The 110,115-nt window shown below is 39.3% G+C and overlaps 4 protein-coding genes across 6 annotated transcripts; 2 read left to right on the forward strand and 2 right to left on the reverse strand.

Annotated features, from left to right (window-relative positions):
• Nucleotides 1-679: 679 nt before the first annotated feature.
• Nucleotides 680-44,597, forward strand: mtnr1ba (melatonin receptor type 1Ba). Its single transcript, XM_041806950.1, has 4 exons — nt 680-854; nt 36,073-36,101; nt 42,066-42,233; nt 43,487-44,597. Exons 1-4 carry the CDS (start codon nt 680-682, stop codon nt 44,234-44,236), a joined length of 1,122 nt encoding a protein of 373 aa, XP_041662884.1. The 3' UTR covers nt 44,237-44,597.
• A 10,084-nt stretch (nt 44,598-54,681) lies between these two features.
• Nucleotides 54,682-83,751, reverse strand: LOC121518816 (vascular endothelial zinc finger 1-like). Of its 3 annotated transcripts, XM_041801456.1 has the most exons (7): nt 83,619-83,751; nt 66,674-67,419; nt 64,572-64,641; nt 63,407-63,575; nt 61,724-61,765; nt 60,678-60,743; nt 54,682-60,503 (listed from the first exon to the last, which is right to left on the reverse strand). In XM_041801456.1, exons 1-7 carry the CDS (start codon nt 83,649-83,651, stop codon nt 60,136-60,138), a joined length of 1,494 nt encoding a protein of 497 aa, XP_041657390.1. In that variant the 5' UTR covers nt 83,652-83,751; the 3' UTR covers nt 54,682-60,135. The 3 variants fall into 3 exon arrangements, with proteins under 3 accessions (XP_041657390.1, XP_041657398.1, XP_041657405.1); XM_041801464.1 differs by lacking the exon at nt 60,678-60,743; XM_041801471.1 differs by lacking the exons at nt 60,678-60,743; nt 61,724-61,765.
• A 5,642-nt stretch (nt 83,752-89,393) lies between these two features.
• LOC121525248 (gap junction gamma-1 protein) lies at nt 89,394-90,509 on the forward strand. Its single transcript, XM_041811133.1, has one exon. It carries the CDS (start codon nt 89,400-89,402, stop codon nt 90,507-90,509), a length of 1,110 nt encoding a protein of 369 aa, XP_041667067.1. The 5' UTR covers nt 89,394-89,399.
• A 4,716-nt stretch (nt 90,510-95,225) lies between these two features.
• On the reverse strand, nt 95,226-103,783 carry mrps23 (mitochondrial ribosomal protein S23). Its single transcript, XM_041800268.1, has 5 exons — nt 103,598-103,783; nt 100,363-100,542; nt 97,258-97,332; nt 96,165-96,288; nt 95,226-95,670 (listed from the first exon to the last, which is right to left on the reverse strand). Exons 1-5 carry the CDS (start codon nt 103,639-103,641, stop codon nt 95,551-95,553), a joined length of 543 nt encoding a protein of 180 aa, XP_041656202.1. The 5' UTR covers nt 103,642-103,783; the 3' UTR covers nt 95,226-95,550.
• Nucleotides 103,784-110,115: the final 6,332 nt, after the last annotated feature.

Genomic DNA, 110,115 nt, shown 5'->3' on the forward strand with positions numbered 1-110,115 from the left:
TTAGACATGGCCAGGTGGGTTTAGATGGTATTTTGTGGCTTGTTTTTGTCCTACATTAAAATTTGTTTGATGATTTGAAACTTTTAAGTGTGGGAAAAAATGCACAAAAGAAAGAAATCGAAAAGTGGGCAAATACTTTCTCATAGCGCTCACACTACACTTAAGGAATTCAAAACTCTTTGGGCATTAAATTTATACTAACCTTAGATTTGACATATATGAATATTGTAACAAAATCTTTTTTCAGTAAAATAAGAATAAACACAGACCTGAAACATCCCTATTCACTTCCATAAGCCTAAACTCTCAGCTCTTTGAATAAATCCATGTAGAGCAGAGAGCCATCAGGATGCAGTGGAGGCTCTCTGAGTTTCCTCCAGGAGGGGGGAGGAGGATGTGTGTGTGTGTATGTGTGAGGCAGAGCAAGGAGTGATGAGGAGCAGGAGGTGTGGAGAAGCAGAGCAGGAGGAGGATTAGAAGGAGGCGGTGGTGGAGCGGGAGTTGGTCCAACTTACGGCTCCTGACGGTCTATGGGCCGCCCCGGACACACTGACGGGGCAGAGTCAGCCCGCGGACCAGAGACCGAATCACTGAGAGATCCGGCCGTCAGGGAGACGCAGCATGCGGGGCAGCCCTCACACACACCGCGGGGTGTGAGGAGGGGACACGAGAGGGGGGGATGGAGCCGCCGGAGGAGGACGCTCTGCTGCCGGAGCCCAGCCCCGGAGCAGCGCGCCCTGCCTGGGCAGTGACGGCGCTGGCCTCGGTGCTCATCTTCACCACGGTGGTGGACGTGCTGGGAAACCTGCTGGTCATCGTGTCCGTGCTCAAGAACAAGAAACTACGGAACGCAGGTAGGACGCTGCGCGCGCGAGCGATCTGTTATTGATCGATCACACGAGGAGGTGTGTCTGTGTGGATAATAAACAGGCTCACGTGCTGTCTGATACAAATATGAATGTGTGCACGTGAACGAGCGCTGGCTGAGTGAATGAATGAACCTGCACGAGCATGAAACTGTTCATAAACAACTGTTCATTCATTTATTCTCTGATTTATGAATCAATGTTGGACTGTCTCATTCATCACTGTCTAGATCTATCTATCTATCTATCTATCTATCCATTTAACTATCTATCTATTTATCTTGAACATCTGAGCTGTGACTTTTACCCTGAGACAACAGTGAAACCAGAGGTTTAATTCAGTCCTTAGAATGTGTCATCTGTGTTTTATATAGCGCTAACAGCTGGAATATACTGTTTTCATGGCATGAATAATGATTTTTAGTGATCTGTGTCTTCTGATTGGACATGATTGCCTGTATCACTGTAAAATGCACCTCATATGAATGAAGAGTTTTTCTTGATTCAGTGAAGAGAGACGTCATGTTTGATTTAGGAGCTTACTGCGTTTATCCTTTCTGTCTGACTTTTCTCACAGACAGAGCTGATAGAGCTTAAAATCAGGGAAGTGGTATGAATGCCAAACTTCATTCTCAAGCTGCAACATAAATTGTCTGACCATATTATCCAGTAAAGCACAACAACTGTATGTGTATGTGTTTGTTTCGGTGTGTGGCTGCTTGATTAAAAAAATCTACCAACCAAGCCCTCTTGTCATTCTGTTAAATGGGCATCTTGAGTTCAACTGGCAGTAAAATGCGTTGGTATATGATATTATTTAAGTTAATTATGTTCAAGCAATATGGAATTTCATAATGTTAGAGAAAAGAGCAACATTTTTATTTGTCTGGCTCATAAAAAAAAAGGTTAATTTGAGTTATTTCACTGTAGTTTTTTTCCAGCCATGTCCTGCGACACTGCAGTTATCAATTATCAATCAATCAATAAATCAGTCTTTGTTTGTATAGCACCGAAGTATTTCATGACACTTTCCAAAGAGTGCAGGTCTAGACTGTACTCGTTGATCAATAAAGACCCAACACTAATCACCATGAGCTCAGCTCAGCAGTATTTAGCATTCTTACACTGGCAACAAAAACCTTCCCTTTAACATAAAGAAACCTTGACCAGAACCAGAGTCAGCCATGCTGGAGTTGGAAAGGGGTATGGGGTAAGGGATGGGTAACAATTAGAAAGAAAGAAGAGGGGGATGCACAAAGAGGGACAAGAGAAACAACAGAACAACAAACAAAGATGCCAAAGATCCAGATGTATCTACGAGGCAAAGGGGGGCAGGGAGCTCCAGGAAGACAGAGTCACAGGACTGGAACATAAAGACTCCCAGCACATGGCATGCAGTGATATGATGAACACATACAGAGAGAGACAGAGAGGGGGAGAGAGAGAAATTCTCATCAGTAGCTGTAACTAGTGATGCACCTTTGTGAACCAGCAGATTTAAAGAGCCAGTGCTTTAATGTGAATGATGGCATCCAGGTCCTGTTTCAGATCTTTTTTGTAATTGTATTCACAGAATTAAGTTGATCTTTTCTCCTTACCCTGCTACCACAGACACATCACACACTTAGGACTTATGCTTCAATAAAAACATTAATGCTTTACACCAGAGTTGTCAACTGACCCCCACAGTGTTTAGGGCAATGTTAAACATAAGGAGATTTTTTTTTTACCAATTAAAAGAATGCACACAATTGGGGCTAAAAAAGCAACTCTTTTTCCTGAGATGAGCCAAATGATCTGAAACACTCGCAATAAAAGCATGGGAATTCCTATCACTAGCTGCAGCTAAGTTGCTACTGCAGAAAACCCCTCATTTTTCTGATATGGCTTTTTCATAATAAATGACTTTCACTGGCACAGATTGGGTACTTTTGAAGAATTTGTTGGAAATTAAACCACTGAGTTAACTAAGCTTTAGCAGAGCTGCATGTAGCTGGAAATTTTTAAAATCCTGCTACTATAAGTCTTATTCACAGCTCACAATTTGACCATGAGTCACAGCCATAGCACACATCTTTTAACCGACATAAACTCAAGAAAGACATCTGCCCTAAACACATCTTTGATGGATGTTTTTGTTTTCTATATTGGGCTTGAATACATTTGGAAATATTCTTGCCAGTTTGCACTATGCATTCCCTGTGGTTGGCTCTACTTTAAAGTATGTTAGCTTGTGTTGGTAACGACAGTGTTTGTCCATGTCATATGTTTGAATGAATATAAAACGTTTGTATGATGATAATAATTCACTTTTGTGTAACGTTGGCTCACTAGGTTGTGTTTTGCTACCTGGGATCATAACTTCACTCTCGTCTCATTTTTTTTTTTTTTTTTTTACTTTTCGAGAAATCACATCAGAATCTCACACAACAGGGGGTGCTGTGCTACTGCCATGGAGCTATCATGTCTGCCAGCACCATTTTAAAGCACAAAATTAGAAATTTCAGGTAATTTATCAGGTGATGATGTCTCATAATAGAACAATTCTCCACTAAGATTATCAGCTAACTTCTTTTTTAAAATCACTTTGTATGTAGACATGGTGTGTCTGATGTTAACATAAGCTGACATTTATAAGCTTTTAAGGTGCTCTGCTTGTTTTTATGGAAGTATTCCTTAAAGGTTCACCACTCCTGAGGATTTTTACAGGAGCTTAATTGCCCTTAAATGTCTTCTCCTCTATAAAAGTAAGAAAAGGCTGGTGATTCAAAACCATACAGACTCTGAATTGGACATAAACACAGGTTATTTGTGCTCTAATAAAAGGATAACAAATCAATGAAGAGAATAATTCCAGTGATGCTCTTTTATTGGCCTTCCCACAGCTCAACTATATAAATCAGTGACCAGGGCATCACCAGGGTTATCAAGTGGATGCAAGGTCTGTCACTCATAGTTTTGTCCTGCAACACCAACTTCATCATTCTTCTTTCACATAGCCACCTATTTTGTTAACACTCATGACTTTTGCCTGTTCGGAGCCCTCTCTTCTCCCACTAGTCACCAACACTGATGTGACACAACAGGCCAAACATGCCTGACTTTCTTTCTTAGGTTATGAGGTGTCCCGGGTGTGGCCTTTTTCAGTATGACTACACAGGATAAAACAATTAATCTTCTGGGTTAACAGGCCCCAAAACTCTCCAGGTGCTGGATCAAGCCATAATCGTGCTCTTAACATCTGACCTTGGCATAAGTCACTGTGACTACAGTTTGTTAACTGTACAGTAAGGAATAAAATAACCTAAGACAGTTAGTTTTATGTGGACCGATGAGGTTAAGACTGGTGTGATCCTCCTGCTGACTCTTCATCCTCACACACCCTGTCTGATGGTGCCTCCATATTGCTGTTTGAAAGCAGTATGCATAGCTCTCTGTTATGCCTTGAGTGCAGTGTGTAATACACTTACGCCAAATGGCTGGGCAAAGTCATTCCTCCCCTGATCCTCCATCAGTGGTAGTATAACAGAGGAGTTATGGGAGGAAGAGGCTGGCGATGTGAAATGTTTGAGCTTGTGAGGCAGAACGCCAGTCTGTGTGTTTACGCCTGAGTGTGAGATTGTGTGAAGTGGGGCTGAAGGATACTGGAGAAGGGTGAAAAAATGCAGGATGTTATTCCAAACAAGTGCAGTGGGTTTTATCATAGGCAATTAAGATTTGAATCTTACAACCATGATTTCATCAAGATGGCTCTAATTCTAACCTGACATGCCAGATAGACAGTGTCAAACCTCCAGGACAGAGCGTTTGGGAATGGCAGGACTTTTCCAAAAATTTCAAAAGCGTTGTCTGTCACATTCATTATGGGTCAATCAGAGTGACAAGACAAAACGAGGTAGTAGATGTGCACAGCTCCAGTATTGTGAACTCGGCAGGCAGAAGCTGCCATAGTTTGTGAACAGCGGTGCTAGTTGGTGGATCAAACTCATGCTGAGGCCGGTCAACTTTTGCCAGGGTTTTTGAATTTGCCGTTGTGTTGTGACCTAATGTAGAGCATTTTGACAATCTGTTTTGAATATGCATTATTTTGAGACATTCTGGCCAGCTTAGAAATTTTTCCCTGTCTGGATAAACAATTAAGTTTGTAACTTTGCAAGCTGTATCTGCCTGATGACTACATGGAATGTGGCCAATCCATCTGCTTTGCAAGGTTAATTTAATTCTTGAGTCTTAGACTTTAAATTTTTTAATAAATAAAAGCATTGCAAAGAAGCCTACTAATTTTCAGTGTCATGATTGTGTTGGGATGTGTAATAAGTAAAATCAAACTAAAGAGACTGTTTTAGCGATAGCTATAAGCTTTTCAAAACATTTTTTGTGAGTCTAAAGGAAATCAAGCTTTTTATCCCAATTAGATTAAGATAGATAACAGAGAGATAGCTTAAATTTCATCTGGTTGAATCAATATCTTGACAGGGCATGTAAAATGCAGAAATGCTGAGCCAGAAGGAATTGCTGGTAAAATAGTTCACATATGTACTACAATAAATTAGGGCTTTTGTAATGTGTGTGTTTTTTTTTTTTTTTTTTTACAAAACTTACTATTTTATCAGAGAGCTGCACCAATACGTCTGATGTGCTGACGTACTCTGCCATTACACACCCGCAGACGTCTTGATCGCGCTAAAGTTAATTTTTTCTTTTCTTTTTTTTTACTATTTCTAGTTCTCATCACTACTGTTTCATAGCTGTTGTGCATTTACGTGTACATATACTTAACAACAAACACCCTCGTGGTTTTGCCGCTTTTCTCTTAGCCTCCCCATCCTCTTCTACCACAACTTAGCCTAGCTTAGCCTCGGCTTCTGTGTCTTCCTCAGACTGCTCGCTGTGTCAGATATTCCAATTCTCTCCATCCTTCTTCACTGATAATGCTACGTGTCTATAATGCAATTTATTTGGAGCTCTGGAGGACAGGGTTATGTTTTTGGAAACGCTGCTCCACACCACTGAATCCAAACATTTACTCTGTCTCTTTCTCTGTTCTTGTGAGCCAGCCCCCTGTAACCAAGACCAGCCGACCCAGCTTACAAACACATGAGACGTCTCCTACATTTAAGCAACACCCCATTAACCACAATATAATTTACACAAACTTATACCCAGAAGTGACGCAACTGACCACATGATGACTAGGGATGGGGATGGGGTCAACACCCGGGTCCATAACGTCCATGTATTTCTAAAAACCCGGAAAACCAATAACATTTTGGCTTATCGATACTGCAATCAAGTCTCAGAGGCTCCATGCTGTAACGTCATTTTAAGATATACCTGGTCTAAAAACATACGCCAGTTCTTGCAAGGAGGGAAAATAAACTACAAGCACATGAGTATTGTGCATCACATTAAACCAGAATGTACCGTCGACTGTTGGCTTCAGGAAGAAAGACTCCGCCTGCGCTGGGAGTAATAGGCAGTCATAACAATCTCTTCAACGGCTCCAAGACAGTTTTCTTCTTCATGTGCTCAGATAAATGCTAAACAGTGCTCCCAAACTGTGCAACAAGTCCTGTTTATTAAAAATTTTAATCCAGTGTAGAAATCTGAGCTGGAATTGACAGAATTGAAGTTAATTAGTGAAATTTATGAGCTGAAAGATGGAAACTATGGTGGGTTCAGGTAACCTCAGTAAATTAGACAACTGTCTGCTAAATGTTACGATATGTTCAAATGTCCCACAAAAATAGGATTTTTTGATGTTCCACAGAGCTGTAGCCCTCAAATTCCACAATCTCTTGTCTGAAGCAATCGCCTTCTTTCTAGTCAGTCTTTGCAGTTCCACAGCTTCCAAAGCAAAAAACAAAAAAACAAAAAACAAAACAAAACAAAAAAAAAACCCAAATCATGGAATGATATTTGATTGAAAAGTAAGTCATCTTCATAAAGGTAAAGCAGTCTTCCATACCATTGCTGCTTAAACTCATAGCTCTCTTCGAACTAGTGATCTCTCATCTCCACTCAGTCACAGCAAAACTGCTTGCATCCTAAATGCTGTGCAGGTGTAGTATGTGGATTTTGCAGGTCAGGCAATGTGAATTTGCACACTGCAACACCAACATTTTGCCGTGATGGATGCAAAGATGTACCAGCTGACAATCTTTGATACAGGGCTGTTGCAGAGCTGCAATACTGTATATATGTGGCGTCTGTGTGACTGTTCTCAGATCAGATTCAGACCCTCTCTGTGACCTAGTTTTGCTGTTCTCCTGTGGCTTTGTGTGTGTGTGTTAGCATATAAAACTTGCTTTGGCAGGACTGTAGGGGTATTTCTAATCTGGCCTGTCTCTAAAACCACTGAGATGAGACTTAATGTATGTGTTGTCAGTCCATAAAGAACAATCCATGCATCATGCAGCCCTCTGCAGCTGAATAACAACACACATACCTACACACACACTGCACCACAAAGAGCAAACAGAGGAAATGAAGGTCATGTTCTCAGAGTGATTATTTAAACATGTACAGTAATCAGGAAGTCAGGACCTGAGCTCGGTGTATGAATGAATAATGGTGAACTGAAGGCTTGCACTGATGGAGGCTGGTCTAACTCTTCCTCGTGTGTTAACCTTGTGCACAGTGAGGACTGTAACTCTGACTGATGGAGGTTAGACCCTCATCTAACCACACATGACCACACTGTGTCTGTAATCATTATAGATAAATATTCAGATGAGAGTTTAACACTCGGGAACGTCTGTTACTTCTCACATTCGGTGTCAGCTCTCCAGCTTTACATAAAATCTGTAAATAATAAAGATGTGCCCCCTGTGGTGCAGGTGGTTTACCACAGAGAGAGAGAATGATGGGGGTGTCATTGATATGCAGGTAGAGCTCCAAACAGTCTCAGAGATCCCTTACCTAATGAAACCAAGCCAATTATAGATAGAGAGAGGGAGAGGGGGGACTCCTGAGGCATCATGGGTGAGAATGCTTTAATACAATGGAGAAAGAGAGGCTGTTTCTCACATGTACTCCTGAAAACTTCAGCAAATTTCATGCAGACTGCACCTAAAGTCTCCCTGAGTTTGTTGTTCACACTCAGTGGGGAACTTTACCAGTCCTAAAGAGGCTAAAAAGGTGGTGGACAAAGAAACAGAGTCAGCTTTAAGATTAGGTTGCTTGCCTTCATATCAATACTTAAAGCTGCAGATGGTAACTTTTTGGCAAATATCCAAGGGGAGAGATTTTGACACATCAACACAGCCACCCCCAACTTGATTCTCTCTCAGTTCTCAGTTCACTCCCCACAGAGAAGTAGTCAGCCACGCATCTAAAATGAAACTTTTCAGCTCCCAAAGCATCCTCCGACTGTGATATGCTGCACCAATGTTTACTCTTATTTAATTTCCTGCTCAGTCCTCTTCTCTCCAAGCGTTTGCAGTGTGTTAGTCATGTTGTTACTGGTATGCTGATAGCTGTTTTGACAAAAGAAAAAAACTTGAACCTTTTCTCTATTCCTTTAGTAACCACTGTAAGCCATTTTCAGCCATTTTAAAAGCTGTTTACTTCTCAGCGCGTTCACACAGCGAGAGCTTCTCCTCAATGATTTAGGGCGAGGGAGTAAGCCCTGCCCCTCAACCAGTCAGGATAGAGAAATAAGAGGTGAATCTGATTGGTCGGTGATACCTGGAGAGGTGGAAAATTTTTGACTGCTGATTACAGAGGCATATCGAAACACAGAAATCTGGCAATAGTGTCATTTTACTCTTCTCATTAAGAGCTCCCTATGGGTATACCAACATTTGATCTAAATAAAACAGAAAAAAATAGCATTTCTTAACAAAAAGTTACCAACTGCACCTTTAATATTCGTGGCATCAAATAAAAATTTGGAGAGGGCACTCATGTGAACAGAAAAGTAATGTTCAGTACAGAAATTAACAGCTTTAACACAAGCTGGGTTCAAGTGCTGCAGCGACTCATATTACAATGGTTCAAACAACTATGTAAAGTTGTGTATAAAACTGATGATTTCCTTTTTCTAAGCCCATGATGATTCAAAGAAGCTGTGGTGATAAACGAGGTCAGAGCAGCAGCCGTACACTCGCTGGTACCACTGCTAAAAGTTGAATCAATGACAAACATGGTAACACCAACAAATCCTTTACGATAACAGTACATAGTTTTGGGTTTCCCAGAGTGCTTTTATCGCAAAGGTTTTTTAGTAGCAGCTTTACACATCTCAGTAAACTTATATGTCTCTTGATTAAAAGAAAAATAAGATGATCATTACAGCAAGGATGGAAAGTAACTACATTCCCGAAAATGACTGTAATTCAGCAGTTTTTTTGGGTACCTGTACATTTAGAAATCAGTACTTTCACTTCTACTTAAGTTTTAACCAGAGTAACTGTGCTTTTATTTGAGAACAATACTCATGAAATCTTGTATTTAAAAAACTGGAGTGTTAATATCTCGAGGTTAAACTTTCAGAGTTAATTTTAACTCCATTCTGAGAGACATGGTCTTCAGCGTTAGAGTTAATTTGCTAGCGTTGATTCACCAGTGTCTGTTAAACTCTGTAGAGTTAATTGATCCAAACTGCGATTTAAAATCTGCAAGATGTTTGGATGAAGTAACCCATCATGCTCTTGGGTAGAATGTTTAGATGTGTTTCAATGTGTTTAGTTGTGTTTGGATGTTGCCTGTTGTACAGTTTTCCAAAATGGAGATCTCTTGCTTATGTTTTTGCTGGATTGATGTTTTTTAATGTGAGACTAACGTGCACCATGTGTGAAGTTATCCACCCAGTTAGTGTTCCTGCCCGTGACTTTAGGTGCTTCTTAAGTACAAGGAATGATGGAAATCAGCGTTTCATTCTTCATCATGGTCTTCCTATGAGGTTGATTCTCTGATTTGTTCTTGCTAGAGGAGGCCCACCTTGCCCTGATTTTCTAGAGTTACTGCAGCTCTGTCATATTGTAAAGTTATAAACACTTTAAAAATTTTAAACTATATGTATATATTTATATCGATATGTAGTGTGAGTAAATATAGACACTGTTAAAGTGTTAAAGTTAAAGTGTGTATTGAACTTTATTATAAAGGTGTGACTTTATCCGAACAAACTGGTTTGAGATCTATTCTCTTGTTCTTGCCTATAAAGAAATACCATATTTTACAGCAATTTAGACGTAGGAAAAGAAAAAAATACTGCCAGAGCATCCACAGTTCTCCCCGCCCTCCTTTAAGTTCTTTACTTATGTTTGACTGAAGATCTTTTACAGATGATTTTAAACCATTCGGCTGTTTCAACAAATAACAGAAACTTTCATGTGTGGATACAAAGCTGCATATTTCACCTTGACTCTTTGCTGCCAGCTTTCCAGTAAATTCCGGGGTAAACCAGGGGTTGCTGATGTGTGAACACAGAGAGAAATATTCAGGAAAATTCACCATGAGTGAGAGGGAGGGGTGGAGGTTTTCATGCCAGGGGAGAGGCATGATCTTCATGCATGAAAAAAAAAGCTGCTTCATTAAGTTTTCTGCTTACTAGTATGTTCTGTAGCACTTTATACTGTGCATATATGGCTGCAATTACACACATGGCTGATACTGTGGGGAAAACTGTCATGATAATGTCAGACCAAGTATCTTCGTCCATCATGTTGGATTCTCACAGCATCTCAAACTTCACGCTTCTAGTGCATTTGTGATCCAGGAAGATTTTAGGGCCAGGCATTGCGAAATTTAGACGTTTTCAGGTGTTTTCTGTATGTGAAAATGGCCTCTCTCCCTCTCATTTCTTTTCTTTTCTCCTTACAGATTTTAAAGAGTTAAACTAAGAAAATAATAAATACTGAAATGTCAAAATCAAACCTTCACCTTACTGCATCCTTCAGAAACACATAGCTGTGGTTCACCATCAGTAAGATAAAGTGAAGTTTCAGGATAGTCTTTTATCTTATTTGAACTGCTATCGTTTCACTTTTTTGAAAAAATATTTAGCTTTTCAATGTTTTAGGTGTTATTTTATCAGGTTATTGCAGACACAGAGGTGAAATATGACAACAGAGAAAGCACAGTGTTTCCCCCTGTCTGCAGTCTGATCACACTTTGTGGTTTTGTCGTTTGCAGCTCTGGGTTATGAATTATGAATCGAATGTGCTGACAGTCTGTCTGTGTCCTCATCTGCTCCTCTGTCTACTACATCTGTGCAGATGTTTTTACATCCATTCAAGACTGACTCAGGGTCACTCACCTAATCAGCTCCTGCTTAAAACACAGATATGTAAAGAGGCCACACCCGCAGGCTGAGACACACAAACGAAGATCATTTTTAAATGAAAACAATTCACACAAATGTAGTTGTTTATACTAGGGGCCTGAATCTCTCCTTAGCAAGATGGTTTGATTTGAATCTTGATTTTCAGGTTACAGTCCTATTCACTGACAACTCATAAAAATACAGAATGATTTGGTCTGAAAATTGATTATAACCTAACATGCCAGATTCCTTAACTTTGCATATTAACTGTCTGTGAAGGGCAGGACTGCTCAAAAAAATTTTGGAAGGTGATTGGACGAACATTCAGTCTGTGATATTCATTACGGGCCAATCAGAGTATCAAGAAAAAAATGAGGTAGTGGGCATATACAGCTTTGGTAGTAACCTGAGCTCAACAGTAACTGTCACTGTCATGATTGGTTGAGCTTGTTGGTGGATAAAACTTATTCCAAGGAAAGATTTAAGTGTGGGTCTTTGCTCTTGTTTTAATATAGAAATGTGGTACAGCTCTGATTGAACTGCCACTACAGCTACATTAGAGCTAATTGCTACACTGGCAGCAGCCATTGTACAGTACAACTAAACCCTGCCTGTAGCTTCAATGCATGTTATTTTAATGATCATCAGTATTAAAAGTGCCCAAACTTTAAAAACAAACAAACCAAAAACAATGTTTCGTTTTTTGATCAACAAAGAGAACCTTCTAAATTGCACAAATATGTTTGCAATGTTTGCACAAGTGGGTGGAGCTAAAGTGAAGCAACAACTTGCTTAGGTGATAAAAAAAAGCAATAAACTACCCGATATAAAACTCCCTTTTTTGTTGCAGTGTTATCAAACAGGTGTCAGCGTTGTTTGACTTTTACCTGATTCAAATCAAAGTTTAAAGTCTCGTGTCTTGGTGGCTCTAACACACACACAAACATGTGTTGAGATGTTGAGAACGTAGTGACAGAGTTTTTGTCTATTAGTACATGAAAGGCTATGTCTGCATATATAACTGATAAATGTGCAGCGTGTGTCTCTCTCACTCTGCTACTCTCAGATCAGTGATTCCTCTGCAGGTCACTCTGACGCTCTCAAACCTGCTGCTCAGGGAGCGTTCAGTCTCCCCTCCGACAGATTATATAACCTTAATCTTTCTCTGCATCGCCCTGAGCACGAGAGGGAGGAGAGGAAGAGGGGGGGGGGAGTCAGTATTCAGAGTTTCCCCACGTGTGAGAGAGGGAGAGATGAGCCTCAGATGACCCATGAATCTATCTGCTCACCCTCTCCTGTGTGCTCTAACCTCCTCCTCCTCCCTTATGATCACCCTTTGTCTCCTCTCTGCAGGTGTTTCATCTTTTTCATTTCTCTTGTCTTGTTTTATTCCTCTGCACCTCAGTGACCCTCTCATCTCTTCTTATCCACTCTTTAATGGCCACATGGTCATCTAGTCACATCATGAAGTTGTTTTATCAGACGTAAATGCTTATTAGGATTCAAAAGACTGTTAATCAGTAGAAAGTAACAAAATAAGTAAAAAAAAATACAGTAAAAATGTAGCATAAAACAAGTAAAAAAAATTTACAGGAGTTCTAAAATCATCACACTGATAACAAACAGACAATTCAACCATCTGCTCCTCCTCATCCTCCAAGTTATCCCACCTTTTAAATATAATCACCATGACAACCAGACAAGGGTATCACACCTGCACTAGGAGCTAGGTGTGACATTTAAGGTGTTGTCTCTGCCAGTGTTGTATTAGTTATTATCGTTCTAGTGAATAAGGCTGAAAGACCTCTAAAAGAAACACATCATGCCGTGGTCTAAAGAAATTCAAGAACTGGTTACAAACAAAGTCGTTGACATTGATCAGTCCTGAAAGGGTTCGAAGGCTTTTGGACAGCAAACCACAAATGAAGAAAACTTCTCATCCAGGAGGTCACACAAGAAAGCCAGAAAAACATGTAAAGACCTGCAGGCCTCACTTGACTTAATTAAGGTCATGATTCAACAATAAGAAAGAGACTGGACTAAAATGGCATCTATGGGAGAGTGCCAAGCCCAAACCACTCCTGATCAAAGGGAACAGAAAGGCTTGTCTCACATTTACCAAGAAACATCCTGATGATTTATAAAAGAGCATCATACCATCAGTCAAACATGGTGGTGGCAGTGTGATTGTCTGGGGCTGCTTTGCTGCTTCAGGACCTGGAACACTTGCCATAATTGATGGAACCATGAATCCTGTTTTCTACCAGAAAATCAGGAAGGAGAAAATCTGGCCATCAGTTTGTGACCTCAAGTTCAAGAGCACTGGGGTTATGCAACAGGACAATGACCCAAAACATAGCAACAAGTCCACCTCTGGATGGCTAAAGAAAGAGAGGAGGTTTTAGAGTGCCCTAGTCAAAGTCTGGACTTAAGTCCTTCAAACCTGTTCATGCTCCAAAACCCTCCAATTCTGCAAAGAGGAGTGGGACAACATTCCTCCACAGCCTAAAAGTATACTACTTTTCTTCTTAAAAAGTCGTAGTACTTAAAAAGTCATAGTACTTAATAAAATTCACTTGAGTGACTTGATTATCTGCTGCTAAATTAAACCTGCAGTAGATCTAATCAGGAGCTTGAAACTCTCCTCCCTCTTTAATCTGACAGTTATTAACGAGTTTCTGTTCTGCTTGGGACCAAAATATTACTCAGCATTTTTCAACAGCCTTCATCATTTATCCCGTCTCCTGTAATGGGTGTTTAAAGACTTATTTGTCTACCACCATGCTGTGGTACACCCTATTGATGTCGTTTTTATGCCCAGATAGATACATGATTAGCAAGCAAGAAAGTCCCTATTAGCCGGTGCAGGACAGTAGCTGTCTGGGGCCCCTGAGGAACTGGGGTCACTGCGTGATGGTCTGAAGGACCTTTGGCACAGTCCACTATCCACCATAACTGTACATGTGTAACCCTCACCTCTCTACAGCTCCACCCTCTTCCTCGAATATAGACACTTACATCTTCAACATGCTGAAGTCCACATGACAGAGCTATGATTGAAAAAGGTTGTTTACACAGTGATGTAATGGTGGCTCAGTCCATTATTTATACAGTCTGAGTCTCACTGTGAGACTCTTTGCTCATTCCCCCACTCAGTCTGCTGCTCTCAGAGTGAGCTCCATTAGAGGAGTGTGTGTGTGTGTGTTCAGAGTGGTTGTGTTCAGACTGTGTGCTCTGAAGGTAAATATGATCAGTGTGTCTGACTCCTGATGGATCTTCGTCTAAAGAATGGACCTAGCGACAGAGCATTATAAGAGCTGATACACACACAGATAGAGCACAAAGCGGACCTGCAGCTGAGCTCTGACTCTTCATCCTCACCACAGCTGACAGCTCACACCTGAACCTGCTGCTTCAGACTCCAGGTGTCATGATGCAGCTAACACGGTGTGTGAGTCATCACTCCTCTGAGAACATAGCCTGCCCTAAATATTGGACCTGCACACATTATCATTGAGCTGTATGCTCACCTTCATGCATCTGCTATTTCCAGTTGGAAAAAGTTATAGCTCAGTAAGAAGAAAGATGGTCATAGCAGATATGTGTGATTCTTAACTCTGCTTATGAATAAACAAGGACTTGCATAAGCAAAGTCAATTTTTCTTAAAACTATGCAGGGGTGTGGACTTGAGTCTCATGAATTTGACCAAGTCTGCCCACAGAATTGGCTGGGCCCCTGAAAAAACAGTGAACGGCACCTCTCCAGTGGTGATTTATTGATATCAATCCATGTTTTGGATTAGTAGCATTGGTGCTGGTGTCCTGGATAACAGTTACTTCATTTTGGAGCTGAAAAGTGTTTCAAGCTCTTATTGGGTTTCAGGACAGGCTGTGTGTTTCTTCCTGTTTTTAAGCCATTTTTGCCCAGTGTAAACAGCTTTTCACCATTTTCCTGCCCATTTTTTCCCACTTTTAACCCATTTTGGCAATTTTTAAACTTTTTTTCCACAATTTAAAGTGCTTCCGCTCCTTCTAATTTCTTGTTTGACACCCTGATGTTTGTCTAGATCAGGGCTTAAGAGAAATCTGACATTACTTTCCAAATGGTTCAGTCAATGTTCCCATCCACATTGATAAAATTAACACCAAGAAAAGTAATTCTGTTCTCAGAAAAATGTTTACATTTTGAAAAAGGCTATATTTTACAACAGCATAAATAAATATATTTTTCTTTTATAAAAGTAGATATTATTTGCTCTGATGACTCAGTTCATTCAAAATGTAAAGCTGCTCAAAGAATGGTGAGTCCTGGCTAATGTTTTTTTGTGAGATAATGCTTTAGATCAGACATCAAATTAAGAAACCTTACATTTACTGGTTAAATTGGTGAGGCTGGAAATTACACCGCTAAACTTAAGTTAGCAAAAGATGACCAAGATGAGGGCAACATTAAGGGAAACATTAAAAACATTCCTCTATTGTAAAAAGGGTAAACAACTTGTTTAGCCAAGTTATTTGGACCTTACTCAGGACTTTAGGCCAAAGACTTGAGACGTCATTGCATCGTAATAAGACACCTACGAGACATGTGGTCTTACAGAGTCAGCATCACTGGGAGATACAGACCATATGACTGCAACTTGACTCACTTTGTGGCTTATTTTGAGTTATTTTGGTCAGATATGCTCTCTGACAGTCTGTCATTGTATAAATGATTGTTATATTGATTAGATGTCATATTTACACCAGTGCTCATGTGCTAGCACAAGCAATTGTACCATATCAAAGTTAACTCTTCGTCTGTGCCAGGGCTAGAGAAGTGTACAGTGCCTGAGCATTCATACTGGTCAAACAACTGGGACTCGAATGTGCTTGGCATGGGCACGGCAAGGATTGACTAGTGTGGGTGGGCCCTTAAACTTCATGTCAGATTTATAGATTCACACACAGCTTAAACTAAAACAGGAAAACTTTCAGATGTCAAGTTTTTAGGCAGAGAGACATTTCTCTAGTCAACCAAAGCGACTAAAAGAATGGTTACAATTAAGCTGAACAACCTCTGTCCAAAGAGGATGTTGCAGGATGCATAATGTTGTTTTCGTCCTCTGTAGCATGCAAGAGTTTTGTATTGTGCCAAAAATCTTGGCTTATTTAAACACCTGTCTGGATTGAAGTCAGGCTGAGTTTTAAAAACTCACCTGAGCATTAAGACAAGGATTTATGACTTGAAAATTCCAGAGTCTGTTCGTCGTATTTAAATGGAGTGATGTTTAGGAGCTAGCTCAGGCAGAAAACTCTGACTGCACTAATTCATACTTGACTTGAGACATTTTCACAATCTCCTGTCACACGTATCCTCCCGGTTAGATGGTCTATTTAAGCTGTAAGATTTATGGTTTCTCCCTGTGCTCTGTCATTGCTTTGCTGTCCCGTTACACTTCAACTTTCAATCTCCCCTTACTGCCTCGGCATCATCACTCCTTGATTTCTGTGTAATAATAAATCTGCAAGGAGGGTTGAGGTTTCTGTGATGTTTCTGTGTCGTGACCAAGCGTCATATACAGGCTTCCTTCACTTTTGCTACCTTCTTCTGGTTATTTTTCTCCGAAGTTTTGTGGTTTGTCCATCCTATGCATCATTATTAAAGGCTGATGTCAGTGATTTATGATCTGGGTTTTATTTTCCAAACAGTCCTCATTTAAGAATCCTTGTGCCTGGATCCTCTGCAGCTCATCCTCTCTCCAGTTTAAATGAGGCGTGTAGCGCCTCAGATAAAAATAGAGCAGGGGAATATTTTTAGCAGAGCAGAGCTAAAAGCGGCCGAGGGGCTCAAAGACTTTAACTGGAGTTCCCTTAATCAGCTGTTACGTCACAGCTCAGTGCAGCTGTTACCTGAAAAAACTGGACTTTAATGAGACCGTTATGTAACATGCTGTGTATAATTCATGAAAATGTTTCACATGGGTCTCAATGAAGACACACAAACAGCTGTGCTCTGTTTACTGTCTGCTGAGACTGTTCATCATATTTAAAGCTTTATCACTTTTTGATTCATACTTCTGTCAGACAGCACTATGAGGTTATTTCAATCAGGAGAGACTTAGTATGAATTTAACAGTGATTTATATTACAAAACTGGAAATGTTTGAAAATGTGAAATGTATACAGTGAGTACACTCCATGAACTTGAAAGGAGTAGTGAGGCAGACAGCAGGATAGAATACCCCCCTATGGGGTATCAGTACTGGTGCTGGTGTTTGCAGGTGCTGAATAAGATGAGGAGTGAACTTCTGAGGAGCTAGGCCCAGACACTGATGTGATGACTAGGAGGTGGCAATGAAGGGATGCAGTGTGGCAAGAGGAAGGTGGGTCTGAAAATCAATTAGATGTAATGGAGGTGGCTGGGGTGGAGGAGGGTTGCAGCGGTTGCGCTGAAACAACTGACAGACTTCTGAGGAAAGAACACATTTTAAAAAAATGAAAGCATTTATTCTGTAGCTTTCCTCTACTTCCTGACCCCCAATGGATTATCAGAATCATGTGGTCACAAACAACCTATTGAAGAAACTTCCCGTAGCAATTTGGCATAGAGTACTTTAAGGAGCTAGGTCAGGGACTTTGTCATGTTGAGTCCAGTGAGAGGAACACCATCTTATTTGTCCACTGAAAGGTAAACCACAGAGGGCCTTTTGTCTGTTTTTGCCAACTTGTAGGGAATCCTAGAGGGAACTTTACCTTGTTTTGCCCCCTGGAAGACCATCCCAAGGGGCGCTCTATAACTTAAGCCCACTGGTAGGGCATCCTGGATGGGAGTTCATCATGTTTTGTCTACTAAGAAGTCCTCCCAGAGGGCTGTTTATCTGGTGTTGTCCACCGGAAGGCACTATACCACATTACTAGTGATAAAATGGTTATCCAATGGTGAAACCATGGAGTAATTAAACAGTTTATTTTATTTTGTATGTTTACTTAAAATTACAAGTTATTCCTCTAGCTGATGGTGATATCTAAAAGGCAGACAACAAAGTGACTTCTGTGATACCTGTCGACTTCCAGTTGAAGTCCAGCGCAGACACTGTGGGGCATGAACTAGTCCAGTTTGTGTTAGGTTAAACCTTACACACTTCAATATTTTAGTGTGATTTGGAGAAATTAGTCAGTACAATTTAACTCAGGCAGGGTGTTAACATACAGTGCTTAACAATTTTATTAGACCACCACCCAGAGTAAGGTTTATGCCACAGCTGCCCTGAATTAACAGCATTGGTAATTACCAAAATCATTTTTTATGTTTCTGCAATGGGTAATTCACCAATATGTAGAAGCTCTTTAACCCAAATGATATTTTTAATGCTAAAATATAATTATTATTGTTATCCATGAATTTTCAAATTTACTGATTTACAAAAAAAACTGAAAAAAAGTAAAGCACATTATTATTTCTTGATTAATATGTCAAATTATAGTTATTTACTTGCATTCCTGAACAGAAAAATGAGTTTCAGTGGTTGAATGTTATGCTTGATTAATTTCTGACTTCTCAGAGAAGCAGAGTGAGCCGGCTCAAATTTGGGTATAAAAAGGTGACTTCAGTTTGAAATCCCTCATTCCTCTTCAAAATGGTAAAATGTGGAGAGCTCACTGAAAATGAAAGAGTCCGCATTAAAGCACTTCATGATGCTGGATGGTCTCTGAGACAAATATGACAGGTGGTGTAATAAATTTGATAAGCACTGTACATTTAAAGGTCCAGTTTTAGTTGGCCTAACAATAAATTATCTTTTTCTAACTGCATGTAAATGTACTGAGTGTCAGCTTACTAGTCTGTCCGTCTGTGATGGGACCTCTCCAAGCTCAGGTTGACATTAGGAACAAATGAGGCCTCTGAGGACACAGGCAGCAGCTCTGTGCTTAGACCTAAATGCTAACATGTTTTAATGTCAGTAAGTGTCTTCAGGGTTTACCTGCGGTCAGGTGTTAAGGTGTTGATGGCTGACTCTGTGTGACACTCAGACTGCCGTTTGATGTTGTGACAGCCCACAGTCTCACAGTGACACTCCCCAGGCTCTCTAAAGGTGTGTCAGCTGTCTGTTCACATCTTCATTCTGATTTGATCCTCACCATGGAGTCTGAGTCTCCCTGAGACCTCCTGCTGTCTCTCTGACCCTGCTCACACCTGCTGGTTTCACTGACCTGAGCATGCCCACGTCAGAGCGTTCATGCTCTGCATTAACAGACAGTCTGCTGAGATGTCATTGTCAGGGACCAAGCAGTAAGGCATGAGACACAGAAGTACTTTTAAAGAAAATGTGGGCTTTTATTTTACCCAAACATAGGAAAACCAAATTTACAAACCAACTCATAATAACAAGGCATATGAAAGAGGTCAACTTAATATAACTTGAAGTAAACAGAACAAAATTAAGGTGTGAACTGAAATAAACAAACCTAACACAATGAGACAAAGGGAGTGAATTTATAGGTTTGGCCAAACCAAATGAAACACAAGAGGGGTAGACAGAATGGATGCTAAACTAAACTGAATACAAAGCAAAACTAACTAAACCCAAATCCCCCCATGACATCATGGCTCTTGGTCTGTTCTAATGAGGTGGCTTCAGAATGAAAGACCTCTCTGCCCTTGGCCACACCTTTTGTCTGAACCAGGAAGTTCCCTCTTCCACCATCCATGTAACTCAAAAGAAAGAAACAAGGATTAGAACAAAAGAAACGTGTAATCTTACATCGCCCAAACTGTGTGCACTAAGTTCGAACAACCTAAGATTAAATACATACATAAACTAATACCAGATCAAACTAGAAAAGCACTCAGAGAGCGCAGACCTCTGCCATTAGCCCTATCTCCCAATAGTGAAGAATCCTTTAATAAATTCCTGAAGCTGTGCACATGTGCCCCCCCCCCCCCACCCACCGACCCACACACACACACACACACACACACCCAGGACTCGCTGTTTCAGCGAGAGAAGCAGTCTGCAGTGAGGTTGTCTTTCCCTGGGATGTGCCGAATGTTGAACCGGGAGGTTCAGAGCCAGATACCAGCATGTTATTGGCCCATTTGTGTCTTTCATCCTCTCCATCCATTGAAGGGCCTTGTGGTCCATCTCGAGGGTGAACTCTCTTCCCAGAAGGTAGTACCGGAAGGAATCCAGGGCCCACTAGACAGCCAGTGCCTCTTTTTCCACTGTAGAATACCGAACCTCTCTGGGGAACAGTTTCCGGCTGATATAGGCGACAGGATGCTGGTCTCCTTGGGGCTCCTGGAGTAACACAGCTCTCAAACATTGGTCAGAAGCATCAGTTTGTTGAATAAAATGTTCATCAAAGTTTGGACTGTATAGACGATGTTGCTTACTTAATGACTATTGTATGTCACTGAAAGCTGAATCTAGGGGGCCAGCCCAGGGAACAGAGTGCCCCAAAGGGAGTATAGTGTCTCTAGCCGCTTGGGGAACCACTAGCGGCAATGCCAACCCCTGTTGGTGGTAAAGTATGCCTTGTTGCAGGATATACTCATTGCCCTTTGAGTCCAGCTCAGCTCCAGGCTCCTTCTCCTTGACCTTCTGGAAAAGAGACACTAAAGATGGATCAATTCTTGCATTTCTGTAATATCTACAGGCAATTTGAAACCCAGTGGTAGTTCTGGCTCAGTGTTGGTTGATGGTATCACAAGTGTTTTGTGAAAATTTTCCTGCCTCCTCTGACTGCGAGTTTTCCTAGACTTCCCGGCTGTAGTCTCCAACTCATCATCTCATTTATTTCTTGGATAGTTTAACCTTAGGTTGGACCCATTTTCCCAAACAACTCCTTGAGTCTTGCATACAGCTCCTTTGGGGTCTCATCAGGGTCAACATCCAGTGAGCAAAATCTTTGTAAGTCTCAGGGTTAATATCATACTTGGTGAGGATGGCTGCTTTCACCTGGTTATAATCAAGAGAGTCATCAGTGTCCATGTGAACATAAACTCCTCTAGCCTTGCCCGTAAGCAGTGGAATTAAGTGAAAAACCCAATCAGATTTCTGCCTCCTGTACGCTATGGCAATTCTCTCAAATGTGACAAGGAAATATTCAATATCATCATTATCTGTCAATTTTTCCAAACTGGGTTCATGGTGTGGTCAAAACTGACTAACAGAGGCCTCAGCATGGACTGGAGGATTTGGTGTGGTAGAAAATGGAACATCTACGTTGTCTGGGTCAGAGTCTGAAAACTGATGATCAGGTACTGGGGCTGTTGTGGTCTGAACTTCTAACTGCAAAAGTTGAAATTGATGTTTAAGAGCTGTGAAACGTTGTTCTTGCCTTGCAGTTATCTCATTCTGCTTCACTTCCCAGGCCTCTTGCTTGTGGGTCTATAGAATGGACATCAGGTCTGACAGAGTTGGCTCCTTACCTTCACCCTCAGTGCTCTCCACCACCCCAGAAGCTCCTTTTTCTTCCTCCTCACCAGCTGTTTTCTTGTTTTTTCCAGATTTTCCACCACGATGCATCTTTCTTCTTTCTTTGTCAAGGGGAAAAAAGTCAGAAATTCAAAAATCTGTTGAAGAGAAAAAAAAAAATCCTGTGATCTCTACTGAATGATCCCATCACTGCCACTAATGTGTGGGTTTGAGTGATATTATACTTGTGTGGCTTTGGCCATCACAGATGTCCTGCTGCATAAAATATAATCTGGACTTTATGTACATCTGGAAAGACCAAATATGTCAATCTTTCCACCAAGACTGGGTAAAGGACTGGGTGAGCATTCACACTACCAAACCAAAGTGAATAAATGTGTCCTTCACCAGCTCCATATGTGGTCTAAATGATCAGATGTTCATCCTTCAGGACACATCAGCATTGCTGTACATCTGAGATCAAGAACAGATGTAAATGTCAGGTGTAAACAGGGTCTTAGTGTGTCCCCCTCTGCTCCTTTAAAAGGAGTGATGGAGCTCCTCCTGCTCCCTGAACTCCTGTTAAAACTGTTATAAATGTTTTAATCAGAGCTGCCAGTGAACCTGCAGGTTTGTACTAAATACACACACACAACAGCAGTGTGTGTCTGTGTGTAATCTGCAGAGAGTGGCTCCTATCTGGTTTTATGAAGAGTGATAAATGTTTATATTTGTGACATCAGAGAGCTCTCTGTAAACCTGCTCACCTTGGCGTATGTCGCTAGAGTCTGTGGACTGAATGTTAAACACTCTGATTACATTTATCTACACACAACGCAGGAAAAACACATGTTTACATCACTAGTGTCCTTTTGAATACATAAGGCTGTATTGTAGCGAGTCTTTTACCCAGCTTTCTGGCTGGTCAGTGTGCAGCTGCCAAGGGCCTGGCTGAAATGTTTTCCAATTTTTCATCAGTAGAGGTGCAGTCCTTACAAGTGAATGAGTCCTCTATCCTGTAAATCTTTGGTGGTTTGTTTTGTGTGCTTGTGTAAGAGTGATGTGTGAAGCTATGCTTGTTTGTCCATAGGTTGTTTGCTGTTGCATGATCCGGATGACGTGCTAGAGGGGTAGGTAGAGAAGAACAACGATTAGGAATCAATGGGAATGAAGGAAAGTTAGAATGTTACCGAAGTACGTGGACCTGCACACTGCAGTTGTCATCAAGGTTTACATACATTAGGTATGATCTCTGCACTTTAAATAAGTGGGGTTTTTTTTCTTATTTTTTGCACAGGTTGACTGATTTACCTGGCATTAAGGAGACTGATATCATAAATGACTGGAGCCTGGGTGCCTGAGACACACATCTTGGCCACAACATGGCTTGATTTTCTTTACAGTTTGCATATCAATATGCACATCTCAGAGATCCTAGAGAACGGGGGTTCACCTGTGTTTTTCTGTGAGCTACATGTGGCTCTCAGCCAATAAAGACTGGAAAATAATGAGCAGAGAGCCACGTTGTGTTAGCATGTATTTATGTTTACATCAGTAGAATATGTTTTTAGTTTTTGATGACCTTGATGGCCACAAGCTGAAACTTGTCTGTCTGATTAACTTCAACTGTGAATGAACCTCACACTGGTAGAATATGTCACAGGCAAGAACAACACACTACAAAAACACTTCAGGTTTATGCTTTTCAAAGTAAAAGCCAGGTTTCAAGCTGATTCAATGACAGGAGCTGGCACCCATTTAACTCACTGAGTGCCACTTACGTATATATACGTCAAAGTGTTTTTTTGGTGGCTGGCACAAGGGGGCGCTCTCACACTCCCTCTGAGTAATTTTGGGGGTTCTGGGATACATAGTCGGAACACGGAAGAGACGGTAGATCAAAGCCAGTGAGATCAGAGAGAAGTGGAGACGCCGGGATGGAGGTAATCTAAGCTAAAAGTTCTAAAATATTCAGTATCGACACAAAATGACCCCAAAAAACTGAGGGAGTCAAGTGGCCAGTTTCACCAGCGGATGATGGAAGACACTTTAAACCTTTGCATGAGAAATCGGTTACTCACTGAAACCACCAACGAATCCAGGGATCAGCGTGTTTCTTCATCTGCCTCGGCCAGCCAAGAGGCTAAAGAATGCCGCGAGGTCTCCCCCGTGCGTCGGAGAGAAAAGGCATCCACTAGCCAGTTTGATGCATACAGCGACGACACTTCAGAGATGGGCTTTTTCCGACCCAGACTCTGAGGAATGGCTGCAGAGTGAGCGGAGCGGATCTTGTTCTCCATCCCAGAGTGTTAACGTTAGGAACCCACTGATTATTAAGACAAATTTATCGAATGAGACCATCACTCATGCGTTCCTGTGATTTCAGAAGCAGATTTGAGAGAAGAGCAAGCCTCTTACAGTTCTGCAACACTGTCTGTTGGCAGAAAAAGAGGTAAGAACAAAAAATTCTATATTATAGATTATATATATAAAATCTATATAACATATTATAGATTATATTACATTATATTACTTCTATGATTTACAGGCAGTGCCAGGGGTCAAGAAAGCAGGAGAGGACGTGGGCGTATCGAGGGGTCCCATTGTGGCCGTCCAGTTGTATTGTGCTGTATTTTGTATTTATTTTTATTCATATTATTTATTTTACAATAAAATAACATTTGTAATACAATTTTCAGATGTCTTTTATGCCATTGAAGGCAAAATTATAACATTCAAATCACTGTTCTGCTTGACAGACTCTCTTTCACAAAAATGCATTTTTCTCAGCTTTCTAGAAAAAAGTAGTCTTTTTGGTGAAACTTGCCTCTATTCAACTTCAAATAAATCAAGAATGTTACAAGCTGCAAACAAATGTTTTTTCCATGATGAAATAGAGGGTTTGCTCTTTTATTTGAGCTATTCAGTGTTTTCAGAGTTATAGTACAAAATATTCTGTGGGTCTTGAAAGATGACTCAAAATGGCCAAAAACGCTGGCACAAGCCACTTAAATTTTTTGTTTTTCTTATTTTTTTATAATCATTTAAAAGAGCAAACTGGTAAAAGCTGGAGAGCTGTTTGGGAGCCTTAAGAAAAGCTCTCATTACTGAGCTGAGACAAATGATCCAGACATCTGTAGTGATTTTGATGACAAATCCAGTTCTGCTGCACTCCACCAGTGTAGCTTGACAATCACAGCTTGACCCTTATTAATGCTGGCCTTTTTGCCAAAACACAATTTTGGTTTTATCTAAACTTCCATTCACCAGCTTTAAAATCCAAATCTGCCATAAAGCAAACCTGGGTCTGTACTCACTCATCACTTTTACCACTTCACCCTGAGGCAGGTAAACATTTGCACTGGAGGACTACTGGAGGAAGTTGTGGTCAAACTTGGTTGTATGATTAATTTGTTATTAACTTTTCAACACGTTAATATTTGCAGATTAATCACAAGTTAACACGTTAACAAATTAACAAGTTAATGTTAACAGCCCTACTAAAAAGAGATGGATCCCCCTAGCAACAAGCTGGGCTGGATGGCCATTGGCTACATAGCTCCATTCTATAGCCAAGTTAGCTTTAGCAACTTGAGCTTTAGCAAACATAGCTGAATCTATAGCTACGCAGATAGAAAAGTTCAAAACAGCTACTTTGAGCTTAGCTTTAGCTCTGTTAGCTATGTAGCTCAGATACCTGTGTAGCTTAAAGAGCTATGCAAGAGTGTTTTCATGGAAGACAAGCTTTCTGTTAGGTTTCCTGTTAGGTTTTTGATTTTTTCTTTTGGTATCCTAACCCTCACCCTAACCCTAAACAGAAGTCAAATCTGGTTTTATTTCAAGATTTTCTGATGCGCATTTCCACCCTGAGATATTCAGAATCTCAGATGAATGGTCCTGAGAGTGACGGTTGGAAATGAATAGGTTGCAACCAGTCTGTCTTGACGAATGGGGGGACTGCACATCTGTTGGGTCCACATTAAATGACAGACAGGTGGCACTCTGACAAACAGACAGAAGCAGCATCAAGTATTTAAGAAGCAGGTAATGATATCTTAAATTTTGTATGTATCATTGTAGTCTAAATTTCTGGCATTTGATGACCCTGTGGTGTAGTAGACAGATTTCAGTCGACTTTGGTATAACTTGTTGGATACAGTGAAACTGTCACTCAGTGGAGATAGATGGACAGGAGCTGCACAGATGAAACAGAACTCTGTGGTTTGTGTCCATTACAGAAATCCTTGTGCTGATCCTCATCAAACTGAGACCTGATCAGCCAAAAGGAAGTGGAAGCAGCAGGAAAGTTCATCCAGACATTGCTCATGGTGAAAGAGGGGAGATAAAGTCCGCTGAGAGAGAAAAGAGAGGGGGTGTGGACACAGATGGGATGGAGGGAATAAACAGCGCCCCACTCTGTCGGCATGCTATGACACTGACCGTGTACGAAACCACCCACTCATTCCCTACTCCCTATCCACTACATAGTGAGTAGCATATAGTGGACTATATAGTGAACTCAACTGCAAACCACAAAAATGATTTTGGACTCCAGCCGCGGGTGATGATGTCATCATCGTCTCACAATTAAAACGTTTAGCAACAATGGCTTGTAGATTATAATGAAAACGGCTGAGGATTGACATTAACGGTAGAATTTCACTGAAAACTGATACTAAATGTGATGTATTTTCCCCCAAAAGTAAAAATACAATAGATAAAAAAGTCTGTCTTTAGTGGCAAAATAGTATACATTTTTGTGTGTAATGTAACTTATTTTTGGTAAAGATGATGGTCTCATGTCTTGTAATCCCCAGAGTTATTCCGTTTAAAATCCTTAACATTTTCTTACAGATTTGATTAAAAACCAACAAACAAAAAATAATTAAAGTTTTTATATGTGTTCCTGTACTTCTCTTATTCATCCGTCACATTTGAGAGCAGCAACCGCTATGCATGATGGTAAATATTGCTGGGCTAGTGAGCATCTGTTGTTCACTACTTTTCAAAATGCATTGTGGGATGAGTGCACTATGCAGTGAATAACAATGCTCATTCAGAATTCGGACAACACTACAATATGGCGTATTCACTATGTAGTGCACTATATAGTGAATAGGGAGTGATTTCGGACACGGCCACTGACTGTGTTTCATTCTAAAACTGACTGAGGTTTTCTTCCTGTATGATTTAACACTTGCATTAATAACTTTCACTTCCATTTTATGATCTTTAAAGCAGGAATGCAATGGCACAGATTGAGAGATTTTTTTTCCTGAGATGAAACGGATGAGAAGTGTTTCCACTTAAACTTGAGTTTCAAGGTTCACTCTTAATGTCAGAGCAGAGTTTATTTATATTTAACCTTTATGTTTTTTAGAGGACTGTTCCCTCTAAGAATCATAATCTCTTTTACAAAAGAGTCCTACCCATGACAGCAGCATTATCCAGAGAAAAACAGTTTGATCTCTGGGTTTAATCAGCCAAACTTGTGGAGTTTCTAATCACACATACTTCAGACTTTAACTTCTCTGTCTGGAGTTCAAACCTGATTTCCATGCAGAGCAGCATTTAGTTAAAGGTCAGCACCGAGAACAACAGGAGCACAGAGGTAAAGTTCACCTGTGTCACCTAAGTCAGAGCACAGACACACAATGAGCTGTCACTGAGAATATCTTGATTTTATAAAAAGAACTGAGGCTAAATGCAAAAGTTTCCTTTCCAGGCAGAAAATAAAAAGTTAGAGGAGCACAGAGAGATACACCTATAGCCCAGCCTGGCTGTAGCTTATGTGCTACTATGATAAGAAATCTTTCTATAAGGACATTTTAAATAAAGCAGTGATTATCTAAAGTATCATGACTACAACAGTGCATTCAATATTTCATAACTCATTGTGCAGAAATGTCGTTTCTCGCTGAAGAAATATTTGAAGCACCTTCTCTCTGTGTCAATCTGTCATTGCGTGTGTGTGCATGTTTGTAAAGATGTGTGTGTAGTTTTGGGTCAGTAGTTTGTCAGTCAGCTCATCCTGCAGGTTTGAAATAAAAATGGAATCTTCAGGATTTAAACTTCAGTGAAACCAGGAAACAGAACCTGTTGTTTTTCATGTATTATGTATGAAACTGTCTGCTCCTGCTGAAGCCTGCATGCTGTTTTTTACACTCACACACACAAACAGGTATGTGTGTTTGAAACTGTGGCACACAGGGCCAGATGGATAAGAAAGAGAATGGATTGCACCCACTAATAGCACTATGATCTGCACAGAATTCAGGCTTGTAATCTGCCTCTTTTAAGCTCCTATGTGTAAAAAATTTGCCCTTATTTTATGACTCTACTAACACACCTATAGAGGTGGGCAGACCAGTGCAAACTGCGCCTGTCTTGCAACTAGTCATGTGACAAATCCGACATGGCAATCACAGAGTAGGATGTAGGTCACAACCTTATTCTATAAGGACCCAGTTCTGCATATAGATGCTGCAGCTTGACTCACCTCAGCAGGGAGGAAATGACTAAACTACATATGCTGTAAAAAAAAAAAGAGAAACTTCTAAAATCATTTTTTTCCGATCTTATGCACATCCATGGAAGAGTATGCCATCCAAGGTCGTTCATAATATGATGACCATATTTTATATTTACCTGAATAATAACCACTCTTATCAAAGCAACAAAGATTAATTTTATGGATGTAGTACAATGTAGCCTTTTTTAATTTTTTTTAAATTACACCCCTTTTCTTAAAACAGAATTACCTCTTTATTGGTAATGTTAACTGTGTGGAAGGGCACACTGAACTAAGCGAATAGCTTGGCCATAGTGTGCACAAACGTCACAATGCCAAAAAATAAAGTAGAAGAAACTGAGACAATGTTAATAGAAAACAATTGATAACTGTGAAAGAGACCAAAAATGGGGGGAAAGTTGAAAAAATTGGTTGAAAGTGGCAGCAAAAATGTGGAAAAATGGGCGACAGATGGGATGAATTTGTTACAAGTGGAATAAAGGGGAAACACTGCAAAATCAGATGAAATAAGCAACAAAAATGAGAAAGAAGGGGGTTAAAGATGGCGAAATTTGGTTAAAAGCCGCAAAATCTGCATGGCAAAATTCAGCTATAAGTGGTAAAATGGATAAAAAAAGAGGGGAAAAAATTGGATTAACCTGGCACAAAAAGTGTCATTATTGGGCAAAAAGAGGCAAAAGTTTGTTAAGAGTGCCAAAAAGAAGTGGCAACTAAAGGAAAAACGGTCATGTTCCAGATTTTGATTTGTCATGTTCCTGAGATTCTCTGGTGTTTTCCTTTGTTAATTCTGTGTTATTTCCTTGTTTCTAGTTTTATTTTGTATTTAGGTTTTGCGTGTGTTATTGTCCCAATTGCTTCTAGTGTTTTTCTGTTTTATATCCTCCTGTTTCCTTAGAGCTTTCCTAAATTGTACTTTTGGTATTTTGTGAGTGTTGGCATTTGTTCCTTGTTCCCTGTGTTTCATGTCTAGTTCAACTTCCTGTGTTTATATTTGTTTCCTTGCTCCCATCCTAGTGTTTCCTATGTTTTGTATATCTTCCTTGTCCAGTGTTCTTGTATATTGTGAAGTTTCCTGTTATATTTTGTTGTTGCATTCCCTTGTGTGTATTTCCAGTTTTCTTCCTGCTTGAGTTTCCCTCTACTTTGATTACCCTCACTAGTTTCACTTTGGTCTCATTAGTCACACCTGTCTCTCTCTGTCTGCAATCACTCCCTATGTATTTAGGTTCTGTGTTTCTCCCCGTATTTTGTCAGTTCATTGTTTGATGTCTGCTGTTTGATGTCCACGTTGCTGCCTAGTCCTCCTTGTGTTTTCTGAGACCTTTGTTACCTGTTTTATTTGGAAGGAAGTTTTGTTAGAGATTTTCTTGACATTTTTGTTCATTAAATTTAGTTTGTTTTTTCTGCATTTGGGCCCTCATTCTGAGTTTTTTGCCATACTTGACAGAAACGTTAAAAATGGGTTAGAAGTGAGTCACAAATTATGGCAACCATGGCTAAAAATGTGGAAAGAAGTGGCAAAATGGATTAAAAGTAGCAGAAATTTAGCAAAAACGGACTGCAAGTGGCCAAAATTGACAAGAAAGGGGCATAAAAAGGGTGCTTAAAATGTGGCATAAATGAGCAAAAAAGGCAAAAATTGGTTTAAAGTAACAAAAAACTGCCAAAAATGGTAAAAAGCATCTAACACAGTTTATAAGTGACAAGAAGCAGCAAAACATGAAGCAAAAATTGGCTAAAAGCTTCAAAAAGAAGTTTAACTAAAACAGGGAAAAATAGTGAAATGGGGCAAAATTGGTTAAAAAATGACAACGTTAAGTGGCAATAATGGGCAACGGGGAGCTGATAGTGGCAAACAAGCACAAAAAGTGGAAAATTGGAAACTGGTTAAAAGTTGCAAAAAGAAGTGGCAAAAAATGGGGAAATGGGCAAAATTTGTTAAAACTGGCAAAAAGAAGTTTCAATGGCAAATAGAGGAAAAAGAGGCAAACGAGTAAAAAGGAGCAATAAAGAGCAGAAAAAGTGTTTAAAAAAGGTTATGAGTAGCAGGAATAAATAATCTCAGCTTCCAAGTACAATTATAGCTTGATAAACTTTTCAGCTTCAAAATGAGGGAACTGTTAGCCAGGACGAATGCTATTCTCTGGGGTTATCAGGGGCCCAGCCATTTCTGTTGGTAGGCCAGATGCCATCACAGGCTTATTTAAAGAGAAGGGGGTTTTAATAACTGACTATGCACATAAGTGCTTTATCACTTTGATTTTGTGATATACCATTACCATCAAAAAGATATGAGTTATATAAATTTAAGGTCATAGCCCCTGGTCTTATGATGCACCCAAGAGACAGTTGCATCTGGGATGGTGTCTACTTGGCAGTGCAGTTTTGTGTGCATTTCACCCTTTGTGTTTGCTTTGGGGATTGCATATTTTCTCTAAACTGCACAGATTTAGCAGATGCAAAAGTATGAGTAGATGTGCAACCTGCAGCTGTGGAACAAGATCAATGGAAGTGTGCTGTGAACTCATAGACATGTCCATCTTTCTACAAGCACACTATTAGGAACCTCCTGCCCCACAAACTTAAGACTTTAGAAATTAAAATTAAGAAATTTAGATCTTACACAGTTGTTTCCTTAGTCCCTAAGATAGGAATGCTTCAGCTTTGAGCCTTACTGTACATCATTTGAAAACAACCACATGCCAGGCACTAATGTGAGCGCAAAGTCATTTAGAACAACCTGGTGCAACATGACAGCTGTGAAGAAAAAAATAGAAATATTCCCCCATGTGATGGGTGCCAAGATACTTACTGGGCATACAAAAGGGTCCTAAAAAAGAATTATCTAAAAGAGGTGAGTTGAGCCCTACCATGTTTCCTTGATCCTGATTCTGATACTTTATACATATGCACATACACACGGACTATCTATCAGACCTGAAGCTGCCCTAACACCAGATAACATGCTGCACTCCACACAGCTACCTGGAGGACATTCAGGCTCCTCAAGGACACTTTAATGATCATAATAAGGAGGGGGTTGGCGCAAACCACAGACCACAGCAGAAACACACACCATCTTATAAACCTTTAAAATCCTTCGACATGCAGCAGGCTACTGTGGTTAGGTAGCTGAAGGCAGTCACACCATCAGAGAACTCAAGAACATTTAACACAGCTCACAGTACACCTGTCACAGCTGTTATTAATATCATCAATAACGCCTGCTCCATTAAAAGTCCCAGCAGGTGTGAACGACATCAGGGGCCTTATTTACAAAGCCTCCTAATGGCCGGTCTAGTCCTGTCTTGGCTGACAGACTGGTAACACTACAAGTGGGATCCCGACCAGTCATCATTTTGACTGTGGGCAAGTCTGTAGGTCATCAGAGAGGCAAGTCGGGAGTTTCTTTCCCCCTGTGTTTTATTCAAAGGCATGTCATGTCTGTACTTCCCTGACTCCAAGTCTCAAGCTGTATTTCTGAAACTCCTCTATGTATTACTTACCACACTCAGAGCATTCACTTGCAAGCCTGGTCTGAGGAAAGTATTAGAAATAGTCAAGTAGCATCACATATGATGGTCGCCATGTAAAGGTAAGATAAGCTGTTACATAAACTAACATTAAAAAAGCCTTGAAAATTGTGTGAGTAAAACCAGAATATGGGAATTGGTCTTTACCCTTGATTTTGTCCCGGCTTATAAAATAGGTAGATAACTGACTACCTGGTATTACCTGAGGATTTTTGCTATATAGATATTTGCTATATTTTTCTCAAAATAAAGACACTTATATAATAAAGACACAAAAAAGTGGGTCTTAAACATACTCTTGTAGGATTATTTACCAAAACCCAAAACCGGAAGAAGCTCCAGCGGAACCAGACTCGTGTTGATGAGGAAGAAACCTTGAGCAGAAACAGACTAATGTTGAAAAAGCAGAATTCTTGAACAAAACCAGACTGATGTTGATGAGGTAGAAAGTTAAAGCAGATAAAGGCCAATGTAAACCAGCAAGAATCCTAAAGCAGAAACCAGACTCACGTGGATAAGGTAACCTTGAGCAGAACAAAACTCATGTTGAACAGGCAGAAATCTTGAGCAGAACCAGACTCTGTAGAGCAGGCAGCTGGCATTTTTACATCATTTTTATTCCACCCTGTCTTCAGTTGGACCACCACACACCGATATATTTTCCCAGTCTACTACTTCTCCCTTTATGAGCCCTGCTGGACCCCCTCAGATTCAGGCTGATTTTATTCAAAACAAACATGAAGGTGAACCTTATTTATTCTATCTCTGGGTGTCTTCTGTGTCTGTGTTTGTGTGTGTGTCACTGTCACTCTCTGTATTAACAATGATGTGGGCAGCACATCATCATACATATGTATTGAAACCATCACCGTCAGGTTTCTCCCCCTCTTTGTCCTCCTTTGTCCTCCTCTACATCTCCATCCCCCCTCCCCACTCCTCTCCTTCCCTGATCTTGACTGTCACCATCCATCAGCGGTCAGCTTCGTCATCCCGACTCTTCCTGCCAGCTGAGGTGTTGTAGGATTGAAGGAGAGTCTCATCTTCCAACAACCAGCTTCCATTTCAGGAGTTGCTCACTGCATGGAGGGTCTGAGGGGGAAAGAGGGGGGTCTAATAAAGAATGTGTTAGTAGGGGGAACAAAAGGACAGGGGGACAGATGAGATGATAGAAGAGGGGATGAATGTCAGGTAATCAGGGGAAAAGGAGAGAGGGAGGAAAAGGTGATTTATATCATGGGGGGGTAGTGCTTGAAGGTTACTGTAGGTCACAGTGACATTTATGAGCAGTAGGGGGCAGTGTGTAGTTTGTGGACCTGCATGTTTGTGTGAGTGCCTCGGAGCATTTGCTTCACTGAGGCATGTCTCTGTTTAAATGACTCCATGCTCCCTGATGAATGACTTCAATTAAATTTTCAGGGCTGAGGGGTGAGGGTGGGTGGGGGTGGGCTACACTCTGCTGATGACCCCCTAATGTGAGAAAAGGCTACAACAAACTCATCAGCAGAAAAAGAGAAAGAGAAGGAAATGAGAATAATCTGTTCTAAAAGCTTCTATAGGAGTGTGTTGAGCTGTGTTGCTTATAAACCTCATTAATGAGCTCAAATGAACACAGTTTATTTCTACTGTTAATCAACAGGCTAACATATTAATGTTTAATGTTTCATAAAACTGTAGGCAATGTTAAGTTTAATGCATTTCAAAGTGATCTGTTAGGCTGGCCACACACTACATGATTTTAAGCCCAACCATAGGCCACATCTGCCCCCCAGTGACCGGGGTGGATACATGTCCTGTTAAAAGGTAGTTTCAAACTATAATTTGTGTTAACAATCCTCAGCAATATCATAATTTTACTGCTCCCTGGCATATCAGAGCCTCCCAAACCTTGAATAATTATCCTAGGTTGGACTGCCTATGACAGAATACCCACAACAGCTACTAAACGTAAGCAGATGGCATAGCATAATCAAACAGATGTTACATAGTGAAACCGCTTAAACATGCACAAATCTATGCCATACCTCCATCTCAGCTTACCATGGCTTACTGGGGCCATATCTTGGGGCGATGTGTTATGTCACCATAATCTCTTTCCATTTGGAACTTTTTGGTCATATGGGATCAGTTTGGCAAACAAGGAAGCCAGGGTCCATTGCTTTGAAAACCAAATTTTCTGTCTCAAAATATTGTCTCTTAACACTCCTTAACTCACCTTGATTGTTTGTTTACTTTTCCCTTCTCTCTCATATTTTGCTGCCTATTCCTCTAGTCATTGTCTTGCTGGAAAATAAATTTTTTTCCCAAGCCGTAGTTCTCTTGCAGGCTGAATAAGATTGTCCCCCAGGACTTTCCTATATAATTTGACACATTCATTTTACCCTCTACCTTTCCATGCATGCAGGGCAGGCTGCTGAAAAGAATTTGCCACCACCGTGCTTCACAGTGGGGATGGTGTGATTGTGGTGATTTGCAGCGTTTTGTCTGCCAATCATAGCATCTTGTCTGATGGCCAAAAAGCATCATTTTGGTTTCATCAGTCCAAAGAACTTTATTCCACTTGATGATGGAGTCTTCCACTCAGCTTTGGGCGAACTTCAGTTGAGATTTACTGCGTTTTCTTCACTAGTGGCTTTCTCTTTGTCACTCTCCAATACAGCTTTTTGGCAGACCCTGGGCAACAGTTGTCTGCAGAGTCTCTCCCATCTCAGCTGCTGAAGCTTGTAACTCTTTCAGAGCAGTCATAGGTGCCTTGGTGGCCTCTCTCAGTAGTCTCCTTCCTCTCAGTTTGAGAGGACGGCCTGATCTATGCAGATTTACACATGTCATATTCCCTCCATTTCTTGATGATGGATTTTTCCAAACTCTGTTTGAAGTTGAGTGCCTTGAAACTTTTATGTACCCATCCCCTGACTTAAACTTTTCAGTTTATGGAGTGTTCTTTTGCCTTCATGGTGTTATAGTAGCCAGGAATACCAATTAGCCTGTGACTGGACCTTTCAGACATAGGTACTGTATCTTACAATCACTTGAGACTCATTCACTGCACTCAGATGATCCCCATTTCACTAATTGTGAGACTACGAGTACCTACTGGCGAGACCTGGCTCATTAGGCATGAGTGCCCTTCATTTTTGTTTTTTCTTTCTAACAGCAGAAGCTGCAGCTTGGTTTTGGAGAGTAGCAACTCACACAAATGCAGCCATGAATAAAAAAAGAAATCATATTTCTATAATTCCAAATATCTTGTCTTTTTGTTGTGAATTTATTAATGATCTGTACTCACCCAGAATGACTGTCCTGTTCTCTGAGACTAAGCCTTACTCTCATCTGCAGTGCGCTGCTAACACTCTGATCCAAGCTCCAAGTAGCTTTTTATGAATGTTTCACTAAGATCAACCCATTCACCCAGCACCCAGGTCCATGATGTCACTGCTGATGTCACAGCATCAATATTACATAAAACGTTATGTAATATAACCTGAAAACTTTATAAGCAGCAGGCCGTGTGTTCTCAGAGCAGCACAAATATTTAACAGGAGTTTTAGAGTTTGGACTACGGTTTAATGAGCATGAACTGTCTCTGATCCTCACACTCAGACTATAATGTTATTAATCAGCTGTGAATATAAACTGCACAGTGAATGACCCTCACTCTGATGATATTATTCTTATTAAATCAGCTGTAGAGATAACGTGCACAGAGACAGATGGATGAATGTTATTGTGCACAGGGAGCGTCATGCAGTTCCATTATTAATGCCCACCCCGTGGGGGAGTTGAATCCTTTCATGGAGAAGATAATGACATGTGTCGTCCATTCGGTGTGTCTCTAATGAGAATAAAGCTGCCGACATTAATGAATATAAGCTCTACGTTTTATCCCCTGTGTCTGACACAGCAGAGACTTCTAAATGTTCTTGTTTTACAAACTCACCTCAGCGTGTGTCAGAAAAAGTGACTGTTTTCAGAGAGGATTGCTGCTCTGAGAAGTGTGTTAAAAACCTTCGATTTGTGCTGAAAGGTGTGGAGGTTAAGTTAACTTTTCTACTTCAAATTCTCTTCCACAAATTGCAGGACAAAAACATTTACATTGACAGGTGAGCCGGAAATGCAGAGGAACAGCCTGCACAGATTCACTGCTGTTTTAATGTAAAGAACAAGATCGTACACCAACCTTTTGCTGGAGACATATAAATGGATGTAGTATACCATTTACTATGATACTTTTCCACAGTTAACCATTTTAAAAGAGATTAAAGGTCACTTTAGTTATTTGGGTGAACACGGCTGATGGTATGCTAACTAATTTCATCATCTACAATTATTAGCAAGTGCAAATTCTCACTCAGATTACTTCAGTAAAATACTCATATACACATTTACCGTCCACTGCTGAAAACAAAAAATAGAAGTGTTTGCACCTAAAAGAGCTGATCTCTGAGCTGATGATGTGAAGGACTTTTTCCTTCAGGTCAGAAACAGATCTCCATGTCAGGATGGGTACAGTCTCCATTTCCTCCTGTGACAGGCTGAAAGCTGAACCTCAGCAGGTATAAGCATTTTAGATGCATTAAGAAACAACAGGAGCGGATGTTTTCAGCTCATCACAGCTGCACACTGTCTCATTTTCTTAATGTCCTCACAGTCACAGCGCTCAGATATCTGCAGAGTCCAGAATCCCTCAGAGTCAGACCTGAACACGCCTGCCAACCATCACTGCAGACTTCAACTCTGTACTAACCACAGAACCATATAAATATGTTAGAGCTCATTTACGGTTTTTACTTCATGTATATAAATAGATCAGATGCTCTGAACAATGTAACTGTCTCTGCCCATGTATCATAATCAAATTGTTCTGTTCAGCTGTATTTGTCTGTTTCTGTGCCTGCTAGCTAAAGTCAAACATTATGTTTATAGTTCTGAACAAAAATGTCAACATTTTCAAAAAAAATCTTTTTTGATTTTTTGTTGATCTCGCTTGATGGCTCCAAACTGCTCCTTTGATTCCCAACGGTGTTGCAAAATTTGGTATCAAAAACTTCCAGTAACATGCAGGAATCAAAACCAGCTCTATAAGCCAGGTATGCTTAATCACCAAGGCATTTGACTCCAGTAAGCTTTAATTGCAGTGTATCCGAATGAAACATTAAATGCATAAAAGTATAATAAGTAGTATAAGAACTTAGAATTGATAGATTTTTAAGTCCAAGTGCATTGATAGTATGTGCAAATGGTACAAGAAAAATGACTAGACATAATCAAAAATATAAAATATGTTAGGATGTAGGCAGATTTACATGAGGGAGATAAAATGATTTGAAGTCCCTGTAAAAGGAAGTTCAGCGTTAGTTCTTGCAAAACATGGTAGTCATACGTCCAAACATGATCAGCTGACAGCCAGCTGATCCTAATCAACAACTCCAAGCTACCACAGCCAATCACAGCGGTGTATTACAATATGACGTACTTTCCACGAATCCCTGCTTGCATTAATGCTGATGCACCACACTGCTGCTGATGGAAAAGCCTAACTTCCTCCACCCCAGCCTCCTCCTTTATAGCATAAAGCTTTTGCACCCTCATATTCAGATTCATGCTACTTTTGGTTAATTGTACAGTGGCCGAGAGGTCTCACACAAATGCAAATTCAAAATGCTTTGCAAAAAGGAAAAACACAACGACATTTGAGAAAACACAACACAAAAGTTCACAACACAAACACAAAAACTTGCTGCAGGGCATGAATACAAACACTCAGCGCCGTGCATGAATACATAAACTCGGCACAGCGCGGAGGCAAACAGATTCCACAACAGCACAAAAATACAACAATTTGGCACAGCAGATGCAAATAAAAAGTCACAACACAACGGAAGTGGGGCTGTTATTAGGGACGGACCTGCTAAGCATCTAACGGCTCCGTTAGCAATAAAGTTACGTACAACACTGCTACTCAAAATAATTTCTGTACTCACAGTATGTAATTTGTAGTGTGTTTTTCGTGATTTTTAATAACTGTAACCTCCTGTACAGTTAAATATATATATGTAAAACAACTATCTAAATCAAATTGATCGAGTCTATTCATTCGTCTGACAGCTTACGTCATGCATTGCCGCACTGTTTGCCGGTTAAAATTACTTCTAAAACTTATCAACTACAAAATAAAATGTGCAAGAAGTGGAGCTGACGAACCAACAGTGTTTACTTACTTTAATTACTCGATCCAAGCATGTCTTCAGTTAGTTTGTGTTGTGGTACATAACTTTATTGCTAACTGAGCTGTTAGCAGCTCAGCAGGTCCGTCCCTAATAACGGCCCCACTTCTGTTGTGTTGTGACTTTTTATTTGCATCTGCTGCGCCAAGTTGTTGTATTTTTGTGCTGTTGTGGAATCTGTTTGCCTCCGCGCTGTGCCGAGTTTATGTATCCATGCACGGCGCTGAGTGTTTGTATTCATGCCCTGCAGCAAGTTTTTGTATTTGTGTTGTGAACTTTTGTTTTTGTGTTTTTCTCAAATGTCGTCGTGTTTTTTTCTTTTTGCAAAGCGTTTTGAATTTGCATTCGTGTGAGACCTCTCGGCCACCGTATAATTGCTTTGTATTCAATACGCACTGTCATAAATTCATCCATCCATACGAGGGGTTTCTAGCCATGTTCTCCCTGGAAAGTCAAAGCATCCTTGACTAACCCAGGGAGCATCTTTTGAGCAGAGCCTTCTCGCAAAAGTCTATATCCATTTGGTTAAATGTATGACAAGAGTGCTCCTGACTGAAGTGATAAAAAAAAAACTTTGTTGTATGATAGGCCACTGTTATGAACCTCTAGGCAAAATTTCAGTCACGAAAAACTTCTCTAAGTTTATTACATTAAGCTTCAAATCCTGAAAAATGAGGCAGTAAAATCTGCTCAAGGGTGGTGTAGGCATGCCTGTTAAATGAGCTGAAGCCCTTTCCCTTTTTTGGACCATTCTCTGTATACCCTAGAGATGGTTGTGCATGAAAATCCCAGTAGATCAGCAGTTTCTGAAATACTCAAACCATCTTGTCTAGCACCAACAACAATGCTACATTCAGAGTCACTTAAATCCTCTTTCTTCTCCATTTTGATGCTCGGTTTGAACTCCAGCAAGTTGTCTTGAGCACATCTACATGCCTGCACTGAGTTGCTGCCATGTGATTGGCTGATTAGCTATTTGTGTTAACAAGCAATCAAGACAGGGACTTTAATATAGTTGATTAGTGCAAATGTGTCAGGGTGGAGGGGCCGTGGGGCACAAATGCAGACAGCACGTTTCTAAAAGTTATCCTTGAAGGATTATCACTAAACCGCAAGTGATTTATGTCCATCAAATACACTCCCATTCTAATTAATACTTGAAAAAAGGGGAAACTGAACCACTGCTGCCATGGAGCTGACAAGAAACATAGACTCAGGGAGAGTGAGACAACAGTCTTTAGACGCCAAAAATATTACTCCAACTTTCCTTGACAGGTTTGGGTGTTTTTTTTTTCTCTTACAAAATGAAATTATCATTTAAAAACTGTATTTTCTATTAGCTTGGGTTATTCAATTTTTTAATATTAAAATCTGGAACATTTAAGTGTTAAGATGGAGGTGTCATAATTAAACTTTGATTTAGGAAGGTATTCATCGAGCGTTTAATTTTCATTACTTTGTATTAAAGTTTTATTATTCAGAATTCTTCTTCAGTGCTACTTGAAATGTTAAAAACTGTCTCTGCCTCTATGCAATGCAGAAGGCGCCTGAAGAGAGACAGAAACATCAGCCTCATAATGAACATGTCACACCTTAAGATTTTTAACTGTTTTTAACGATTTTAGAGACAGAAAAAACAGGAGTCTTCTCTATGCACCGATTATTGATTAGTTCACAGTGCCTAAGGCGGATTAAAAACACAGAAGAAGAAGAAGAAATGAGGACGAGTATGAAGGAAAACTCTGAGTGTGACCTTCAGGTTCAGATCCTGTCCTATTTCCTCTCTCTCTTTTTTCCTCCTGGTCGCCTCGATGTGAGGAAGGCTGAGCCTCTCTGTGCCACCTGAAACTAGATTAGAGATGAGAGATTACCGTGCTGTTTTCTATCTTTAGCTTTGTTTCATGTTGGGGGCAAGCGAGTGATTCTTCATCAGTGCAATGATGGATGGAGGTCACATCAGGCAGCAGGGAGAGGGAGAGAGTCCTCTTAGCAGGTCACTGGACGAGGAAAGTTCTAGAGGAATAGAGAGTTGAAACTGAAGGACAGAGATGGGGATTCAGCAGCACACCTGAAGAGAGAGGTCTGCTGCAGAGTGAAATGATTATCCTGTTTATATGCTCGCAATGTTCAGGAGCAGCAGCCTCATCTGAAAGTGTGGACTCAGTTATGGCTGAGCTCTGTTCAGGTCAAATAAACTGTTTTAACACTCGTGCTCACATTCATGTTAATCTGTCATATTTGTGATGAGGCTTTGAAGGAGGCTACTTCCTGCTTTCTTCTCCTCTCTGTCCTTCCTTGTCCAACTTGAATAATCTCAATGACCTCCCTGCTGTGTTCATTAGTGCATTACTTCAGCAAAGGAAATTGTAATTTATTCCAACCTTTGCATCATATTCTAATTATATATAATGATGCATTCTAACGATGAAACATAACCTCAGATGTCTCATTCTGCAGGCTGAGGGTCTCTTTGAGGGCTCAGTTCAGGGCCCCTGGTGGGCAGACAGAGCCATAAAGAAGTTATGTATGGTTAGGGAGGCAATGCAAGCAGAAGTCCATCCATCCCTATCGGACTGTCTGTGTTATCCAACATCTCTGTGAAACTCCCCCATCTGTAATATTTTTGTTTGGAATGTATGTTGAAAAAATGTATAACTTTTGCAGGGAATTTTGGAGAAACCAAATAGTTGTGTGCTAGCTTAGCAAAAAGCTGCTTACTAGCTAGTTAGTTATGACAAGTGATATATTTATCACTTTGATATGAAATAAAACAGGATTTTTCAGTTGATATGAAGTGCTGTCACATTGGCTTGGCAGTTTGAAATATTATTACAATTTCAAATGAAAAGTTCCAAGACAGTCTGACTGCAGACCCCAGCTCTCAAATGCCCCCTTCTGACAACTGCTGCTGTGAGACAACGCCTCTGTCAGGACAGAAATACATGCTAAAACACTGAAAATAAAACAGCATTAAACTTCTAGTTAAGGTGAGCATTAGGATGCCAAAAGTTAAAAGTCAAAAACCTGAACTGCAAAATCTGATTACATGGTTTTTAATAAAGCTGAGTAAACAGTCTCACAACAGGAAAAAGCTTATCCTCCATTAAAACACTCTAAGGCAGCTAACGTAGCTATGGATAAAGCTAACGAAGCTACATAAGCTACATAAGCTATATAGATAATGTAGCTCTGAAGCTAAAACTAAATCCTTGTTAGCTAATGCTACGGTTTCTTGAGCTTATATAGATATAGCTAACATTAGCTGCGCTGGTATCATAACATTAGCTTTAGCTACATATCTATAGTAGCTTTAGCTTTAGTTTGCAACATAGCTACATTACCTACATAGCAAATGTAGCTATTTTAACTTTAGCTGCATTTGTTAAGGCTTATGCTAGCAATTTTAGCTCTAGCTAAAGCTGATGAAGCTAAAGCGAGGCATCCTGCACTTAACTTCTTCATAAACAGATCAATGCATGATTAAATCCCAGATTAGACCTTTGACCTTTTTCCCCAATAAATTTATAAAATGTAGCCTAGTCTCTAAAGTTAGCAGTGTATTTTATTTAATGGGCATAACTGCCAGACTTTGATTATGAATGAAGTTCAATTTTTAAAAAGAAAAAACTAAAACAATAAATATGTTTTGCTGGTAAATTACATCACTTCTGTCCTGCCAGAGGCAACACCTCACAGCAGTGGTCTATAAGAGGGGGTGTCTGAGATCTGCTGTCTGTAGTCAGACCTCTCTTGAAAGGTCAGATAGCATGATTAATGGCAACCTACGGACAAACATTTGAATGGCTCAAAAAGTTAGCTTAGCTTAGCTCATTTGGCTGCTCATAGGTCTTTTGAATAAAATATTCTGTGTTCCAGGCAGGCCAACTTCTTCGCCTTTTTCATAACATGTCTCAGTTATTCTCTTCAAACACACATTCCCAGCTACTGAATGGGAAAAAATGGACAAAAGTATCCTCTTCCGATGGCTAAAAGTAGTCTTTCATGAGTTTCTATCTAGTTGTAAAACAGTGCATTTCCTTGTGTTAGACAGTGGGTGGCATCATGTGTATAATTACGGGCATCAGCCAGAGAAGTGAGTGGAAACCAGAGGTTAGAGGTCAGCAGCAGTGAAAGTGTTCATCCATGCCAACATCCTCCTATCTGAACTCATTGATATTTTACCTTAACAACCTCACACATTTCTCTTGTCCACCTTTCCTTGTGGCCTTTTGTACCTGTTTAGCTTGTGTCTTTAACTCCTTGTGCCCTTGTCCTCCTTGTTTCCTTTTCAGGAAACGTCTTCGTGGTGAGCCTTGCCTTTGCTGACCTGGTGGTGGCTTTCTATCCCTACCCTCTGGTGTTATACGCCATCTTCCACGACGGCTGGTCTCTGGGTGACACTCAGTGCAAAGTTAGTCACACGTACAGTATATACCTGCATACATTACTTAATTAATATGCTGTTTAAAACATTTTTATTGTTCCACTAATCTTGTCATACTCTTAAACTTTGAACACATTCAGAAAAATAAAACAATACAACAGGAAACAATCTGGCCACACAAACTAAATTTCTCACCAAAATCACAGAAACATGACAAAACACTTATCAATATTACACTGTATAATAAATGTTTCATCATTGGTTAAAGATAAGAGGTCTGTTTGAGGTTGAAATGTTTCTTTTTTTTTTTTTTTTTTTTTAAATCAATTGGAGGTTTAGATGGTAGTACTGAACTGCTGATGACTGCATACCTTAAGCCATTGCTCCCTTGTCCTGTGTGGTGGCAATGACAGGCTGGCACCAGTCAGAGGACATGTTGATTATTTTCTATCCCACTCTTCTCCAATGACTGGGTGATACACAATCTGCAACGCAGTGTTGGAATTAAATGTGCTGAGCTCCTGTGGCCATATTTTTCTCATGATTTGCATTGGGCAGAAAGCATCACAAGCGCTTGTACAAATAGAGCTCAGCAGCACCTGGCCACTCTTTAAACAGTACTGGCTCTTGGAGTAAATTTTCCAATCAAATCCTCTACTGATCTTTAGCAAAGTCCTTTTATCAACACTTTCAATGCAAGAACCACACCAAGCAACTAGCCCTGTACTTTTGACTATAAACAATTTGATTTGATGCAAAAACAGCATTTGAAAATAGAGACAAGGGCAAAGATACAAGACTGCACATCATCTTTAGCATAAATGAACTACATATCCCACAATCCATTGCAATTTATTTATTTCATAAATAAATTTATTTATTTATCATTACATTTAGATTTATTCCTCTTTTTTTTTGTTTCTTACTCCCTCACTCAGTGACAGAAACTCAGTTCATCATGTTTGAAGTTCAATAAAAGTTTTGGCTAGCTGACCTCCTGATTGGCTGCTGAGATAATGACTCATTGATCTGTTAATGACCTCAGGCAGTAGTAACTTTATCCAGTTTCCCTGAAAGAGAAGCTAATGAAGCTCAGAGTAAGTCTATAATGTTGAATACAGCATCTTTCACTGAAGACAACTCAACACTTTTTTTTTTTTTTTTTTTTTTAAATTTTTGAGTCAAGGGACAACCTCTGTGCTGCCATGGTTTGCGTGTCTTCTGATTGCCTGCAGGCCTCAAGTTTTCTCTCCCTGTCCTCCCCTCCCTGTCTCTTACAGGTGAGCGGCTTCCTCATGGGCCTAAGTGTAATCGGCTCCATCTTTAACATCACCGGCATCGCCATCAACCGATACTGCTACATCTGCCACAGCTTCAGCTACGATAAGCTGTACAGCTATAGGAACACGCTGCTGCTGGTGGCGCTCATCTGGCTACTCACCGTCATCGCCATCGTGCCAAACTTCTTTGTGGGCTCACTGCAATACGACCCCCGCATCTACTCCTGCACCTTCGCACAGACCGTCAGCACCTCCTACACCATCACCGTGGTCGTCATTCACTTCTTCGTGCCCATCGCTGTGGTAACCTTCTGCTACCTTCGGATCTGGATCCTGGTCATACAGGTAAGGCGGAGGGTGAAGTCAGAGGTCCGCCCCCGCATCAAGCCCAGCGACCTGAGGAACTTCATCACCATGTTTGTAGTGTTCGTGCTGTTTGCGATCTGCTGGGCGCCGTTAAACTTCATCGGACTCGCTGTGGCCATTAACCCGGATGCTGTGGCTCCTCGCATCCCTGAGTGGCTGTTTGTAGTCAGCTACTTCATGGCGTACTTCAACAGTTGCCTTAACGCCATCATCTACGGTCTGCTCAACCAGAACTTCCGCAGGGAGTACAAACGGATCGTCATGTCCGTGTGGATGCCTCACCTGTTCTTCCAGGAGACGTCACGGGGGGGCACCGAGGCAATGAAGAGCAAACCCTCCCCAGGACTGAACAACAACGAGCAGCTGAAGGGAGAGTCTCTGTGAGCCAAACCTCACTAAATACTTCTTCTACTGTTCACCAGAGCAGAGACAACGAGCTCTGAGGTGCCAAAACGCAGACAAACTGAGCAAATGAGAGAAAAGGAGGTGGAGTAGGCGTAGTGATCTTTAATGAGTGCCATTTATTAAACTGATCAGTTCAGATGAAATCTGAACACTATGATTGTTTTTAAAACTAGCCGAGCTTAAATGTAGTTTTCTTCTTTCTATGCCTCAAACCTTTCTCAGCTCGGTCATGTCAGAAAAAGTTTCCATTGACAGAGTGAAGAGAAAAATGCAAACAGAACAAAAATGAGCAATACTCTGCTGCAGAAAATAAGTATTTTAAAGGGAATTCATTGAGCTGAAAGAGGTAAAAATGTGTTTAACATTTGAGTTGACAGCAGCACACTAATACTCTGATGTTCAATAAATCCTGACTCTTCATGCACTGCTTCCCCAAAACTGTGAGAATCAAACAATCAGATCGTCATGAAACACTTTTTACTGGATCAGTAATTCACTTCACATCCTGGTAGTTTACTTGATCCTGCAGGCAGGTTGTGGTTTACATGGAGAACAAACACGTGAAGCAGTGTGAGCTTTAGCAATGTAGTGATGATGTGCATCCATGCACAGACGGTCAGAAAGAGTTACTAGTAAAATAAACATTAAACACTGTGTTTGAATGCATAAAGAGAATATAAAAGGGTGAGATCTAGTGTGGTGCAAAATGATCACATGTAAATGTTCTGCTTTAGACACTTCCTCACTCTGCGATCCATCACATACAGACGTCTTTATATTTGTAGTTGCACTTCTGCTCTGAGGAGAAAAATGTTCACTTTTAGTCCATTTTAACCAAAGAGTTCAGGAACCAAGGAACTAGAGGAGAACTCCGGAACTCAATTCTCTTTTGCTCTTCCCTGTTTGTTTGAATAAAATGCCTGAAAAGGTTTGTCAAAGATGGAAAAAAAAGCCAAAAGATAGTGGGGAATCATAAAAGCAAACAACCTGCATTTAAATGAAAATAATCTTCTGCTGTGCGTTTATAATTCTCTGGAGGTTAATTTTTGATAGAACAAGCTGAAGCATTAATATTCATTCTTAAAATTTTACAATTAATGTGTTAAACTTTTCTATCTCTCTAGCTTTCTACCACTATTTTAATGTGAAACGAGGAGCCTAAAAACCTGGATCCTATAGTCAAACAGCAGGAAAAGTTCCTGATTTCTTAAAGGGTCTTTGGTTCCTTGAATGGTGTTTGTTCCTATAAATACTCAGCCTCTAGCAAACCAATGTTATTATTATTCTCCTGCCTTTTAACAAGATTTTCTTTCCTCTTCTACTTTTTACTCTTTGATTTCTGTCATCTGATGTTCACTTACTTTAAGTGTTAAAAGTAGAGATGTCCTGATCTAATCCTAAACATGGCTGCACTGCAAAAACTTAAACCTTACCAAGTGTATTTCAGTAAAGAAAAGATCTCAGATGTGTTAAATATCTACAGCTTAGCCAAAATTTAGGATCTGGGGATCTACTCCCCTGGATTTCTTTTTCTTTTTGTTTATGGAGAGGTTATGATAAAATTCCACCACCAGGGGGCCCTTAACGAAAAAATAACACAATATGACTAGCAGAGCTCTGCCAATTTGTGCTGGTTATCTCTTGTTTTGAACTCAAGACTGATCAATAAAAACTGCACCTCATAAGGCCTATTTACTTAACAGACACCTTGGTTTTGATTTTATTGATAAATTACAGAGAAATGCCTTTAAAGGTGCACTTCCATATTCGTGCTGAATGTGTCGATGTGTGCTCTGGGATCTAAGGAGGTGCATGTACTCTAGTGTTGCCTCCAGCATGAATGCAGAAGTGCACTTTTAAGTGCATTTCTCCTCATGTATTAATGAAAACACAATGTCATTCTGTTTAGTAAATATGCCTTATTAGCTGCTGCTTTTATTGAACACAGTCCTCAACTCAGAACAAGAAGCAGTATGACAGGAAGCTGCAGAGGTGGATGGTGTGGAGAAGTGCTGGTCTCAACTTGCTGGAAATGCGAGGTGTTGGGGTTCCATGATACAGAGGTTAGTCAAACTTGCAACCTATGGCAGCCTCAATAAAAATGAAGAATTTCTCACTTTTTGGAAACCTAAGGAAATATCTGAGGAAATGTAAGACAAAAGAACTAGAGCCCTGCGTGGGACTCTTTCTTAGTCAAGCTCCTGCCCATTTTGCAGAGTGTGCCATCCACTCCCACCCGCACCTGCAACCAGTCTGTCCAATCTTGCCTGCATCACGCATAGATTCTGACAATACAAGTTAAATATTCAGAATAACAGGCAGTACTTGTAATTACAGTAATGGTGATGTGTTCTGTTCAGCACCACCTTGACAAAGTTTTCTACCCGAATTATGGAAAAGTCTAAGAAAACAACCACAACATTCACATCCATGTCATTCATAATGGTGCCACATATGGATGTTTTTTCCCCAAATATAACTGCATAATGGCTCAACGTCTCTGTGCACTGGTGCATCTTTGCAGTGATTGGCCTACAACATAATAAGGGGAGCATTAAAACTGCCTTTTGACTTTCAACAAAGTTTTTGAGCACACACTTTATTGTGGATCCCTAATGAAGCAGCACATTGTTTGGCTGCATGGAGACATACACATAATCAAATATGTTTATGCAGCACTGCCAACTACAACAGCAAATAAGATTTCCAACACCAACGTCTGAGTTATCTTGTGTAATATGAGCATGGAGAAGTGCTTCAAAGAGACTTTACTTTAATCAAGGATCATGGAGCAGGTGTATCATCATACCTAGGTGTGCCAAATACGTTTCCTAGTGGGCGTGTTTCAACAAAATCCTGCTGTTTTCCAGCTCTGTCACTTTCTCTCTACAAAGAAAAACAATCACGACCCCGCGTAGTCTCTGTCTTCTAGTTGTGTGTTTGAGAGCGAAGGCCATCTCCTTTCCAGCATGGTGATGGGTTGTGTATGTGTAACACAGGGGAAGTGATGTAATGCAACAATTAGGGATTTTATATAATATTATATAAATGATTTTTAATGGCACCAGTTTCAAACCAGTACACCCAAGAAGTCTTCTGAGAGTTTTCAAGGACAATTGGAGCAACAATGTGGCATGCAAATCCAGACAGACACAGAAACATATAGGAATAGGAAAAGATACAGTAGGAGTGGTCACTTTTGAAATTAATATAAATTTTTTCCAGTGCCAAATTTCTTCATACTGTATTACATAATGTAATTATGGTAAGAATTTAGTATATAATAAAAAGCAAATTATGTGGTTTTAAATAGAGATTTATTTATGATGATGCAGAAATTGTTCATATTTAGTACAGTTGTAATTGATATTTTTTCCCTGCAGTGTATAGAGTTACAAAGCCTCAGAAGTAAAGCATATTTTGATTTTTAGTTTGGCTATAAGAATGAAAAGTCCATGTTGTGATCAGTAGCGTTCATCTGTTTGCTTAGCATTTGTCTTTAATAACGCAAAACAGAAACAGTAATTTGCTTGCTGCACTGGTAGACAGTTTTACTCATTTCTAGCAACACGTTTTCTTTTGTTGCTTTTTTTCCCATCTTGGAATATGATCTTTGTTTAACTTGTCACCTTGTTTGGCAAAGTAAATGAAAAATTAGACAAATACAGTTGGTAAGATTTAAGTCTTTGCAGTGCATTGATGATATTTATTTTTCCATGTTATCTTACTCACAAAACATTAATTCAATGTGTGCAGCTGACATCTTGTCTCCTCTTCTCCCCTGAGCTCCATCGGTATAAGAGCAGCTATGTAGCCTCGTCTACATCAGAAAACCACACACCAAAAACATCAGAGGCTCTTTTTATGTCATTTACGTTATGGATGTGCCAATCTTTGATTCAAGCCTACTTTGAGTGTGTTAGAAGACGACTATCCCACTGTGCAAGAGTCAAAGTCAAAAGGAGAGAGTAATTCATTCATCATTCATCTTGGATATTGATTGGACAAACCACCTCTCTGTCAGATTCATTATGGGCCAATCAGAGCAACAAGACTTATGACATAGTAGGTATGCCCAGCTCTGGTGAGTAAACTCCATCACGTCAGCTAGAGGGGCAGCTGCTATTGTTGTTTACTATCAGTGGAGCCAGTTGGTGAATCAGACTCTTTCCAAAGCTGGTAAGAAGAAGACAAAAAAAAGTAAATCCTGCCAAGAAAATCTTTCAGTGTGGTTCTTGTGGGGTTTCTGGTTGATCTGATTTTCATTTAAAAATGGCATTTTGTGGACATCCCTGCTCTAACATTTAAAAATATGTAATTTAAAAAAAAAAAAAGAATCAAAGAAACCTGTCTGAGCCCTCTTCATGTAACCTGCTGTGTGTAATGTCTGACCACCTCAGGGGGTCTGCCTCCTCTCCTCTGTGTCAAAGAGAGGCACTAACAGAACAATACCTTCAGTTTAAACTGATTACGTCCTGCTGGATGTTTGTATTAGTAATGAAACACTGTGCACCAAATGTTTCTAAGCTACACTTCAGAGCTGTTGAATTCTCCTTTTTTAACAAAGATTGTGGATTAATGCATTGCAGCATGATGAACCTTCACTTTGTTATCTGTTGATGCCTCAAATGTCTAATGGACATCTCCATTAGTGCCTGATGGATGTTCATTTATAGAGATTCTACCAAAAAAAACAACAAAAAAAGAAACTGACAGAGGGTTGTAGATGGGTTAAAGGCTTGCAGTCATTTTATGAATGTGAGTCACGGTGCAGCATCAGGATGGGTTCTGTCTCTGCAGGAGGAACTTTTTATATTCATGAACACAACTTTAATCAGCAGTCTTATTAAACTCTGGCTTATCTGTGAAATATTTCAGTTTTGTAAAATCTAACAAGAAGTCATCAAACACTGACTGTATTTAAAAGCACAATTGTCTTTGCAGCCGGCTGACAGTGTATTTATGCAGTTTACAGGTAAAAAAAATCTTAGTAAAGTTTGAATCTTAGTAATGATGAGAATCTCTCTATGCATTCGTCCTGATCTTGACAACATGACAGCTAAAAGCTTCCAGAAATCCTCTGAAAAAAGCTCTTTTTATCCAGTCAATCTTAGTAAAAGTAGCTGCTGCAGCTTGCTCTGCAGAGCTGACACATTGGGAAAGAATGTGCATGATATTTATGATTGATGAATACATTTGAAATGTCTTTTAATACTAATTCTTTGCTTTGGAATGGATTATCCTGATGAGGAAGAGTGATGATGATGATGATGATAAATAAAGTGATGGTGCATACTTAATATGTCTGCTGTGAATGATTAAAGGGACTTTCTTTTTTAACAGCATTTGGTTAAAAAAACAAGATTTCAAATTTGTAAGATTTAAGTGAATTGCTTGAAGTTTTCAAAATGCTCAATTTGAAAGCCAAGCAAGCTTTTTTGTGTTTTACAGTGAGGAGAGGCTTCCTTCCAGCCACTCTACCATTAAAGCCAGATCAGTGGAGGGCTGCAGTGACAGTTGTCCTTCTGGCACTTTGTCCCATCTCTTTCTCCCTGAGCTCGGTCAGACTGACCATCAGGTTCCTGGTCACCTCACTTACTATAGCCTGGTATACACGGTGCAATTGTGGGCTGTCCTGGGCAAAAGATGACCAGTCGTGCTGATATTTTTTGGTCTTGACTCTAAAACAGTGGGCCTATGTTGAACTGCTATACAGGCTGAAAGACAGCCGTTGTCATGGTCTTGCAACCAAAGCCTAGGATAAACATCTGACAGTGTCAAAAATCTAGGATGACAATCTCACAGTGTGACTGTTGCTACGACCTACGTCTACTAACAAACCAATAGAAATGTAAAAGGAAATTATAAATACAGTATAAATACATCAGTGGAGGCAACAAACAAACAAGTAAGTATTAAAATGGAGACAATGCCAAAAAGTAGAAGTTTGTGGGATCCCAAGAAGAATGAAAATGATGATCTCAGGTGTTTTTCCTGAACAGTTACAACGGCTTTGTTGTTGCTTTGTTTCATTACTTACCATGGCACTGGTGGTGTAGATGGATGACTCACGTCATAGCCTGCGATTCAGTAGCGTGTAGTGAGAGTTGTCTTCGTACAGTCTGCACACACCAAACTTGATGTATGAAATTCATTTTGCACAATGTAGCATGCCAGAGACTTATAATATTGCTAATATCGCACAGTCTGTAGGAGGTTTAAGGCCCTTCTCCCTCGATTGCTCAGTGTGGCTGGGCGACCAGCTCTTGGAAGAGTCTTTGCTGTACCAAATTTCTTCCACATGAGAATTATGGAGGCCACTGTGCTCTTGGGACCTTCAGCGCAACATAATTATTTTGAGCCTTCCCCAGATCTGTGCCTTACAACAATCCTGTCTGCAGGCAGTTCATTTGACCTCATGGCTTGGTTTTTGCTCTATGTATTGTCATCTGTGAGGCTTTTTATAGAGAGGTGTGTGGCTTTGCAAATAATGTCTTTTTGATTTAAATTACCACTCCAATCAAGTTGTAGAAACATCTCAGCAACGAAAAAGAGAAATGAAAAGCATTTAAGCTAAATATTAAGAGTTTTTGTAAAGGGTCTGAATACTTACATAAATGTGATATTTCACCTTGTCATGACAGGGTGCTGAGTCTAGATTATTGAGACTTAAAATGATTTTTTTTTTCCTGTTTGTTTGTTTGTTTGTTTTTTCTTTTTTTGTCTTCTGGAGGCAAAATCAGAAAATATATCTAATTTGATGTGTTAGTCTTCAAATAAATTCTTGTCAAAGTCAGTTAAACGTGTTTCAGATCAGGTTGAATTAATCAAGTTTGGCTGATGAAACTTTCCACTTATCAGTTATTATTTTTACTCTGTCATTTATTTGTAATTTCTTGGTAATGTTGATTTAAATGTTCTACATTATTTTGATATTGCCGGATCATCACAGACTCAAACAAGTTTGACATGTTTTAGTTAGTCCTCTCAGCAGCTAGACTGAACGCTAAAAATGTCAAATCAATAACAGATTTAAACAGGAATATATGTAACATAAATTGATTTATTTCTTATCATGAATTATGTTTTATCACTCCTCTCTGCTCCCACTTTCTATCTTTTCATCTCATTCTTCCTCCATCTCCTGCTCTTTTCTGCACATGCTCAGTACCTGCCTCCCTTTGCGAGCAGCGCCTGAGGCATGATGGGAGATTAATGCATACAAATTGCCTGTGTCGGACCCAACATCACTGAAGTTGCAGGGTGGCAGAGGAATCAGATATCTGCTGACAGGAGCAGCAGCTCAGGCTGGAGAGGAGCTGAATATTGATTTTTCCTGAAATGTGTTCATGATCAGGAGCAGTGAGCTTCATAGACACCAAGGGTCTTTTTCTGCAGTGTTTATTATCAAAACAACTTAAGACTATGTAACTCTTTATAATAAATTTAGCCTGCAGATACTGGATGGACTTTGTGTTTTATTTGTGTCATGTAAATGTGAAATATTTGTCCTCACAGACAAACTGCATGCCACTGTGACTTTTATATCATACCTGGTTATAAACAGTCTGCAAACACAACTATCAACACATATGTTTATCCAAGGTGAATAAGACTGAGGAGATACTGATGTAAAATTATATATTATAAGACCCACTTAAAAATGCTTCACTTGGTAACCAGCAATTGAAACAGCCTATGTTTCTTCAGCCAAAGTTAGTTGCAGCTCAAGTTTACTTTATGTGGCTTGTTTACTTAAGTTGACTACTTAATTTAATTTCTCTAAATAGCCTCTCTTGTTTAAACTGATCATGTGATATGTTTTCTTACAGGTCTGAAAGCTGAAGAGCTAGATCAGGAGTGAGACACCAACAGGAGAAAACCTCATGCTTCTTCAGCCTTCAACTATATATCAAAAGTCCGTCTGATAGTCAGTTAATTCCTCTGGATAATTCATAGTTTACATTTATAGTTCATTAAAAGCAACCTGCATGTATTACCAATATATCACAATGGGTTGAGTAGTATTACAACCTGAATGCAGCAGATTTAATGCAGTGTTAAACTATAGTATGGCGCCCTCCAGTGTAAAGACTGAGATCAGCAGAGTGGAGAGGAGCTATGCTGTTAGCACATGGGTTAAAATGTGAATTAAACTAGGAGGACTGATTTAGAAAACTCAAATTATCATATTTATTAACCTGTTGGGTTTGCTCACTTACTTTGTATGTTTTTTCTTTGAATTTATTTCCCACTCTCCAGCTGTTTGTAGACAGTAAAACTTTATCATTTGAATATTGTGAGAATTTCTTTGCTTCTCTCAGGCTCCCATACGCATTAGAAACAGAGATAGTCATGGTAAACATGCTACTAGCCAAACAGTGGGCTGCCTATGAACAGTGGAAAACCACAGATATGGCACCCACTTGTTTGTGGATCACATTTTTGAGCTCCAAGCTCCCCTAGAATGCCAGGAAGTGACCATATTTGGGTACAAGGGTGAACGGCTGTGTCAACCAGCCTAAAAGGGAATGTGACCAACCCCAACTGGAATTTCTTGCTAGCATAAAGGCTAACAACTGTATAACAAGTTAGCTGGTAAACAACAATCTAAACTATAGCTTTTCCTTCACATTTTTTAAGGATAACAATTGATTTGTTATAACCCCACTGTGTAAAATCCTAGAAGAAAAGTACAGAGGGGCTCATTTTCCAACTTGACTTAAAAAACACAAAAAGTCCTCTCCCAGCAAATTCAGGGGTCCTACTCAAGAGAAGACTATGTAGGTGAACCTTAACCCTAATTATAGAAATTTCCATACCAAATGTTGGACAGCACCCTCTGGTGTGGAGATATGATGAGTGTGACAGCCAACTCATGTGACAACCAACCCTGTTCTCCCCCAGAGGCCAAAAACGGCCAGCAAAAGGAGACTTTGCAAGTATGGGTATGGTGTGTTTGAATAGGATTAGCTAATACTGGTGGCCAAGGTGTGCAATACCAATGTGTGCTATTTACCAAGAACACTTTACACCATATAATCACTTGGAAAATGCCAACATATCAATTGACAAGTAGGGACAGTTTTTCATAGACTTCCATACACTGATTTTACTTCCAGTGCTGTCAACATCTACCAGACATGAGAAAAGGTAGGTTCTGCTAGCACTCTAACCCTAAGTCATTCATTATTTCAAACAACTTGTTGAATATTTTGAGAAGTTTCTGATGTGCATGGGCGCTCAGAACGCTTGTCTTTGACATCCTCTCTGTCTTCACTAAATCTTTTGTGCCATTCAAACACACGGCATGCAGTGTTCCCTATACACCTCACCTAAAGATTCAGCTGCTGTTTTGCTGAGTTTCATCAAAAAATTTCAAGTGAATGCATTGCTTGAATTTTAAGCTAATCATTTTTTTGATGCCTTAGCAAAAATAATTGCACTTCCGTCAGTAGTCAGCAGTGAACTAAAGACGCCTCTTATTGAAAACTTACAGCAGTTGTGTATGAATACCCAACCTTTAGTATATGTCACAGTGTGTGACTGTGAAACACATGGTTTTATACTAGTAAGCACAGTCTCACTGTTTATAGCCATACCTTGTATGCCCTTAAGGACAGCATCTGTCCTCAAGAGAAGCACATCTCTGGTTCGAGGCAACACTTCAGGAAGAGAAGAGAAACATCTAGGTCAGATGAAAGGAGCATCTCTGCCGATGAAAACAGTTGTTTCTCCTGTGCCAGCGAGGCATTCCAGCATAAAGAGGAGTGTCTCTCCTGAAGAAGAGAGGACAACAATCTGTCATGTAGGAAAGAGTCAGTCCTAGAAAGAAGCATATCTCTGGATGAAGAGCATTATTCCAGATAAAGAGAAGTTTCTGGAGAAATGAAGCATCGCACTGGATGAAAAGGATATCTCTCCACATGATCTCCCCTCTTCTGATGAACAGAAGAATTTGTCCAAAAAAGGAGCATATCTCTGGTTTAAGAGAGAAGTCTCTTTTAATTTAGTATTTCTACATATGAAGAAAAGCAACTCCTGGGTTAAAGAGGAGCTACTCTGAGTGAGGACGTTTCTCTCCTACGGAATAGGAGCACTGTCTCTAATGAAATGTAGCAGTACTCTGAAGAGAAGTGTCTCTGCTGTTGAAAAAGTTTCTCTTTAAATGAAGAGGAGCCTCTGTCCTGAAGGAAAGTATCAGCACTAAAGAAAATGAACAGGAGCAACACTCCAGATAGAAGTGTTTCCTCTGCTTAAAAGAAGAGTCATTTGGGATAAATTGACACAGTGTTTGTCCAAAAAAAGGGAATTTTCTCTGGATGTCGGGGGACTATCACTCCAGATGAAGAGGAGCATCCTTGATGAGAAGAGCTGGATGCACCTGAGATTGACAGGATTGATACAGCACAGACAGTCCACAATAATGTTTTATTGGTTTCTTTTATTTAGACAAACCCAAATAAAAGGCACATAAAACATTGCGCATGTTTCCATAATTATTTTCAATGGACATACATTTAAAAAAAATGTAGGAATGTTTTACCTTTCTGCTACTCAGAAAGCCTAGCCTTCGTATATACAAAAATTACCATTGTTAATGTTCTAATACAAAAAGTTTTATAAAAGGTTTGTTTTTCTTGCATGAGTCTCTTTGCTAACATGTCCTCTGAACTAAATGGTTTGTACAAAGATATACATTCATTTGCCTTCACATCTGCCAAATTCATCTCACAAACTTTAAAAAAAGAAAGAAAATAAAAAACATTTGGCCAAATAAACTTTTTTTCACATTAGGTTGGAGTCAAATCAAACCACATGAAGATATGTCACCAATACATTTACAAAAAAAGGACTAAATGTTTTTTGTAATGCAGTTTCTGATATGAAACATGATCAGGTTTAAAAACTAAAAAGAAAATCAGGACATAGTTTGGTTATTGGACCCTGGGGTCCATTGAACATCTGAACTGATGAAGGCTTCTTCACGGACCTAGTCACTACATAGACAGTCCACAGGAGGAAGAGTCGATGTGTGGAAGAGTCTGGTGAAGTTTGTCAGGCACACTTTGTTTACGGCCACTTAAGAAGGACAAATGACAACTCACACTTCCTGTCACCCTATTTTTTTTTTTAGTGTTTTCATAAAAAGTCACTAGCCTTCTAAGAATGGTTGATGAACTCAAACCTACACTGGACGAGCTCCATTGCCAACATGCAACATCAGAAACAAAAGAAAACAAAAGAGGAGTAAAAATGTCCAGGATCGTAATGCCACTCTGTGAGCATTTCCCTTGGTGGAGCGTGTTGGCATGTACACAATGACGTTAAGAGACCAACCATCATGTAATTCCACCAAATATAAATGCCCCTCTAAGTACCGCTCCTCTGTAGTGTGCACATCCTACAGTTTGCTGCAAGTGCTTCAGAGATCCTGCACAGAAAAAAAGGCCTTCACTAGGAAAGGCTTCACATCTACCAACTAATTCACTTGTGTTCCCTGTGACAAAAACAGCCAGGGAGCCGTAGGACAATATGCAGGCCTGCTGTATGAACTGCTGAGGCTGAGATCACAAGACAGACTTTGATCACAGTTCAAAGGCTGAAGACTAAAAGTAGAAGAAACCAGGAGCTTGGAGATAGATATGTAGATCAAGATATGTTCATACCAAAAGAGAAGCCAATCTTTAGAGTGCTATTGTAAATGGTTATTTCTGGAAATTTAAAAATCTGTCAACAACTCTCATTAGTGACAAGTTTCTCAATGTCAAATCTAAACCCCTCTTCATTTGAATCGCCATATAAAACATTCCTCGAACAGTTTGTCATCTTCAGTCATCAGCTACCGCTGAGTAGTTATTTCACAGATTTCAGTTGTCTTTAGTGTGACTTGTTCAATAATGAAACCATCACTCAGTGGTACCTGATGGATAAGAGCTCCTCAGCCGAAACTGAATGCTAGAGTAGGTGTCCATCAAAGAAATCCAGGTACCTATCCTAGTTGACCGGTCATGGAACTAGGACCTAGTCAACCTAAAAGAGCTGGAGGCAGCAGGAAAGTTTTATACAGACAGGAGGAGGAGAGATTAACCCACCTGTGAGGGAACTGGGGAGAATGTGGGCTGAAAGATGTCAGGGTTTAATTCTGTGACACTTCTGAACAGCAGAGATTCTCAGTTGTGTTCAACCATCATTATGTAAAATCCTCATCAGTGCTCAAACTTGAGCACTGACAAGTCAACAGCTTAGCTTCTGGTATAATACAGTGTCAGAATGCCTTTAGGGGTAACATTTTTACAATCCTAGTTCAGAGCTGGTGCTGTGCAGAACCGTTAACAGTGATCAGTCAAACCTACCAACCTACCAGCATTTACCCACCTGTACAGGGGGTCTGGGAGTTTAAGTAGAAAATTTACAGAATTACTTTATATAGCAGTTTATGTTGCAGGTCAGCAACATCTTTTCCTTTTATTTAGTTTTAAAAAGTCTTCTTTGTGATCATAGCCTCAATTGTTCAGAAAAGATCAGAAGCAGCAAAATAAAAAGCTGAAACAAAAACACTCCAAGCTATGCGAGTGAGACCCTCAGCGAAAGTTTAGCCGACATAGGAGAAAGCTGAAGGGAGTTTGAAAACTTTACATTCAGTGATGAAATGATCCCATCAAAGCCATTTCTGTTTTAACTGTTGAGAAGAAAACCTTTCAACCTGCAATTATAAGGCAACCAAAGAGGTCTGGTTAGTAAAAGCTGGGCTTGTTTTCTTTGGGGTCAGAACGGTGATTCTTGCAATTTTTCTTTTGGTCCATGTCCTCAGCTGTCAAACTGGTTGTTAAGACATGGTTCTTAGGGTAGCTCCTCTAGGCAAGGTTAAAGTTTGCTACTTTTAAGTGCTTGTTTTAGCATGTGATGTGTAACAACATCATAGATAGACTTCCCAGGTCCCTTTTGGTAAACTCCACGTGTAAGTAAACTAGACAGCCATTAGCAGAGCAACCTCATCAAGAACAAGCCTCAGTTATGGAGTATTCATCTAAATGTCTCCTTATTTAGTCTCATACATGACCAAGCTTCGCTACAAGTCTCAACAAAGCTAACAAGTATAAGCCCCCCTCCAGACAATCTCTGCTAAGGGTCAGGTCTCAATAAAAGTATGGTTCAAAGAGATGTCTCACTTGAGAGACACTTCCCCTAAAGAACAGTTTCACATTAACATTTTCACTAAAAGAAAAGTTTCCCTCCTGGAGACTTGATTTTAAGTTCTTCTCTAAAATCTGGCTGTGAGAGCTGGGATGTTTCAGGAAGACAATGGAAATGTGAATCAGAGTTGGACATAAGAGGTAGAAAATATTCTTTTGATGTAAGACACCTTGAATAAAAATAAAAGCTGTGTCAGTAGGACAGTAGAAAAAACAAGCACTTAAACTCAGCATACTTTAAAAGGGATTAGTTGCTATGATGTGGCAGCTATTGAAGCTGGAAATCCCTTTCAATTATGTTTTATTAAATTTAACATTATTGTAGTTTTCTGTACTTGATCCACACAGTATCAAAAGCTGTGGCTACGCAGGGAATTCTTGTTTAGAGATTATAGTTCAATTTCAGGCTTTTTTAAGAGTTATATATATTGTTGAAAGAATAACCTCACTTCAGCCTTTTCCTCATGAGTCTGTCTGTTCCTCTGTCCTCTCCCTGATGGACGGCCACATTAGTGGTGATACAGTTCTTGCATTGTAGCCTGTGGTGAGCAGAGAGAAGCTCCTGCTCCCACAGGTGAAAGGCAATCAGATAGTGTTTGATATTTACAAAGAAATGGTCAGTGTTAAATGTCTACAGACTATTCTCAGTAACCTTCCTGAGTTTGACTGACAGTGATGGGATCCTACACCTGCTCAAGAAACTATCTAATCAAATGAAGATATCACAAGAGTTTACTTTGGGACTGCTTGTGTATCACAGTCTTTAAGCCACTGGGTGGCACTCTTGACCTCTACAGTTAAAAAAGCAATCAGTAATCAAAATTTAAAATCATTTGACCTTTGATAATACTGGCATTTCAAGGGCAAAACCTCAGGGACATGCTTTTAGTAGGAAACATTTCCTCTTTCTGTACCTTCAACCGTCCTGTCCTGATTTATAAATACATACAAACACATGTCACAGATAAACTTGTGCAGAATATCCAGCAGTGACGAGGGACTGGTTACCAGCAATGTTGAAATACAGACACGGGGCGAGCAGATGACGGATCAAAGGCCTCCTCTGAACCATCAGTGAAATCAACATTACTCACCCCTCCCTCCCCCAAAATGGAAGCTTTGTTTAACTTTAAAATACATAAACTATCAAATACTGATAAGTCCACAAAAAGAACAATATAAAAAAAAGAACAAGAAACAAAATCTGCCTTAAGAGGAAGCATTTAAGAACAAGTCCAGCGATACACTTCCATTTAAGGAACTGTGGAACAATGCCTCAGGTGTCACACATCACCGATGTTTGAAGTCCAATGACCAGCTGAGGAAGTCATCTTTAACTGGTCACTTTTACAAAACCTATAGGGTCCATCTGTGGCTAAATAGAACTTTAAAAAGTCAGAAAAGGGCTCTAAAGGGTTTGCTTTCCCAGCATGCTGTGTTCACTGCTGCAATGAGGCAGCTCACCCCCACCTATCTTTCAGAGAACAAACTAGTCAAGTGAAAATAGGAGTAAACAGGATAAATACAGAATAAGGGTGAAAATGTTCAAACTGATGCTGTTATAACTGCCAGATAATGTTACACTGTGTCCAAGTGGAAGAAAATACTCTTTTTGTTTGAAAGTGTCATGAAACCTAAAGGTGTGATGATCATACAGCAAGTTTAACGAACAGAATCTAATTTAAATCAAATTATAAAACATTGTTATTCCAGTAATATGAAGGGTTGGCATGATTATTGATGTGATTACTGCAGACTATGAAGAATGACTGAGCGTTCTATGATGGTCTAAAAAATGTAGATTGGATGTTTCTCTTATCTTTCTTAAACATATCATTTATACAGAAAGAGCATGTTTAGAAAATCTTTGGCATTACATGGTTCATATTCATGCAGAAAATCTGCGTTAAATATTACCACTCACTCATCCTGCCCACTGAGGTCATGTTAGTATAAAAACATAATCTGGAGTGTTCTGCACATCATTCATCTAACAATGATAAATTAATTTATCTGATGGTTCAAGTTAATTATGAATATTAAAAAATATGGAAACCTTATGGACCACTTGGAAGCTTGTTTAGAGGTTTTTCGTTTATGATCTTAATTGGTAGATAAAAGCAGAATCTTTATTTCTGCATCAGAAACCCAACAAGTAGCTTAGACAGAAATTATTAAGGTAATCAAAATGTAATTATGAATCCATGAGCAGCGCTGCAACATGGCAATATTCTATACTAATTTTCATCAATATGATGAAGTACTTCAATTGAATGACTGATTTACTCGGTGGGTCAACAAAAAACATCCTCTTTAAATTCATCAATAAGGAAAGGAGATTATTCTTTCTGATGCTAAAATATCTGTAATTAATAAAACATCAATGTTTATCCATCTGCACTAGTGTAATTCTCCTGTGAAGGGTAAAAAGTGAAACTAACACTGTGGGCCAGTTAAGTCTGCAATGTTTTCTCCTATACGTATAAATAAAAACAAATAATGCTGCACTAATGACTCCTGTTAGCAACATCCATTGACTAATATCTACAGTACTTGGTTCTATATCATTCATTATCACCTCTTCAGGTTTCAGGTATCACTACTGACCATAAAGACTGACAGGTTGATCCATTCTCAGGCAGTTAAAACATGATCAGCTCTAACACATGTCTAAAATCTGCTCTACCAGGGTGGGGATGAAGGCAAGACTTGGGATAGAAAAGGCATGCTCTCCATGGGCCTCATGGCGATGTTAAGTGGCCCGGTTATATTCATGGGCATTGGCGTAGTGATGGCCACCGGGTGGGCGATGTTCATGTGTGCAGTTGTCGGGATGTTGACGGAGGCCAGATTGACGGGGCCAGTGATGGTGACAGGGTGCTGCAGGTTGACCGGAGACGTTATGTTCACCGTGCTGGTGGCGATGTTCATCTGAGCAGCGATGGTGACAGGGTTGCTGGGGTTGGCGCCGCGGTTTACAGCCGAAGTGATGGCTGCTGAGTTGGTGACAGGCGTGGTGGTGGCAGAGTTGTTGTGCACATTGTTGGCCTCTGTGTTAAAAAACAAAACAGAAAGACAGTGATTTTAAGGCCTACTCTGTTAGAACAGACGTTCTGTCCACAACAGGGAGAGCCAGTAGCCCTGTACGCTCCAAGGCTGAAAATGTCAACACATCATCATCAACACATCATGTCAACTGTGTGAATATGAAGGAAGAAACCTACCTTTGTGAGAGTTGTCAATTAGGACTTGGAAGGAGTTATTTAAAATCTCTCCTACCGTCAACTCACCTGAGGGGTAAATTCAAAAAGCAGGATCAATAGACTAACCAGCTAACTGTCCATCTGCTTTCATTCAAAACTGTCATTTCAAACAGTAAAGCTGCATTTACACCAAAAGATACAAGAACTGAAGTCCACAAGATTCGTAGGGGATTTACAACAGTCAATCATGACATTGTTGACTGTGTTTTCAGGAGCCTAAAAAGACCCAAGTTGGTCTACTGAGGTGTTGAAGAGTCCGCTAAAAACTCCCAGTACTTAAATCAATGCTATTTGTCCCCTCCCCTTTGAAACCCATCTTTTAAATTAGCATTACCTACTAACAAAGATCTTTAGTGGGGTGAATTTAAGCCCCTGGGACCTTATTTGGACCCTAGTAGATAAATGCTAAGAGTTACAGTCCCTGGTTCAAGTGAAGTTCTTGAGGCAGAAATGCAGCTTTACACATCATGTAGACATCTGAAGCTCAACAAGTCTAAAGCTGGATGCACACCACCCTGCAGCACCAACAGCATGACCTCAGTGTTATGTTAGCTCCTCCCACTTCTGCTGCAGAAAGTCAGCTGGTTGTCTGGTGTTCTTTTCAGCTAACCTCAACTGGGTTAAAAATTAAAGTTTTCATGTATTATAAAGCATGTTAGCAGTATTGGAATCAATGGTAATTGTGAGGAGGAAGTATCTGAATGTACTGATTTGTCAATCTGCTCAGTTTGTGCAGAATCAAGGTCATACTTTGATCAATGTTTTGAGGTCAGGTAGTGTGTATCAAGCTCAGTGTTATGGTTCAGTTTGTGGTTGACTTTAATGTCTACTGATCCTGCTTCATGAAATTTAACCTTACAATAACAGAACTCTGCATCTTCACAACATGACAACCTTAAATCAAAACATTGCTGGGATAACAAAAGCTTCTGCTCTGCAGTGAAAAACTGGCCACTGAGAGGATGTTAAGAGTGTTTAGGGGTTTCTGCTACGAGCTACTGGATTACCTTTTCGTGGCCCTGAGTGGTTCCACTGCCAGTCACCTATGCCTATTCGGAAATACAGACACATAGGGGGGGTTACAAGAGCACAGGGCAGCAGGACTGTCATCTGGGGGTCAGTTTAAACAGTTGTCATGGGGTAGGGGCCTTAAACATTTAACATTTTATGATGGGCATTACAGTAGGGTAAAAAAATTATTCAGCAGCCATCACTGAAACTTAAATCAGAATAATCACTGTTACAGGTACAGAAATGCTTCAGATTAGTAAAGGGGGTTCAGGAGACCCTTTAATGGTTCAGTATCACTCATGGTAAAAAGTTCATTTGTCTTTGTCTCCGTGTGAAGCATTGTTTGTCAGAAGTGTCTCTGCTATAGAGTAAATTCCTGAATCAGGCACTGGGTGAACACCTGTCCATACTCAACCTTATATCCCTGCATTAAATCTCTCTGTTTTTTATGTGATTTAAATTATTTTTACACCCCCACAAACAGCTGCCTGTACATTGAGAAGAGCTGATCTGAAATCATGGCTGTATTTGGAGAATGCTGTTACAGAGTGGAAAAAAAAGATGATCTCAGGGCATTAATCAACTGTAAATATCAAACAGAGTACAGCATTTTAGTGTGACAAATGTCTGAAACCCGTGTCTGTAAGTCACAAATCATAAAGGCCGTTTTCCTTTATGTTGAGTAAAACTATGTCGTGTTAAAAACGGCTTAATATTTTTCATAAGTCACCAGCTTAGAGCTTTAAGCTTAGCTGCTAACATTAGCTCAACTAGTCACACATTAAGAACTGATTAAGATACAAGAAATCATTCTGAGTGACCCAGTGAATCAGTTATGTGAGAAAAATAAAAAATTTTAAGCATTCAGATTATTAATGTAGACTTAAAAAACAAAGCATTCAATGTGTAGCTCACCAAGTCAAAAATACATTAAAACAAATAAAACATCAGGAATAATGTTGGTAATGGTTTTCAAGTTATATGTCTGACCAATTCTGATGGTCAAAACACTTTGAGTGATATGTTTGAATTCCAACTCTTATCAAACGCCTCATAATTGACTCATCAGACTGAACACAGGCTGAGTTAATGAGCATGATTTCAAATGACAAGAAAGAATGTCTCTCTTTAGTCAGTTTGACTTCAGGCAGAAATTTTCTCACCCAAAGGATTAGACGCTAGTATCAGTGTCATTACAATCCCTAACCCCTAACAATAGAGAGATGTAATCTAGTGTTTCGACACTACAGCATTGCTAAATGCTGAAAGTTGCCACCTGACTTCCAAATACTTTATCTGTTACAGCAGTTACTATAAAAACATAATTGATTTTGACATGCATTTTCTTTAATTTTTAGTTATATTTGTTTATTTGTCAAATATCTTGTGAAAACTATAAACAAGACAATGAATTTAAAAACTTGTTTATAGTACTGTCCATAACATTTTCAGCTGTTACAATATAAAACCAGATTATAGCCTCAAATCTGATGGGGACATTAAGAGTAATCCCAGCAGTGGCTGACTAAAACAAGCTCAGTTTTATGACTCATGCTGTAAAAAATAAGTTAACGGAAGTTCGGTTGTTTTAACAGATGTGTCCATGTATTTTTGGGTCACTGCAGTGTGAATGTGAAAGAGAGCAGAGTGGTATAAAGATAAAAATGGTAGTTTCTTACCTTTATTGTTGCAGGTGTTGCTAAAGCTGGCCTGGCCATGCGTCTTGAGGTGACTTGTGATGTAGGCGGCACTCAGCATCTTGCCACAGATGTTACAGGTGACTTTACCTTCATGTCTGATCATGTGGGAGCGCAGACGGTCTTTGGTAGCAAAAGCAGAGGTACAGGCCTAGAACAGAATAACCGTTTATATTTTATTCTCTAACAAACAGAATTACACTCTGCATTTTTACATTAACTGCTTTAAACATTTTTATTTATTCCAAATTACAAACCATTATGACTGGAGAGACTGGCCTTGTCCACACAGAGATGAAAACGATTTATTTTTTTTTAGTTTTGAAAAAAAATTCCGTAAACACAGGATCGTTCCAGGGAAATGTCAGTATAAGCATGGAACCACTGAAAACGACTGAATTTGCTGTAATATATATGCCAAGCCTGTAAGTAGTGCTGTAACGCTGCCACGGAAATGCAACAAAAAAAGAGAATAAGATAACAGAAAACTGCCCAAAACTTTCTCCTGGTGGCCCTTCTGGTTCTTCTCTGCCGTGAATCTAAGAACATCTGGTGTATGCTGTTCTCCTTGACCATTTGTTGTTGGCGGTGGTGGTAAAGGAGCATCAGATTTTGCAGTAAATTCCATAATAAGCTCAGCTGCTTCTGCAGCCCGAACACAACCCTGTCATCGGCTATTGTTGTGTAGGCTTGACCTGCGCATGCAACTTAAGGGGCTATGCTATGTAAGACGTAATCGATTCAGGAAACAGACGGTTGACTGTCCACATGGAGATGAAACGGTAAGCGTATACAGATTTGTTCACTCTGGGACCTGGTTTCAAAAAGTAGTGTTTACGGCCTCCCATCCATTCCGTGTGGAAGAAACACTGATACGGCAATAAACTTTTGTGTATACTCCTGAATTCATCTGCGTGTGGACAGGGCCTGTGCCTTAATGTGCACATGAAAGGGTTCACTTGAAGTTTGATCTCAAATTCTAGCTCTTATTTGCACTTTAAGACAGTCCATCTCTGCCATTATGTTGCACTGTGGGGGAGACAGTGAGTGACCTCTGTTAATGTAAGCACTGATGGATTCTATTTCAAAATGTCCATAGTGGTTTAAAGCGGATGTCATGAGGGAGCAGTGTGTAAGACAGTCTTACCGTGACTTGGCACTTGAACGGCCTCTCTGACGAGTGGACGTGCTTCACGTGACAACTGAGGTGATCAGGTCTGCAAGTGAGATAAAGACCAGTCATTCAGTGGTTCCTTTGTAATGTTATTCATATAACAGATGGGGGCTGGGTGATATCAGCTAAATATGCATGATACATAATTCAGCCCAATTTCATCCACTGATAAAAGACAATAACCTCTTCACAACTAGGAGTGTATGTGTGAGCTAAATGTTCAGTTCCTTCAGTTTCTATTTTTCTCTGCAGAATGATAGAATATGACAGTGCACATGTATTGCTAGCTAATCAAAATAGAAAGATAATAGCATAGCCACTTTGTGAAAATATATCCACTACAATACATTTCTGGAAGAAAGGGACTGGCATTACAAGAAAAAAAAACAAACAAAAAAAACTCTAGTTTAAGAGTCCAGAAACACTAAATCTCAAATGCATTATATTTCTTAGTAGGTTATGTTAATGCATGAATTTGAGATGTTACTTTCTGCTTTCACCAAATCACTGGTAGTGCAGCCACTCTTCTCAGGGATTTGTATTAAACTTTGATTATGACAGGTGTCAGTTTTACTCAGTAGGTACAGCAGGTGCCCATATACAGAGGCTTTAGTCCTCAATACATTTGTTGCAGGAGCTATTCCCAGTCTCTGCGCTGTTTGGTGTATGTCTTCCCCTAACTCTCTCTCCATGTTTCCTGCCTCTCTTCGGCTATCCTTTCACAATAACGGCAAAACAGCCTAAAAAATAATTAACTCACTGAGTGCCACTGACGTATATATACGTCATTTAAAAGCCAACGCTTGAGTGCCATTGATGTATATATACATCAGAGTGTTTTATCGGCGGCAGGCACAAGGGGGCGCTCTCACGCTCCCTGTGAGTAATTTTGGGGCTTCTGGGATACATAGTTGGAACACAGAAGACAGTAGATCAAACACAACTGAGATCAGAACAGGAAGTGGAGACGCAGGGATGGAGGTAATGTAAGCTAAAAGTTCTAAAAAATTCAATATCGACACAAAATTCCCCCCCAAAAAACTGAGGGATGAAGTGTGTGTCTTTTTTGTGAGAAATCGGTAACTCACTGAAACAGACAGTGAGTCCACCATTGGCTCTTTCATTTATCTGCTTAGGCCAGCCAAGAGGCTAAAGCATGCCGCCAGGTCTTCCCCTTGCGTCGGCATCCACTGGCCAGCTGGATGCAAACAGCGACGACACTTCAGAGACAGACTTTTCTGAATCTATATTATAGATTATATATTATATATACAACATATTATAGATTATATTACTTCTATAATTTGCAGGCAGGCCAGGAGAGGACGTGGGCGTATAGGGGGTCCCTGGCGGCAGTCCAGTTGTGTTGTGCTGTATTTTGTATTTATTTTATTTATTTTACAATAAAATAACATTTGTAATACAATTTTCAGATGTCTTTTATATCATTGAAGGCAAAATTATAACATTAAAATCACTGTTCTGCTTGACAGACTCTCTTTCACGAAAATGCATTTTTTTCAGCTTTCTAGCAAAAAAGTGGTCTTTTTGGTGAAACTAGTCTCTATTCAACTTCAGATAAATCAAGAACGGAACAATGTGCAAACAAACATTTTTTCCATGATGAAATAGAGGGTTTGCTCTTTCATTTGAGCTATTCTGTGTTTTCGGAGTCATAGTACAAAATATTCTGTGGGTCTTGAAAGATGACCCAAAACGGCCAAAAACGCTGGCACAAGGCACTTCCCATTTTATAAAAGGGCTGGCACTCAATGAGTTAACAAAAAAAAACCTTTTGATTATGACACAGCAGTGGCAACTGACAGGCATAATGCTGTGGGTGTATTACAGTAAGACGTCTGATTAACCACATTCTGTCCTTGAGTTTTTTTTATGAAAATGAACATCAGACTTCGATGAGAGCTGTGGGTGGTACAAAAACTTGGAAGCAATTCCATGTTCTAACACAGGTTTGTTATTCATAATGGATCATTCTGTGTAGGAAAGATGAGGTGTGTCTATGATGTGCAAAGACCATGGGTTTAATGCTTAAAGAAGCATTCCACAATCCTTACCTGGAGAAGCCCTTCCCACAGACGGAGCATATGTAAGGCTTGTGGACCCCCCCATCATGGGAGCGGACGTGGTACGTCATGCGGTCCTTCCTCTTGAACCTCTGCTGACAGATGGGACACTCAAACGGCTTCTCGTCAGAGTGCGACAGTTTGTGGCGGTTCAGATGGTATACATCTCTGAAGGCCTTTCCACACATGTCGCAGCCGTGGTTCTTCTTCACAGGTTTCGGGGGCTTCTTGGGGACGCTCTGCTGCTGTTGGTGCTGCATGGGGGTCATGATGCTGGTGCCTGAGGCTGTGGACGTGGTGGCTGTGGTTAAGATTCCAGCCACTGTTGTGACATATGATGGGTTGGCGTTGTTTTCCCGGGGTACCGTGGATATGAGTGGCACCATTGTGGGGGCTGTCTGAGTCTTCTTAGGTCTGGAGACCATCTTGATGCCCGTGTGACAGGACTCATGCCGCCGCAGGTGGTAGCTGTCTCTGAAGGCCTTGTTGCAGTAGCCACAGATGAAGGGCGTCTTTGACTTGGGCTCTTTTTTGACCACAGCCACAGGCGGCCCTCCCCCTCCTGTCCCACTAGCCACATTGTCTTTAAGGAGTTCTGCAGCACTGACGGGGGGTTTCTGGTCCAGAGGGATGGGCAGCACTGGTTTCTGGTCAGGTGGCTCAGATCCAGAGCTTAGCAAAGGCAACAGACTGTTCCCGGCTACCTGGTGCTGGTGATGCAGAGCCTCGTTGGCCTGCTGAAGGACAGATGGAGAATGATACAATCATGTTAATACATTACAGATATCAAATGGAACAGTCAGGGCAAAAAACTGTACATCAGGACAGCAGAAACATCTCCAAAAAAGCAGACTAATGACCTATTTGCACATGATAAGTATTACCTACAGACCTCTGCTAATTTGTAACAGTCCTGTGTTTTATATCCTGTTTATAATGACCATGTCTGTGATTTGCAGAGTAAAACTTCCAGGGCACATCATCTACCATATTTCAGCACACAGAGGTCTACATATAATATTAATCCTGTGCTTTAGGATGGTCATTGTTTTTTTACAGTCCATGCCCTTTTTTGGCTTCTTCTCTGGTTGAAAATGAATAATGGAGGCTGCAAGGGACACTGTTAAAGTTCTGACACATACAGGTTATCGATGATGCTATTCTTCAGTTGATTCCAGTTAATGTTACAAAATAACTTTATTTTACTTATCATTTATTTAAACACCACCGTCGCAAAGAGTGAGTGTGATTACACTGCAATAGCTAATCTGTGCAAGAAAGGTTGTTGTGCATATGAAAAGACCCCAAATGAATAGAGTGCAGAATAATATCCACAGCACCCCCTGCCTAAAAACTTACAAATGATGGGAGGGATTCATATTTAACAAGAGACATTTCGCTCTCTCATACATTAACAGGATGGATGCTCGACTTTCTTCCTCCTCTTCTCTGTCTGATCAGATGCAGATATGCACAGGTGACTGGGGGTTACGCGACCTTGATTCTTAATGGAAGAGCTAGGTTCTCGGTTGTTCTCAGTCTGTTGGTCATGAACAGCTTGCCACAAAACTAAAAATGTTTAAAAATTGTATATAAAGGAAAAAATACTCTGTCTACTAATATTCTGTCTATTGCAAACACTGGTAGAGAGTATAGGACACATGAAGACAACATCAGCTGCAGAATGCAATGTGCACAAATTGCATTTTGGTACGAATTTCATAAAACAAATCACAGTCAGTTTTCACTGCTGCTGTCTGGCAGCAAATCCATGTTTTCCTTCAGAAATGTCAGTAACACTGAGTACATTACAGAATTCACTCATACTGTACAAATGCACCACACCAAACATTGATGTCAGGGGTAATCCACAAATTATCAGAGGTCCACAGGTAATTCTAATCCTGTGTAAATAGAGCTTAAGGCTAATTTAATTGGGATTGCATTGGTGAAGAGCAATCATGATACTGAAAAAAAACTAAAATAACATTTTAGTGGAATCAGCAGGGGCAAACACTTCTGTGGACATGCTTACACACTGAAACAAGCCAAGAAGATACGAAGCTTAAATGAAGGTAAACACACCTCTACAAATTACTCTGTAAATTCCACATGGAAGCACAGATTATTCTACACAGATTTTATGAGTGAGCTGGTTTATTTTGTAGTTAATTAAAATAATCATGCCCGCTCTTTCTTTTAATTTTGTAAACATCTTTGACTGATTAAATGTAATTTTATTTTTTGGTCAAAGCAAAAAGTTTAAGGCTAAGATTTAGGATGTTGCAGGGAATTAAGTAAAAAAAAAAATGCAGAGCCATGTGTTGTGATTAAAGGCAAAGATTGTAAATTTTTCTTCAAAATGGTAACCTTACGAATCCAAATATTTGATTATCTTTTTCTGTTTGTTGAAAAGACAAAATGACAGGGCCTTAAATTCACATTTAAAATCCCCCATATATATATATATATATATATATATATATATATATATATATATATATATATAGAGCACCAAAATTATTATTACTGTATATTCAAATGCCACTGGATCAGTGTCAGACGAAAAATGTACTGCACACAAACCAAAAGTGCCTTAAATAACAATTTCAAGAAAGAGGATTCAAAGTGAGTTATAGGACTGATTATCACAAGCAACATGTTTAGGATGCTTTTCTATCAGTTTGAGATCACTTCTTATTCACAGTGAGTAATTACATTTCACGAGGCACCATTTTGTTTACAAGAGTCACCAAAACTAAAAAAAAAAAAAAAAAAAAGAAAGTTTCTGATAGTTATTTTAACTTTTGATATCATCAGCCAGTTTGACTTCCAACTTCTATTTCTCAAGCATCATAGATGAGAATATAACCATTTTCTCTGCTCAGCTTGATAGAGTCTTTTCACTTTTTATTTTCAGTTTTTAATGCCCGTTTAAAACGAATGGTATCATTACTATTTATGCCATAGGGAATTATCTTATTGCATTAAATATCAGTATTACACTTAATAAGGTAGTTTGGGAACAATCACCTAAAAAAAAGGTTTTATGCCCCTGTTTATAAAAGCTAAGATTATATTGCAGCATTGTATAATATAACATATATTACAGCATTCTGAAACTTATTTTGGGGTTTAATCACAAACTCTAATCCATTCACCTTTACTTCTATTACCCACAAACACACACGAGCACAAATGAACACACACACCTCAACTTGTCAGAAACACTTCACCTCGCCTCCTCTCTACAACTGTGTGTGATCTTTAACCAGTATGATGTTTTCGAAAATTCTTTACAACTCATTAAATGTTTCTTGCGTGTCCATGTGTGACTACTTCAAGGATGAGCCTTGTTTATGACCTAAAGCATGTTGAACAATCCAAACATTGCAGGATGCAGAGCATGTCAGACGGCACAATAACACGTATACAAAGTGTGCAGAGAGAGGTTAAAGATAAATAACGGATTTTATCAATTGTGGTAGGCGGTCTTCTACCATCAGCTTTAGCCTACCTAAATAGGCAGAGAACCATGTCTAAATGCTTTTTCATGCTTTTATTTCCTGCCAGTTTGATTGTTGTAATTCCCTTTTAACCTGCTTGAATAAATCCTCACTTTATCGTTTACAATTGATTGAGGACACCAACACAAACACTTAAAGGAATCATGGTGTTCATGGAATTCTGTAAATCCCAGCTGTCAGTCTATCCATCTATCCATCTATCTATCTACCTATCATTATTTATGCATGTATGAATGACAGGGTTGGAAATTAACTTATTTGCCATCCTACCACATCGGGAGTAACTTTAGGACTGTATCAGACCAACATTAGGTGTAAAGTTGACCTATGCAGTCAAAAAACAGCCTTCCCACAGGCAAATGAGTCTGACATCTGAAAAATTTTACAATAAATAACCAAATAATTATTAAGGAAACCATTTATTGTAACTTAGAACATATTTTTAGTGGGTAAGATTATGTATCTTGGTAGATGTTCTTTATGATGATTGATTGTCCTCCACTGACTTTATCTACTCATTTTCTCTCTTCTCTGTTATTATCCACACACATTGCATGTCTCCGTCTCCTCCTGGTGTCTCTATGCCTGTTTGATCTTTTGTCAATACTCCTACATTAATAAAGGTTGAAGAGTTTTTGTCATAATATTTATATGTGGAAGTTTATTTATGAGCGTAAATAACGATCATAAATATCGCCAGCAGTGTCAGGCGCTATGAGAAATATGCATGCGAGGAAAAAAAAGACAAAAAGGATCATCCACTAGTTTACTGATCCCGAATCAATGTTTTTTAAAACTATAAAATGATCGTCATTGTTGCAGCCCTAATGGTACTGCATAGGCAGCTATTATGTTGCAAGACAGCTTGCTACTCATTTATCTTAGCTCCAGAAAAAAAATGCCATGTATGCATACGGCATGAAAAAATAGATAATGGCATAAACAGTGAATCCTCGACAGCTGAATCCATCTGCAACAAATTCATTTCACCAACTTTTGTCAAAATCCTTATTTCTGACATCAGTTGATACCACATTATATGCCAATGGCCAATGTTTGTCAACAGGGCCAAAAACAGCCGATACTGATGTGAAAACAATGCATTGGTGCATCTCTATTAGGGATGGGAATTCGGTGCTTTTATAGGTACCGACTGAATTCTGCTGGTACTACCAGAGGACTGATTCACGTAAAATCAAACGGTACCATATATGAGAGAGTGGAAGAGTAGGTGATTTTCCATGCTGCGCACAAATGCAGGACTGCATGAACAAGGGCGTAATGGCAAAATACAAAGCAGACTACGCTACATTATTTGTGATGTGTAGTACAAATCTTACTATGGTAATACTGCTAATCTGAGGAAGCAAAGTGATGAATAATGATTCAGATCAGCACTCACTCCCCTCTCTCTAGATCACTGACCCACCTACCTCTCTCTCTCTCCCTCCCTCTCTGGCACTGAAAACTTTACACAGCGTGATTTGCCCGTTCATCATGTGGACATCAACTATGGAATAAAAAAAAAAAAAAAAAAAAAATATATATATATATATATATATATATATAGTGTTTGATGTTGTTTTATATATTTGATACTGTTTTGATATTGAGAAATAAATTTCTAAAATTCAGAAATTTTGAAAATTACAATTATATTTCAGTACTGGTACTGGCCAAAACAAATTTTGAAATAGCAGTGTATTGGATATTGTCAATAATCCAACATCGTGTATCCATAATAAAAATGAAACCAAAGTTATTTCTCAGTCTATGATCCTGCCATCAAAATCTGTAATGGTCACATTCCAACTTCAAGCAACACAGGGCTGCATTGTTGTGTTTCATCTAGAGATAAGTTCAGTTATCTGAATGTGACTCAGTCTAACTCAAGTCTTTACTTACAAAAAGTGCTGACATCAGATTACACCTTCTACACTGATTCAAACCACATGTTGTTTTGATGAAAGCCTGTGGCGCAGGTGTTTCGCTGACAGATTCATAAAAAACACTAAATCTTAAATATTGGAGTCTGAACAGCCAAATAAAATGTAGACAATAAGGAACTAAAATGTGGAGATTAAATAATGAAAGCAGTGACAAGCACAGAAAACGTAACCTATAAAGAGTGAGCATTTGGAGGACATATTAAGTCTGCAGCTGCTGGCAGGCATTGTGTGATTGGTCATGGCTGAGCCCCAGTGGGACAGCACCAACAGAAGGTGGTGGGCCTGTATGAATATTTAGACCAGGGAGAAAGTAGAGATCCTAGATGTAAGCAGTAGCTTTATAACAGGTCATCTGAGCAACATGGCGATGCAGAGAGCCTTGTTCTTTTCTGTAATCACCAGCGGCCGGGTTAAAGACCTGACCCAGGCCTTTCAGGTTCATCCAAGCATCCCAGCCCAGTCAGCCACAAGGGGGGTCTGAGGGGGGCAGGATCCCAAGTGCTGCTTCTTTCCCCCACTGTGTTCCTTTATGGACGACACAAATCCAACCACTGATGCACTTATGGCCCTCAGGGGGCTGAAGGGGGGGTCCTTTCAGCTGCTGGACACTCAGCGCAGGCGGCCATGCTGTGTGTTTGAGCGTGCTGCTGCAGAGAGTTGGGGGCCGTCACAGGTTGTCGACTTGCTTTTATATCCTCCACACTGTAGCAGCACGCAGACTACAATCATTACTGCAATTAGCATTTCTGCTAGCATGTGTGTGTGCAGTCAAAGACAGGCACAAACAAGCCTGCTGTTCCACCACACTGCTCCCATGTTTGAGTCAAATCTGTTGTGAAGGCCGAGGGCCGTCCAAGATAAATACAACTAAAAAAAGAGTCATGGAAATTAACAAGGAATAGTACAAATACAACTAATCCCGTCTTTGTTTGTGTCGATGCAAGGCAGCGTTTGGATTCACCGTGACTGAGTATGTCTGAGAGACGCCATTATACACTGTGCAAATAGAAATACTGACGAAAACTGGTAATACTTAAAGAGAGTCATCAGTTAACTTTCTGCTGTCTGGAGAAACATTTTAACAATTTTAAAAGCCTGTTTTAAGCAGAATTGTGTCATTAAGTCTCCAATTATCTTTGTTGGCTGGAGAATGGTTTAGATATAAACAACATTTTGGGGCCCCTCTCCCCAGCCTGACAGAGCCTCAGCTTCATGGCATGAGCCCCTCTCCTCCTCAGCAGCTCCAGGTACTTTGACACAGCACTTTACTGTCAGAAACACCAGTTGTCAAAATTTAATGTTTTTAGTCTTTTTCTATACAACATACTTCAAATAAAACTAGTAAGATGTAGTTTTGTACAGAAAAGTACCAAAGTTTATAAATATGAAGTCAAATCTTCAACCAGAAGCTGTTACAAGCAGATAAAGTGAGAGAGCTCAGCTGTGGCAGTTAAGTAGAGAGAGGGTGTGGCACTAGTGACAAACAGAAGTGGTGATAAAGAGAAATCTTTCCAATTATTTAACAGTGGATAAACTCTGAAGAACTAAGAAACTCACAGAAACCTCCACACAAATGTGCAGGAAGTTGCAAGATTTTGTGGGGCTCTCCTTACTGCCCATGGTGTCTCTCTGCTCTACAATCCATAATAGAAAAAAAAAAATATTGCAAACTTTTTTATTCCTTGGTTGGCAAATGTGTTTTATCTGGTCCCTTGGGAATCTCATTAAAATGCAAACATCAAAGTCTGTGTTTTCTGCAGACAGAAATTCCTCATTCCTGTTCAAAATGGTAAAACGTGGAGAGCTCACTGAAAGAGTCTGCATTAAAGCACTTCATGATGCTGGATGGTCTCTGAGACAGGGGTCTAATAAATTTGTTAAGCACTGTACATTAGCATGCACATCTTTGAGCCCCAGTTAAGAGACTTAAAACTTATTTACCAGCCAGGGAATGAGATCATAAGGATAGAGGCTGTGCTGGAGGGTAAAGCGGAGCAAGGCCCGCTGCATGCAGAAAAAGGTAACTATGTATTCTGCATCAAAACAACAAAATCCCATAATATCTTCTTCTCTCTATCACTGCTCTGTTTTAGCAACGGGACATCGGCCATGGCTCTCGTTTGATCGCCCCTTGGTACATATTCTCTCGCCCTCTCTCCTTTTTGGGTTGAATTGTGTGTTTTTTTCCACAAAATGTCTCTACTTTCAGTACTACTGAACACAAAACTAACTAATATTATATTGTTTAAAGCACATGGCATCAAAAACCTTTACATCCCACAAACACTGATACTCATAAATGTCCTAAATAAGAACATCAGAAAATCCAGACAGAGCAGATTTACTGCTTGCACTTCTGTTGGATTAACGACAATTTTGAGGAAATATTTTTGGGGTTAGATGTTATTTTGAAGAAAATCAAAATCCTTTTGCCTTTCATTTCTATTAATACTGCATCCAATCTGGTAAGCTTTCAGTGGCCCTTTCTACTGCGCCAATTGGCATAAAAAATACTTAAATTACCCAGTGTTGTTGTAATTTTGTTGTCATTGTATTGAAACAGGTGTTTACATCGGTGTTAACAGCCTACACACACAGTGTATGAAAAACCAAAACTGGACAACAGAAGGTTGGAAAGACATTGCTTGGTCTGAAGAGTCTTGAATTCTGCTGCTGAATTTAAAAGGTGGGGCAGAATTTGGCATAAACAACCTGAAAGTCTGCCAGACCACCAACAACCATTGCACATTCAAATTCATTCCATTCACATTTCTTCCCTATTCCGTCAATTGTCTTGGCCATGTCTACATGACTAAATGAGCTGGTTGCTGCCATGTAATTGGCTAATTAGATAAGGTATGCCAAATAATGTACATAGGAAGTGTATGGTTAGATTACAAACTCACAAAATTTGTTTCAATTGCAGTATTTGACAACTGTCTTTCTGTATAATTATTTTTCATTCCCATTTTATCAGTAAATTCCCAATAGCCTATGACTTTGAATGTTAATATTACCAGATTTACACTATACCATCTAAAACACACATCAGGAGAATGTTATTATCAAGCTGTTGTTTACTTTAATGGCCATGACAGAGAGAAAACTGCTAAAGAATTGTTTAATGTTTAATATTTACACTAACTTCTTTTCACGACAATGACGCCAAATACATTTGTCCTTATGACTCTGTTTACAGAGTGGCGCAGGAATGAGTCCTAAAACAGAGAAGTAAGTTAGCATTTGATCACTTCCTGTTCCCCTGTCCGACAGCCTATGGGATTTTGACCGGGTTTTTCGTTTAAATCAACGCCCTATGATTTCCACGTTAACGGAATCGCGGACGGAATAGTGGAATTGACCAATAAAAACGGAATCTACTATTTAATGCGGAAATCACGGAAATTGAGAGAATTTGACTGAAATGCTGTGAAATGCTGAAAGAGAAACATATATTTGGGGAATATGTTCCGGGGAACACTAAAAGTGTGGCACAACTTGTGCCCTACTTCACAAACACTCACCCCGCCCCCCCTCCTGAACAATACAAAGCATGTCAAAGAAGCTGCACGAAACACTGTAGTTCACGTAGTTCAACACGGGGCAGTACCATGTGACATAATGTTGCACCTTTAAGAAAACTCATCCGTGCTACGAGTTATTTCACCTCACCACACCAGAGAGTCACGGAGAGAGAGAGATGCGTCTGCGCAAGGCACACTGCTGAAGTCACAACTTGAAGACCTACTCACCCCTCGGAGGCTTCAAACTCAAGATTTTATGAAGTCCTGTGGTCTAAATGATGTTACATTTGATTTTCTATTAGCTTAATAATTCCTCCTGTAGATAGTGTAGTTCCCTTTGGTTGCCTAACAAGCCAATACCTGTCTGCATTTACGTATCGGTCTGATATGACGCAGACAGACAGACAGTAATGTATGGAGGCAGATGAGGAGAGAACTGTCTGGAGTAAAAACACAATGCAGCATCAAACTGCATGGACTGTTACAGACTGAGAGAGAGGTTAGGATGTAATTATACACATGGCTGTGTCTTCAAATGTTGGAAATATCTGACTGTTACACTGGTTATAGTTATTTTTAATCCAGGTTATGCAAACAATGGTTCCTGGGCCAACTGTGGCCCTTTTCAATAAATTTAAGGTTATTTCTATTTAATTAGTGAACATTTTACTCATTTTTCATAAACAGGACACTCTTTTTTTTATGGATAAATTAGTGAAAAGGTTAAAAATGGAATTCCAAAAAATCAAACGGAATTTGGCAAAAAATAAAACTGACTCCTTAGGGCCCTATTAAATGTCTGAATTAAGGTCTGTATTGAACACAAGCTACAGAGATTTTAACATTTTTTCTATGACATAAAATACATCTGCATGGTGCCCCACCTTTGAATTGTGTATCTTCTTGCATCTTAATAAAGGTGGTTGCTAAAGGGCAGCTAACTAGGACTGCAGCTTTGTTGGGACCATATCTGTCATAGGGGAACAACTGGGCCTGCCAGCCCCTTGTATCCTCGGTTGATGATGCTAAATTCAGTTAAACATGTCGTACTTCAGTGTAGCATGAGATTAACTTTTTACTTTCGTTACTAATATTTACGAACCAAAAATGATGCTTATATTATTGATCAACAGGGATTATCGAAATGAACAAAAAGTGCACATTTCATAAACTTTTATTGAACACAGATATTATTTTCAGCAATGAGGCAAAAAGAAAAAAAAAAACACTGAAAAATCCAATAGGCTTGCTGCCAAGGGAACCCATGCAATGCTAACCTCTGGGCTTACCAACAAAATTATGCCATGACATTAAAAACTTGAGTTCTGTTTGAGAAAAGAAACCTTTGCTATAGCTGATTTTATCTGCAAAGCCTGGGAAAAAAAGGCAAAGTGTATTGTTTACAATTGAGCTGGGAAAAGATCATGCAACTTTGTAATTGTTATGAATTTATCTTTTTGTAAAACACTGCAATTGTGTTTCTGTTGTCTTATAAACCCATGAGGGTTGGGCACTTTTTGTGCATGACACATAAATAAAGTACAATCAGTCAATCAATCAGTCAAGCACCACTCTAGCACACCAGTGATGAAATAACTGCTCCTTAAAAACAGGGGATGGGTATCAAGTACTAAAGCACTTGATGTGGCTGTCATTATTTGAGTAATGTTTCACAAACACTGTTTCAGACTACAATATATCAACTAATGTAGCATTACACGTTCAACAAAACTTTCTTGGTTCATCTAACTGTATTTACTTGTACAAAAACCAAGAAAATATTGATAAGCATAACACAGTGGCACAGTGACTTTTCTGCTCTGGCTTTAATAATACTTATACTAATACTCACTGAGCAAGCTGGGATCTAAACCCCTACTTTAACAGTCAGCAATGCGAATCACTGAGCTACCCAGCCACATCCAGGACAAGCTATAAAAAAGACGAACTCAAAGTTAGCCCTGTTAGTACAGTTTAGCACTCGTCATAAGTGATACTACCAGAGCGAAGAGGATTAGTCAGCCAGAAACATTACTGGTGACTGGAGATATGCTCCAATCAAGTTTTGTGAAAAGAAAAGGCTTCTTCAAGTCAATGGCTAGTGGTGAAAAGATTATCCGATATGGATCGGTTAACCGATCTTGATCTTGAGCCTTGGATCTGTTAAAATGTGGCACGAACCAGTCTTTGGACCGGTTCATTCATAGCCCGTTCTGCCATGCCCTGGCTCAGCGTTTGTAATCTTGCGTGACCCGTGATTACCTTTTACCTTTAAATGAGTGTTCTGTTCACTGTAGGTGCTCGCTAGGTTGCTGGGTGTGTTTCACCAATCATCACCTTAATGTCCTTCAGTTACAGTTCTACACCTCAGGAAAAAGTCACGGGGACTTTATATGAAGGAAGGATGACTTTTAAAATGTCTGCCCGTCTGAATGCTTTGGAGAAAAGCGATTATGAACTAAAGCAGTTCATAAATTTCACCTGTTAAGATGGCAGGGCTAAAGTTTAGCTAAGATGCTAATGCTAAATGTAGCACAAACAGGCTCGAACTCAGGGTCCAAAACTGACTTTTTCACTTACCAGCCAGGCTGGTGGGTAAGTGAAATTTTTTACCAGCCAGGCAGATATTTTACCAGCCAACCAAATAAAAATTGCTTTTAAGTGTTGTAGTTTGCTATCAGTTTTATCTAACATGTCATTTGGGTCTTGCATGCGATTCTCAATCAATATTTTAATAGTATGCACTAATACTAGCAATAATGTATGCTTAAAGAGACCAAAAGTGGGTAAAAAGACCCTTATTATGTGTAGAACAACAAATGAACTTGCTTTTGTCGATTCTTGTTTTTATAACGTGACAATTCCAACCCTCCTTTATCTGGGCTAGGCAAAATGACTCAAGAGATACTCTGGCAGGGTGACTTTAAATTTTATTTTTGGTTTATCATTTATTTATTATTCTATTTTTCTTAGAAGTTTAGTTTTCTTACATTTGGTTTAGTTTTAAACCTTATGGTCCACTTAAGAGCCTAAAACAAATCAATTTTTTTGTATACAGTCTTCATTAACAACGTAAGTAACCAAATAAGTGTAAATGTTGAGCCTTAAGTGTTTCTACAGATATAGCCTTTTGTAAATGATTTATTTTGAAAGTTTTGTATTGATTTAAGCTAAAGTAACTTTACTTCCTGTTTAACAGTAGCAGACTTTTACTTTGAAAGCGCCAGAAAGGAAGTGACTAAAGTAACACAAGGTGACTTGGCTACAAGGAAAAACTTAATGGAGCAACGTAAATAAAGACAGCTACGGTAGAAAGTAAAGACCTAGCACCCCTTGTGCAGGCATTAAGCTCTTACGGTGAATTTTTGTGCTTCTGTAACTTCTGCAACTACAATTTGATTTTGTCAAGTTCAAATAAACCACGAAAATCATCAGTACGAGAGTCAACCATCATTCATTCAGGAGGGATGCTACAAACAATCTAAATGGACCAAAAAGAGACAATAGAAAAAACTATCTAGGTGCCTTCTCAGCACGGTTAATCTGTAGTCTGGACATGGAGGCATGACATCTCCTGCTCTGACCACAGCTGGGACTGCACAACAACGATACGTGCTTTCATGTCAGTCTTCAAAAGTCTCCAGTAACACCAGAAAAAGTCGCTAGATTTGTCACTAGTCGCTAGAGGGGTCTGAAACTCACTAAATATAGCGACAAAGTCGCTAGGTTGGCAACACTACAAGGAGGTACGGCTACAGTAACAACCAGCTATCTACCATGGCGCGCTGTGAATGACGTTATGACTGACGCACTTACGTGACCAGACATCGTCTCGGCCTGAAATACACATTACTCTGCCAGGAAACCAGCCGATACCAGCATCGTTCTCCAGTAACAAAAAAAATGAATTTTTCGCTGGTAAAACAAATAACTCGCCAGAGTGGCAAGTGGTCTTAAAAATTTGCCAGCCAGAGACAAAATCTACCCGTAATTGGCGAGTGGCGAGTGTTAGTTTTGGACCCTGCCCAACCATAAACACTTTCCTGAGTTAAAACTTGGACAAGTCTTCAGTTATCACCGTATCAACAGCCCCTTTATTTGCCGGGTTTACAACCGAGACATGTTGTTGGGAGTGACTGATTTGATGACACAGGCTAATCAATACATCTGAGCCACTGATATGATATTAAACAGAGAAGACTACAAACAGCTGGAGATGAGCTGTTCTCTAGTGTATTCATTCAAGAACAAAAGCATAAAGAACGGTCAGATACACAGAGAAAGGAAACAATGATGTTTTTGTGACATGTAGACTGAATACTCACACTAAGAGGAATTGTGAAAGAAAAAAAAGGATAGAAACCTGCTGTAATTTGCCTGTTTTAAATATTATTTTAACCCCTTTTTCTCCTGTACTAGCAGACACATAGAGCTCTGTCTATCCAAATCTCCTTGTGACTTTAAATTCATTTTAATTTGTGCTTCTTGGAAAAATTTTATATTTAGTTATGTGCTGTTACTGGGATTAATAATGCGAAGGAAGTTCCAAGTATAGAAAGACAAACATGTACCAGTAAAAACTCATTTTAATATTTATCTCCCAATTTAATGTCAAAGTAAGGCACCTGGGTGTGATGAAAACTTTGACATACTTTCAGAATGTCAGCACAGGAGGCCTGGCATTTAGTCTGTTTTTTAAATAAGATCAAATTAACTAAGATTTTTATGAATTATCTTGTTTTTCCCTTTTTGCTAATTTTTGTTAAAGCAAAAAGTTATTTTGATTCTATAATGAGATTGTACTGGATCGAATCAGATTGAACTGAACCAAACAGAATCGTTCTGTATTTTAATAAATCGGCAGTTAATCGAATCGTAGTCTGTGAATCGAGATTCGAATTGAATGGTCTTGAAAAGGAGAGATTCATACCCCTATCAATGGCATTTGTTAAACTGTGGTAAAAGCCATCTTCACAGCTACAAGAGTAGGGCAAATTAAGTGTGTCACTAAACTATCTGTTCCTACAGACTCATAGACTGATCTTCCCATGGAGCCATGTCATACTGTTAGCTTTCTAGTCACAAAGTACTGTGGAGAGGTTGACAGCAATTAAGGAGTAGAGTTTGAACTGTCTTGGTCATACCACAGAGCTCTGTGTTGAAGTTTGATATATTTATACATTTCAGGCACAGCTGATAAACTTCAATAACATTATCATCTCAATACTTTATTCAGAACCAGATTCAAACACTCATGAGCAGCACACAATGGAAAAAATTTGCCACTGGCAGGTAGCATGTGTGACACATTTTTAGGATAAAATTAGCAAGATCTAATTATCATCTCATTATTCTTCGGAATAATAGATCATTTGAAATATGTTTAAAAGGATCTAAGCAATTTTTACTTCCAGCTGATCACTTATAACAGAAAAGGTGTGATCAGATTACTGAAAATAGCTATTTAATTAATAGCAATATAACACACACTACATGCATGTTTGAACCTGTTGTCAGATCCTGTTCAAGCTTAAAAACACCACTGCTGTAAAACAACACAACTTTACTTTCAACTGCCACACCACAATAATGCTAAATAAAAGCTTTTTTAACAGGATATTAGATACATTTTCTTCATGAGCACGGCCAAGGTCCTGAACAATTCTGTATCAGCTCAATGACTGGCACAGACTGTTTCTTACTAATGCAAAAATACATTTAAAAGGTTGAGCATCTCTAAAGCAGAAGAAAAAACTTTTCTGACTATTTAGCTGTTTCTACACCCTGGGGCACTGCTACAGTTTAGCGACTCCAAACTTTGAAGATTTTATATTCAATAGTAACAACATTGTGTTCAGTTTTTTGAGATCCTTCAAGCCAGAAAAAAATACTAGGCTTAAATCTCCCAGTCAGCAACTAAGTGATTTAAGAACAGATCCTCCCTGACTGCTGTTCGACTGATGTTATAAATCATTCTCTATTTAGAGTAGCAGGAATACAGTTTATCCGATCTGCATAGATACAAGTCTGGAGCATCACTTCATTAACAAAAAGGGGGATATTAATCTAAAAATTCTTTTACTTTACAAAGTGCTGACAAATGTTTTAAAGCAGTAAAATCTGTGGAACTATAGTGATCAATGGTATAAAAAACTACTACTTAAAAACATTGCACATTTTTATATCTTAACAGAGGTGTAGGAGAATGAAGGAAGTTTAGGACTGGTTATTGTTTGACACACTATTATTGTGATACATTGTCTTCGATTCAACTTTGAATCCACCATACACTGTAACATGTTAAATATGAAATAGGTTCTTTTCTGTGATTTACAGAGTTGTCAAAAACAAGCTGTTCAGCCTTTACTGGTGTTTTATTTCTTTCTTTAACAAACTGTCCCATTAGATTAAGTTTAAACATTGGTTGCTGTAGGATTGTCACAATACCACAATGTCAATAGTTGTCATTTCTAGTGCTTTTTTCATTTTATCTTGATGTTTCCATGAATACTGAAAATATTTAGCACACAGAGCTATTTACAGAAAATTTTAGATACTACTGAAGGGGTAAGTCAGCTTCGGTAGCTCATCAACAATATGCGGGTTGTTGATGGGTTGCAAACAATTAGGTTGTGGGCACTGCCAGTGCAAAAACACAGCTATTACAGACACAGGCCTTCAATCTTTGCTATTATTGGGGGGGGGGGTTCAAACATTATTGGTACCTGTGTAATACCACGGCAACGAAAGTATAAGTCATAGACAGCCAGTTCTGGATAAATAGTAGTTTTTAATAATCAAAAGTTGCTGGCAAACTCCTATTTACTGTGGAAATTGCTGAACTCATTAGCAATGGGTAAGAAAGGGTAAAGCTTTCACCCACTTGTCAAAGTCTGCAATGATTTTAGTGCACTTATCTTTGTGGTTACAAGTTTGACTTGAGATCAAAAGGTTTTTAAGGATTATGAACTTTTTTTGACACTATTCATTAAAATAACAGATTTCTCTCCCCAAACATGGCCGGTTTGACAGTATTCAGGGGTTTAACTGCATTTTTGAAGGTTTCATTGCTTTCCAACGCCAGTCTTACCAAAGACACAGTTCTGTAAAGATTCTGCTCGTAGTCGTTAAAATCACAGATTGGATCGTTTTCAATCACGTGGAATCAAAAAAGCATCAAAGTTATAAACATTTTGACAGTCTTAGGACGGTGTAAATGCTCTAAAGTGTCAGTAGAACAGTCCGATGAAATAAATATAACTAATAATAACTTAGAAAGCATGCCAGTGTGATGGTATATGCTTTAATCGCTCCTGTCCGCGTGCTAGTTAGCGTTCAGTTTGCAGTGTTAGCATTAGCTCCATCATTATTGTCGGGCGGTTGTCCAGTATAAAGTTACCGTATTCAAACTGTTATTTATGAGCAGAGGCCTCATTACATCCTACATCTTTGCAGACAAGTTAACTGTATCAGAACCGAGAAGAGACGCTAACGAGGAAGGCACAGTGCTAAGCTAACAGCATAACTTAAATTCAACTGAACTAGCTCACCATGCTAGCTAATTTGCTAATGCGCGCGCATAAACAGTAGTAGCATTTAATTAGCCTAACGGCGAAATAAAAAACCATTTGAGACGTTTTCAAATCACAGGCTTATTGGATAAAGGAATCAAGTGAACGCAACAATAGACAGAGAAGTCTGCTTGGGCCTATGTGGAGACACAGAGTCGGAGGTGTTGGGTTTGATAAAGCTGGTTAGCACTGAGCTTAAGCAGCCAACATAGCGGAGCTAACTAGCCATCATGCTAAAGCTAACACCTTTGTTTAACTCTGTTTGATTTTACAAAGTGTGAAAGTAACGTTTGAATCACTTTAAACACTGCGTTTACAAAGCGTTCACGCAGTTTCCCACATTAGTGTGGTGTTATGGTACTTACTTGAAATAAAAATGTACTCCAGCTCGGCTCCATCGCAGCTCTCTGGAACACAGCGGCTAAAATGAGCAAGGAAACTCCGTGAGAGAGAACAACAAAGCGGCCAAACACGAGCTACTGCATCCGGTAACCCGGGGCTCAGAAGCAGTCTGACCTACTGGCTTTATTTTCAACAGTTGATATTCTTTAATAGCTCACATATTTTTCTATCAGGCACTATCTGGCCGACTGGTTTTATTTTAAACATATATTATTTTAAAATATGTCATTGGAATTATTTTATTAGAAAGCAGTTTTTAAAAATTATCATTCTTAGATTACTGTAAGGCATGAATAAAAACAATGGATGGAGAAAAAACAACACAAACATCCAATCTGAAAGAATAGCCCATCACTGAATCAGTTTCAAGAAATACTGTAAAAATGGAATAGGCTTTCAATAAAAATTAAAATAATCCCATACTAATGGCCAATGGCAATTTAATGCTTAGTCCCTTTTATTAGTCTGGTGTTTCTGCACGTTTAAGGAGGTCTCAGAAAGTGGCCACTATGTATTTATAACAGATCAAAAACAAGGAAAAAGCAGCCGCATTAAAGAGTTACTTCAACATCATTTTCAGTTCTTCAAAACTTTTTAATACCACGTGTTCTAAACAAAATATTTGTCACTTTAATGATCAACAGTGTCAAAAAGTAACAAGCCTTCATAAAACCTTGGATCTACAGTCCAATTTGCATGTTTATAAGCAGGGACTGCAGCTGCACGGTGGTGCAGTGGATAGAACTGTCACATCACAACAATTAGGTCTCTGGTTCAAATCTCCATCCAACAGTGCCTTTCTGTGTGGAGTCTGCATGCTCTTGCCAGTTACTCAGGCTTCATCCCATTACTTCTAAATTACCCATTGGTTTAAATGTGACAGCTTGTTTGTCCCTGTAGGTCCAACCTGTGGTTGACTTGCAGCGAGTCCAGGTTGAATCCTGTACAATGACAGCCTGGATTGGTTCCCACTCTCCTGAAGTGGTAAGTGGTAATGGATGGATGGATGGAGAGATGGAGGGATATAAAACAAGTATCAATATCACTGAATTTTTAGAGGAATAATATCAAAAATTGAAAATACTGTTGTCTTGACAAATCTGATCTGAATAGAACCATGAATCTAACCCTGCCCTTCTGCCCATCTCACAGACACATCACCCATAAAGTCAGATATGTAACCTTTAGTTTGTCCTATTTAAAAAAAAAAAAGCAAATGTTGCACCACAGTATGCAACCAAAATGCTTTTTATCTGTGTTTGTATCAAAGCAAACAAAAAAGGGAAAAAGACATCATGTATTAAATCACTGCACAATAATTTCCTTCTGCATATCATGCAGTTCACATCTGCCTTTCCTGTGTGCTATTTTTATCAGATTCCATGGAGTTAGCCTGTTTGGTTTATTTTTTTCTCATTTAACTGACCTGTGTGATGTCACTGTGGTTTATAATAGTCACATCTGGCTTACCTGTGTAGTTTATTTTTACCTCCGCCAAGTAGGTTATGTGATCAGCAGGGTTTGTTAGTTAGTTAGTTTGTTTGTTAGCAACATAACTCAAAAAGTTATGGATGGATTTTGATGAAATTTTCAGGAAATGCCAGAAATGGCATAAGGAAGAGCTGATTAGATTTTGGGAGTGATCCTGATCACCGTCTGGATCCAGGAATTTTTTAAACGATTCTTTACTATTGGAGGATAGGGCTAATGGTGGAGGTCTGCACTCTCCAAGTGCTTTTCTAGTTTAATATATCCGTTTGACCTGTGTGGTTTGTTTTCATCACATCTTGCTGCCCTGTACAGTTTAGTTTTCACACCTGGCCAATCTGTGTGCCATAATTTTTGTTATCACATCCGGCTGATCTCTGTGGTTTTGGTTTTCATATCTGGCTGACCTGTTTGATGTATTGTTTCTTGTTTTTTAATCACATCTGGTTTACCTTTGTGGTTAAGTGTAGTCCTTGCATGTTTAATCTTATGTTGCCTTTCATGTAGATAAAGCTGAGAACAAATTAACTACAGTTCAGATCAAACTGTGTTTTTCCGGATGGTGAAAACTTATCCACAGCCAGCAGTGACGGACTGACTCCATGTTATCATCCACACTACCTGCAGCTCCAATCTGTTTGTGTAATTTGGATGGAGAGCTGTACAGACTCATGCTGCTGTCATTAGTCCAAATGTTCATCTACAAAACAAATTAACATATAGAATAATTAATCTCCGACTAATTTTTGAGCTGCATAAATACAGAACTTCTGCATAAGCCTGCAGTCCTCTTTCTAGCTTGTTCCATGCTCTTTTTGTTTGACTGTTCCCGGCTGTTCAAAAAGGAACCCCCCCATTGTGTTTCGAAATCTTTGTTGCACTGTACATTGCCAGCCTTTGTAGGCACACAGCACAATGCCAGTTTCAGACGGACCGGCTCAATATGTGTGGTCAGCCTATTCACCCCCCACACGCTCAACACGATTCATCTCATCAACGCTTTAAGATTAAAAATAGCCATGCATGCTGCATGGCAAAGGCCACTTTGTGAGGATTTATTCTGGAAAAATCAAGGTTACATTCAGGTGAGTTCTTCAATTTATAGACTTTCTTCTACTAAACACTACAAAAGAATTAATCTAACTGTACCTGACAAGGAGAAACAAATACGCACAGTCATAAAAAAGGAAAAATGACATGTCAGCAGTATGTGTGATGATGTAAAAACAGAGAAAAATTTTAGTAAATTAATCAGTTTGCTAACCAGGAATTATTTCCTGGTAATACTAATAAAACTCACTAATAATAACAATATTACAATCAATAAATCAGTTAAAATCTCCTGTCCAAAGCCAAATCAGGTTTCAGATTCAAACCAATATTCCTATAGGGGCTTTAAGTCCATCACGTAAACAACCTGTAAAATTTCATTTACCAATCTTCGTATGCCAGATTTATAACGCCGGCCTTCTGTGTAGAATCATCACGAGGGGTTTTGGGGGTGATATGACGAGGTAGTTAACAAAACAATTTCAACACCAAGTTTCCCACTGTTTCTCTGTCTGACCAGTTCAGCACATCTCTCTGTCTCGTCTTTAAATTGTTTGTTTTCATGGGGGTGGCTAGCTGTGATTATTATGATCTGTTTGAATCAGGAAAAAAATGTCTGCTCCATCTCTGGATTCATCACTAGCCTCCATTGGCATCTCAAATGACATAAGATTAATTCATGGCAAAAATAGGCCTGCTGCTTTACAAAGTGAACAAATCAACACTGAAGGCAGAAGAAAGTAACCTTATAAAGCAGATGGATATGCCTGTTTCCTCAAATCCATCTGGCGTGTCAGGTTAAGAAGAAAGCTGTAGTTAAAAACGTTCCTAATGAGACCTTTTGTTATGAGACCTCACCAAGCATCGCCAGTCAGAGCCATTAACCAGATATGAAACCAATTTAAGTACGACTTAGCATTCTCATAAACAACAGAGAGGTTTGAACTGCTTTTATTTCACTGTGACACCAAATTGGCAATAGTTTACATTATGCACAGAAGTAAAATGAACTGAGAAAGCAACAGTGCCTATGAAAAGTATTCACCCCCTTGGAAGTTTTACCTTTTAATTGATTTTCTAAATCAATCATGGTCAATATAATTTGGCCTGAATTTTGACCTGAAAAATACCCCCAAAAATCCACTTTAATGTCAAAGTAACAGATTTCTACAGTGACATCAAATTAACAAAAATGTAAAAGGTAAAATAAGTGACTTCATAAATATTCAAGCTCTGACAGGTTTCAGTGTAATCAATTGTGAACAGCCCTTTTTAAGAACAGGAACAACTTCTCCATTGGATCGGATTGGTCTGGGCTTTGACTGGGCCACTCCAGAATATTTACCTTGTTGTCTTGAAACCATTTCTGTGTAGCTTTCGCTGTATGCCTTTGACCGTTGCTGCTGAAAAATAAATCCTACACCAAGCCGTAGTTCTCTTTCAGACTGAATAAGGTTGTCCTCCAGGATTTTCCTATATTTTGCTGCATTTATTTTATGCTCTTCTTTTACAAGCCTTCCAGGGCTGACCAGCTGCAAAGAAGCAGCCCTACAGCATGATGCTACCACCACCTGCTTCACATTGTGAATGGTGTGTTTGCGGTGATGTGCAGCGTTTGGTGCACCAAACCTTGTGCCTTGTCTAATGGCCAAAAGCACCATTATGGTATCATCAGACCGAAGAACTTTCTTTCATTTGATCATGGAGTCTCCTGGATGCCTTTTGACAAACTATGATCAAAATTAAAAACAAGTTGTTTTTTTCAACAATATCTTTTTCTTTACCACACTCCCATAAAGCTTTGACTGATGAAGAACCCGGGCAAAGTTATATGCAGAGCTGCTGAAGCTTGTAACTCCTTCAGAATTGTCAGGTGTTTTGGTGGCTTCTCTCACTCGTCTCCTTCCTGCAAGGATGGCCTGGCCTTGACAGATTTACACATATGCCATAATACCTCCATTTCCTGGTGATATATTTAAATAAACTCTGGGGATGTTAAGCGCCATGGATTTTTTTTAATCTATCCCCTGACTTGTACTTTTCTATAACCTTTTCTTGTGTTGCTTGGAGTGTTCTTTTGTCTTCATGATGTAATGGCAACCAAGAATACTGATTAACCAGTGACTGGACCTTCCAGACACAGGGGTCTTTATACTACAGTTACTTAAGACACATTCACCGCACTCAGGTGATCCCCATTTCACTTCCTGCGAGACTACTAGCACTGATTGGCTGGATTTCTGTTAAATTATGGTCAGTTACTTTGGAGGGGGTGAATATTTATGTAATCACTTTTTTATATTACATATTATTTAGATCACTTTACTTTGTAGAAATCTCTTTTCAATTTGAAAATAATGAGGATTTTTTTGTCTTTTTTTTTTTTGTCGAAAAAGCCAAATTATAATTCCCATGATTGATTTATAAAATCAGTAAAATGGTTTCATATGAGGGCTGCACAGCGGTGCAAGGGTTAGTGCTGTTGCCGCACAGCAAGAAGGTCCCTGGTTCTCTTCTGGTCAGGGCCTTTCTGTGCAGAGTTTGCATGTCCTCCCTGTGCATGCGTGGGTTCTCTTTGGGTACTCCTGCTTCCTCCCACCACCAATGACATGCTCATTAGGTTAACTGGTGACTATAAACTGGCCATAGGTGAGTGTGAGTGTGCCTGGTTGTCTGTTTCTATATGTCAGCCCTGCAATTGACTGGCGACCAGTCCAGGGTGTAACCCGCCCAATGACAGCTGGGATAGGCTCCAGCCCCGCTCCGACCCCCAATGGGAAAAGTGGTATAGAAAATGGATGGATGGGTTTCATATAAAGCATGTCCCAAATAAAGGCAGGGTAATTTCTTAGACAGAAAGACTGGAAAGTGTTGTGTAAAAATAAGATTTTCAGTCACTGTTGTCTGATTATTGGCCAGTTTAAACATATACATGTACTCATAGCCAATATGTAGCTCCTCAACTAATCAGAAATGAACAAGTCCCACCCCTTAAAATCCCTGAAAATACAGTCACTCCGCAGACAACCATTATGGGGTTTATTAAAGAAAAAAATGCCTTACACCAAGGATATCCTGAACTGAAACACAGAGACTTCAGAGCATCAGGTATTTTTAACCCTGATGATAAGTACTATTTTTCTCTGAAGGTGAAGTGATCTGTGATTGGCCCTGACTGTGTGTCTCTTTGGTCATCAGGGTAAGCGATGGGTGATTGGTCCATTCTTGGTCGCTTCCTGTCTGAGGTCCAGAACCACTCCACAGTGATCGGGAAGATCTGGCTCACCATGCTGCTTATCTTCCGTATCCTACTGGTGGCACTGGTGGGTGATGCCGTGTACAGCGACGAGCAGTCCAAGTTTACTTGTAACACCCAGCAGCCTGGCTGTAACAATGTGTGCTATGACACCTTCGCACCAGTGTCTCACCTGAGGTTCTGGGTGTTCCAGATTGTGCTGGTGTCCACACCGTCCATCTTCTACATAGTCTTTGTCCTCCATAAGATTGCCAAAGATGAGAAGCTGGGTGGGCAAAGACCTCAGGTGTTATCTAAGAGATCGTCCAGAAAAAGGCGAGGGGGGCACACAGAGAAGGAGGGGGCAGAGTCTCTGAGGGTGGGTGTGCCTACTTACTGCCCTCAGTACAAGGAGGAGTGGGAAGCCCATCGCAGAGATGGGGAGGAGGAGAGTTACTTGGGGGAGGATTTTGGTGAGGTGGGGGAGGACCCAACTCGACAGTCCAATCAGATCCTGCTCATCTACATCCTGCATGTGCTGCTGCGCTCCATCATGGAGATCACCTTCCTGATTGGTCAGTACTTCCTGTTTGGGTTTGAGGTGCCTCACCTGTATAGGTGTGAGACGTACCCCTGCCCCACACGGACAGACTGTTTTGTGTCCAGGGCCACAGAGAAGACCATCTTCCTAAACTTTATGTTCAGCATCAGCCTGGGCTGCTTCGTGCTTAACATGGCCGAGTTGCACTACCTGGGCTGGGTCTACATCTTCAGGATCCTGTGCTCAGCCTGCTCCACCTGCTGCAGTCAGGACAGAGACACCATCCACCTGTACGCACACCACAACCCCCTCCTTCTGCAGCTACGACATTCCCTGAAGGGACAGCTTGTCCTGCAGACTCCTGCCGCCATGGTCCCCGAGAAGACCGGCGGCCTTCTTGCACATGGCCCCGCCATCTCTTTTGAGACCGACTCGACCGTTGAATGCACGTCCAAGAGGAGTCCGGAGAACAGAGACAAGGTCAAGGTGAAGCTGGCCAACATGGCCCGCATGGGGCGGACCAAGAAATCCTGGCTTTGAGAGGGACAACACTCAGTGTCTGAGAGGAGGAAGGACGTAGAGATTCACCTGAACCTTTTTCATACTGATACAATGACAACTTAATGACTTCTGAGAGACACAGAGAGGATTGTAACACTACACATGGACATTACTCACATTAATATGTAAACTGGAACACTCTGCCGCGCTGAGTCGGGGCTGGACTGGGTTGTACAGATGGACCACCTGAAAATGTTAAGCTATGGAACTGCTAAAACATATCAGAGAATCTGTTTCTTTAGCTGTGTCCCACCTATGCCTGTTCGGTGTGGTTGTATTACAGAACGCACTAAAAGATCAAGACTTATTAAGAACAGGGAAAGCACAAATTGAAGGATGTTTTTCAGACAGTAGATTTTTATATCTTAACACAATCCTGTATGGGACAAAATGTCAGTGTTTACCTATTTGATCTTCATCATTACGCCAGTAACAACGTATACTATACTTACCTAACTTTAGTGTAATTCCTTCTTCCATTCAACCTCGACCGCTCTCTCTTCTGTAAAACCAAGTTAATTTGGTGCCTAAATTTAAAGGTCACATATTTTACCCCTTTAAGACAAGTTTGTATTGGTCTCAGAGGTCCCCCAAACATGCCTATGAATTTGGTTGCTGAAAAAACACTCCAGTATAGGATTTTTGCATGTCTAAAATTGTGTAAAATTGGGGAATTGTGGACAGGCCAGGGGCAAATATTTTTGCTAGAAAAGCCTGAAAAATTGCATTTTGCATAATATGTGACCTTTAATCTAAAAGAACTGTATCACAACCATAGACACTTTTCTTCTTCAGTTTGTACTTTCCACTGGCATTGGTTTCCTTGGTTGATTTACCTCATAGTTATACTCTGAGTTGTATGGTCAGCCCTAATGTGATGATAATTTTATGAGATTCTGTGAGTCCCTGTTGAATATTTCTGTCCCTTTTGTTTGAATAATCAAGTAACACATCATCAATGTCTTCTAGCTGATGTACTTACACAAGTGTCTGATACCTGTCCTGTATGACATGTAAAAGGTGTGTTTGTTCACAACAACATGAGAATAATGCTGATTAATGGAGATACGGATAAGACTATTCAAATGGCAAAATCTGTCTGGGATGATTTTGGTCATTCACTAAACAGCATGAACACAGAGTTACCTTAAGAGCCCTGAAAAAAAGAGAGACGAACGTTATGTTAAGAATTACCATTAAATTACTGTTCTCCATTAGATTCATGTATAGTATAAATGTTAAACACTGCAGTGTTGAACAGTCAGTGCAAATATGCACCTAAAACACTCCAAACCAGTGTATAGAGAATTATGTGAATGAAAGAAATAAGAAACAATGTTCATATTGAAAGAAATAACATTTAAAATGAAAGAAACAGAAAGAAATGAGTGAAATGATATATGTGTATAATGTAAATTGGACACAGCTTTAGATAAATGTCTCTGCTCAGTCTGTTTGATGTTTCTGGTGTTAAAAATCCACTGAACATATTTATGTTCACTGAGTACAACGTGCCAGCCGCTTTTTAAACCATACAGTGAATTTCAAACGTGGAAAATTATTTCAATATTTTTTAAAGGAAAACAACTTTTTAAAATTATTCATGTTCATAGAAGTTATGGCATTTCATTCATTTTTGAGACTCCATTTTTGAACAGTTTTATTCTTTTGTGATGATGGAAACAGTGTGACATTATTTTTGGCACCTTCAGGCCTTAGTTTGCTGTGAACCCTCATGTTGTCAACCTTACATTTTCACACAGATGAGTTCCCTCTTAGAGCTGACTTTGTAGATGTTATTACTTTCTTTTAATTATCAAGTATTACGGCTCCTGCCTGTGTTGTTATTTTGCAGTTAACTGTTACTCCACTGTTAATAAAACATGTTCACATCCACCTCTTACATCAGCACTCATGTTCTGTGTCTACCACATGTGGCAATACACAGTATACAATGTAGAAACAGCAGCTGTTGGTCCAATGATCCTATAAAAAAATATCCTCTTCATAAATGTGATTACATGATTAAAGACACTGACCTGTCCTCTCAGAGCAGAGAATCTCCTGATTTGTGTGAACGTCAGCTGATATCAAAACAAGAAATAATGATTCCATGGCAGCTTACATATTTGCAGATGCATCTCAGTAAATTAGAATATCATCAGAAACTAGATTTTTTTAATAATCCAACTCATATATTATATAGATTAATTAAACACAGACTGATCTATTTCAAGTGTTTTTCTGTTAATTTGGATGTTTATGGCTCACAGCTAATGGAAATCCAAAATTCAGTATCTCAGAAAATTAGAATATTACTTAAAACCAATTTAAAAAAAGCATTTTAACAGAAATGTTGGACTACTGTAAAGTATTAACTCGTACGGCACTCAATACTTGGCTGGGGCCCCTTTTGCATGAATTACTGCAGTAATGTGGAGCTGCAAAGAGGTGATCAGTCTGTGGCACTGCCGAGGTGTTATAGGTTGCTCTGAAAGCATTGTTGGGTTTGGTGTCTTGCATCTTCCTCCTCACAATAGCTCATAGATTCTCTATGTGGTTTAGGTCAGGCTAGTTTGCTGGTCAATCAAGCTCATGAATACCATTATCCTTAATCCAGGTATTGTTACTTTCGGCAGTGTGGGCAGGTGCTAAGTCCTGCTGGAAAATAAAATCAGAAGTGCTTTAAAATTTTCTGGTAGATGACTGCGCTGACCTTGGACCTGATAAAACACAGTTGACCAACAACAGCAGATGACATGGCTCCCCAAACCATCACTGACCATGGAAACTTTACACTGGACCTCAAGCAGCTTGGATTCTGGGTCCTCCCCTCTCCTCCAGACTCTGGAACCTTGATTTCCAAACTAAATGCAAAATTTGTTTTTATCTGAAAAGAGAACTTTGGACCACTGAGCAACAGTCCAGACATTTTTGCCCCTAGCCTGGGTGGTGTTGTCTCTAGTTCAAAAGTGGCTTGACACAAGGAATGTGATAGTTGTAGTCCATGTCCTGGATATGTCTGTGTATTGTGGCTCTTGAAGCGCTGACTCTAGCTGCAGCCCACTTCATGTGAAGCTCCTCCAAAGTCTTGAATAGGCTTTGTTTCATATCCTCTCAAGGCTGCTGTTTACCCTGTTGCTTGAGCACCATTTTTTAACCCCCCCCCCCCCCCCCCCAACTTTCTATTAATGTATTTGGATACTAAACTCTCTGCAGTCTTCCCCATGATTGTGTAGCCTGATCCAGACTGAGACCATTTAAAGGCTCAGGGAACTTCTGCAGGTGTTTTAAGTTAATTAGCTGATTAGTGGGACACCATGAGTCTCAAATTTTGAACTTATTCACAATATTCTAATTTTCTGAGATGCTGAATTTTGGGGTTTCATTAGCTGTAAACCATCATCATAAAAAAAAATTTGAAACATATCAGTCTGTGTGTAATCAATCTATAAACTCTACAAGTTTCACTTTTAGAATTATTTAGATAAATCAACATTTTGATGACATTATAACTTATTAAGATGAACCTGCATGTCCTTTCCATGCTCCATCTTCTGACAGTCCTCAGATGTTGTGACATAGTTTGTCCTGCAGGTGGAGCTCTGAGCTCCCAGTAACTCAATGAATTAAGATTTTGGGATGTTTTACACAAATATCCATCATCACTGCTTAGTCATTTTCAAGGTACAGTTTAAAAAGATGGCTTTTTAAGTTCACATGCTCTATGAATCACCATAACAAGAGGGGATGGACGTAAACTCCATTTTCAGAGAGAGGAACTAGAAATATTAATGTGTGCCATTCACAGTAAACATTTAAACTGTGCTTGGTGAGGAGTAGCTGCAAATAATGTGTTAAATGTAGTTTAATCACATGCTCATTAATCAGACCGATTAGAAGTGAAACTGCACATTGTCTCCCTAAAGGTCATTAAAATCATCTTTGAATTTAAAACTCTGTGCTGACTGTGTTTGTGACCACCACCACCACCACCACCACCTCCTAAAGGAACAATTGCAACCCTTTTTTTAATATTCAATCATAACCAGCTGTTTTCGGTAAAAAACAGCAGTTTGAATTTGAGATGGAAAAAACATTACAAAATTAAGCACATCATAGACCTTTTGTTACATTTTTATCTATGAACACATTGGTGACTGACCCACCAGATGAGAACCAAGGATTTAGAGCAGTGACCATCAACTGGCGGCCTGAGGGCCATATCAGGCCCCCCAAAGCTTCACATCTAGCCTCAAAAAATTATTACATTCAGAAAATGTGAGGAAAAAAGATGCTGTTTTTTTGTACGGTATATTATGGAGGGTGGACACTGAAACAGTGTAATCAGGAATGGCTTCACGTTTGAGCTGATGCATGATAAACACAGTCCAGTCCTGATTAAATATGCAGTTCTGTGTTGGCGTTCTTCTCCAGGCTTTCTTAGAGTCCATTTTTCCCTGCATGAGAATTAAAACAAAGGACCTGTTTACTGCCCATTTTTCCACCAATGTATATGCACCATTTTAGAGTCAGTGATGGAGAACATGACAGACACAGAAATATGGAGCTAAAAAAATCTTACCCTCTTGCTGCATTGTAAGTGGTAGTGGCTGTAATTACTTACATTAATTACAGATAGTAACAGAATAATGTTACTGTTTGTTTTTTTATAAACACGCTCATATTCAGGGATAATTATTATCAGAGATTGTTTATTTATAAAAAACAGATTTTAATTTTCTCCTGTGAATCTGCTCCTATAGTAAACCTGAAATAACAGATAAACCTTCACTTCAGAGCATTAAATAGATTTCATCTGCATCTTCCTCCTTATATTATAACCTTGATGGAAAAAAAAACAACAACAAGCACTGAGTACAGCAATGCACTGTGGGAGCTGACATGAAGCTGCATGTTTACAGTCTTAGTTCGTCATCTCAGCTGACACTCTGACATTCATGTCTCGACTCGCACGTTTTGATAAAATGCATGACCCGAACAGCTGATCACACAACATCTAAGGTGCGTGTTTGTCTGTGTGTCGTGTTGTCTCCTCGCCGTCAGAAGCCGTCTGCTGCTCAGCCAACATCTCTGTCAGCTTCAAGTCCAGGACCGGGTCTCTTGACTCTGCTGGCATCTGCTGGACAGGAGAACTGTCAGTGTGGCTCCAATAGCTCACGTCAGGTTTTTGATGCTTGAATACATTTCATCTTAACATTTCAACAGCAGATTAACATACAATGTCAGGATTTTTTTAATTCTGTTTTGAAGGTTATGTTGTAGTTTCATAAAAATAATGGCTGCAGCCGACAACTATTTTGACTGCGTTAGTTATTTCCTCTAAAAAGTTAAGTCGATAAATTGCCAGAAAATTGTTTTAAAAAAGCGTGAAATAGTGTTTTAATAAGTCTTTTTAATCCTGAAAAACAAAGATGTTCAGTTTAGGGTCTACTGAAACATCAAAAATAAAGGTCAGCTGTTACCCTGTTCAGCAGCCTGCTTTTTGTTACTCCGTTAATAGAACATGAAAGGTAGATAACACTGAACTCTAACAGCACAGGTACGAAACCAGCAGTTAAACATTCGAATACATTGCTTTTTTTATTAGCTCAAATTTTTTGCTTTACTCACAGAAGGATCTCCTCTGCGTCTGAGCAGCACACCATCAGCAAGTAACGCTTTCCCCGTCTCCTCAAACAGAGCCGACTCCTCAAACTCACCACGACTCTGCAACTCTGTGTACTTATCTACAAACCTGCAGGACCACAGAAAAGTTTTTTACAATGTTCAATTATTTTTTTCTTTTTCATACCATATAATAAATGTGTTATCATTTTTAATGATTAAAAGTATCAAAAAGAACCAAAATTTTAATAAACTACAGATATTCAGTTAGATTTCTATTTAACTAAGAGAAAAAAACCCTTGAAACTTATTCCCTTATAAAACTGTAAATAAGAAGCCTTTCCTCTCTTTATAAGTAAAGTATTTCAATGGCTGGTATTCAAGGGATCCAAGATTTGGTGCAGATTTATTTCAAAGTGGTTACTTTTATGTCATTCAATCAACAGACTAAAAACAAAATTTCCCCCAATGTTAATTTAAAAGCTTTAAATAACAGGCAATTATCTTCACTTTTGTTTGATAAATTCCATTCTTTAAAATGTGTTCAAGTTGTTAGAATTAGGGAATTATGGGAAATAGACTTGAAGATTAATTTAATGTTGAGTGATAGTCAGCTACAGATAAAAAAATACTGAAAAGTAATAGACTCAAAAAGAATACTACAGAGTGCAGTAAACACCTTCAGTTTCTAAACTACATTAATCCACAGAGCTCCCCTCTGTGTGAAGAGTAAAAAGGAGCAGGAAACGACTATCGCTCAAAAAAGCAGTGTCTGTTACAATCCAAGTATTGGGAAACTGTTGCCAGAGAGCCTAGCTCAATTTTTCACAAAACAGTCAAACTAGAGACAGCACTGTTTCTTCTGAATTTGACCCACTGTATAGAACAGCTCTCTTGATCAACAGGTCAGTCTATATTTGTGAGTAAACCTCTGCTGGTATTCTGTTCAGTTTACTGCAGGCTAAAACCTCCCTCAGGGAAACATGCAAGGCTCTTCGTAAGGAACACCTCAGTGCTAAATTGAATGGCACTGACAACCTCAAATACAGTACTTGACAACTGTTTTTAGATCATCTCCCCAGTAATGTTGGTTGCATACCTCTGACACGTGGAAACAAAGTTTGACCTGGACAGATCAAAAGGTCGACCTGGTGTGTACGTCTCATAGAACTTTCTGCAAGCAGAAAAACAGATCAGTGTGAGAAGTTACTGAAACACAAAAAGTCCTCACAACATTTTAAATACTGACATGAAACTTCTGGATCTAATTCAAAATAGGTATGACAAATGTGAGAAAAACTGTGATATCTCTGTTTTCTGTGATATATTGTATATATAATTGTTGTTGTAGTAAGCTATTGTAGGCCTAAATCTGGACAAGCAGTAATTGGAACTTATAATCAAAAATGTATTATTTGGACTTTGTGTCTGATTACTTTAATCTGTATTGTTTGTGGAATGGAAAGGAACAAATTACCTTTACTCAATGTACTGTAATTAAGTAGCTTTTTTGAGTGCATTTTGAAATCAGTCATTCTACCTCCACTGCATTAAGTTTTAACCAGAGTAACTGTACTTTTACTTAAGTACAGTACTCTTGTACTTTTCCCACCTCTATTGACTACACTGTAGCAGTAAAGAGAATGACTCCACATCACACCCTAAAACAGCTGATGACGACTGGTGCTATTTCGCTCATGTTTCTGGTGGTTTGTTCTTGATCTGACATATTTGCACCACGAGTCAAGTTATCCACCAAGTTGGAGTCCCCAGCTGTGACTTAAGGTGTAATTAAAGGGATGCATAGTGGCAGTTCTTTATCAGTATGTATTGCCTCGCTATGAAGTTGACTGCTTTGTTGTTACCTTACCAAAGATTCTGAAAAATTACTGCAGCCCTGTTCAATTATAAATACCTCTTTCAAATGCGCAGTTTAACTAGTACATGTTGTGTTGACAAATATAGACACTTGTAAAGTGATACATTTACTCTATACTAGTCAAATTACGACTTTCAATTTTGCCATGTATTTGACTTTAATATAGGGGTTTGACTTTACCTACCTGGTTGGATAAATGGATATCTATTCTTGTCGTTCTTGCCAATAAGGAAAGATCAGATTTTACTGTACAAATTCTCACTAGATATACAGTACTCAGTATTTGAGTAAACTTTAAATTAGATACTTTTACTTGAGTAGATTTATAGACCAGTACTTTTACTTAAGTAAATTTTAGCCCGAGTAACTGTACTTTTGCTTGAGTACAATAGTTGTGTACTTTTTCCATCTCTGATAATTTGAGACAAAAATGTGATGTGCAATGACACTGTTCACGTTAAAATATTAAAGTAAGACAAGTAAAAAAAGAAAAAGAAAAAAGAAAATGAATCAATATAAGCCATAGCTATGTGTTAAATCAGTGTTACTCAACCCTGCTCAACCAAAGAGCCAAGTTGTTAAAAAAAACCTTTGCAAGAGCCACAATCTAAGAAGTGAAAATTGGTGAAAGTGGCAATACAAATATTTTAAAGCTGGCAAAATAGGTGAAAATGACGCAAAAAAGTGTCCAAAAATGGGTGAACAATGGTAGGATAGGCAGAAAATGGCAAAAACTGGGTGAAAGTGACAAAAACTGTGAAGAAAAAGTGGCAGAAATGGGTGAGACATATAATGGTTAAAAAAAAAAAGCTGCAAAAACGTGTCAAAAATTAATTAATGAGTGAAAAGTGACTTAAGTTGGCAAAAAGGTGTGGAAAAATAAGTAAAAAAAATAACTAAAATGGGAAAAAAGGTGGGGGAAAATGAGTGAAAAATAACTAAAATGGGAAAAGCAACAAAAAGGTGGGGAAAAAATGAGTGAAAAATAACTAAAATGGGCAAAAATGGGGGAAAATGGAAAAAGTGGCATGTAATGGCAAGAGGCCTCTTAAATGGGCAAAGTTATAATTGTCAGAATTTGACAATTAAAGCCTGGTGTTAAGTGTGGGAAACAAATTGCACTGGATAATTCTGAGGTCAAAGTTTCCCTTTGTTATGTTTTTTTCTGGGGAATAACATTTCAAATTTAGACACAAAAGAGCCACAAATCCAGAGCCACATGTGGCTCTTTTGTGAGCCACACGTTGAGTATCACTGTGTTAAATGTTTCTGTGGAATCCATAATAAATCCAAAAAGCTTTTCTGGCCACTAAATAGGCACAAACTATTCTGAAGGTAGTTGATAGCTATCTTCAGTTTCACCTGACTGATCAGTGAAAGGCCCATCTTCATCAGCCCATTCTGAACTGATCTGAGACTCATACACAAGCTGCAGGTTTACAGAGACACAAATACACACTTCACAAGCTAACATGTGGGCAGTGTGGATGTGAGATGTCCATAAGCTGAGCTGAGAAAGCTCTGATGAACAGGAGGAAAATCCTAATCGTTTCTTGTCACTTGTTTCTCTTACCTAAAAGACAGTTGCTCTTCTGTTTTCCTAACATGCTTTCCATTCATGTACAACCTTTCCACTAGAATAATAAAACCTCAGTGTGTCAGCACATTATCAAAAAGTCTAACCTACAGTGAGAAGAATAACTCTGTGGGACATATTAGAGTTCACCTTTAACACTGTACTGATAATTTCATTATTTAAAATATGATGAGAATAAAAATAACATTTTACATTTTTATGAGGGTCCACATATGTGTTGCATTGTTTTATGGTCCTGCTGCTATCTAGACAGTTTGTAGGTTCTTAACTTAAAAAAAACTCTGAAAAAATATCAGTATCCATTATCCTGGACATGGCTATAAAGTATTAAACTGTATGTGTATAGGTATTAGTATTAAACTGCAGTGTTTTATTATAAACTTAGAGGTATATTTCTTTAAAAGTTGAAAAAGGAATGTTTTTGCTGCCAAGTAATTTTTTTTGAATGAGGGAAACTAGAATCACCAAAATCAGAATGGGCAGATCAGATCCTGAAAAAAATCTGAAATGGCAATCCAAAAGAAACTGTAGTGGGCGTGTCAGCAGAATCGTTTTCTCAGAAAAACTGCAAAAACCTTTGACAATTCTAGAAAAATTGTGAAGTGTTAATGCTTCCAATAAAACATCACATATCAAACAGTATGAAACATTGGATGTGAATAATCATACAATACAGGAAATGAATCGTAAATCTTTGCACCAGAAAAATTAACATTAGTTGTTCTCACGCTCTGACTGCATCCTCTCTGTAGAAGATCTCTGGAACAGTTTCTTCTTTCTTGACAGGGGAACGTCTCCATGGTTTCACATACAGTGGGTCCCTCTTTGGAGGAAATGCTTCATAAACTTCAAACCATATCGGTTTCTCTGACTGCTTTATGACCCCAGAGTGCATTAGATCCCGTACCCTGAAAACCAAACAAACCACAAGAAAAGAGTTTGATTGATGTTATGTAGAGTCAGAGCCATACAGATATTGTAAAAATTGTCAAAGTTTTACAAATATTAACTGTTATATTAAGTCAAGTTTTACAGCTATTATTTTAAAAAGTCAAGAGTTTTACAGATATTTTCTACTCTAAAACAGAAATCTTAACTAATACAAGCAACTAAGTAAAAGTCAGCACTCATAACGTTTACCTTAAAGTGCAGATTTCTTAACAGAGAGCTGTGAACTATAGCGATTCTGATACAAGTTGCTTTGATATTTTTCATATCATGGCTCCTCAGAGCTTGTAACTTTTTTTTCAGTTTGATGAGTCAAGGACTTTAGTTTTTATCATTAATTCTACAACACAGAAAAACACAAAGTAAATTAGAGGTCCAGGCCTACATCAAAATCAACCCTCTGGGATCCTTGTGCACATTTTACGTGTTTCATTTTTCATTTTTTGATAATTTTTGCTGAGTTTATGCATATGGCAGGAAATTCGGTAAGGTTGTGTCTTTTTGTTTGATCTTGTTATTTCCAGCTCAGCTCCTACACTATGTGTAAAATACACCGTGTACAAGCAATTGATACACTTAGGACCTTCAGTGCGTAATATGTGCCCCTCATATTGTTGCTATTAAAAATACTATACATTATATTTCATTCTGCTTTCATGGAGCTCAGTTTTTTCAACTACATCTGACCTCAATATTAATATCAAATAATTTGAATATTTAATGATTTTAACCCTTTAAATGCCAGATTTTTGTCATAATGGCACCATGTTGTCAGATGGAAAAAAACATAAAATATAACGTATTTTCAATATACTGCACCTGTGGAACTGATCATTTCTTACCTGGCAATAAGGCAAGATGTTCCCAAGATGATCCCAAGATGAAGTCCCACTTTGGATATTGTGATGGAGTCTGATGTCAGCTAGCAAGAGGAATCAGACTTGGAGGACACAGATACTGCATAAGAGAAAGAGGATATATACCTGCGTCTGAATGCCCTTCTGAGAGCTCAGATGTGTCCTCTGACAGTGGGGAAGGTGAGACAGCAGAGGCCACAATATGGACTTCCAGAGGCGGGGAAATTGAGTGGGCCCTCACCAACACCTACACCCAGCCATATACTCCTGCACCAACTGGAATGGTACAGGGATGCACCCGTTACACCATCGCCAGAATCAACAGCAAGGTTGACAGCTTTGATCAGTGCATCACCGATGACATGGTGAATCTGAATAAAGCACACACTAACCTGCAGTAGAGCCGTAACATCCCAGACTGGAGCGATATTGATGCCACTGACCTGCATGCATACTTTGGACCGCTTTTCAACAATGCAGATGTCCCTGCCTGGGTTTTAGAGAAGCAGGAGGCGTGCGGTCCACATCTTCCAGATGTCCCAGAACGCAGCGAACATGTCATCCCTCAACCCGCTGTTGAAACAGTCCGTCATCAAATGCAGGTTAGTGTGTGCTTTATTCAGATTTACCATGTCATCTGTGATGTACAGATTGAAGCTGTCAACCTGGCTGTTGATTCTGGGGATGGCGTATGAGTGGGCCCCTGTACCATTCCAGTGGCTGCAGGGGTATATGGCTGGGTAAATGGCTCGCTGTCATCAGACTCCATCACAACATCTAAAACTGCACTTCATCTTGGGAACATCTCGCCATATTGCCAGGTAAAAAATGAGCAGTCCCACAGGTTGCCTTCTTACAAGCTTCAGCTGCAGGCGCAGCTCGGTAAACAACTCACCAAAAAGCTCCAGTTTGTTATTGTTTCTGTTTCCGCTGCATCTTTGATGTGATTGAAGTTGCCCTATATTTTGATTTACCTGAAGTGGTATGCTTGTGTGGGTGGACTTGTGTGTGTGGGTGTGTGTGTGTGTGTGTGTGTGTGTGTGTGTGCATGACATTGTGACATTAAGAGCAAAGGTCTTCAGGTGCCACTGTTTTTCATTCATTTGCACAAGTCCAAAATTCAAAGATCAATTTCAAAATCAACCTCAAAGTTATAAATGTACACACACACACACCCATCCATGTGTGCCCCCCCCCCCATATTAGCAGAATAAAATATAAATGTATAATTTTTTAATAGCGACAATATGAGAAGCGCGTATTGTGGGCTAAATGTCCCAAGTGGGAGTATTTGTCACTGCATAAAAGATAATAAGGCATGAAAATCAATGTTGCTGATATAACAGCTGTAATAATTCAAAACAAAAAAATTAACTTTGCATGTAGTATACTGAAAATACTTCATATTTACTGGGGTTTTTTTCACCTGAAAACATGGTGCCATCATGACAAAAATCTGGCATTTAAAGGGTCAAATCTTTAAAAAATGCAAGTATATTCTATATCAATATTGAGGTCGGATATAGCTGAAAAAATGAGCTCCATGAAAGCAGAATAAATTATAAACGAATAATGTTTTTTAATAGCAACAATATGAGAAAGACCTGCATATTATGCACTAAAGAGCCAAAGTGTAAGAAATATTTGAAGGGTCCAAGAAGGTTAATTCTAAAAACAGGAGGACGCAGAGTAAACGGAACGCGTACTTTTCATATTGGACTACAGTTTTTGTCGCGTTGCTTTGACGTCATTAAATGGCGCATTTAGCCACGGTCACGCTCTTGAGAAATGTCATTCATGTCGTCTCTTTATCGTTGAACTACCTGCGATTTCAGTCAGTTTTAACAGAGAAATACTGTATTCCATTAACTACCATAACTTTTACGTTCTGACGTAACTGGACGACTGTTAAAAGACGTATACTCCTACGTTAATGCGAAAGCTGATGTTAGCTTGCTGGGGAAAAGCTACCGTTACACACTTCAATCATCGTTTAACTAATTCAACCTTAACTAGTGAGGAAAACATTGTGAGTCTTTCACCGTGATAAAATCTGAACAACACACTGATGAATGATAGCAAAGTTAAATGCCTTGTTATGACGACGTTAATATCTCCTGTTAGCTCCAAAAGCTAACAGTAACAAACACTCTCTTACCTGGTGAACACAGTCCCAAACTTCTCCAATCTGCTGCCCGCCATTACACGTCTCCTGTCGAGTGATGTCGACGTGAAAATGTTTGAAATGTTCGTTCTAAATTATCTTCTTATGTCCATGTGTGTCTGTGCAGTAGCTGGAGTTGTTGTTCCTCTTCGACTAATGAATATCCGGCACACTGAGAGGCGAAAAACATGATGCTGCCCCCTGCAGAAAGGTTTGTCTTCTCGTTCTTCTTCAGAGGTTTATAAGCGCAGCTCTTCTCTTTGTAACCTTTAGCAAAGTCACAGTGGCAAGGAAAACTGCATTCAACAGGCAAAAAGCCTCCAGTAGACTCATGCTGAACGGACAGAGAACTCGAGCAGAGACTTCCTGAGGGTCCCTGGTAATAATAGGATACCATGGGACATTTTCATATAATATAGTGTACATGGTAATGTAATCTTAAATTGTTTTTGATGTGTTAACTTGTGGCATCAGGCTATGTTCCACAGTCTCACTGCATTAAACATACTTCTGTTGAACAATTTCATCTAAAGTGTTCAAATGCTGCTGTGTTCACTTGCAGAAACAACCGGTACATTTTTACAGCCATGGACGAAAATATTGGTACCCCTGGAATTTTTCCAGAAAATACATCATTTCTCCCAGAAATTGTTGCAATCAACAAATGTTTTTGGTATACATGTGTTTATTTCCTTTATGTGCATTGGAACAACACGAAAAATCAGAAGAAAAAAGACAAAATTGACATAATTTTACACAAAACTCAAAAAATAGGCCGGACAAAATTATTGGCACCCTCAACTTAATATTTGGTTGCACACCCTCAGAAAAAATAACTGAAACCAATCGCTTCCTATAAGCATCAACAAGCTTCTTACACCTCTCAGATGGAATTTTGGACCACTCTTCTTTTGCAAACTGCTCCAGGTCTCTCAGATTTGAATGGTGCTTCTTGCAACAGCAGTATTGAGATCTCTTCATAGGTGTTCAATGGGATTTAGATCCAGACTGATTGCTGGACACTTCAGAATTCTCCAGAGCTTTGTCTCCAACCATTTCTTGGTGCTTTTTGAGGTATGATTCGGATCATTGTCCAGCTGGAACTCATGACCTCTGGCGCAGACCCAGCTTTCTGACGCTAGGCCCTACATTGCAGCCCAGAATTTTTTGATAGTCTCCAGATTTCATGATTCCTTGCACACAGACAAGACACCCAGTGCCAGAGGCAACAAAATAACCCCAAAACATCTTTGAGCCTCCACCATGTTTGACTGTAGGTACTGTGTTCTTTTCTTTGTAGGCCTCATTCTGTTTTCTGTAAACAGTAGAATGACCTGCTTTTCCAAAAAGCTCTACCTTAGTCTCATCTGTCCACAAAATGTTGTCCCAGAAGGATTGAGGCTTACTCAGGTACATTTTTACAAACTCCAGTCTGGCTTTTCACTGTCTCTTTGTCAGCAGTGGGGTTCTCCTCGGTCTCCTGCCATAGAGCTTCATCTCATTCAGATGATGACGTACAGTCTGAGCTGACACTTTTGCACCCTGAGTCTGCAGGACAGCCTGAATTTACGTGGAAGTTGACTGAGGATGTTTATCCACCATTCCAACTATCCTACGTTGCATTCTTTTGTCAATTTTTGTCTTCCATCCACGTCCAGGGAGATCAGCCACAGTTCCATGGGTTATAAACTTCTTGATTATATTACACACAGTGGACAAAGGAGTTTCAGGATCTCTGGAGATGGTCTTGTAACCTTGAGATTGTTCATATTTTTCCACAGTTTTGCTTCTTAAGTCCTCAGACAGTTCTGGGCTCTTCTTTCTCTTCTCCATGCTTGGTGTGACACACACAGGCACACAACACAAAGGCTGAGTCAACTTTTAGACATTCTAACAGGTTTCAGGTGTGCTAGATTGCCAGCACCTGTTACTGCCACAGGTGAGTTTAAATGAGCATCACATGCTTGAAATAAAATGATTTACCCACAATTTTAAAAGGGTGCCAATAATTTTGTCCAGCCCATTTCTTGAGTTTTGTGTACAATTATGTCAATTTTGTCTTTTTTCTTCGGATTTTTTGCGTTGTTCCAATGCACATGAAGGAAATAAACATGTGTATACCAAACACCTATGCAATTGCAACAATTTCTGGGAGTAATGGTGTATTTTCTGGAAAAATTCCAGGGTGCCAATATTTTCGTCCATGGCTATAGATGTAAATTATTCATGTCAGAATGAAGCTTACTCTAGACATACAGAAATAACAAGTATATATATTGATTTGGAATAAAAAAAAAACACTTAAAAGCATCTCAGTTTCCTTAGCGCATTTGATTGAAGTACAACAACAGCTGGAATACTTAAAACACAGGACTTTGTATGTGGGTCTGTTGACAACATTTAAAGTTATACAATGAATTGAAGCTCATGAAACCTTCTTGACAGGAACTATTAAGAGGATCTAAACAGTACAGGCAGTTGGAGATATAGACTGACAAAAGGAGCGAGTGAGAGAGAGAGAGAACGTTGGCCTCATTATGTCAGCGAACTAAATATTATGTTCAGATGTTAATCTTTACCTTCAATCTCAGATTATTCTCTGACCTACTCTGACTTTATGAACTCTGAACCAAGCGGGAAGCTACACACTCAGATCCTTAACTTATTTTAGCTTAATTATTATTATTCTAATTATTATTATTCAAGAATCTGTCTCCTCTGTATTTTCTGTTTGTGCCGATCTCCTCTCCTTCACATGACGACAGTGGATTAGTTTGTATCTCTGTACACACACACTGCAAATCCATTCTTACCATATTAGAAAAGAGTGGATTTACAAAATCCTCCCGGCAGCGTAAAAAGCTGTAAATTCTTCATAAATACTGTGAAGAATGTGAAACATGCAGCTTCAATTTTTTTCCCCACAATGTTATACTCAAAACCTTTCACAAAGTCTTACATGACTACTTTGTTTTGGACTCTAAAGTTTGTTTTGTTGGGCATTTATTCTAAATCTGAGTTCAGACAAGTCAGCACACTAAGAGAGAAAGCACTGTAGATGTTCACCCTTTATATTCTGTGTTACACTCTTCACTAAATACACTAAAATAATTACAAGACACATTTTGTGTTAGGACTTTAAATAAGGTAAAGGCATGCAGGATATTTCAAACAGATGAATGATGTTGTACAGTATAAGCATTGGATAACTCAGAGTAAAGGCTTCACTTCATTCATTGTGTTCACAGTGTAACAGTGAGTCTCACAGTGCTCTGCTGTTGTTAAAAACACAACCACGGTTTCTCTGGCTTACATGTTCCTTCATCACAATGAACACACACACAATAGTTTTTTTTAACTAAGTCCAACCCGCAGACACACACAGCCACTGAAGCATCACACAAGGACTAACCCCTCACTAAAAACAGTCCCCAATAAATACAGGAGTCCTGTTTGAAGTTTAGTAAAAAACTGATTTGAATTAAAATGTGTGGAGCAGAATATTTGTGAGCTTGTTTAGTTTGAACGAATGAGCACATTTCTCCTCTCAGTGTTTTTATTCGTATGAGTTGAACACAGAAATGTTAATTTCTACAGCAAATGTTCAGAAATTAGTTTTCCCGACAGAGAGCTAGACAGTATATTTATGTGCAGTTAGAAAAAGTTAAATTATTGTGTTGGTCTGACTCAAATTTGACTTTTAAAATGCATGTAAACATGTTAGTCTGGCTGGAATCTTAACAATTTTAATTTAAGTTGGACCAACACACCTAGAAAATGCTGATTGAGACTGATTTACTATTGTATGTACTCACCTACAGCGGACCATTCAGGACAGGGGATTCAAGAGGGGTCTGGCTGCAGACCATACAATTGATGGCCCATGCCACAGATCTTCATCTGAGACACTATATATCTCAGAGAGGACGTGTTGTGATTTTATGTCAATGATTTTTCAGTTTCAGATTTTTTTTTTTTTTTTTTAATTTCAACTTTATTTGTAAAAAAAAGTCTGGCAGTTGCATTCATGAAATAACCTCATTGCAAACATTAAAAACTAAGAGACCTTCATAAATGAGACAGATAAAGGGGTCAGGGGTCTAATCTGGGATGAAATGGCCACATAGATCCATTTAAGGAGTAGTTACACAAATGGTGGCTTGCTTTTGCTCTGTTAGCCTTAGCTAAAGCTACCATAGCTAAGCTAGCCATGTAACTAATGTTACTACATAAGCCAGTGTAACTAAGTTAGCTTCAGTAATGTGAGCTATAGTAATTTCAGATTTAGCAAACATAGCTAAACATAGTACCTTACATAACTGCTTACATAACTACATTAGCTATGTTGGCTATGTAGCGCCGATATCTACACCGCTTTCCACATTATTATGCAAATGACATTATTCTCTTATTTTCCTAAATATAAATGCAAATGCTGTTAGAGCATAGTTCAAATGTTTTTGAACAAACTTCATAATGATAACCATTATTTTTTTAAAATAAAAACCTCAAAATGCACTGTTCCACATTATTATGCAAAACAGAGTTTTAAAAGATTTTATAGGTTGTAAAGAAATGAAAATGGTCATTCATTGAATTTACACTATTAGGAGGTCATATTTACTGAAATCAAAAGCTATTTCAATCAAAAACATCTTAACAGGCCAAGTTCCATGTTAACATAGGAGCCTTTCTACTGGCTGATGACTTGAAAAATATTCTGACTTTCATTTGCATTAATATTTAGGAAAATAAGAGAAAAATTTCATTTGCATAAAAATGTGGAAAACAGTGTACAGCTAAGTTAGCTTTAGCAACTAAAGCTCCAGCAAGTGTAGCTTTAGTTACAATTTAGCAATGCAGAGACCATTTTGTAATTAGCTTTTGCAGATCAGGTTTTTGACTTCCAACTTTTGATATCCTAACCCTTAACCATTATAACCCTAAATGAAAGTTTAAACTGATTTTATTCCGAAATTTTTAGAGTGTATTTGTGCTCTGAGATATATGGTGTCTCAGATACAGCGTACAGCTGATTAGCTGCTTGTTAACTTGTGAGCAATATTAACATGTGGTTCTCTGCTCTTCTTGTAATAAAGATATGTTGTCTTGTTCTGATGAAAACTACCATTGTTTACAGTCTTGCAGAACAGCTGGAATGCACTAGTAGCTGCTGCCTCGTTCTCCTCAAATGACTTTGATTGGTCAGTCAATTTACGGACTGGGCACAATTGTTTCAGATTGGAGCTTTGCAAGATAGATCTGCCTGATGCCAAGGCTTTGCAGGGTTTACAGAGTCAGGCCTGCTCCCGACAATAGATCGATTCTTCTGCTGTGAATGTATACTTGGACTTTAATCATAGCTCGACTTTGCTATACATGTAAACATCCTGACTATTCAGCCGTACAGATTGAGTCATAAACTGTAGTGTAGGAGTGTAGGAAATGCTTCTGACTTGATCCTTCTGAGAGCATTTTGAAGGTTTTCATGTGGACAGGAAGATATTCCAATTCTTGTGTGGCTCATGAGGCCTAGAAAACTTCAAAAGGAGCTGAACAAGTTGAGCAAGAGATGTCCCTGCTTCTTTGTAAAAGCTTTTTATTCACCTTATTCATACCCAGGAGATAGCAGCAGATGTTGAAATGACACAGAACTGCGGGGCTTCGCTGCCCACAAATGGGCTGTCAGATTTATATATAGAAGAGTGAAAGGAGTCACTGTTTAGAGACATATAAGAGCAGATTGGTGGATGTACTTGGATGCACAAGTCTGTTTAAATTCATCATGATTGTTGATGACTGCTGATGGGTTTAACTCCAAAAGTCTGCTTCAGAGATCATGCAGAATCTGGAGGATTTATGAGTCTCTGAGAGCATCTTTAGACTTTTTTTTTGTGTGTCGATCATCTGTCCTGCTGCGATTTCAGCAGGAGTAACTCCAATATTTTCTACACAGATATAGCCCATGTTGGACATGTAGAGCCCAGAAAAAGTTGATCTATACTCAGACGCCAACTACAGTTTGTAGGTGTGAATTCTGACAGCAGCGTAGGCTTCAGCGTTAGCTTTGTATGTTTTTGTTCATCAGGCTCTAACTTCACCACCAGCTCTGCACGGCAGCAGAAAACAGAGGGCTGGAATAAACACAATAACACAGATTTATGTAATAAGGAAAATATCAGGTTAAATGGATTAACAGCCAAACAAACTACAAATATGCAGTGAAAACAACAGCTCTGTACTTGAAATTAAAACACACTTCATATTATTAATGAGGCACCGCATGGACTACAACGCAGACATTAGGCTGGTTGTTTCATGGATTTATGGGGTGTGTGTGTGCTGAGCAGAGGCTTACTGCTGTGTGGAGAAAGTGAACTTTAAACTGTCAGCTGACTGCAGATAAAACTACAGTACTGTACGGTTCAACAGGGCCAGAGACGTTAATACACACGTTACACACACATGAGCACACACGGCCTGTACACTGCTGCATGTCTTATTTCCTTCTC

Source organism: Cheilinus undulatus, linkage group 2 (assembly GCF_018320785.1).
Source record: "Cheilinus undulatus linkage group 2, ASM1832078v1, whole genome shotgun sequence".
Taxonomy (NCBI): Eukaryota; Metazoa; Chordata; class Actinopteri; order Labriformes; family Labridae; genus Cheilinus; species Cheilinus undulatus.

Excerpts from the sequence above, each read along its gene's own strand:
- LOC121518816 (XM_041801456.1), bottom strand. The coding sequence starts at position 83,651 with ATGGAGCCGAGCTGGAGTACATTTTTATTTCAA. Across the intron at positions 61,766-63,406 it reads CAACACCTGCAACAATAAAG|GCATAGGTGACTGGCAGTGG; the intron begins GTAAGAAACTAC and ends ATTTCCGAATAG. Across the intron at positions 60,744-61,723 it reads CCACTCAGGGCCACGAAAAG|GTGAGTTGACGGTAGGAGAG; the intron begins GTAATCCAGTAG and ends TTTACCCCTCAG.
- mrps23 (XM_041800268.1), bottom strand. The coding sequence starts at position 103,641 with ATGGCGGGCAGCAGATTGGAGAAGTTTGGGACTGTGTTCACCAG. Across the intron at positions 97,333-100,362 it reads AGAGAGGATGCAGTCAGAGC|AAAGTTCTATGAGACGTACA; the intron begins GTGAGAACAACT and ends TTCTGCTTGCAG. Across the intron at positions 95,671-96,164 it reads GACGCAGAGGAGATCCTTCT|ATGCCAGCAGAGTCAAGAGA; the intron begins GTGAGTAAAGCA and ends CCTGTCCAGCAG.
- LOC121525248 (XM_041811133.1), top strand. The coding sequence starts at position 89,400 with ATGGGTGATTGGTCCATTCTTGGTCGCTTCCTGTCTGAGGTCCAGAAC.
- mtnr1ba (XM_041806950.1), top strand. The coding sequence starts at position 680 with ATGGAGCCGCCGGAGGAGGACGCTCTGCTGCCGGAGCCCAGCCCCGGA. Across the intron at positions 855-36,072 it reads CAAGAAACTACGGAACGCAG|GTCAGAAACAGATCTCCATG; the intron begins GTAGGACGCTGC and ends TTTTTCCTTCAG. Across the intron at positions 42,234-43,486 it reads TGGGTGACACTCAGTGCAAA|GTGAGCGGCTTCCTCATGGG; the intron begins GTTAGTCACACG and ends TGTCTCTTACAG.